The sequence below is a fragment of the Ruditapes philippinarum genome, unplaced genomic scaffold (genome assembly GCF_026571515.1).
Source record: "Ruditapes philippinarum isolate M1 unplaced genomic scaffold, ASM2657151v2 ctg3287_1_1_1_1, whole genome shotgun sequence".
Classification (NCBI taxonomy): Eukaryota; Metazoa; Mollusca; class Bivalvia; order Venerida; family Veneridae; genus Ruditapes; species Ruditapes philippinarum.
Genome location: NW_026867077.1, coordinates 1 through 143,520, shown reverse-complemented (window position 1 = coordinate 143,520; position 143,520 = coordinate 1). Strand labels below are relative to the sequence as shown.

The 143,520-nt window shown below is 32.3% G+C and overlaps 7 protein-coding genes and 1 long non-coding RNA gene across 9 annotated transcripts; 5 read left to right on the top strand and 3 right to left on the bottom strand.

Annotated features, from left to right (window-relative positions):
- The first annotated feature begins 1,460 nt into the window (after window positions 1-1,460).
- Window positions 1,461-13,371, top strand: LOC132734751 (uncharacterized). Its single transcript, XM_060721597.1, has 2 exons — window positions 1,461-2,217; window positions 11,682-13,371. Exons 1-2 carry the CDS (start codon window positions 2,211-2,213, stop codon window positions 12,497-12,499), a joined length of 825 nt encoding a protein of 274 aa, XP_060577580.1. The 5' UTR covers window positions 1,461-2,210; the 3' UTR covers window positions 12,500-13,371.
- Window positions 13,372-18,598: 5,227 nt separating this feature from the next.
- Window positions 18,599-21,092, top strand: LOC132734763 (uncharacterized). The gene is made up of 3 exons (XM_060721610.1): window positions 18,599-18,974; window positions 19,416-19,668; window positions 20,031-21,092. Exons 1-3 carry the CDS (start codon window positions 18,599-18,601, stop codon window positions 21,076-21,078), a joined length of 1,677 nt encoding a protein of 558 aa, XP_060577593.1. The 3' UTR covers window positions 21,079-21,092.
- A 9,319-nt stretch (window positions 21,093-30,411) lies between these two features.
- LOC132734758 (uncharacterized) lies at window positions 30,412-31,238 on the top strand. Its single transcript, XR_009626368.1, has 2 exons — window positions 30,412-30,554; window positions 31,117-31,238. It is a non-coding gene; the product is annotated as an uncharacterized LOC132734758 (long non-coding RNA).
- A 36-nt stretch (window positions 31,239-31,274) lies between these two features.
- Window positions 31,275-34,187, bottom strand: LOC132734757 (membrane frizzled-related protein-like). The gene is made up of 4 exons (XM_060721603.1): window positions 34,003-34,187; window positions 32,382-32,639; window positions 31,878-32,021; window positions 31,275-31,553 (listed from the first exon to the last, which is right to left on the bottom strand). The coding sequence occupies exons 1-4, from the start codon at window positions 34,130-34,132 to the stop codon at window positions 31,309-31,311; spliced, it is 777 nt and encodes a 258-aa protein (XP_060577586.1). The 5' UTR covers window positions 34,133-34,187; the 3' UTR covers window positions 31,275-31,308.
- Window positions 34,188-39,660: 5,473 nt separating this feature from the next.
- Window positions 39,661-83,151, top strand: LOC132734760 (rhophilin-1-like). Of its 2 annotated transcripts, XM_060721607.1 has the most exons (16): window positions 39,661-39,865; window positions 51,306-51,421; window positions 52,349-52,477; window positions 53,092-53,164; window positions 53,602-53,628; window positions 53,719-53,769; window positions 54,318-54,442; window positions 55,673-55,781; window positions 60,687-60,836; window positions 65,576-65,671; window positions 68,298-68,454; window positions 72,644-72,760; window positions 73,258-73,378; window positions 75,652-75,802; window positions 77,414-77,563; window positions 79,550-83,151. In XM_060721607.1, exons 1-16 carry the CDS (start codon window positions 39,797-39,799, stop codon window positions 79,922-79,924), a joined length of 2,016 nt encoding a protein of 671 aa, XP_060577590.1. In that variant the 5' UTR covers window positions 39,661-39,796; the 3' UTR covers window positions 79,925-83,151. The 2 variants fall into 2 exon arrangements, with proteins under 2 accessions (XP_060577590.1, XP_060577589.1); XM_060721606.1 differs by lacking the exon at window positions 53,602-53,628 and having other exon boundaries at window positions 53,692-53,769.
- Window positions 83,152-90,339: 7,188 nt separating this feature from the next.
- Window positions 90,340-102,047, bottom strand: LOC132734765 (GMP reductase 2-like). Its single transcript, XM_060721611.1, has 7 exons — window positions 101,854-102,047; window positions 98,852-98,971; window positions 98,294-98,377; window positions 97,095-97,268; window positions 94,801-94,989; window positions 94,165-94,367; window positions 90,340-93,295 (listed from the first exon to the last, which is right to left on the bottom strand). The coding sequence occupies exons 1-7, from the start codon at window positions 101,938-101,940 to the stop codon at window positions 93,097-93,099; spliced, it is 1,056 nt and encodes a 351-aa protein (XP_060577594.1). The 5' UTR covers window positions 101,941-102,047; the 3' UTR covers window positions 90,340-93,096.
- A 15,509-nt stretch (window positions 102,048-117,556) lies between these two features.
- Window positions 117,557-140,184, top strand: LOC132734761 (endonuclease/exonuclease/phosphatase family domain-containing protein 1-like). The gene is made up of 9 exons (XM_060721608.1): window positions 117,557-117,708; window positions 118,619-119,762; window positions 121,318-121,369; window positions 126,187-126,294; window positions 130,241-130,366; window positions 131,805-131,940; window positions 132,796-132,849; window positions 135,270-135,410; window positions 136,000-140,184. The coding sequence occupies exons 2-9, from the start codon at window positions 118,801-118,803 to the stop codon at window positions 136,179-136,181; spliced, it is 1,761 nt and encodes a 586-aa protein (XP_060577591.1). The 5' UTR covers window positions 117,557-117,708; window positions 118,619-118,800; the 3' UTR covers window positions 136,182-140,184.
- Window positions 140,185-141,235: 1,051 nt separating this feature from the next.
- Window positions 141,236-143,476, bottom strand: LOC132734762 (uncharacterized). Its single transcript, XM_060721609.1, has 2 exons — window positions 143,365-143,476; window positions 141,236-142,639 (listed from the first exon to the last, which is right to left on the bottom strand). The coding sequence occupies exons 1-2, from the start codon at window positions 143,422-143,424 to the stop codon at window positions 142,376-142,378; spliced, it is 324 nt and encodes a 107-aa protein (XP_060577592.1). The 5' UTR covers window positions 143,425-143,476; the 3' UTR covers window positions 141,236-142,375.
- Between the last annotated feature and the right edge of the window lie 44 nt (window positions 143,477-143,520).

Sequence of the window (143,520 nt, the reverse complement as noted above, 5' to 3'; positions counted from 1 at the left end):
CTATCGGAAAATCAATACGATAGTCTGATCTAAAGAGGGAATGTGATTAATGGTGACCGTGCATTTCGTAGGCATTTAGGGTAGAGTAGGTTACGGTATGTGCACTATAGTTGAAGTGTGTAATATTGAGATAATTAGTGTAGAAGTGAAAGGTTTGACTGCTGTTTGTTTTGATTACACTTGAAGAGGTTTGTTCACACTTGTGAGATAAAATTCAGTAATATCTTTTCCTTTAGATATTGATTATATATTATAATGTGAAAAATGACATGATTTGATGATAAGTGCAGAATATATGTAATTGTAAATCATTGCTTGCACACTGCTTCTTACAAAGTTCATCCAAAATACCATTATGTATATTAAAACAGAACCTGAAGATAAATTATGCCAAAAGGAAGTACACCGTAAAACAGCCGGGGAAAACGAAAAAAAAGCTATTTTTTCATTATATTAAACTTACATGGTAATGAATTTATCATGCTTTCAATCTATTATCAGTATGTATGCATCTTAAGGTATAAGTGTTGAATAGCTTGAAGAAAAAAATGTTAAGGTTCTGATGGTTAAAGATGTTTAGTCCTTGAAAAAATCTTAAACTTTTATGGTTATTTGCCATAAGAAATCCACAATAAGGTGGTGTCTGGACTGTAACATCAGTAATGTTTTGCTGTGACTCTTATATCCGACTGGTTGAATTACTTACCTGTGTCAAGTTACGAATTATTACCTAAGGTGCATAATATATATTGTTTTACAAAAACTTGTGTGGTCATTTATATAAACATTATTTTCTGTATAAGTTAGTGTATTTATTATTTTTTGTCTGTGATACACCATGATTTTGCTGCATACCATGTGAAATAAACTAAAAATCATTTAGTGTGGTTTTTGTTGTGTGTAAAAAAAACACGGTACAATATTTCAACTTCTGCAGAAATGTTTAATTTTAGTTAAAGCATTGTCTTTTTAAACAGTTTGGACTGCGATATTTGTACGCATGTTAGTTACAGGAAGTCACCTTGGACTCCGAGGGATCTGTTTTAAAGTGGTCACTTTATTGAATATTGATCTATGAGGTAATGATGCACGAAATAACAATTTGGGTTGTTAGACAGTGGTAGTGTGGTTATTGGACTTTAAATCCAACCATGCCTGTAATTAAACCCGTGTTCCAACCAAAAAGGGACACAAACTATCTTGTTCCGGTTTTATTTCGACTATATTCTCAATAAATATTTACATTTTTATTGTAACAAATCGCAAAATCAGTACATAATGTATATATAGCAATTCTCATTGAACTTAACGAATACATTCCGCACTTTTTGCACGAAGGTTAAGTGCTTAAATCGAAATGATTACCCGTCAATTAAAACTCAAAAGTCATGTCCTCTAGAAAATTAGCCGCTTTTAACATTCAGCGTCAAAAAGAAAACATTTTCTTTTAATTAGTTCCATTATTTCTTTAAACATTGTCCGAGTCAGGCACAACAAATATTGCTATATGAATAAAACAAGTTTAGTACAATCATTACCGTTACGCCGTGATTTATAAACATTCATATTCCACTAATAGTATTTACGTTGACACGAGTGTTTGAAATAAACGGAATAAAAGAAATCTAATATTACATTTAAAGAAATGTTTGTGTATGTATATAAATGGAATATACACAAAGTGGGAAATAATTGTTCTGATTTTACGTAGTCCGGGTTATGTGGACGCTTCCCGTACACGAGACGCATTGATTTATTAGATATATATGAAAGATAAACGAGGAGATTTAAAAGTGGAAAGATGATTAAAAGCGATTAACGCGTGTCTTGTGTAGATATATCCTTTTTCTCTCTCTTTTTTGAGTAAAAAATAAGATTAAATAACTGGGGGACAATGTACTTACTTGTTATTTCATGTTGCTATAATCGCTTTAATTCGCAATAAACTGTTGTAATAATTTAAATGGAATATAATTTTATATGAAATATTACTGAAAATAACGGATTATGAACAGACATGTTAGATTAGTTTAAGAATTGTTTTGTAATATTATCATTATTATTCGGCTGATATGGGATACATGTTCAGTTTGTGACAATATTTTGGAATTACAAAAAGGAACACAATTGTTAGCTAATAAAGTAGTATGAAGTAAACAGGACTATATGAGTGTAAACGGGGTTAATTATATATTGCCATTCGGAATCAAATGGCAGGTAATGTATCAATTTATATAATATTACAACCTTTAAAATATTTTCGCTATTAAAGTGATACTTTTTAAATGTTAAAACAGATAAGGTCAGTACACCAAGCTCAGACAGTTTTACTCTGATACAATTATAGAAACGAATGTCTGTTTACAGAAGAGAATGTCTTTAACAACATGTACATTTTTATAACGTATGTTTATTTGTATCTTTTGTACTACAAAATGTATATACAATGACTCTCTGTGGCAAAAATATACCAAATGAAATATCCACATTGCATTTAATATTACAGTAGGATTTGATAAAAATTTGCAACGATTAAGGTGTAGAATAATATATGCATTAGTCCTGCCCATAGCATTCAGTTAACAGTAAAAAAGTAGTTTATTTCAATTTTCCGAAGTGTTCTGTTCATTTTTTTAAATAATGTCTATCTTTTCTGTTCACTAAGCAAAATTCGTACAAAATAAGTAACTGATAAATGTTATATATAATGTACAATGTATTTTTGCACAAGTATTTGCATGTCAGGCGCTGATCCAAAACGTATTCATGCCAATGCTATTTAAATAATATCTCTGAATAAAACGTGAGTCTGTTTAGAAAATTAACTATCAAGAAAAAAATCATCCTATTTATACTGACTAAAATAATAATATAACAGTTCCCAATAGCAGACGAAAATAAATAAAAGCAGACGACTTAAGAAAATACTTCTAATACGACAAATTGTTATAAAGATTTAATACTGTTTAAGACTGCGGATCAAATTACATCTATTGCATTCAAGATCTACGGACACAAAAGCATACGATAAAGAAAAAAAGTTTTTTATGTATTTTGTTTGATTGATACAAAGCAGTTATTTGATAGTGAATATAGCATTAATATAACTGATATACATAAAATCATTATTATTGAAAAAAAACCAAACATATTTGATCTTTTTAAACATGTTTAAAGTGGGCAAAGTAAGGTGTGTTGCAGACACAAACTGGCAAAAGGGTATAAGTAAAGGGTTTGCTCGACGGCATGCCTGTAGAACCCATCCGATCATTTACAAAAAATTTGTTTTTAAAAAGTCAAAAACAGCTATTTCTACAACAACAAACTTGTAAATCAACAAACAAACAAAAAAGACTCCTCGTCAAAACCCTTGGAACCATTGGTGCTATCGGGAGTTTCATGGTCATAATGTCAGATTTTCAATATTCACAAGTTCAGTTCCTCGGAAAATTTTAAAGGGACTCCACTGAGGTTTTTTGACATGGTAGGACTGAAAATAAATTTTCGAAATTAATGTTCAATTTGATGTAGGTCTACATCAATAACTTGTGTGCAAAATTTCATGCCATTCGCGCTCACTCCGTTTTCCAGCATAATCATTGTAACTGGGGAAAAATGACCAAAAATTGAAAAACGTTGCAACGCTTTTTGTCCATAATCGGACTAAGAATGGCACAAAGAATACGATTTTAATGATTTTCAATTTAATTCTAAATATATCTTTTATTATCTTTGGCGTATCTGTCTTTTTAAAGTGCCCAAGCTGGTCTATTCTGCATTCTGAAGCATTATGTGCCTTTAAGTGCATAGAAGACACGGAGCAGACAAACTAAGAAAATTTGTCTAATGAGTTATGCATATTTCTTTGTTTGTTTGTTTGTTTCATTTTACGCCTTTTCCCAACAGTATTTCAGTCATTTAGGCGGGTAGTTTCCTAACCATCGTTCCTGAAGAGTTACACCAGTACTAGACTACCTTCCTCCGCGCTAAACTACCAAAGCATCTCCCGGGGATCCAACCCACGCCAAAGAGGTAACTGGATGTGAAGTCATCGACTTTAACCCCTCGACCAGTTATGCATATAAAATGCATGAAATACTGTAAATCATATTGTCTTTATTAGTCTTTATATCCGTATTCAAGCCTGGTTCCTATCACGTCCAGTGCACAGCATATTATGTACATAAATGAACAGAAGCAGACGACATCATAATATACATGTAGTTTAAATTAATGAATTAATCGATCTAGTACAAATATGTACTTATAAAATACCATCAAAACGCGTGCTACATTGTAATCAAATCAGGGGGAATTATTACCAAAATATAAGAAACATATACTTTAAACTTATTGATAAAGTAACTTATATACTGATCATAACAAAGCGGTTAGGAGGTAATGAGTGCTACATGCAAGATTTTAACGGCTGATTAAAAGAATGCAACAATCTACTAATGGCTCTTTTGATCTTTTGTTCAAACTAACTATATCAGTTAGTGATCCATATGCCGCTACAGGAAACTTGAAAGATCGACTTGATCCCCGTTAGAACAATAAAAAGCATATCAAACTAGTTTTTAATTGAAGTATATACCTATGTCCGTGACTGATTTCTAACAAAGAAACATCAACGTTTGACTGAGTGTTGAAACAGTCTGCCATTGTTACTATTGAACAGTAGTAGCATACGCGCTTCTGGTCCGAGAGCTACATGTTGCAAGGTTCGAGCCCAGTTGAAGACACAATAAATTCCAGTGGGAAAGACGGTTAACTCTTTTCCATTACTGCAGTGTAAATGAGTACATGAGATGGGGACAAATGCGATGATACAATGTAGAACTGGATTGGTGAACATCTTAGCTTCAACACTAACTTTAATTTATACACTGTCAAAAAACACAAATAGTGCTTTAAAATGTCACGCCGGACTAAAACAATTGAAGAGAGTCTTATCATATTTGTTCACGTATAAATATATACAGTAAAATGTATATTATTGAAACGTGATGAATATATATATAATCAGAAAATGTAAAAAAAAATTCTAGATACAATATTTGTTCACGAAGTGATTAAAAAAGTTATCCTGGTAAAGAAATAGATTTATTTACATCATGATTATACACGGCAATTGTCAGCCCTAATTGTTACAACATTACCATTGCCTTATAAAGTGGGAGGCACGAACGAACACACGGATTGTCATGGAGTGAAAATGGTCATAAAGTTTAACTACAGTTTTTAGATATACCTGATTTATAGCTCAGTTTATTTTTATAGGTCAAATGCACGTGCAAGTTTTACATCATATAGTTGAATACAGGAAAAAATCAATCAATCTATATTATGTATCTACAGAATATGTCTATTTATAGGTTGTCAGGTGTTCCAACACTACTTCGTGAACTCAAGTATTATAATTATAATAGTATATAAATTAAACTTAAATTACATAAGAATGCATGTAATACCCAAACGGTGTTTCCTCGAAAGTAAATATAATCAAAATAGAAAGCTAGCCACTTCAAACCCTAAAGTGAAAAAATAATGAATACCCGAATCTGAAAGGCTTTCACACCTTTGTTGTGATATTTACCTTGGATATGTCGAATAACATAAAAATTTGTTTGTTTTTTCCAAGTGGTAATATTTCAAATATTTAGATAAATAGACGTAATAGCAAAATCGTCTTAAAAGGGTGATATTGGTATATAATATATACACTTAAATGTACCGTAAATATACAAAAGAAAGGCATTCTTAGATTTACCTTTCAAACTTCACGTTTTGTTAGTTCACTTAAATGTATTAAATGTTTCGTTGAATAAACAAGTCACACTGAAAAACCCTTTTAGATATCTTATATTTTCTCTATAAAAAGCACTTAATTTTATAGTCGAAAAGAAGTATCCAAAAATATTTTCATTATAATATTTACAATCGATATCAATTTGTTATAGATATATTTATAATGTAATCTTTGTAAAATTCTAATTGAAATTTTGATCAGATAATCTTCGCATCAATCTATGTTATCAGCCATGTTTGCGTGTATTATAAAAACTACCAGTTAATTGTGTTAAATATATAAATTATTCATGATTTTCTGTTATAAAATAGATTTTGATGAAGATGAATTTCATTGATTGTAGTGGTAAGTCATGCAATGTCAGACAGCAATTTTTTATTCTATAGTATAACCGACGAAAGGTCAAGATGATCTTGTATAGTTAACATATGGTATTATATATCGTGTATTGTAACGTGAAGTAGTTAGTCCAAACAGAAGCCCAGTTTCGTGTATATTTTGTTAATTATAAAAGTATATTAAATGGAAAGCCATACTGCCATGTTTAACGGCGATTGCTGAATTTTCATTGCTGCACGAAGAATTTAAAAAAACTATGAAAAAGACCGAGTGTTCCAAAAGACAATTGCTCAATGCATTTATTTATTTGTTTGTTTATTTTTTATTCATTCATTCATTCATTCATTCATTCATTCATTCATTCATTCATTCATTCATTCATTCATTCATTCATTCATTTATTGTCTCATCAATATATGCAGTAAACAATTACATAAATATTACAGTTTATTTAATATAGTACATTGCCATTCTAAAATAATTTTAAGGGACTTTTTATCAATAAAACCTGCATGAGATTTCATGAAACAGAAATATCACGATGCTTATATTTTCCTCCTTAATATACACGTACATAGGCTTAAATACCCTTGTTAATCGCTGGTTTAATCAAAGGGCTGCAAGCTCTGTGGTATTTTCTGATCTTTGGAATCTAAATCATACTGACTATCTGTATATATGTATTTTCCTATATAAGTTTATTTTTATATACTATAATTCATCTTACGCAGCGACTGCGTTAAGATTTTTTTCTATAACAGTTTGAGATGGTAATAGGACATTTCGGACCATGGACGTTTCGGACCAGACATTTCGGACCAGATTTTTGGACACTGTGGACCATATTAAGGGACATTTCGGACCAGATTTTTGGACATTTCGGACCATGTGTTGGACATTTCGGATCATGCGTTAGACACTTCGGACCACTGTTTTGGACATTTCGGACCATGTGTTGGACATTTGGGATAATTTGTGTTTTGGACATTTCGGACCAGAATAAATATCATTTTTTATATATTATGCATCAATTATTCTATAAACTAAAGTGTAATATTAGAATATATGAGACACCATGGGAAGATTTTAAACCTATCCCGATTTAGATTTTATATATTTTGCACTATAAATGAAGAAATTTAAAAAACAAACTAGCAATGTTTTAAAGACGCACGTTTGCAGACATTTTATTATGATATGATCAACTTCCATGGCTATTATTTTTTTTTCAATATTAAAACATGGTAATATAAGCTTGTCAGAAAATGTGAAAATCTCGTCGGACAGGTCATTACTGCATGCATTTTGAATATCATAAAACATAAAAATGTCAAATATTTGTTGTATTTATTATTAGAAAATATTGTAAATACATCCTGAAATAACAAATAATTACATATTAAAAGGAATATATGTTCTGGTCAGAAGTGTCCCCCTCATGGTCCGATATGTCCAAAAATCTGGTCCGAAATGACCAAAAAATCTGGTCCGAAATGTCTGGTCCGAAATGTCCATGGTCCGAAATGTCCGTAAAATTCCATATGTACCAGTCTCAAATGGTACATATGGAATTTTGCATGACTAGAGTTGCATCAAAATCATTTTTTATGACAGCCACACTTTATCCTTGCATATCGTGGCTACTTCCTTAAAAAAGACACTTCAAAAAAAAGTTGCCTCGACTAGGTTTTGAACCAAGGGCCTCTCACACCCTAAACGAGCGCGATACGAGCGCGATACCCCTGCACCACGGTGAAGTTATACGTAATATGTAGCCTGAATAAAAACAAATACATTGTAATTCTAAATTGAGAATTTCCATTTCGTGTTTGTAATCCTTATCAATTTCGAGGTATTTTGTTCACGATAAACCTGTTTAACACTGATAAAAATAACTTAGCCAAAACAGTCCGACATGTATATATTCCACTACTCGGTAGTCAGATTTATTTGTGTACTACGCCCTGGAGTATTCAGTAATCAACATAGCTAAAAATAGCATTTTCATTGATTAAAATGATATTCATCCGCGAAATTTGTGATTGTAACCTCATATTTCTATTGACTAATCTGAACTTTCAATGCACTGTAATTCGTTAAATGCCTACATTAAAAATTATTCAGTCTTTTAAATTGCTGGTTTTTAAGCAGTTTTGAGTGAGAACTACTTTGCGTTGTTAGGTCTGTTAGGAAATTTTGTGTTAGACCGTGGATGTTAGCTATGTATTTGATCAGAAAATACAAAAACTGCTATATATATGTAATGGGATGTTAAAGAAGTGAAATGGCTAAAGTTAAATAATACGACAAAATGCTCCGCAATCTCAAAATAGGTGTAATTTTTCTTAAATCTTCTTCTTCTTTTCTTCTTCTTCTTTTCCCTTTCTTCTTCTGCTTTTTCTTCTTCTTCTTATTTTTCATCTTCTTCTCCTTCTTCTTCTTTTTTTTCTTTTTCTTCTTTTTCTTCTTCTATTGTATACAAAATGATGGCATATGTTTGATAAGATCAGAACGCAATTTGATTAACAAGGGAACTTTACTGTAGAGTACTTTATCAAAATTGCATTATTTTATGTACCTTATAGATTTGGAAATTTTGCTATATGATCAAAAATTAATAGACTTGAGTCACGTCGACACATGAACGATATTTTGTAGACCTAAATTACATGTTACAGATCAAATGTTACCGAAATTATATACATGTTAATCGGAGATATAAGCCGATTCATGGTTGCAATCTTCACCAGACAAATAATGACACGTGACCATCAAAACAAATAATAAATAAAACATAAACAATGATAATATACATGCCGATATTATAACAGTAAGTTCATAATACAGCATATCGTTTAAAATCTGTGTAAGATTACATAATAATCATTCAAATCGATGTTACGTATTGAATATTATGTTACAATAAATTTATGATATTAAGAGAGCTTACATTAATATCTTTGTTCGTCTTTACAAACTTCAAAGGCAGACAATTCAAATGTATTACAGCTTTGATAGGGGTGTAATTTATCTTAATATTATCTGAAATAATTTTATGTATAACATTGTACATTACATGTACATGGTTGAAATGAAATTTAAAAAAACAACATACAAGCTATAAAATACTACATGAAAATTGATATTTAACATGAGATCCAGTTCAAGATGCTGTTTCTCTTTTATTATTTATTGTGCAAGTACAACCTTAAATTAAAAATAAACACCTGGCTTCAAAGGACATACATTAATGTTTAAAAAACTTGTTATCTTACATGATCTCGAAAATTTAAACTCCACAGCCGAGTAAAATATAAAGAAAATTGAAATTTTTTTCATCTTATGAACAATGAAAACAGATCTTAAAGCAGGAAAACATGATTATTTTGATATTGTATACAGATTATATGATTTTCAAAGCTGCATGCCTTCAGGTGAGCCAACATGTTTCAATAAAATCAAACTTGAGACAAATGTATTCAGATTTTAAGAAAAGTAAAAACAATTCAAGATTCAAGTAGCATTTACATGTTATGTGCGATTATTGAATAATTTTTCAGGATCAATCGCCATGGCAATTCATAAAAGTGACATAGTTTTTATAGAAAAATGTCGAATGTCAAATAGAGATTTAATATAATCTAGCAGGTATCAAAATAAGGTATCATTAAATTTATACGTCACTTCTATCGTAACTTGCTTGTACATGTATATAAAAAAGAATTTGACGTTCCACGGAAGGACTTTTTTTCAAAATGCTAATTTTCAAAATGGATTATAAAGTACAATATCGTACGTCTTTTTGGTACATTGCGTGGGTTTTAAGTGCCATTTGCGATGTGTAAATTACTTTCTTTGTTCACCGCACAACTTTATATTCCATTTTGAAAATTAGCATGAATCTGGAGACGTGCTGCTTTAAAGCACGGAAACGTATTTTGATATTGTCGTATACATATGATATGATTTTTAGGAAAATAATAAAATTTACAATCAATCTTGGAGCATTGAAACATCTTTAAGTTCATTTTAATAAGTATATAAAAGTGACATAGTTTTTATAGAAAAATGTCGAATGTCAAATAAGAGATTATAATCTAGGAGGTATCAATATAAGGTATCATTAAATTTATACGTCATTTCTATCGTTACTTGCTTGTACATGTACATTTGTACAATTAACGTTTCACGTTAGGTCTTTTTTTTTTCAAGTGTTCAATTTCAAATACTACATGTCTTTCAAACACGTCTGATAAATTTGTTAAGATATAAACTATTATTGATCACCAAATATGACCCTATTTCAAAAACTTGTTAAAACCATTAAGGTCATGTCGGTTCGATTTTTATCTCACTCGTTAAAGGACAGTCCATTTCTTTTTAAAAATATATTTGAGCCGTGCCATGACAAAACCAACGTAATGCATTCGCGATCCATGCTGTTCGCTATCAGTTTCCCTACTTGTAATAGGGTTTGTAAGCGAACAGATAGATAGATAGATAGTTTTATTTCAATCATATTAGGCTTAAAAGCCCACGATGACATGATGACAGCATAATACTAGACAACGAACAGTGCATATACATATGAAATACATAACATAGCATGATAATAATATCGGAGAAGATCATAACGAATAGATGCACTGGCTGGTCTGGATCCATGCTGGTCGCAAACCCACTATGTTGGTTTTGTCGTGGTGCGGCTCATTTGTCTATCTCTTGTTGTATGCCCTCTTGAAAAAACGACGATTTCATAATGTTGAATTTAGTATATATAATAACACAAAATTTATAGTTTTCAAAAATGAATTAAAACAAGGTAATACTTGACATTTGTACAATTAAAACAAGTATATTACATTTTAAACACACACCACCATTCATTACATGTTATAACTTACTAATGTAACAATATTGTTTTCTGTTAACTAAACAAAAATGCATTTTTTGTCATTTGAATGTAATTATTCTAATTAAATCAAAACGACGAACTAAATTACTAGTAGTTAAGAATTTAAAATAATTTAAAATTATTTAATAACAACAGAACAAAATCACTTTTGAATTTTGTTTCCATATGTAAAACTACTCTACTTCCCTTTATAGTTTGTCAACATCAAGTAAACTGGAGAATATTTTAAGTGCATTTAAATTTGTTCATAATGGATATACATCGTAATTTGATATGTTTTGCAAGAGAGTTCATAGAAAGAAACAGATTGAATGCATTCTGATATAAAGATAACATTATCTATAAGGTTTTATTATCACGGAACATAAGATAATTTGGAATGTCACGATAATTCAAGGTGATAGGGAGCTATTCTATTTTATGAGTATAATGATACTTATAGACGACAAACACATTTTACTTGGTAGAGCACAAAATCATACTATGTGAAGAGATTTTTTCCACTTTACTTTTTATTCAGATACAACCCATCAATTAAAACATTTATATATAACTCATAAAATATTATATCTTCTCTAATAACTACTCTAACTTCAGTTATTTTCAATATTACAGATTCAGACCTTGACAACGCTGGAGTGAAAGCTGTAATAACCCTTGGTGTTTTGGCCCTTGTTGGAATCTTAGCAGTCGTAATTGCTAAACTTGTACAATTCTGCATGAAATCTCATTATTCTGACAACGAAGAGAATGAAATTGACGAGAATACGCGAGATTTGATTCGTGCGAGACTTTCCGTAATACAGTTCAAAAAACGAGAAATTAGGAAAGCAAGAAAGGATAAAGCGTTAGGCGTTTTTAAAAAATGGCGCGAAATTGCACAACATAGAAAGAAAGACAGGGATACTGCTTTAAACTCACAAAGACCAGAAGAAAATGCAGACGTTGTTATAAATATTGATAAAATAGATACAAATAAAGCAAAAGAAAACAGAATTATAGAGAATGGAGATAGTAAGATAAACGAAAATGGAAGTCCGCGAAGGTTCCCATTTTTTACCCAAAATAAAACTGCAAATGGAGGAGTTAAACCACAGATGGACTCTCTTCGAGTAACTTCCTCAAATAAGGTAAATTTAGGACAACAAGAGTTACCTGTCGCGAGAGGACGCCCTGTATCTAGTAAACCACGTGTGTCCCCGAATGTCACATTAACTGACGTAGAGACTAAAGGTGGGACAATGAGGTCGGTTCATTTTGAGGGCGAAAGTGACGCTAATAAAGGAAATACGGATACTGATAAAAAAATAAAAATCAATTCAGTAGTTCCAACAAATGGAGAACCAGTTTCTAAATCAAAAAGTGATAAAGTCAGCACAGATAATGTTGGGATACATTCAGAAAACAATAATAAACCCAAAGAAAAGACATGAAGTAAAAATGAAGGGCATGCCTTAAATTTGTCTTCACTGTGCAATTGACCTAATTTAAAATGATACGGTTGGTGTACCCTCTCAAAACTATAAAATCATTACTGGCCCTCACCAGAGTTAATATACAGTTCATGTGCTACAAATGCTATACAAAAAGAGCAACAAAAATATAGTAAAGATCACCAAACTTGGTTTCCTCCATGTTTGAAAGTAACTAATGAATAATGATGCCTCGTTTATATGGGGGCTGATTTGGAACGATTTTGTGCGTCGTGTTGTCGCTAGTGACAGCACGACAAAGCACCAAACAGCGCGTTGTCGGACTTTCGTCTTGTCGTCCGGCCGCTAACGATGCACACCAAACGCCGTGTTGTGCGGCGTGTTGTCGCAATGTCACATTGTCGCCCGGCTCAAAAGGATTGGCTTATAAGCCAAGCGACAGGGCGACATCGACAGCGCAACGCGCAAAGTGTACCAGAACAGCCACCATACGTTTATCTTTGGATGGATGATGTTCATTGTCAAACTTGGAACAAAATATCTTATAATGTTTATCTCTTAAATTCTTCACGGAAACTGATTTTCCGTTTAAAAGGAAAATTCATTTTGTGATAAGTAATTTGACCGACCTTTATCAAAATTGTGAGAAGTATCCTTGACGGTTCTTTCTTGAGTTTATTTGTTGACAGGTATAGAATTTGTTCATTTATAAACTTCTGTCTCTTTTTCTAGACCACCTTAGCTAATGATTGAACCGAAAGATAGGCAGAATCACCAAATCCTAAATATCTTTTGCGTGTATGTAAATGGCAATTTTTGCCTTGTTTTAAATTGTTAATTTTTGAAGAAAAATAGATAAATTTTACAAATAGTTTTATTGTTTCTGTACTTAGTCTTCTGATCGCACATTACCAAGTCATGCAAGTGCAATCGCATCTTATCGGCTCTTTCCGTCAAACTTCGGATAAGAATTAATGTTTTATGAATAATGGCCGAGATGTTCTGATTGTACCAAACGGTCATTTCTGGCGACTTCATCTCCAGTGGGTTTTTTTTCTGGTCATTCGTGGTCAATGAAACGAATACTTTTAGTGTTGACGATTGCGTGCTGCTTAAGCCTGTGCTTGGGGAAGTGAGAGATTTTGAACGTTTCGATACAGTCTACAATTTACACATCATTGTTTTCATTGATCTCAAGGGTTCTCCCTTTTTTAGAGTTTTTATGGAAATCTGGAACAAGCTCAAAGGAGTGTTTTATCGAGCTTTCACGAATATTTTCGGCTCTTTCCGTCAAACTTTAGATTAGAATAAAAACCGAGATGTTTCATTTGCAAATGCACAGAAAGGCTCAACAAGTGTAAGGAAGTCGCAATATGACCTTATACTTGTCGCTTAACTAAAAGTTCCTATAGTCATGCATTGTTTTCACCGAAACGTTTAAGTAATCACAAAATCTTTTTTAAATTGAAGTCGTGGTTGATTTCGAGTTAAAAGCCTATAGTATGGCAGCGTAACAGTATGATCAAATGTGATAAATCACTAAGAGACACAAAAAATAGTCGTCATGATTGGACTCGACTACAAGCCCATAACTCTAATGTCTAAATATTACCGTGCTTATACCGTCAAAACTTCCTGGTGATGTTAGATTTTTTTCTGTAAGTTTTACTGATAAAAACAGGCTATTTTTAAAGTAAATCAATATTCACATTTTTCATATTTATTTAATTATTCATTTCAATTTATATAATAAGTTTTAACTTGCCTATTTTTATGTATTATTCATTGAGATACTTTTATTTTTGCGCTACATATCCTAAATATCTGCATCTGAAAGCCAAAATCAAGAACAACCTTTTCCTTACATGAAGTGTTACTGTGAACACTCAAAAATATTTTAAGCGTTCTTTTTCCGGATTTCAGCTATGCAATGTTGCACTGTAAATCAAATTGAAAGTCATACGGATGTCAAGTATATAACATTATTGTTTTGATATTCACTCGTTACCACCCAATGGGCGGCGTACCCTCGGAACGGATATTCCTGTCCGAACCGTAGCATAATGACAGATACATTGTACTATTCGTCATTCGGCAAACCTCGTTGTTTTTTTATAATCATGTCGGAAATAATACGAACAACGATTTAAGATAATGGCTTTTACAGTTCATTAAAACGGTTTTAAAATAATTGTAACACTTGACTTTTGATGCTATGACAAATCTTTGCATAATGACGAATGTATTCGTTTGACATCCTTTGGAAAATCAAGAATATTTCGATTAATATTTTAAGATTGACAACTTTTCAATCAGAAAACGCATTCTATTTCATGTTCTTTCAGTTTCTAAAAATATAATTACACAATGAATTAGCAAATATATAATGTACTTTTTACTTTTATATCTATATCTAAAGTCATATGCAATTGTTCTGCCCTTCCCGTAAGTACCTCGAACACAATGTACAATCACAGGAACCCGAAATTCTATTCGAAACAAAAAAATAACGATTAAAAAAATCCCATATATATACTATAAATTTTTTTTATAGTTTATATGGGATTTTTTTTTAAATCGTTATTTTTGTACATGTGTACATTTAGTACAGTCAGTCTTCGGATGTGGACCTCGAACACAATATATTTAGTAAGAATACACAGAACGGAAACGCTATTCCGGTCTAACCTACGCTAAGAAACTAAACATGTAAACAAAAAATAATTTAATGCTGAGAGTTGTTGACAAGTTTATATGTTTCCAATATATCAAGTAAAAGTCCACCTAAAATAAGTGAATTCATAGATACAAACGCAAACAATACATTATATATATATTTTTTATTATGGTTGTAAGAAACCTAATTAAAGTACAAAATGCCAACCCCCTGTTGACATTAAGTCGGATTAGTTTAAATTTGTACATCAGTGGGGTTATTAAAATAAAAATGGCTGTCAGAGATATTTTCAATCATAATTGTACCGAAACAGACCTTTTTCCTTTGGATGTCAAATATATACATTTGTTTTACATATATTCGAAGATTTCACTGTTTATTTCTACATCTGAAATATACCGTTCCAATTGACACAATAGTAACAATCCAACTTCTCGGCACTTTCCGTCAAACTTAAGGTCATTCGGAACAACTTGCCGATTATCCGTAATAACCTGATTAAACAAGAGCACCGCTAGGCGGAGCATTATATGCCCGAAAGTGTTGTTTTTTTTTAGTAAGAATGAAGCATTTGTAAGACATGGGGATTAAATAAAGTATCACCTCCTTCAAATATCAATCCTCCTATGAAGTTTGAATATTGTGGGCCAAATGGAACTTAAGTTATGCTCCGGAAACTGTTTTCAGTTTTAAGGTAATATTGACCTTGGCCTTTGACCTTGTGACCCCAAAATCAATAGGGGTCTTCTACCCAATAAGGACAATCATCCAATGAAGTTTGACAATGTGGGCCAAATGGAACTGAAGTTATGCTCCGGAAACTGTTTTCAGTTTTAAAGTAATATTGACCTTGACCTTAGACCTTGTGACCCCAAAATCATTAGGGGTCTTCTACCCAATATGAACAATCATCCAATGAAGTTTAAACACTGTGGGCAAAATGGAACTTAAGTTATGCTTCGGAAACTGTTTTCAGTTTTAAGGTAATAGTGACCTTGACCTTTGACCTTGTGACCCTAAAATCAATAGGGGTCTTCTACCCAGTATGGGCAATCATCCTATTCAGTTTTAACACTGTGGGCAAAATGGAACTTAAGTTATGCTTCGGAAACTGTTTTCAGTTTTAAGGTAATAGTGACCTTGACCTTTGACCTTGTGACCCCAAAATCAATACGGTTCTTCTACCCAGTATGGGCAATCATCCTATTCAGTTTAAACACTGTGGGCAAAATGGAACATAAGTTATCCTCCGGAAACTGTTTTCTGTTTTAAAGTAATAGTGACCTTGACTTTTGATCTTGTGACCCCAAAATCAATGGGGGTCTTCTACATAATATGGACAATCATCCAATGATGTTTGAACAATGTGGGCTAAAAGGAACTTAAGTTATGCTCTGTAAACTATTTTCAGTTTTAAGGTAATAGTGACCTTGACCTTGTGACCTCAAAATCAATAGGGGTCTTCCACCCAATATGGACAATCATCCTATGAAGTTTGAATATTGTGGGCCAAAGGGAACTTTAGTTATGCTCTCGAAACTGTTTTCAGGTTATAAGGTAATAGTGACCTTGACCTTTGACTTTGTGACCCCAAAATCAATAGGGGTCTTCTACTCAATATGGACAATCATCCTATGAAGTTTTGATTACTGTCGGCCAAATGGAACTTAAGTTATGTTCCGGAAACCAAATTGCTAACGGACGGACGGACAGACGGACGTCAGAGGGTACAACATAATATGCCCGAAAAACACGCCGTTTGGTGTTCGAGAAACGAATTATAAAAAGCTTATACAAATTTCCATGTTGGCTTAAACAAATTTAAAAGCTTGGCAATTTTGATTTTTACAAAACTTTTCTGAATTTATCACCGGTATGCCGAAACATCCGAGATTCTTTTTCTTATTATCTCATTGACATGAAGGCTGGGCAACTATTCATTTCTAATTAAATATACATTGCGAACTAAAGAGATGTCATTATATCACATTCATTTCAATAGAGCTTTATCAATCAATGTTTAATTGAATTATTACTAATCTATACATGGTCATTGCTGGAAATATATCGAGCATTACCGGAATATCAGTAATCATTATAAAGTTCCCACTGTGGTTGGATGACTTCTCAGCTATAATTTATTGGCTGTAAATGTATATAATAACAGTTTAAATCATAGGCAACCTTTTTACCGCGATCTGGAATTATAAAGGCGCAAACAGACCAACTCGCGTACAGAAGACTTGCTTCTAGGAAATATCGGGCAGAAATACATGGTTATTTGTTGACATTGGTTAAATATAAAATTAAGAGTGTTTTATTTTTTATAGCACTTGCTTTTATTAACAGAAAATAGTTACGCTAACATACTGGAAAACACATTTCAAACATATTGCGGGTAGTATTTCCCTGATTAAATCAATAAATTTTGAAAATACGCTTCTGTTCTATATAACAAAATACATTCAAAATACGACTTCCATCCAAAATATAAAAAAAACTTTGCCATTGGATAATAATTTTTAGAGACACATATACACAGGTAGGTATACAGATATGCGCTTGCGCAAAGCGAGCCAAAGTTATAAGCTACATCTCAGGCTTACTGCGAACCGAATTTCGGCTGAATTATACATGCACGTAGTAAATAGTTCCATATTGTCGGTAACAAGTTAGAAAATCCGTACCTTCATTCATTACAGGAGGGTTATCCTACATTTTGAAATGTATAATGATAACGAAAATTACAGTAAATTTGTGCTGTGTACAGAAAAAATATCAATGCGCGATTGAATCACGTGACAGGTCACTGAGGTCAGCCATGCTTCTTCCACAGCTTGATTCGACTTTCGTTATTTGATACAGACATCCAGGATATTTTGAAGAAATTGTAAGTTCTTGAGTAATTTTGACAGTTTACCTCGATTAAATAAGAAAGACTTTATGAAACTGAACCACCCGTGAGATTAATTTTTGAAGATTAATTTGTTTATAAATAAAAATTGTCGGTAACAGGGTAACGATTCGCCACAGTGACGATTCGTCCGAATTTAGTGACGATTCGCCCCACCTAAAATTAACAAAATATTTAAAATACATTTGGACTGAAAAATATTTATGGTTTGGGTATTTTTGGAATTTGTTTGGTATATCCTTTATATTTAATAGATAACAGATAAAGGTTTAACAGAACTAACAGTATAATAATAAATTATTAAATTATTAGAAGTAACTGAATATAAAAAACTGAACGAGAATTCTGCTAAAGAGGCTATTTGGTGTGAAATTAAAATTAACAATTTAGAGAAGCTTGCTCGTAGGATTAGTGTATAGATCTCCTAACTCGAGTGCGGAAAATAATGTAGCTATAAATGAAATGATTAGTGCATTGAATAATGAAACACTAATCGAGAGTAGTTGTTATGGGTGATTTCAACTATCGTGATATAGACTGGAAGCATTGGATTTCAAGTGCGCCTGAAAATCATGTAAGTCATGAATTTATAGAAGCTGTACGTGATAGTTATCTTCATCAAAACATAGAATTTTATACAAGATACAGAAACGGCCAAAGACCAAGTACTTTAGATCTTGTTTTCTCATCAGAAGAACTTTTAGTGAACAATATTGAACACTTCAGTCCCCTGGGTAAAAGTGACCATATAGTGATTACCTTTGGTATTGACTGTAATTCCAGCAATGAGGCATACATGAAAGAGTCATTTACTTATGATCGAGGAAACTATGATGAAATGAAAACTTACTTGAGTAATGTTGATTGGATAAGTGAATTTCAAGGTAAAGAAGTGAATGAAAATTGGATATTTTTTCAAAGATAAAATAACAGAATCAATGAAAAAACATATTCCTGTTAAGAAAATCAAATCATCAAATAGGGTTATAAACCAATTTGGATGACTAGAGAAGCTCTTAAAGCGGTGAAAAAGAAACATAGGGCATGGAACAAATATAGACAAACAAATGAACATGTTCACTTTCAATATTTTTGTCGTCACGTAATATAGCTACCTGTGAATGTCGTAAAGCCAGAAATAACTTTGAAACAAAAATTGCAGAGGATACAAATCCGAAAGCATTTTACAAATATGTGAATTCTCGCAAAAAAAGTCCAAAATGGAATAGCAGACTTAAAGAGAGACGATGGTTCGATTACGGAAAATGACTTGGAAAAAACTGAAGAACTAAATAGGTTTTTCAAGTCTGTATTTACTATTGAAGATTTGAACAATATTCCATATATAAATGATAGAAGTTCTGGTAAAAGTATCTTGGAAGTACAGTTCAATGAGCAAATTACCATGAAATTACTTGAAAATCTTAACGTAACTAAATCATGTGGACCTGATTTCTTACACCCTAGAGTCCTGAAAGAAGTTAAGAATGCAATATGTTTACCATTGACTCTTTTATTTCATCAATCTTTTGAAGAAGAAGAAACACCGATTGACTGGAAAACGGCAAATGTGAAAGCGTTGTTTAAGAAAGGGGAGAGAAACCAGGCAGGAAACTATCGACCAGTAAGTTTGACTTGTGTCCCCTGTAAGCTTATGGAAAAGGTGGTAAGGGATCAATTAGTGAAACATATGACTGAAAACAATCTATTTTCAAATTCACAATATGGATTCAGAACACTGAGATATTGTGCTATACAATTACTGGAAGTTATGGAAAAATGGACGGAATGGATAGACGATAGTCAAAATTTTGATTGTATTTATTATGATTTTCAAAAGGCGTTTGACACTGTTCCATATGTTAGATTATTGAAGAAACTTGAAAGTTATGGAATTAATGGTAAATTATTAAAATGGATTGATGCTTTTCTCCGGATAGAAGACAAAGGGTTGTAATTGGTAGTGAAAAATCTCAATGGACTGAAGTCACCAGTGGTATTCCACAGGGAAGTGTCTTAGGACCTACACTATTTTTGATTTACATTAACGACATAGAAGATGCCATTGAAGGAACATTGCGTTTATTTGCTGATGATACAAAACTGTACAATTTAGCGAATGATGATGCAGATATAGAGAAAATTCAATCTGACAATGACAAATTAAGTATATGGAGTGAAAAGTGGTTACTTAAGTTTAATGCAAACAAGTGCACTACATTACACTACGGAAATCATAATGTCAATAATACCTACCATCTTAAAGTAAACAACACCAGAAATGAAATTTCAAACAGTGAATCTGTAAAAGACCTTGGAGTTACTTTTGATGTGAATATGAAATTTAGACAGCAAATAAATGATTGCATCAATAAAGGAAATAAAATTACAGGACTAATGAGAAGAACATTTCTGCATTTCACAGTGAAATCTTTCGGGAAATTATTTAAAACCCTAGTTAGGCCTCATCTAGAATATGGAAACATTATTTGGAATCCTCGTTTTAAGAAAGACATCAATGCAATTGAATCAGTACAAAGACGTGCAACAAAACTAGTTGGTCAACTAAGAAATCTGTCATATGAACAACGACTTAAAACACTGAAATTGCCGTCACTAGCATATCGTCGATTTAGAGGTGACATGATTGAAGTTTTTAAATTGTTACATCATAAGGAGGATATTAACTATGAAGTGTTTTTTGAATTAAATAACAATGCAAATACAAGAGGTCATGGGTATAAACTGAAAGTGAAATCATGTAGAACTGAGATTAGAAAGCATTTCTTTTCTCTACGGGTTATCTCGGACTGGAACAATTTACCAGAAGTGGTTGTGAATGCTCCTTCACTTAATAGCTTTAAAAACAGGTTGGACAAATTCATGGGAGAAACACAGTATACCACCATACCGGATCAGAACTGGGTACAAAACCATGGGGGGGTTATAGAAGACGATGATGACGTCTTGCGACCTCAACTCCAGTAAAGTAAAGTAAAGTAAAGTAATCTGGATTCTCATTTGTATCAATAATATATTATGATATTTAATATAACTTTCAGAGTTTTAATAAATAAACTAGATAATAGATTGATGTAATAGATAAGTATGATAATATATTGATTTTATTTACTCATAGATATTCGTTTCTACAAGCAGATTGTCATACATTGTATTTTCTATTGTTCTATTGGCCATGGTATTTGTCGCATGACATTATATAATGGCAGATTGGTGAATCAAAAATTATTGTTTATGTTTACAAATGCATATCATAGAGGAAAAAATAGAATCCCTTAAGAACACCCAAAATGACACAATTGAAAATGTTGCAGGTTCGGTTTGTTTGAGGGCTAAACAGTACTGGAAAATGAAAGTTACTGTCCTTGCCCCCCTAGCACATACTGGCTTTAAGGCCCATTATGCCCAGAAATGATTTTAGTTTATTTCTCAAAAGCCTGTTATTGGTGGCCTGTTATAACTTCCAAAAAGTTACTCAATGGGCAATTATCTGAACCAACTTTTGCCTCAGCTGTTGCTTTTTAGCAATCAGTATAGTTAAAGGTGATTTAGTATTTTGTATGGAAGTCAAAAAACTACTTTGTTTACATGCAAACAGTAAGGCCTTACATGTAGTAAGTCTGTCCTAGAGGAGGTGTCTGATTATTCTTTAGGCTTCAGTTCTCACACTGACACTAACTGAGTTCAAATATTTTGCAAATTCAGTTTTTATAGTCTAAATTACTCTAATTATTGAAACAATCTAAACCAAAGTTTTTGAAAAACGCAGAAAAAAATACACAGAATCTTGAAGAACAGTATCCTTTTCTGTTCAGTTCCCCCATTCTTTTTTTCATTAAGGGAACACACATTGTATTCTTTGGGAATCATACGCCACTTTTCATGGAATGGCACTAACATGTCACATTGGAGTTTCCATGATCACTGCCATAAAAATACACCTGCTATTGTTTCTAATTTAAAAAATTTACCATTACATGTTTAAATGTTGAATACTGCTTAACCTGGTGCTATTGGTCGTGAACAGTAGCATGCACTTTCCAGTACTATCCATAAACTGGCTCAATCAAACTGAGTCTGCAGCATTTTCAATATTGCTATTTTGGACTTTTTTTTAGAATTTCTGTTTCTCTTTATGTACACCTAGTATTAAGCTTTAAATGAGCGAATAAAGAGACCACTTAGGACAAACACACATGCAAACAACTAGATTTTATTTATTTTGCTCAAGCCCTGTCACTCAGTCATATTTACCTGTATTTAAAGAAAGATTCTACAACTAGATTTTTTAGAAAGTAATTCCTGATCCAGAAGTGTTTTCCCACAAACAAGTGCGTGGTTCCCCATTCTGCTCTATGCTAGTGCATACAAAAACGGACGATAGTACTTAGACTGTGTATCATATAACATTTTATGTACATGATGATTATGGGATTTTCTAATAATATGAAAAAATTGTTGATATAAGAAAAATATATAATTAAATTGATAACGTCATGGGATTTGACTGATTAATTTCACAAATAATCATTGTATATTATAAACATGAATGATATTGTCTGAATGGTTAAGGTCAACATTTTACTTGCTTCTGATTTGTCCCAATAGTTTGATGCATTGACCTGTTTTGAGTTGGTATATATACATGTACATGATGTAGCTGATTTGACTATTAAGCCAAATGATTTAGATAACTATAAGTTGGGAATGCTTTATTGTTGATATGAAAATCATATGAATGTTAAATAAAGAAATGCATTTATTTCAGGTGTGTGAATATAATAAACTGTTGTGTGAGGTTTTTAATGTGACATGGTCAAGACATACTATGATAGTATTGTTCAGTGTAAGTTCTCTTTAAATGTTTGTTTATAAGAAAAAAACCCACATTTATTTTATTGAGCTCTGGAAAATTTGAAACACATATTTGACTTAGTAGTCAAATTTAAGAACAACACTACTGTCATGGAAGTATTTCCTGTACAAAAGCAGTATACCAGCTTTTTTGCAATAAATGCTGTTGTTTTTTCCTTGTGTCCAGAATGATATGCACATACTATTAAGAAATATATTCAGAAATACATTGAAAATTGTATATTTGTGCTATTCTAATTCTATTCTTCCCAATACATGTATGAATCAAAAGCACTGTTCATTTTTGGGACATTTTACACTATTCAAGTAATCATTCTGGGAAAACAGAGCGAGTGCATGATCTGAAATTTTTGCATATAGGTTTTTTGCCAAGATCTACATCAAATAGAATATCAAATTATCAATCTTGAAATATTATTTCCATTCTGGTCATGTCAAAAGCCTCAGTGGAGTCCCTTTAAGTAATTCATATATGACATTGACCTTTAGATGACTGACCATCATGGTCAAATACTGAATTTAACTTATTGTCATATTGTTAATATTTATTTGTTTTGTGTTCGCATATTAATTTATAAGAAGAATTCCTTGAAAAATATTTACCTCATTTGACTGGAAAAGTACATATATTATAACAACCTTAGCTAAAGGTAGTAATAAGAGTATGAGTCTGAAGTTTACAATATTTATGGTTTCTCTTTTGGTTACAGAGAGAAACAGTTTTTCTTTTTGTATTTTATTATATTGAAAAATGTATAATTTGCTGTCAAGTTGTGTGTAACTAAATGTGTAGTACATTTTACATTTATCTTCTGTTCTTAGTAATTAATCTATAGAGTAAGTGTATAGGTAAAAGAATCTCTGGTAAAAAATATTGAAAATCTTAAAAGCACATATAATGTGTCAGAGATAAATAATTTTGTAATTCTTTAGAAAGGTCAAATATGTGTTCAATTATGTTTTAATGATGTATTTAGAGCATTTTAAATGTTTAACAACTGAAAAGAGTAACACTGAACAAACAGTCATGTGTTTGTAAAGGTAGCAAAAATGTGAGAAAGTATTATTTTGACTTACATACAAAATACTGAATTAATGTAATTATACCAATTGCCAGATAACTTATCTACATGTACATGGTCAATGAGTACATGTAACTATTTGAGAACTGCAACAAGATATGTAAAAGGAAAGTTTGAAAAATAAAATGTTATCTTTTCTAAGGCTTAATGGACCTTTAAAAAGTTATTATTTTATATATATTAAATGCAGAATATCAATAGGTGTGCAGAAAAATTGTGGTAAAATGATATAACTTGCTTGTTTAATACTGATTACTTGTGCATGATCTTTAATATATTATAAGACATTAAATTTTTGTTTTGCTTTTTTTTTAGGTGACTTCTGTCATGTTACTGTTTGATAACAGTGAAGGTACAGTAGGTTCAGACAAGTTATATACATGTATAACAGGACAAGATAGCTCAAACTGGTAGTTTGTTATAGCAAAAAGTGATGAAGTTTTCAGCCATGAAGTCTTCATGATGATGATCATCATCAATGATCCTATTTATAGATTCTTTGCAATTATCTGTAAGGAAGAGGTTTCTGCTGCAGAGAAGAAAAAAATTCATACAGGTTTGTCATTTTTTCAATAATAAATTTAGGTCTGTTGTTGATTGCATGTACATTAAAGGTCTTTCCTTATCATAAGGTTCTAAGGTTTGTCATCTTGTGGTAATTACTGATCCCTTAGTAATTAATTACAGTCATCAAACTTTTTAAACATGTTTACTGTAATCACTTGTTGCATGGTGCATATGCCTGAAGCCTAGGATTTTGAGACAAATATCATCATGTTTTACTATTAGATTATGTGGAAAAATGATTAATAAATGAATTATAGTTTAAGGGTTTTTCCAAATTTTCAACTTGCACCGATGTCGATGTATATCAGGGTTTTACTTTCTAATGTTTGACTGATATCATTGCAGACCTTTACTAATTCAAAATCATGACAAAGTATTTAAAATTAAAATTTTCCTTTCCAGAATTACATTAATTCATTGTAGGACTAGTAATCATACAAAAAATATATATTACTGTAAACATGTTACACTAGAAAATTAAAAAATTGAAATGTATGCTCATAGTGAAATGATCCATTCAAAAGTTAAATTTTCAATTATTTTTCTGAAAAACAATAACAGATTATGCCCTGCTTCTAGTTTCTTGTATTTGAACAAATTATGCTGTTTAATTGTTTTACTAAACCTTGCTCCCACTTTGCAGTAAGAAGTTGCCCACTCTGTTCAAATGAAGCTGTCTGAAGTACCAAGTAGAACAATGTATTATTTCTGGAACAACTTAATTGAAGTGAAGCTAACTATGTGAAGGAGTTATTTCTGTATTCAAAAGGAAACTCCAGCATACAGAATACCAATTGAGGTATAGTAGTCCACTTTAAATTTTTACTGTTATCCATCTAAAGAAAGCATGAGATACAAAAATAAGCGATAATAATTATTTTCCTGACACCAGAATACACTATGGTTCTGCTTGCAGTTAGAAGTGATGTTCTATTCTTGTACAGCAGCATTAATTGAAACCAATATTTGTCCTATCATTTAATTGAAAGAAATTGACAATATTCTTGTTTGTTTTTCAGCAGCATTTGTAAAGTTAATTAAGTCTGTATATCACACCATCCATTGCTTTTGATTTTCTTGTGACCAGAAACTAGCATTTTACATAGTGGTGTAAGCTTACTATGATAATTCATGCAAAGATATGATAAAGATATATATATATATAATATATATATAAGAAATATGTCTTCGATTTTACTGGTAAATTGTTTATGTATGGAGCACATTGTCTTTATGATGTTGGATATATTCAGTGCCAGATAAACAATTACTTGCAACATGACAAATATATTTTATTTTTCAGATATCTGTAGCTTCAGTTATGGGAGTACACAAGATTAATTGAACTGGAATCCCTTCAGACGTTGACATAGCTAAATTTCGCAGTTTCAACTATAAATGGACATTAAATTAATATACATTGGTTTTATTTTATACATGTATTTGTTAATATTTTTTGTTTTCCATTATTTCCCAATATTGTTAATTTTGGATAATATAATGCCACAGAAAACTTGTCGGTCTTGGAGTATGGCTGTTTAACAAAAACACTACAGATTGTTCGTCAGAACAATGAAATTACAGTTTTGCTTGTTAATGAACTAATTTACATAAATATATAATTTTTGTAAGTATGAAGAAATTTGGAACATATCATATAATGGGTATTTGTTTCTTTTGCATGCAAGATCCAAATATATTTCATAGAGTGAACAGCAGATTTAATATTTTCATGAATGGCATTGAAAAACATATACAATGTATAACTTTGGCACAATGTTGGTAAATGGAGGCTGCTATTTTTACTGTGACTGAAAGTAGTTCAGATATGACACCTTATTATGTCCGAGGTCTATAGCCCATCATACAAGCCAAAGAGAGCAGATTTTTTTTTCTGTGTAGAATCATTAATTTTCAATGTTCAGATTTGAAAGTGATTCTGTCATATTCCTGAATTTGTTTAATTTCCTTCATGATTTGCAAATATTAATTATCTACTTTTTTATTTATCACATTTTTCTGAGAAATAAATGTATTTCCCACAAAATTTCTGTTTGTTTATAGGCTTTTCATCCTCATTCAAAATAAGGGTCTGGCTACTTTTGAAATTATACTTTATTGTGAAATAATCTAAAAGTAAATGTCATTTTTTACTGAAAAGCATGTTATATAAGTTATGGTGTTCAATTGATTTCTGCAGGACAACTTATGAAGGAAATGAAGTGAGTTGATATTTGCCATGTTAGTATCAAAAGGCAGTTTTAGTTTCAATAAATTATTTTTGATGCTGTTATGCCCCTTTTTAGCTCGACTTTTTCTTTTTAAAAAATAGAGGTATTGTTACAGTCATGGCATTGCGAGGTCATCCACAAACTTATACTTTGATCATTACTTTTTAGCTCACCTGAGCACAACGTGCTCATGGTGAACTATTGTGATCCCCCACCATCAGTTGTCGTGGGTCGTCAAAATTTTTTTTAAACAAATCTCCTCCGAAACCAAAGACTGCACAGTAATAAAACTTTGCAGGAATGACCCTACAGTTAGTGCCCTTAATTACTTTTGTCCAGTGCATAACTTGAAAACTAGTACATGTAGTTGGAATTCAATACAAATTCATACAATGGTCAAGCGAAATGAGAGAAAGTGCAGTGTACAATAACCATTACTCAATCTGCAGTATTTATAGAGTTATTGATCTTTTTCCTTGTCTTTCTGGACTTATTATAGAGTAATTCAATAAAACTTCATCAATGGTCAGCAACATTGAAAGGAAATGCAACATACAAGAACCACAACTTACTATCTTTAATTGCCCACAAACATAACTCTATTTCAATTCTTTTACAAGGTATTCTGTTACATCCTAATGTCCAAAGCAGTCTTGTGGGGGTATTAATCACATTTAGTGATAGTTCTAGTTTTTAACTAATCATACTTTACTTATTGTTTTGTGAGAATTTCATGAATCTCTCTGGATGAAATTGTGACTTTGATAAGTCATGTATTCACAATCACTGAAAGTTTTATCCCTGATGGAACACTTATTACTAGTATGCATAGAAACAGAAAGATTTTTCAACCATTTTCTTTTCGAGTTGTTTGAACACTATCCAGTCTATATGCTTATGGGTTGATGATAACTTGAAGATATCAGATTGATAATAACTATAATCCCCAAGAATGAGCATGTTTTTCATATGCCTTATAAGTAGATGAAATTATCAATGCTTAGTCATTGTTAATAGAGGACTTGGTTATCTACTTCCAGCTTCTGCTTCTGTCAGTAGTGTACTCTTAAACTTTATTCAATTTAAAGTATTATTTTGAGGATATAAAGCAATTTGGTTTTTCGATCTCAACTGAACCACTTGAGAAAAAGTACTGGTTTTTTAGTACTTTTGATAAACCGTGTTGTAATTGTTGGATGTCAATGATAAATCTCCCTGAATAAAATCATATGGCAAAATATTGCACTTTCCTTTGTACTCAGTCATTTCCTCTTGAATATGACTTGACCCTTTAAAAAAAGTTGCAAAAGGACAGGAAATTTGGCCTTTCAAGTGATCACCAGCAATATAATGTCATATAAATTTGTCAGCGCAAGCGACCCTCCAGTGCTTTCAGTGCTTTGATCTTGACGTGTTAGAATGGAAATAGATATTAATTCTTCGTGCATTATTGTATAATAATGCACGTTTTTCGTTCAAATGCTTTGTAATTAATCACTCAGGCCTATCGGCCTTCGTGATTATATTACAACGCATTTGAACTCAAACCGTGCATTATTCTACAACAATGCACTCAGAATTGATATCTATTTCCTAAATATCAACTGTACCACTAATTTGTCTCGATTTTCCATCGTAGAGATCCAGCCGAGATCTTTGACATATGTAAAGTGTTTTGCCGGACAATCCCATGGACTTAAACGTAATAACAAACCGGAAGTTGTAACCTAAATAACCGTCATTTATCCCAACAACACAAGTTTGAGTAGATGGCGGGTACTGACTCCTCCACGGAGAGACTATAATAGCGTCCCGGCTTCGAAGATTTTTCTGATAGTTGCAATAATCGTTCATGTAGTCTAAAAATATGAAAATAAGTTATAAATACGGTTTTCTACGTAATTCCTAATCTTTAAATACATAAAATAAAGACATACATTCCATGTTGTAATTGAATTAAGATATCCACATAATATACAATTTGTGCAAAAAGGCACAGTAAGGAGTTCACAGTAAATAACATGTAACATACTGGTTCAAAGAATAAATGGAAACTATTATTTTCATGTAGCATCCTAACATGGCATCTAAGATGAAAGATCTAACTTCATCAGCCTTTATTTTGACAAATTTGTAAATCTGAAGCAGATGAGTTTTTTTTTATTAAACGTCTATACAAGTTGTTGCATATGTCTGCAATCAAGATCTGAAAAATGCTTACATTGACTTGGCGTAAATCCTAGCACACTTCCGGCGGAAGGCAATGTGGCGTTATCCGACACAACGCTCATCGCATTAACATACGTTGAGGAAAAGAACGCAAAAATTAAAAACCCAAATACTTCCATATCTATTTTATATCCGTGTAAGTAATGCGAAACACAGAAAAAAAGAAAAATATATGTGGGTCGAGTAATTTACAACCAAAGTTCTACTTGTATGACACAGGGTCTTTCTAGAAAGACCCTTGTATGAAATAAGAAAAAAAATTGATGAATCAAAATACCGGAATATGAAAACAGGGATCTATATATAGCTATCTTTATGCTGTTTTCATGTTAGAGTTACAATGTATTCATGTGACAGGATAGGCCATTAAGCTTTGTAGGGAAGGTTGTGTATTTAATGGGTTTTTTTTATTGTAGCTCTTGAACTATAGTCATAATGCTGCCAAACCTTGTCATAAGTGAGATAAGTCTTGTTCTGATTACTCACAGTCCATCTCACGTGATTTACACAAAATAGTGTTTTTCCAAAACCATGTGAAATAACAAAATAAATCCAGTACTTGATGAGGTACTTCAAACTGATCACGTGACCACAGATAACAATTAAGCATCTTTTAGTGAATGCGTTTGGATAGGTTTCCGGTTTTAAACAATAGCTTTCGCACTTTGTGCTCACTTGAAATAAGATATGTATATACATTGTTTAAATGAAACCTTAAAATATATGTTACATGGTTTTTATTATTTGTGTCTCATATGTTAACAAGAAAATCTAAATGAAATAATGTCGTGAATGGTTTTCCATATCGGAAAAAAAAATGAAACCAAACTAACTGATGAGCCTTTAATTTTTATTAAAAAGGAAAAATAATTTAATTTACAGACATAAAAACACTCGTAAGTTTAAATTGCTGCAGTCACCAAATAAATGTTCGGCAAAAGATGATGTTTTTCTTGTGTTTATAATTATTGTTTATATATTTTCTTGCCAAAAATCAAATCCTAGATAAAATCAGTGTAGATTATCGAAATAAATCTATTAGCAAGTGACGTAATTCTTTCTTCTACAAAAGTTGTATTCACCAATCTCTCTGAAAATCTAATTTTCAATTCTGTGCAAATTTTGTCCAGATAAGGCCTATTTTGGATTCAGCGGACTGGAGAAGAAAAGCTTGCCAGAAGTTTTTTTTAATGTAAAGATCGTCCAGATATTGAAACTACGTTGAAATACCTACAGTACACCAAACTCATGCTGTTACAAGACAATCTGTATCACACATATTTGTTCATGCTTGAAATACAAAAATTATAACTAGTAACCGCAATTATAATTACAGTAACGTAAAATTATCTATTCTATGGATTTTTTTCACAAAAGAGATACTTGTGAATATTTTGTATTTTCTACAGATATATATATATTCATTATTAAGATATCTTAAAGATCATTAATACCACAGGTGCTAGTGGCATTGATTTGACCTAAAATGGGTTTGACCTTGTTATTTATACAATAAAATATCAATATATTAAAAAAAAAAAATTTTTTTTACTATAACATTAGTGAAAAATTTTTTTTTTTTTTTTTTTAATATATTGATGTTTTAGTGCATAAATAAATAGAGGATATTGAATGAGTGTAAGTTCAATACTGAATTTATTGCACGAGTTGAATAAAATTATATTATGCGAGCCTCTGGCGAGCATAATATTATTTTATTCAACGAGTGCAATAAATTCAGTAATGAACTTACACGAATTTAATATTCTATTTATCACTTACCCAAAATAAAGACCGTTTAAAGTGAAATAAGAGTCATTTTCATTGACGCGTATAACGCTAACATTTAGCGCGTCTTTACACTATGTTTGTATAACGCTAATGACGTCACGTCAAAATATATGCACGGCCGTGCAATACCATATTTACGGAGTCGCAAAATCGGCACGGGTGTGTGATAATAAGGTTAAACACATTTTAGGTCAAATCAATGCCACTAGCACCTTTGATTAATACCAGAGATGTAGATAACATGTATGTGTATATTGTTTGAAAAAAGAGCGAAAAATAATTAAAATGGCTGAAACACGGATCTGGAGTCAAACAGGCCTCGTCCCGGTTGCTTCTGCAATCGAGCTTTTTTTATAACATATTTTACTTGATAAACAGTTCCAATGTCAAAGCGGATGTTGTATTTATTACACAAGAGAGGGTTAAAGACTTTCATAAGTGCACGTTGCGCAACACCAGCCACAGCAACAACAGCAGACGATAATTCCGATGACGATAGCAAGAAACACCACGCAGCCGACAACGATACCCACAATCAAGGCAACGGCTAGTTTAGCACACGCCTCCTCATCGCTGTCGTCTCCACAATTATTGTACGAGTCACAGAGCATATCATCCTTGATACAGTTTCCATTCTTACATTTAAACTCGTCATGTTTACAAGTACCTGTATTAAAATAAAATTGCTTTTTTCAATATAGTATACCCATGTACTACTCTTGAGAGAAAGTGTACATGCAATATTTTTTTATAATTTTATTTATAACAGGGAACTGAAAAGCACTGAATTTTAAGAGTTTTAGATGAATCGAATGAAATAGGCAGACAACATAATTAAACGCGTGTACACTTCTTACTTATCTAGTCAATATATACATGTGTATACATGTATAATGAATATGATTAAGTTTTAATAAAACAGGAAAAAAATAAGACCTGTTTTATGCCAAATACAGTTTCTGAAATCTCAATATTTAATCAAAATATTTACCTCTGTGAAATGGAGTAATGACAGCTTCGAAGTACTGGGACTCTGCGAGTGGAAGTTGGTTTGTTCTATACACTAACGTCAAGAAGCTTGTCGTGGTTTCATAGTTATCTCGGTTGGTCCTCGTGCCACACAACCCGTAAACATCTGAAATAAAATGATATGCCGGGGTATTGTGGTGGTGATGATGATGGTGGTGGTGATGATGATGGTGGTGGTGATGATGATGATGATGGTGAGGAGGATGAGGACGACGACGATAGACAATTTATAATGCTGATGATGTTAATGGTGATGTATGGTGGGGATGACGGTGACGATAAAGGTGATAGTGGTGGTGGTGATCATGATGATAATGTTAACAATCAAACAAATAGTAAACAAACTTTTGGCTTCTACTCAATCCTGATTAAAATTTCTGTAATTGAATTATGTTTTGAAAATATGGACGAACAAAAAAGTAACAATAAAAATAACAACAACAACAACAATATCTACAGAACATACCATTAAGTCTATCACTGGCACTAACAGATTGTCCGTTATAAAGATCTAGTCTTGATTTTAGACACGTTCCAGATGTTTTCCCATGCAGATTCATCTTTTTGAAGGTTATGACAAATCTGTAGGTCCAGTGCTTTGCATTCTTAATCCCGACGATGCATGTCTTTGTGGTAGGCGGAAATCTGCTTGACCATGGAGACAACAATATTGCGTCACGACTGGACAACGATTTCTGAGAATTGCACATATAATTCATATAGTCTGTAAAATAAAAGTTATAACATACGTAGTAATACTGAAGTGATATTTAACGAATAAGCAATGTGCAATGGTTTTGAGTCAGATGTACAGCGTGATTAATCACAAGGTCATTTGTCAGGACCAGGTTCAATGAGAAAGCATAGCAACCCTTCCTGAGATACGAAGGAAAAAATCAAGACAAACAAACAAAAATTGTGCCCCATGGGTGTTGTGAAATTTCTAAGCCTTCAGCCTTTACATTTCCCCCGATTATTTTCTTTTGGTTGTTGTAGCACGTCCCTCATGGAATCAAATTTCTTTGAAAAACATTTGGAGTCCTTTACCAAAAGAAGAAGCCGGACAAGTTTAGTTGAAATAAGACTTTTGGTTTCAGAAGCCGGATTTGTTTAGTTGAAATAAGACTTTTGGTTTCAGAGAAAAAATGAAGTTCAATTTCTAATCTATAAATAACGAACAAACATATAACACGAACACTTAAATAGTCAGTCGTTAAACGCAGATGATGCGATGGCATAAAAGATGACGCATTTAAAACATTTTCTACAATACTGACAAGATCTTTATGAATGAAATATTATGTGCTCCTTTCTGGCGTTTTTTTCGACATGTCGTTCAATTTAGCGTAAATATAGAAATAAAAAAAAAACATGAAAAGAACATCTTTGTGAAAAAAAATCACCATAAAATTGACATACTTGTAAATATTTTCCTGGGGTGTTCATGACCGAATGTTGTTGATATCAAACCACTTGCCCCTTACCACTATATGTTCGAATCCCGATTAGGACTTTGTATCCTTTCAAATGAGAAAAGCTATCCAGCTAGCTAAAAAGTCGGCGGTTTAACTTAGGTGCCCGTTGACAGACGTTATCCTTCTCAATATTATAGTTACACACATAATTTACATAGAGGATATTTGTTTAGTTCAGGGTAAGATCGGAATATATTTCATCGAGTAAGCACCAAAAGGTATATTTGACGAGTGGTGCAGCCACGAGTGACATATGAACTTTGGTGTTCACGAGGTGAAATATATTTCAATCTTACTCTGAACTAAACAAATTTATTTTTATTATATGCAGAGAAACGTTTAAAAAGACATTTAAACCTCATAGTTAATGAAAAGCGCGCCAAATGATAATAAAACTTGACGTCATTCATGACGTCACATCATTTAGTTGGTTTCCAGCACAGTGAACGCTTGTATTTCACTGAACCAACATAAGGGGCTTAAATTCAAAACAGTGAAAGTATCAAATTGATAATTTCACTGTTTAAAACAGTGAAATTACCAGTTTTTAATTCACTGATATATTTTTATAAACCACCGAAAAGCATGTAATAAAACGTAATCTTAACTTACAGTGAGACGGCGTCAGACCAAGACTCTCAGATGAATTCCCGGATAAGTTTGAACTGTTCGAGACAATGCTCATCTGAGAAGAAATCCCCAGCAAACTTGTTAGAAGAAGTAAATATTCTGTCATCGCCATTGTGTTACGTTTCTAGCCTGACCAAGTGTGATTTGATATCCGAAATAAATGTTAGGTCTAAGACACATTTTATATCAACAGGATATAGCAATTAATATTGGATACATTTTGTCGGATATAAAATTAACTTTACAGGATATCGGTGTAAGGAAACGATTATTGATAACATTATAGATGATTAAATAGATAGTATTTGTTGTATGAACACTAATAAAATGCTAAAATTATAAATTATTTGTGAAGTTTTAATAAATACCGTGCTTACTTAGGGAAAAATGATATTTGTCAAGGACAATCACAACAAATAAGGTGAAAAATTAAAATAAAACAAAATATTCTAGCAAGGGAAAATCCGTCGAAGACAATAAGATTAATTATTTAAAGACAAGTATTGATTATGTTTATGATAATGAAAGGTACGTCATCTCTTGCTATATCACCTTATGTGTGTAATATCCAACATTTAAAGTACGCAATTAATGATCTCGCTGGAAAAGTACATACAACAACACTTAGACAGATGAAGTATGTTCTTGAGTAACCTCGAGAGTTTCTGCCGAAATTGTACAAAATCTCGAGGTCAACGACTAAATCTCAATATTTTACAGCAGGGAACATTTTGACTCCAGTGGCGGCAGCGTCCATTGTTTAACTCTACATTTTATCCCTCGTACGTCTTTAAATCAAAGCACAGAAGGCGCTGAATTTGTTTGGGTCTCCGAATGTCAGAAAGGTGAAGGTTGTGAGATTATAAACCAATTTGTTTTTGTATAGTGCCACCAATGCTTTCCAGCGTTTTAATTGTAGTTAATTGGCTAAAAGACTAATTGCAACACTGATATTCAATCCAATGTTTATTTGACTTAAACAATTTGAAAAAAAAATGAGTTGCCTTATCTGGGATTTAAACTCCAGACCTCTCGCTTCCTAAGCGAGCATGCCACGGTGAATTTATATGTTAAAGGCCTTAACACTTGTGTAAATAATCATGGCGCTTACTATAAGCATGTATATCTATAAAGAATAAAACAATATTAGAAATCTTCGACCATTCGGGAATTATTTTGCTTGAAAATTAATGCGCCTGTCATTTGACCATCTTTACGCAGTGATCTCCCCTGAATTTTTCGGCGTTAGTGTACATATAAAGGGAAGTAACCGCTTCAAAAAAGTGGACTACTTTCGGCTTACAGCATTAGAGTCTGAAATTTCGCAACCATTATTTGTTTGGTCTGACGACCCAAACAAATAAAAATCGAGAAACAGAAAGAAATCCGCGCCATTTTTTACAACTGTTGTACAAATTCTACAAAAAGTCGAGGGGAGCGACCTTTTGTTCCTCAACAACGGTCTCATAAAATTTATCATGCCATTACTATGACAACTGCCTGATAAAGCCTGTCTGAGAACAGCAACCTTTCTCAGTCAGTGACTTGAGAACACTATGTTCCTACGCCAGATCAGCACTGATGATGTTTATTGTTGGTATTGTTTAATTGACTTGCTGAATATTTATGATAATACACAGTAAATAAATTGTTAAAGCAAATTGTACCGAAAATTGTGTTGTGTTATAAAATTATTGGTAAAAACCCTCGGACTACTTTTTTGGCGTATAACCCTCTTGTGGTTACCATACTTTCAGAAATAAGCGCCCCGAATTAAAAAAATAAGATGCAAAATCATAATAGAGGCATGATAAAAAGAATAACAAGTTACTGTCTTTTGAGAAAGGGATTTCTCAGACTCGGCTAGATATGGTCCTGAAGGGGCTCGGCAAGCCTCGCCCCTTCCAGGACCATATCTAACCTCGTCTGAGAAACCCTTTCTCAAAACCCAGTAACCTGTTATTCTCTATATCGCGGCGAGTAATAACAATTTTCAGCCGCGATTTTTTTTCGCAGCGGACTGATTTAACCCGGGCGATCGAATTTTCATAAAACGTCGCGTGTAAGAAATCCTTGACTTTACAAAAAGAAGCTGCAACTTTTTAAAAGAGACATATTCCGGCATAAAAAGTCGATGATTAAAGATCCTGTATTTTTTAATTAAGGTTGTGACCACACTTGAAATTTTATATATGTATATAATTATGCTTCTAAAACATTTTTTCAAATATCGAAGAATTTGTAAAATATGTACTGAATATTTGTGCACATTATTGTAATCATTAGAATATATGCATTCATTTCTAAATCAGACTTTAAAGAAAATAAACATCGCGGATTATAATGGCAGCTATCGGCCACGTGTGCGTGACTTAGTCTACTATGTAGACATGTAGAAAATGTCAGGGTTTCCCTCGTAAAACTCTACTTTTTACGACAGACGTTTGACAGAAAAAACTCGAGAGTTTGTAAAAGCCGCGACATTTTATACAATCTCGACACAAAATCTCGCGGATTTAACTCGAAAAAAATGTATACTAAGTATGACGCCCACTTCTAAAGTAATAGATACGTTAAAGTGATGAACTCTTCAATGAAATATAATATGATCACATTTTTTTTAGATTCCGTTGATTTTTTTTAATCCTCTGTTTTGAGAGTTTTTGGCGTATTCGTTTCTACTAGAGCTCCTGATTTTATTCTATAAATTTCGGACATGTTCATGGTAATAATTTTATTGCCTAATTCAATCTGAATAAAGTTCAGATCTTTATTAAGTTTTGTCCTACAATGCTTAGCGTTGACTAGGCGTTCATTTTGATCAGATTTGGGCCCACATAATTCCACAGTCATTTTTCTCTTGGCAGGATCGCTTAAAACTGTCTCTTCTCCTTCAGGCAGGCAGACATGCAGGCATTGCAAACAAGAAGTATCTTTAAAAAAGATACTGCCGAAGTTAAACTGATTAACTTGCATATTTTAGTCTTTTGTTATTCCATGCAAAGTCATATAGAAATGTTAGCATACTTATTAGTTTCCATAACAATGACGTAATGATTTCTTGTTGGGTTATTAATCTTGAAAAATTGAACACTTGAAGATGTATGTGTTTCTAAACAAACGTGTCGTGTTTCTGTATGTGAACTCTATTTCTAGTACCAACATTTACGCAGTCGGACAGGCAATTATTTATTATACATGTAAATACTTGATTAATATGCAAAATATATTTACAAAAATTAAAAACATTATATGAGTTACTCAAAATGTACTAAACCATTTTTACAATACATGTATTAATATATCCTGGGACAAAATTATGTATAAGACAGGGGCGTAACTAGGCGTACTCCTGTACGCCCGTGCGTACAAATAAATCCTGTATTCCAAAAAATCACATGCGCTAAAAGTTCTAGAAAAGTGATAAAAACGGAGGGGTAGTGTGGTCTGGGCAACATATATTCATATAGGCCTGCTAATTTTTCTATCATAAAAAATCATAACATATACAGTAAATACATTAATATCTTTTATTTAAAATGATCTAAATAGAGTATAAAATTCCATCTCAATTGTATGCATTTATTTGAAAGATTCTTGAATAAGTTGGTGAGATAATTATTCTTTGTGGTCAGCAAAACATTGCGATGAGCCATCAAGCAAGTTCCATGTGCAGTTATATCATTATTAAAGTCACATATCTACTAAAGAATTTACTTTATCACAAAATATCTTAAATGAATCCTTTAATGTATTCACGTGAGTTTAATGGTTAACTCAACATAATCTACATGTATGTTATACGTAACGAATTTTAATTAATTTAGTGACATTTCTGAAAGGAAATTTTAAAATATCTTTGCGTTTACTTTTTGATATATTAGCGATGTCTATACGCCGTATAACAGGGGGAAATAGCCAGTTTTATGCTATATTATACGGTTAACGCACGATTTTCCATGTTATAACGTCTGCAGATTCCCGAGTAACGGTGGTTGGTGCCCGAGCCCGGTAGTAGTATTTGGATAAATACTGGCCAAGCACAAGGATTAAATGTATGTGTTTTGTATTAAATATACATCATGAATCTGTTTTAATATTTTATGTTATAATAGCGTGTCATAAAGTCTTCAGAATAAACCCATGTTTGTCCGAGAATCTCACTGTTAGCTGTGGCGTAGTGTGCTGGACTAACGTAAATTCCAGCAGCCCCGGCTTTACTGAAGGAAGCAAGGCTCTGTACCCAAACGTGAGGCATTGTTTGACCCTTTTAGTGGTCATGTCAGTTCTCGGAAACAACTGACTAAAACGTCAGAAATACGTACTATAGACACTGGGCGTATGTCTTGTCTAGGTCTCATAAATGTTTAAAAAGGGCAAGTTGGCAACTAGTGTTTGTTTCTGTTTGTTTGTTTGTTTATTTTTACTTTAAAATTTATTGAATACGGGAGGTTTGTTGCTATAACATCAGTTCGAATGTTGCAAAATAACAAATTTGTGCTGTAAAAATATCAATTATAAATATAAGAAAAGTTTTATGGTATAAATACGTACTTGTTCATTTTACATAATAATTATGTTAAAATTAATAAAAAGAGTTTGAAATCATCACCAATATGTTGTCAATATAGCCTCTAGATAGTCACGAAATGCCAGGATATCGCTTCTCCTTTCCAAAACTTTTCTCGGGGGAGCATGCCCCCGAACCCCGCTAGTTAAGGAGTACATTTCAAAATAGCTCAGTTACGCCCCTGTAAGATATATTACAAAAGTAAAAAAAAATCAAAGATGCATGTCTTAACCACGGTCATTTGCTATAGTATTATCCATTAAACCAATGAAGTGACACCTGTATGGTGCACAAGGAGTGCACATGGTGTGCACATGGTGTACAATTTTAAGGACACTCACTATGTACACAAGGGTTGTACTAATGCAGTAGTATACTTCCCTTATTTCAAATCTATAATTAGATCAATAGGTACAGCATTGAAATATGAATCCGGCTACCCGAGTTCGATTCCCGGGCGGTGCAGTCACTTTCGTTGTGATTGATCATGGAATTCTTTTTACATTCATATGCACTTTACCTCTGATTTGGTATGTCTACAGAAGTTACCAGTTCCCTGAGAAGATAAGGCAGTTATTTCTGACCAATTGCTTGACAGTCTTCCAAGGAACGATGAATGAACTGTGCTCTTGTAAATTCACTGTGGCTTACTACCGTGATTCGAGGGGTTATCCACCAACACCACCGCCATCTTTTAAAAAGATCTACATGAATAATCTGTGAAGTAACAAGCAGCTGATGAACAGACCTGATAAACGGACAATGTGGTTCTGCTTTGTTTTCATTTACACAGAAAAGGCTTCTTGCCATCATATTATTCTTTAAAGTGTCTCAACAGAATGAGAAAAAAATACAACAACTAACATAATAAATTTTGGGTCTTATTTGACTTTGATAGTGTTGATTTTTTTAAGTTGAAGACAGAATTTTATTCTTCAATGATAGTGGAATCAATAGTTAAGAGTCAAGTGTGGCTAGTTAATTTACTTTAGAACAAACATACTGTACGAAATTTGACTAGGCCGAGTCAAAAAAAAAGAGCCATGTCCGAAATGGTACGGTAAAACACGGGGGAAAGTACAGAAAACAGGAAGTAAATAATTAACGTCAACACCGTCAAAATGTCAAAACAAATTTTTTTTGACTTTTTCAAGACTTTTTAACGTAAATGTCGAGCACAAGATATGTAACAATCGATTTCAAAAAATGAGTACTGATACTGAAGGAGAGAATGTCAATTCTTCCGAAAAGGACACTGTCACGTCACACAGAAAGGTGATTAAATGATATAGTTTTCGGACAGGCAATTTTCTTGCATTACTCAGTTACTTCAGGAGTTAAAATTATAATTTCAGTATAATATGAACAAGGCAAAGTCACAAAGCAAGTGCTTTGACAGAAATTATAGTACATTATAATTAAAAGCCATCGGCGGCTACACATTTTATGTTTTCAATACACTTAAAACTGCACACTTTTGTCTGCACAATTACATGTAGGAAGTCGCTAGCCGTACGGGCCCGTATGGCTAGCCAAAAGTTCTAGCAGTACGTGAGTCACGTATGACTAGCAAGGACACACTGTATCGGCTAGCCGTACGGCACTTTTCAAAATTAGATGGAAGTCGAAAATGCATATGTTATTTTATGACTTTAAGAGAGGATTTTAACCAAGAAACAGCAATTGTCTTCGTATGTTAACTTTTAAGGGATTAATCGCCTTGTTGGCTACAGTAAAAAAAGTACGAATATCGATCTTTGTCATCTCAAGACGTTTAGAAAAAATAGCATTTGGTCGCAGTTAAATAACATCAATTTAAAAAGTTTACAAAAATTTTGATGATAATCCGTTTTTGTTTCATTAAGTTTAATTTTTGACACCTTTAAAATAAAAAATTGTTGTTGGGCTCTGATAATTGCGTCAATTACCGACGGTATAGAGTTTGTCCATCATTAAGGAAAGTTTGCATGTCCCGTGAAATGCATTTTAAAATTCTATTGTCAGTCCCTGGGTAGGCTTTAATTAAGGCTTACCGGGGTTTTTTTTGGCCGATTTTATAGCCGTTATTCGGTCATATTCCCAATTGAAAATAGTATGTTTTTTTCCCAATTTTGATACAAAAATTCCCAATCGAAAACTTAAAAAAAAAAATTTTAAAAATCGATCTTTGGGGGAACGTAAAATTAAGCAAATAGCCGGCGTCTAAACAACCCACGTGTTAAGTAGACGCTTGATTTCTTAGTATAAGTTCATCGAGCGTCTTACGATACCGACGACCTTCGAAAGTGAAAGTAAATCAAAATGTTTCACACGTTAAAAAAGCACTGATAAAAACAGAAAAAATGATTTAATGTTTACGCAAGCGACTCTCTCGGAAAAGATTTGTACTTCTGAAACGGTAACGGCAGTACTAATGAGAAATCCTTCAACCGTGACCGTGAGTTACCACAATGATGTTCCTTCTTGGGGTTTTAAAAGTTCTAGCGACGAGTTTAAATCAGATACAATTGTCCCTGTCAATGATCAAATGTTATTAAGTTCCAACAAATACGAGTTGAAGTATGCATTGTTGTTTTATAGTGGTGCAAAAGTTTGGTATTGTTGCAAATTGTGCGAGTTTTTTTTCAGCTACAGATGACAGATAACTCATTATCATATAAATTTGCATGATAGACATTGAGAGAATATTTGTTTTTTGAAATTTATAATTAAGAAATTTTATTTAAAAATAACATTCTTGTTCAAATAAAATTTACCAAATATGTATCAATGTATGAAAAACAGATAAAAACAAAATGATAAGATTTACTAAATTTTATTCAGAGTCAATTACTATATCTACAATGTATGCACAATACAATAACATAACATTAAAATCAACACTGTTATTTTCATCATATAATTTTATTTCCTATTTTATAAAAACTAATAAGAACTATTAGTTACACACTTCTAAAGGTGCTAATTTAGTAATTAATAAACCTGTGTTTATAATGCTTTATTCAAAATTGTTTCACACTTCTAATTGTTCTTATCTGTTATATAAAAACATATTTTATTTAATCAATATTTTTATGGTATTTAATTTTTGGATAACAAAAAAGATGAAATAATATATACATGTAGACTTATAGCTGATAATTCTTTCAGAACTCATATTTATAATTATTTTCCCAGGGAAATTTCACTATATTTATGTCAAAAAAATCTTCTTCATGAATGTAATTGTTTGCAAGTATGTGTTATATTATATATAATATTAACCCATAATGGTATTTATTTCATATATTTATCAAATTTAAAAAAGTGGTGATGAAAACACCAGGGTTTTGAGGGTGAAAACATCCAGGGGTGAAACATCCAGGAGGTGTAAAGTCAAAACACCATACAATAACACAGTTCAAAAATTTGAAAATCAGAGACCTACTTTTGTGAACTAAATCCTATAATATTAGAAAAGGAATATATTGCCTCAGGAAACTTGAAAATGTTGTGGTTTTTTTCCCCCAATTTTGGGCAAAATGCCGCTAAAATTCCCAATCTCAAGGGTATGGGTCATGTTCCCAAAATACTGGAAAAAAACCCTGGCTTATTACTTGATTGTGCTTTTATGTTCGATATTTATTTACTGTATTTGAAAATTATACAATAATTTTTGCTTTTCAAAAGTTTTTTTTTTCAATGTTCTTTTAATTTTATATTCCACTCCGATCATTATTTATTCGATCCATGTGCTTAATGAACAAAAATTCACCTTTCATACAAATAAAACAACAAATCATAATTATGAGGCACAAAATAACATATGCATGTTCGACTTCTATATAAGTTTGAAAAGTGCCGTATGGCTAGACAATACAGTGAGTCCTGGCTAGTGGTACGTGACTCGCGTACGGCTAGAACTTTTGGCTAGCCGTACGGGCCTGTACGGCTAGCCACTTCCCCCAAAATTTAACTCAAACCATTTTTCACTTTTTTCCTTTTTTAAAACTGCCATTCGGTTTTTTAATCCCCTGTTCCCTTTTTAACCCTGTTTAATTGTTTTTCCCAAAATAAATGGTTTCCTTTAAAAAACAAGGAGCCACTCGATCCTTTTTCCAATCAAAATTTCCTTTGGGTTTTATCTTTATTTTGAAATTTTCCAAAAATTTTGTTTGGGTTAAAACATCATACAGTATCAGATTTTTACTAGCTTTTATCTTAAGCTCCCCTTTAAAAAAAAGAAAAACTAAAAAATTTCCCTTTAATATACCTAATTTTTTACGGGGTATTGCAAACGGGTTTTTTTTGTGCCTTTCCAATGGCCCCAATGCATATAATCTTCCATTGGTAATTTTATACGGGCCCCAAAAAAGAAAAAAAATTTTATGACAACTACACTAGGTGGGCGTGATAGCTCAGTTGGTTAGACCACTGCCAGTGTTTTTTTCCTCTACTTTGGGAATGGTGCCGGTACCAGACTGATTGGGAAAAAAATGCGTTATTTTGACTTAAATTTGGAATTTTTTTAAGCATTTTTTCAGCTAGAAATAAGATAAGTCATCATGAATATAGATAGCTAACAGCTTCCACTGTCCAGGGAGAACTATTGAGTGGTGATTTATATGAATATGTTGGATTTAAATGATTTCAGAGAAATTAATTGGCCTTGTGGTTATTTTGAACAGCCATTTTGGGAATTTAAACATTGGAAATTGGGAATTTTACTGTCTATTTTCTATTGGGAACTGTACCGTTTTAGGGTAGTAGTTATATAAAGAAAAAAAACACTGACTGGATGTCACTCCTGAGGACCCGGGTTTGATTGAGTTGAAATTTTGTAAGGCAAATCCTCTTAAACCGGATGGCAGATTTTGCTTTAAACTTCCAGGGATGAACGACCTGAACGTGTAGATAATTTAACAGAATTATGGCCCTTTGTTAATTTTTTCATTAAGCACTAAGAGTATTCAAGCATGATGTCTATTTGACAGCCCTTGTATAAAATATCTTATTTTGAAATGAATCGACAACATTTATAATATACAGGACTCCTAAATTCCTTTGCAACTGCAGAATAAAAAGTTCCACATAAAAATCTTACATACAGATATGCATGCTCTTGTTTACGAGCACATCTGCACAGTGGGGGCATCCGTGTCCTTTGGACACAGTTCTTCCTGTAAACCAGTCTAATTACATTTTAATTGCGTAGGCGCTTATTTAAATATATTGTTCTATTACTTTATAATTGCAAGCGTTTATTAACCCATTACTTCATATACACGCCTTTTAACGCCTTTTTCACCCCCCCCCCTTTTTGTTGTCTCAAATGATGAAAAAATGCCTTATTCAGGCCCCAAACACTTGTTTTTGTTTGAGAAATGTTGTTAAAAAAAGTGACCTCTTTTTCGGCGCGGCCCCCCAACCAAAAGATACATCAGGGGGTTGCCAGAAGGGGGATGTGCCCCCTTCTGTTTGGGGGGTTTGAATGGGGGCGGAGTCCCCCTCATCGCCAAGAAAAATTTTGGACTTGTGAGAGGCTGTAAATGACCCCAGATTGATCATAAGGTAACGTGTAACCAACGCTGAAAAGCATTTGACTCTATCTCAATCCATTGAGAAAGTGCAGCACTTTTGAAATCAATTTTGATGGAAAAAATCAACGCAAAATAGTGATTTTTGTCCCCTCGCTGCCAATTTTGAGCAATGTCCCCTCGGTCCAGTTTTGTGGCCAAGGTTGATTAGCAGTTTTTATAGCTATCTATAAGGTAACATTTTTCAAAATGCTCATTGAATTCTTAATGGGGTTTAATGAAAAAAATAAAAAAATCTACAAAACAACAATTTTTTTCTTCAAATTTATATGACAGGCCATGTTTTAAACATGGAAAAAACGCGATTTAGGGTAATTTCAAAGTATTTTCATCATTTTCAGTATAACCCATTACTTCATATACACGCCTTTTTTAACGCTTTTTCTACCCGCCCCCTTTTTTGTTGTCTCAAATGATGAAAAAAATGCCTTATTCAGGCCCCAAACACTTGTTTGTTTGAGAAATGTTGTTTAAAAAAAAGTGACCTCTTTTTCGGCGCGGCCCCAACCAAAAGATACATCAGGGGGTTGCCCAGAAGGGGATGTGCCCCCTTCTGTTTGGGGTGTTTGAAGGGGGGCGGAGTCCCCCTCATCGCCAAGAAAAATTTTGGCACTTGTGAGAGGCTGTTGTAAATGACCCAGATTGATCATAAATAAGGTAACGTGTAACCAACGCTGAAAAGCATTTGACTCTATCTCAATCCATTGAGAAAGTGCAGCCACTTTTGAAATCAATTTTGATGGAAGAAAAATCAACGCAAAATAGTGATTTTTTGGCAATTTTGAGATGTCCCCTCATTGCCATTGGTAACAAAAATTTAAGCCTGAGCATGTTGTTTGCAAGTGTCAATGGTCCAGTCAACATTTGTGCCAAGTTTGATTAGTGTTGAAGCAGTTTTTATAGTATTATAGCAATTTGAACTTGTAACGGGAGACTTTTCAATGAAAAACAGCCATATTTTTCACAAAATGCTCATGAAGTAATGGGTTAATTGAAAAAAATAAAAAAATCATACAAAACAAACAATTTTTCTTCAAATTTATATGACAGGCCATGTTTAAACATGAAAAAACGCGATTTAGGGTAATTTCAAGTACAGTCGAGACTGCCTTAGCGACCCCCTGATTTCAACGACTCCCTGTCTTATCCGACCTTGGTTCAGTCCTCCCAACGTATTTTCCTATATAAATGGTCTGAATTAAACGACTCCCTGTCATATGTGACAAGCGACCCTAATTATCTGGTCCCTATGCATTGCTTTGTCTGATTTTTAAACGACTTTCACCACCTTTTTTTAAATAATACTTGTTTTTAACACCCAGAGAGACAAAATAATTAAGTCCAATATAATCCAGTAGTCAGACTCTTTTCAATCAAACTCTACACACCTTCTGATTAACATGTATATATGCAGGTGGTCAAGTGACGTAGCGTCTGGAGTGTCCGTAGCGTCTGATGCAATCGATGTGTGTTAACAAATTGAGGTCACAGGTGAAATGAACAGAAATGAACTGAGTAAACTGGATTAAGACTTGTGTTTTGAAAAAATTATGGAGTGCCAACGGAAGATTTTTTTAGGCAGATTTTTATGCCACCGCAAATCTGCGATGCCGCGGTGGCATATAGCGATTCACCTGTGTGGTGTGTGGTTTGTGTGTGTGTGTGTGTGTTATATAGATTATATAGTGAACTTCTTGTGAAAAACTACTGAGTCCCAATTTCAACCAAACTTGCAGGATTTGTTCCTTGGGTGAAGGGCTTCCAAAGTTTGTTCAAAGGAATTTCATTCCATGCAGAAATCTGGTTGCCATGGCAACCAAAAAAGGAATTATAAGAATAAATTTAAAAAAATCTTTCTTGTAAAGGACCCAAAAGGCCTAGAGCTTAGATATTTTGCATAAAGGCATTGTCTGGTTGACCTCTAACAAGATTGTTCAAATTAATAGCCCTGGGGTCAAAATTGCGCCCCGCCCCGGGGTGCATTGGATTTTCACTATATGTACATTTAGTAAAAACTTTAAATACCTTTGTAAAACCTTAAAAGGCCTAGAGCTTAGATATTTTGCATAAGGGCATCATCTGGTAACCCTTACCAAGATTGTTCAAATTATAGCCTTGGGTCAAAATCGGGCCCTGCCCCGGGGTCATTGATTTCGTTATATGTACATATAGTAAAAAACTTAAAACACACTTCTTGTAAAGACCAAAAGGTTTCTAGAGCTTAGATATTTTGCATAAGGCATTGTCTGGTAGACCTCTACCCAGATTGTTTCAAATTAATAGCCCTGGGTCAAAATCGGCCCGCCCCAGGGGGTCATTGGTTTTCCTTATATGTTTATAGTAAAAACTTTAAAAAAAAAATTCTAGCAATTTGACAAATGCTAGAGGTTAGATATCTTGCATGAAACATTGTGTTGTAAACCTCTAGCAGATTGTTAAAAATTATAGCCCTGGGTCAGCATTTGCCCCCGCCATGGGGGGGTCATTGATTTCAATTATAATTTTTATACACATAGTAAAAGATAAAAAAATCTTATTGTCTGAAGGTACAAGGCTTAGAGCTTTAATATTTGTTAAATGAATCATCTAAAGTACTCTACCAAAGTTGTTCAAATTTTGCCTCTTGTGTCAAAATTAGCCCCGCCCCTGGGAGCCATAGGTTTATCTTATATGTATATAGTTAAAACTTAAAAGATCATCTTCTCTAAATTTACAAAGGATAGAGTTAAGATATTTTGCATGAAACATTGTGTAGTTAACCTCTAGCAAGATTGTTCAAATTATAGCCCTGGGGTCAAAATTGATTCCGCCCCGGGGGTCATTGATTTTCATTATGTACATATAGTGGAAAAAAACAACATATTTTTGTCTGAAGGTTGATGCACAGCTATGAAATTTGAACCATGCGGTGGCATAGCATTTTTCTCAAATGCAATCTTGTTTTTATTTTACCTTTCTATGGCTGCATGGATAATACGGAAAAATGTTGATACCAGGATTAGTCTGGTTACCAGACTAATATGGATATGTTTTGAAAAGTATGATATTTATTTTAAGGATTTGAATGCATCAAATTCAAGTTTATTTTGTACCATAATGATTCAATATTAAACTAATACAAAAAATAAAATTAAATTTTATATGATATACATACTATTATATTTGCTTTACAGGGATTCTTATTTTATTTACATCAAATATTTTAAGTACCTATGTGTATTTGCAATTGGTTAGATATTATTCCTTCACACAGTTATACAGTATATATGTTAAGTTACAATGATATATAGACAGATAGATGGTATTTAAATTTTAATTTTCTATGAGTCTGTATTAAGAGACTCCCTGTCATATGTGACCTTTTTCTCAAGATCCCTTGGAAAGTCACATATGACAGTCTCGACTGTATTTTCATCATTTTCAGTTAACCCATTACTTCATATACACGCCTTTTAACGCCTTTTTCCCCCCCCCCCCCTTTTTGTTGTCTCAAATGATGAAAAAATGCCTTATTCAGGCCCCAAACACTTGTTTTTGTTTGAGAATTGTTGTTAAAAAAAGTGACCCTCTTTTTCGGCGCGGCCCCCCAACCAAAAGATACATCAGGGGGTTTGCCAGAAGGGGGATGTGCCCCTTCTGTTTGGGGGGTGTTTGAAGGGGGCGGCCCAGTCCCCCTCATCGCCAAGAAAATTTTGGACTTGTGAGAGGCTGTAAATGACCCAGATTGATCATAAGGTAACGTGTAACCAACGCTGAAAAGCATTTGACTCTATCTCAATCCATTGAGAAAGTGCAGCACTTTGAAATCAATTTTGATCGGAAAAAAATCAACGCAAAATAGTGATTTTTGGCAATTTTGAGATGTCCCCTCGTTGCCATGGTAACAGAAAATTTAAGCCTGAGCATGTTGTTGCAAGTGCAATGGTCCAGTCAACATTTGTGCCAAGTTTGATTAGTGTTGAAGCAGTTTTTTATAGTATTATAGCAATTTGAACTTGTAACGGGAGACTTTTCAATGAAAACAGCCATTTTTACAAAATGCTCATGAAGTAAGGGTTAAAGAAAAAATAAAAAAATCTACAAAACAACAATTTTTCTTCAAATTTATATGACAGGCCATGTTTAAACATGAAAAAAAACGCGATTTAGGGTAATTTCAAGTATTTTCATCATTTTCAGTTAACCCATTACTTCATATACACGCCTTTTAACGCCTTTTTCACCCCCCCCTTTTTGTGTTAAAAAGATGAAAAAATCCCTTTTTAGGCCCCAAACACGGGTTTTTTTTTGAAAATGTTTTTAAAAAAAAAGTCCTTTTTTTCGGCGCCCCCCCCAAACCCAAAAAAGTACATGGGGGTTTTCAGAAGGGGATTCCCCTTCTTTGGGGGTTTTTAAAGGGGGGGCGAGCCCCCCTCATCCCCAAAAAAAATTTTGGATTTGTAAGGGTTAAATGACCCAATTTGATCAAAAGGGAAAGTTAACCAACGCTGAAAGCTTTTGACTCACTCAACCTTTGAAAAGGCAGCATTTTGAATAAATTTTTGAGGGAAAAAAATTAACGCAAAAAAGTGTTTTTTGGAAATTTTGAGATGCCCCCCCAAAATTGCCATGGTAAAGAAAATTTAAGCCTGAGCATGTTGTTGCAAGTGCAATGGTCCAGTCAACATTTGTGCCAAGTTTGATTAGTGTTGAAGCAGTTTTTATAGTATTATAGCAATTTGAACTTGTAACGAGAGACTTTTCAATGAAAACAGCCATTTTTCACAAAATGCTCATGAAGTAATGGGTTAATACACACGTAGGTCATGTTTGCTTCAAGGCCGAAAAAAGTAGAGCTAAATTGACATTTTTTTCCAACACAACTAGGTTGCCGGCGAAACTATTGTGAACCGTAGTGTATTTAAAATGAAAAGGACACAAGTAAATGTGAATCGTAATATACATGAATGGAGGCACCGTAAACATACAGAAGTCACAGGGACCCAGCACAGTGTTGGGATAGTGTAAAAAAAGTAATTCTAGAAAAAAATATATACTGTATATATAATATATAGACTATATATTATATATACAGTATATATTTTTTTCTAGAATTACTTTTTTTACACAATCCCAACACTGTGCTGGGTCCCTGTGACAGAAATCGGCAATTGACAGGTGGTTATCTGCATTGGTTATGTCATTGTCACCGATTATTGATGTAAACAATGTAAAGTATGTAAATCTAAGAATATGCACATGAAAGGCCTTTCAACTGAAGTGAAATTCATGCTGAAAATCTGATAAATTTTAAATGGTCTTTCAGGGAATGTATAAAAGATATTTATTTTATATTTTCCCCTTAATTGCTAAAGATATTTTCAAAGAATCAAATTATTTTTTACAAAGGTGTGGGACATCTTTTTTATTCTGTTCGCTTGAAATACCACTAAATCAGTTGAATGCAATTTTAGACTTGTAGAGATTAAATGGACCAGACTAAGTGACTTAGAAAAAAAGTACATAGTTTTGAAATGTATGTAAAAAGAAAGATACATGTACATGTAATAAACTGAGTTATGAGAATGGTGTGTAATAAAAGGATGGTGCATTAAAAAAAGAATAAGTCCTTTAATCTTACTCTGTAGATTTATGATATATTTAGATTAACCCCCACATTCTGAAAAGTGGGGGTAATTACCCCCAGTGTCATAAAATTATCTGGAACTCTGGCATAGAACGGGGAAGTCAGTTAAAATAATCTTTCATTTTTATTTTGCATTTTCCTTTTTAAAGATGTCATTTTGTTTTTCATTTACAGTTAATTTCACTGCTTCCGTTTTCACACAGAACACCTCAATGATTATATTTAAGTCAAAAAAATGCTTCGCGGCAACAATTAATGAAACAAGTTATCTTGTCATCCAGACATTTGCAATTTATCTCTATCATAATACTGGTTGTATTACATAGGGTACTTTGTGCTTATCTTCTAAACTGTGTACAGATTTTCCATCATATCTCAATCTCATGAATAGCATCAATCTCTATTGAAGTCAAAGCAAAATGTAAGAAATCTTAAACCAATTCCACAATGCAGCACTTCACATTGCATACTGTACAACTGGCTCATGTGATTGCTTACTCAAATAATTCTGATAAATGATAGGATAATATAACCAAAGGAATATCGGGGACAACCGAACAAGTAATCAAAATATTCTTGACATTAACAAACCGGTCAACTACATGTATATCAAAAGCCTTAAAGAAATAAGGTCTATGAAGAGAATAATTAGTTAGTATGGTGGGTATCTTCTTAAGGTGGATTACTTGACATTTGTAAATTGTATGGGTTGAACTGCAAATCCAAATCTGACTGCTATTTTTCTATGGTATTTAAGTTTTTTTTTAAGAGTTTCTGATTGCTGACCTAGTGTTAAGGTTTATAGCAATATGATCAGCAAATAGGAGAACTTTTGATTGAATGTCGGTTGTCCTGTGGGAGGTCACTGGATGCAAAAAAGAGAAGCCCCTGAAGGGGTCCAAGCACCAATCCCTGGGGAACTCCAAAAGTACTCCCCAGGATTAGAGAGCTTTGACCTATTTAAGTGTTTGACCTCTTATGCCATAGTTATACATTATCTATATAGTTTATTATATAGCTGACCTTATCAAAAGCTTCTCTAGAGTTTAAGAGGATGAGGTCTAGTAGTATCTTGCAATAGACAGGTATGAGAAGGTCATTTACTAACATAATAAGTTAAGTCAAACAGGATATTTTTTAATAGTATTTATGTTGGAGTCAGAAATGGTATAGAATGAAAGTGCTTTATGATTGATGAGGCAACAATGTGTTCAAGAGTTTAACTGAGTACACATATCAGGGTAATTGGCCTATAGTTAGCTAGGTTTAACTTATCACCCTTCTTAAAGATTATGGCTATATTTTCAGATTTCAGTTGATGAAGTATGTTACCTTCTACTTTGATGCCAGTGTTTGAAGGATGATTGAATTTATTTTACCAGAGCTGCTCACCTTGTGTGGGGTTTAGATCCCCTGATCATAGATATTATTGAGCCATAAAGTTGGGTCCCCAATGAGATTTTGTATTCCCTCCTAAGATCCAATATTTATGTACGTTTTTATTTATTGTTAGGGGTGTGACCCTCTCCTGTCAACAGCCAGAGGGAAATTGCAGAAAAAACGTTCCAAGCTGAATGATGAAATTAACAGAGAGTTACGAATGCGAAATGGAGCAGAAAATCTCTTCAGGTCAGTATTTATGAATGGCTAAGCTTATTCAAACATATTTTAGAGTATTTTGCCACAGTTTTAGATCAGTTAAATCTTTTTTAAATCATAATTTGTTTCATGCACTTTCTAGCACTATTAAAATTGACTTGTCGATTATAGTTTTGCAGAGGTCATAATACTAAATGCCATAGTAAATGGATGTGCCAAGAAGTAGAGAATTAATCTAATTGCTAAAGAGTATAAACTCAGACATTGCTCAGAAGTTATACACAGTTTCTTATAGGGTCTCCGTTAAAGCTTGAAAGTTGTGAACTTCGAATGTGCTTTTATGGCTTAAAAGCCTAACTTAATATACTTGATATTTGTAACAAAGTCTTGTCATTATTTATATTAAAGGCACAATTTGCCACATATAAATACTTTTGTTTTTATTCAGTGGGAAGCCAATTATGTATTTTATAAGATTTGAAACTTGTGAGATGCTTATCACTTTTAAAATTTAACTTTAAAGTAATTAGTTATAAAGGTAGCAAAATGTAAACAAAGTGTTATTATGACATTCATAAAAAATGTAGTATACTGAGTTACTATAAGTGTACTAATTGCTAAAGCACAAAATATGGCTCAACTTTTAGTTAAGTGAGGAATAGTTTGGAACCGAAACTGTAACAGGACACCAAAAATAATTCTCAAAAATGAGAAAAAGAAATAAGAGCACTTTTTAAGGCTTAATGGGCCTTTAGAGAAAGTAACAGAAGTTATGAAACAGCAGAGAAGTTTCAATTTCAGTTTATTTCTAGAAAGGTCCCAAAGTATATAAAAAGGTCGAACCATGCAAATTCCTTTGCTTCTAAGGGTTATTCATAAAAACTTTCAGGACAAAAACACGATGTTTTAATTTTCTGTTTCTGATTTCTTATGTTTGTTGTTTTAACATTTATACAGAGCAACAGATAACAAGAGATTAAAAGAGCTTGTATCAGTGGAGTTATTGTTCTTTAATTCTAACATACAGCTGTTGAAAGAAGAAGTGTCAGATCTAAATAGTTCTGTAAATATATACCAACATGACAAGTAAGCCCCCATTCCTCTTCTTATCATCATATATATTTAGTTATATGAGCCGCGTCATGACAAAACCAACGTTATGCGTTTGCGACCAGCATGGATCCAGACCAGCCTGCGCATCCGCGCAGTCTGATCAGGATCCATGCTGTTCGCTATCAGTTTCTCTACTTGTAATAGGGTTTGTAAGCGAACAGCATGGATCCTGATCAGACTGCGCGGATGCGCAGGCTGGTCTGGATCCATGCTGGTCGCAAAGCCATTATGTTGGTTTTGTCGTGACACGGCTCATATGTATTTGCATTACTGTATTCAATTTTAAATTTGTTTCTGTTTCAATAAACTTTATTCTATTAACTTTCACACTTGATGAATGAATCCTGCTACAAACTTTGGATATATGTTGTACATTGATTATTCAATTTCATGTGATTTCATTTCCAAAAAAAGGATTTCTTGTTTCAAAAAACTAATGTTAAAGTTAAAAGTCTCCATGTGTCTGGTTTTATATTTGGTAGAACAGATTTTTATTCAATATGTTCAGATAACTGTCACTGAAAAAAAGTTGTTTAACATTTAATTTATATAAGTTTATAGTGTTTTCTTCTTTATTTTTATTTTAGTTCTACTGTTGTACCTATGATTCCACTGGGACTGAAGGAAACAAAAGATATTGATTACAAAATTGCAATAAAGGTAATCTTATTTTAGATATATGTACAATGTACAGCTCATGTAAAAATTCCTGGCACATTTTTGTACATTTAACAATCTCTTTTTAAAATGATTCTAAAAAACTTGTTTAAAATCAGAACACAACTTCAATTTTATATACTCAGTGTGTTTTTCAGGATTTTATTCTAGAACTACATCCAGTGCCCCGTCATATTTCAGGATTTTATTATTGAACACTTCATCAGGCTACATATTCCATTTGTATTTCAGTAATTCATTTTTGCATGCTTTATAAGACTACAGTTAGTTTATATTTCAGGATTTATTCTAGAACATTACTGTACAGTGAGGTTGCTGTTATATTTCAAGATTTTATTCTAGAACATTACAGTGAGGTTGCTGTTATATTTCAGGATTTTATTCTAGAACATTATAGTGAGGTTGCTGTTATATTTCAGGATTTTATTCTAGAACATTATAGTGAGGTTGCTGTTATATTTCAGGATTTTATTCTAGAACATTAAAGTGAGGTTGCTGTTATATTTCAGGATTTTATTCTAGAACATTACAGTGAGGTTGCTGATAATTACGACACTGAGATACAAGATCTGCACGAATTGAGACTGGTAAAGTACATTAGTTATAACATTTTTATCTTTTTTAGCTCAACTTTTCAAAGAATAGGGAGAGCCATTGTACTCACTCCGGTTACCCAGGTGTCAGCGTCGCTGTCACACTTAAAACTTTTTAAAGGAATTGGTTGAAAATTCACACACTTATTTGAGAGTATAATGGGAGGTCACAATGTAAGGCCCATATAGGTGACATGGATTTTGATAGAATTATGGCCCTTTTTTATCTTTGAAAATTCTACATTATCCCAGCTCTTGTTTTACTGCATGTATCTGAGAATAGTTGAGCATACTGTTTTTCTGACAGTTCTTGTTTCTTTTGTTATTAACTTGATAAAGAGAGATTATGACTTGATTATGATTTGCCAAGTAAAATTACTGCACATTATGAAGATTGCTCATTCTAATTAAAATATTAAAATAGATATACTCTTTTGATCTTCTGAGAAGGCCTTAAGACTTGATTTGAACAGAAATCATTATTTCTTATACCTGACACTAACAAATTAAAGCAGAGATATAGAATTAATGGGTTTTTATAGGCATTGCGGACACCACAGAGAAATGACTCGGGTGTAGAGTTACTGATGGAGTATTACAATCAGCTATATTTTCTAGAGAAGAGATTTTTCCCTGCTGACAGAAGGATACCTATAATGTTTCATTGGTAAATATGAATTAGATCACTCATTAAGACATGTTCCTTGGAAAGAAAAAAGTTTTCTTTTCCTTTCAAAAGAGTATAAAGCTATATATCTGCTGTCTGTAGTTTCCATGACTTTGCTTTATTTTTGACACAGATTATTTCCAAACTATCTGTATGACAGAAATGTGTTATTTTCCTTTCTCAAAAGCAAATTGTGCATGCATGAAATCACTGCTTAAATGGTGAAAATCCTGCTTAAAATAGCAGCTTAATATTGTTTTGTTTGGAACATTTTATTATGTTTATGTACAATATTCATGTGCAGTCTGCGAAATAAGGCAAGGGCCCTATGCCCGAGGCTGGTAAAATCTTATCCAATTCTGGCCTGCAAAAATCCAATGATTGTAAGCCCAACTGGCCTTTGAATTCAGAATGTGTTTTCATATAAATTTAGTTTCAATACTTTTCCGAAATAATTGTGTAGTACTTCATCAGTATTCCTATATGCACTTTCAATAAGATTTGCGTAATGCATGTATGTCAATCATTCATGCATAATCTATATAATCATCTACAGCTATTGGTTAGTGTAAATATACAGACAATGCTCAAGTATAATCATAAATGTTCGCGGGTTAAAGAAGAAGTTATGATAAATTTCTGTTGAAGAATACATTTATTTTTAGATTGACCCATTTAGATTTGTGAACAACAAACATGAATCGGCTAATTTAAACATCTGAAGCGAAACCGTTGATTGGTTGTTTTAATTAGGGGATATGTTCATTGAATGCAATGCTCCCTTTGTTGATATTTGTTTTCATATTTTAAATAAATAAAGTGGAAAGCAGTACATTGACAAGTAATGTTGAGTATATATAAGAACCGAAAATGAGAATTTTATTGAAAGGTGGCTGACTGATTTTCCTTGAATAAATTGAACCTTAATAATGTGAATAAAACATAAAATAAACTGTTGTCTTTATTTTGCATAATAAATGTTTTTGGCTTGTCATATTCTGTCCCGGCCTTTACTTCTGCCTGGGTTGAAAGCCCAAATGGCCCATGATCTAAAAAAGTTATTTCGCAGACTGTCATTTGTGTTAAATAATGGAGACACACTTCACTTCATTTTAAAGAATTTATCATAAGATAATATAAACTTTATTTTACTATTTATAAATTTTATAAAAAATATTCCATAACATATAGCTTTTTATCCTTTAAGTCATGACATGTATCTTATTTCAGGTATGATTCACTAACTGGGGTTCCAAACATTCAGAAAACTTTGACATTTGAGAAGGGATGTGTGATGTTTAACATTGGGGCACTATATACACAAATTGCTTGTAAACAGGTGAGCATGTGTTCACATGATGTTTAAGAAATAATATATCCCAAACTGTGATTTTATTGCTCAATAACATCACTGTTTGGAGTTCGGATGCAGGGAATTATATCACGAGGGCGTAGCCCGAGTGATATAATGATGCGCATCCGAACGACAAACAGTGATGTTATCAAGCAATAAAATCACCGATTTGGATATATTATTTCGATTCTAACACGACATCAACAAATAAATGCTGCCGTACATTATAATTAGCTTAATTGCGCCTGATTTGTTTCCGTACTTATTGTCAGCGCGTCACATTTTTAGTGGTTACGTCACGTGTATAATGATTACGTCACATGTCTAAATATAGAACGTCAAACAGTGATTTTATAGCATAATAACACACACTTTCGGTTCTTCTATGTTCAATAGGGAAAAATGCGGGTCGTGTTAGAATGTATATTTTTGTCTGAAATCTAAGGTTTAGCTACATACATTTTTTTTTAAAAACTACAATGATACTCTGATGCATGAACTGTAATTTTTTGTATGATCTGTATTATTTATCAGCTATTTTTGTACCATATCAATAACAGACTTGTAATGGAGGAATACTGAATGGGCTTGTCCAGCTGCCAGGGTAGTTTGTTGATGACATAACTAAAAAACTAAAAAAAAGTTAATTTTTGTCCAGAGACTACAGTGTTTATGGTATCAACTTAAAAATGTGGATAGATCTCATTCAGTGTCAAGAACCATAACTCTTTTTATGCCCCCGGGCATATAGTAATTGAACCGTCCGTCCATCTGTCCGTCTGTCCGTACGAGGTTAACCTAGAACGGCAAGTTGGATTTTTCTTAAGTTCTACCTGTACCAATGGCTTCTAAGTTTACACACTTACTAATCAATACAAAGTACATGATCTGGGCAAGTTTCATAACTCTGGTTTTCATATTTACCAAGTTATTGCCCTTTTCAGCACTTAGAAAATGAAAAATGGTTAACCTAAAACGGCAAGTTAGAAATATCTTAAGTTCTATCTATACTAATGGCTTAATAATTTCCACACCGACTTATCAATACAAAGCACATGATATTGCCAAGTTATATAACTGTGTCATCCATATTTCCCAGTTATTTCCCTTTTTTCACTTTGAAAATAGGGCCTTGTCTGGTTAACCTATTTCGGCAAGTTGGATTTATCTTAAATTTCTCCTAATTGCTTAATTTCTTTACTGATATCTTTCATATTTAGTAGGTGGATACCTTTGATGGTCCTCTATTTTTTTTGGGGGTAAGCGGTCTCTAGGGTCAAGGTCAAGGTCACTCGTTTAAAAAATAAATATAAACCTTTTTGCTCATACAGCCTTTATTTTTAGCTCACCTGTCACAAAGTGACAGGGTGAGCTTTTGTGATCGCTTTTCGTCCGGCGTCCGTCCGTCCGTCGTCCGTCCGTCGTCCGTCCGTCCGTAAACTTTTGCTTTAAATGACATCTCCTCATAAACCACTGAGCCAATTTCATCCAAACTTCACAGGAATGTTCCTTTGGTGGTCACCTTTAAAAATTGTTCAAAGAATTTAATTCCATGCAGAACTCTGGTTGCCATGGCAACCAAAAGAAAAAACTTTAAATATCTTCTTTTAAAAAACCATAAGAGCTAGAGCTTAGATATTTGGCATGAAACATCTTCTAGTGAGTGTCTACCAAGTTTGTTCAAATAAAAGCCCTGGGGTCAAAATTGGCCCCGCCCCAGGGGGTCATTGATTTTCCCTATATGCATATAGTAAAAACTTAAAAAATCTTCTTTTAAAGAACCGTAAGAGCTAGAGCTTAGATATTTGGCATGAAACATCTTCTAGTGAATGTCTACGAAGTTTGTTCAAATAAAAGCCCTGGGGTCAAAATTGGCCCCGACCCAGGGGGTCATTGATTTTCCCTATATGCATATAGTAAAAACTTAAAAAATCTTCTTTTAAAGAACCCAAAGAGCTAGAGCTAAGATATTAAGCATGAAACATCTTCTAGTGAGTGTCTACCAAGTTTGTTCAAATTAAAGCCCTGGGGTCAAAATTGGCCCAGCCCCAGGGGGTCATTGATTTTCCCTATATGCATATAGTAAAAACTTAAAAAATCTTCTTTTAAAGAACCATAAGAGCTAGAGCTTAGATATTTGGCATGAAACATCTTCTAGTGAATGTCTACCAAGTTTGTTCAAATAAAAGCCCTGGGGTCAAAATTGACCCTGCCCCAGGGGGTCATAGATTTTCCCTATATGCATATAGTAAAAACTTAAAAAATCTTCTTTTAAAGAACCCAAAGAGCTAGAGCTAAGATATTTAGCATGAAACATCTTCTAATGAGTGTCTACCAAGTTTGTTCAAATAAAAGCCCTGGGGTCAAAACTGGCCCCGCCCCAGGGGGTCATTGATTTTCCCCTTTATGCATATAGTAAAAACTTAAAAAATCTTCTTTTAAAGAACTCAAAGAGCTAGAGCTAGGATATTTAGCATGAAACATGTTCTAATGGGTGTCTACCAAGTTTGTTCAAATAAAAGCCCTGGGGTCAAAATTGACCCTGCCCCAGGGGGTCATAGATTTTCCCTATATGCATATAGTAAAAACTTAAAAAATCTTCTTTTAAAGAACCCAAAGAGCTAGAGCTAAGATATTTAGCATGAAACATCTTCTAATGAGTGTCTACCAAGTTTGTTCAAATAAAAGCTCTGGGGTCAAAACTGGCCCCGCCCCAGGGGGTCATTGATTTTCCCCTTTATGCATATAGTAAAAACTTAAAAAATCTTCTTTTAAAGAACTCAAAGAGCTAGAGCTAGGATATTTAGCATGAAACATGTTCTAATGGGTGTCTACCAAGTTTGCTCAAATAAAAGCCCAGGGGTCATAACTGGCCCCGCCCGGGGGGGGGGGTCATTGATTTTCCCTATATGTGTATAGCAAAAACTTAAAAATCTTCTTTGGAAAAACCCAAATAGCTAGAGTTTAGATATTAAGCATGAAACATCTTTAAGTAAATATCTACAAAGTTTGTTAAAATAAACGCCCGGGGGTCAAAACTGGCCCTGCCCCAGGGGTGACATTGTTTTAAACTAGATGTGTATAGTAAAAACTTTAAAAATCTTCTTTTAAAAAAGCCAATGAGCTAGAACTTAGATGTTTAGCATGAAACATCTTCTTATGGGTGTCTACCAAGTCTGTTCAAATAAACAAATAAAAGCCCTTGGGTAAAAATTGGCCCGGGGGTGGGGGGCCTATATACAGGTGAGCGACCTCAGGGCCATCATGGCCCTCTTGTTTAGTTGATGTTTTAGTTTAGTACAAACACCTCCTTCTTTGGGTGTAGTATGGGGTCATTTGGGTCAAGGTCAATGTCACCAATTTCAAGGTCACCAATGTTAAAAATAGATTTTTACATTTTTACAGGTGTATTGACCTTATTCTGTTATTTATAATTGATAGAAACATAAACTTTGATGGAGTTAGTGGTCAGTTGGGTCAAGGTCACCAGTGCTAAAAATAGATTTTTACACATTTGCTCATACAGCCTTTATTAAGTGACAGATATTTGGTAGGAAGATAATTTGCATGGTATTCATCCTTTTGATTGGGGTAGGGATCAGTGGGTCAAGGTCACATGTGCTCAAAATAGATTTTTACACTTTTGCCCATACAGCTTTTATTTATTGATAGTTGTATTTCATATTTGGTAGGAAGTAACTTGGTATTCTTCCTTTGGATGGAGTAAGGGGTCAGTTGGGGTCAAGGTCAGAAGTGCTAAAAATAAATTTTTTACACTTTTGCCCATACAGCCTTATTTATTGACAGATGTATTTCATATTTGGTAGGAAGATAAATTACATGGTATTCTTCTTTTGGATAGAGTTAGGGGTCAGTTTGGTCAAGGTCACCAGTGCTCAAAATAGATTTTTACACTTTTGCCTATACAGCCTTTATTTAATGACAGATGTATTTCATATTTGGTAGGAAGATAACTTGCATGAAGTTGAATATTTTTCAACTTCACAAGTCAGAGCAATGACTTGGCAACTTATATTTTTCACAATTACAAAATGCCATGACTTTGTCAAGCAGTAAAACTTGTGTTTACAATTTTTTGGCGATTTTTCTGTCCATAACTGAGTGAATGGGTAAACATTTTTTGAAGTATTGCTACTGACAAGAATCTGAGCCGGGGGCATTTGTGTTTAACAAACACGTTCTTGTTTGGCATAGTTTTTGATTTGTAATTTTGCAAACTTAAATTTTGTTTTGCACATAACTTAAAAAAGTATTGGCGATGTCAACTTGAAACTAGAAGTAGTGATCTTATTGATGAGAAATTTAAAATTTAATTTTAGAGTCATTGCCCTTTATTATTTTTCAGGTTTGATTTTGTTTTAAGAATAACATCTGTTTCAAAGTAAAATCAACCTATTATGGTCAATGTTCTGGCGTTGAGGCCATGCAAAAACTTTAATGTGGTCCATTACACATACATTATAAAAGGCATCAACATAAAATGGATTACTTGCTTATCATGACATTATGCAGTTGTTAAACAAGGGGCATAATTATAAAAGCAATATTTTTAGAATTATACTCCTTTTTATTTTAGAATTTTTACCAGATGAGCGTTAACAACTCTTGCGGTTCTTTTATTTATTTGTCCTTTGTAATTTTTCGTATTTGATTTGTCCAGAGCATTATTTTAATGTTAATATGAAAAGTGACAAGCAGGGATATTTGTGTCAGGATAGTGGCAGTACAAGTTGTTACAGGAATGAATATAATGGGGAATAAGAGGGAAAAAAGTTTCATTAGTCAACAAGAACAATAAGTTTTCACTTCTTCAAATCAAATAAGTTATTGTAAGTCATAAGTAATATTTTTTTTTGATTGTTTTAACAGGATAGATTAACGAAAGATGGATTGAGTCGGGCAATCAAGTATTTTGAGTTAGCAGGTGGGGCTTTTCGCTACCTTCACAACCACTTCAGTCATGCCCCTTCCATGGACATGCAACCACAGACTCTCACGATGCTAGTCCAACTTATGATGGTAGGAACACTTTATACTTTAAATTTATCTGAATTTCTAATGGGTTTTCTGACAGAAATTTGTTATTAAATTTGTGAATGTTGGCAGGATGGTTGCAGTGTGGGTTAAACAATTCCAGCTGTGCATATAACTGTCCTATATTCCTCAAAATAAAAACTACACTTTAATTGATTGATTTTTGGCACATGTTTTTATTTAATTTTTGATTTGATCATGCATTTATCCTTTTTTGATAATACCAAGTCATAATGGGTTTTAACAAGTCATAATGGTGGAAAACAAATGATTCACTATACATTTAATATCGTTAATTAAGACCAGTGATTGTGAAAAACTGTTCAAAGAGTTTGACAAATTTATTATTTTGTTTTTATGGTAGTTGCGCAGAATATTGCAGGAATTTTTATTTTGCAGTAGGGAAAAAGGACAGTTTACAGATAACAAATTGATGTATTTTTCATTCTAATAACTCTTTAACTATCTTGAAACTCAAAAAAATATTATTTTTTTTAGGAAGGGGGCGTCAAAGACTGTTATCCTACATTTATTAGTTTTCTTATTAATATCTGCCTATGTACTGGAGAATAAATTGAAGCATGTTAAATGAATTTGATTTGATTTGTTTCACAATTTTACACTTCGCTCTTACTGTCTTTATCTTGACTGGTGTGTATTGAAATAAATTATGCGAGGTGAGGGATCTTTCTTCCCCTTAAACGAACCTTTTTGGAAAGAAAATTGTATATCAGGAACAAACATGGGATATTATGAAAATAAGTAACAAGGAAACACAAAACATATCAATTATCAACTGGTATTTATTTATAATAAGGATGTCTAAGTAATATACAGAATGACAAAATTCAAATGAAATCTTATTTATTGTACCTTACAAAGTCACCAAAGTAGTATAGAAATTTTATTTTATGTAATATTTAGGATATTGAAGTTTAAGATAAATGCTTATCAGAAGTTGAAAAAAACACATAAAGCATATTTATTACATTGATATCACTATAATCAGCATGAAATTGAAAATGCAAAGCTATTTAATTCAAATATATACATTGCAAAAAGCACTAGTTGGGCTGTCAGCTGAAACCACTTTTCACCTAATGTTCACTGTGTCTAAGCATTAACTACATACTTCTGAGAAGGAAAGACTTTCCTAAACAGTTTTCTAGCTAAGGTAAACTTCTTCTCAGGATATGTGTCATCATAACGTAGTTCACCTTGATACAGTCTGATCTCACTGGAATAATAAATAAATCCATTCCTCATACATGGTTTTGATGGGTTACCACAGTAACTGGACACATTCTCATAACATTCCTCAACAACACTATTTTCAAGGTCACTGGGATCAGAATCATGGCTCTGGGTTGGGACAGAGTTACTGGATTCTGAATCAGATTCATAGTCTACAAGGCCAACATTTTGTACACCATTCTCCGGGGTTTCCTCAAAATCGCAGTCTAGAAGGTTGTTCTTACTTCCGTTTTTAACACTGCTATATTCCAGCATATCTACATCATTATCACTACAGAATGAACTCTCAGAACAATTTTCAAACACATCTTCCTCATTACTATCATGTTCATCATCATTATCTATAACATCATCCACTTCGGTATCAAAAGAGAATTGATATGTAATCACAAGTCGTGTTGGTACATCTTCGTCAAATGACTCATTCTGTGAATCACACTTCTCAACAATCTCTGTAGCAGTATTGTTAGAGTTAGTTCCCTTGTCACTTAATACACTAGGCTGTGAACTGAAAGAGCTATCACTGTCACTGTACAAGGTGATGGCTTGTAGAGATCCGAGATCACAGTTATATCTCTCTCCGTCAAACATATCACTGATGAGATCATTGTTGAAGCTGTCGAGATTCTCCTGACTCTCGATCTCATCTCCCAGTTTTGTATACTTCATATTTGATCCTTGAACACAGATATAATCACGAAACACAGATGCTATAACTGACTTAACGTCCTTCAAGTTTGACAAATAATCCATAAGCTAGGTCCCCTTTATTGATATATTTCTAGCACGTTTCCCTTTTTTTCACAGGAATTTCTAAATTTTATCAGATTATGCAATATTTATCACTAGCTGTTTTGATAGATATTAATTTGTAAAGAAAGTATTCTTGTTATTTTCAATCAGTTAACAAGTTGTTTACAAGTCTGCTAAGCTACATAATCAAATAACCATTCACTAATAATGTATTGTTATATGTTATGTAATTATCACTTAAGTCCACAGGGGCTTTGAGATTATAATCTTGTCAAGAATGAAGATATCTAGGCTCTCTGTTTAAACTTCACAAGGACTTTTGTTGCCAAGTTACCACTTTCTGAAAAGAAAGAATTAACTGTTATGATAAAAATATGTGTCTGGTTATAGTATTTGCCTTCTTTCAGTATTTTAAATGTCCCCCCCCCCCCCCCCCCCAAAAAAAAAAAGTCAAGCTTTATTGAATATTTATCCCAGTTCACTTTTTAAACAAATTATTCAAACGTAATTCTGATAAAATTGTACAAAGATGCATTTTTAAAAATGTCTGTTGTATGTCACATCTCAATATCAACATCTTTATTAAAAAATATTCATGAAAAAATCTTTATGAAAAAATATCTTTTTATAAACATCTTTATGAAAAAATCTTTATGAAAACATATTTATTCAGACATATTTATTAAAATATTTTTTTTTTGAAAATCTGTATTAATAAATTAAAAGATCTATATAAAAAAATCTTTATAAAAACATATTTATTAAACATATTTATTAAAACATATCTATTAAAATATCTTTTATTAAAAAATCTGTATTAATAAATTAAAATATCTATATAAAAAGAACTATATAAAAAAATCTTTATAAAAACATATTTATTTAAATGTATTTATCAAATTAAGGATATAAAGCAATATTTTTAGATATAGATTTATCAACAGTAAAATTATTTTGTTTCCATAATGATCTGGTTGAATGTCAAAAAGGTTATAACATAGAATGTTTCTGTTACTTAACACACATTAATTTATTTTAATATTTAATATTAAACATAATAAAATGCTCAAGAATAAAATATTTTTCAATTTGCTTCCAAGCACTTTGGAAACATTTTTTTTAAGATTCAAACATATTTTTTAAGCAGAAATTTATGCCCTTTAAAATAAATATCTTTACTTTCATTTATGATCACAGACTTTAATTAATTGTCAATTACAGTCTATGGTATAATCAATGTCTTTTTTGTCAGTTTTATCTCAATGAAAGATTTATTTCTTAACGTTTTTACCTGATAAATAGTAATCCTTAGTGATATGTATATAGCTTTTAAATTAATTTAATTTCAATCTCAGACAAATGTAATGGTACTAATAAATACTGCATGAATTTTCTGAGTTTATATTAGGATGTAAACCAAGACAGGTACTGAGTGACACCTGCTTTAGTGTAGTGTCAATTAGAGCTTTCTTGTATATTCCCAAGCAATACCCCCTTCCCTTGTGTATAGGGGATCAGACCTGGTACCTAGGTGTAAAACTGTCAGCTTGAAAGTGTCACCTGGCTTCAGTCATAAGTGTACATGTAAGGTCAGTGGAAATATAGGTAACTAATCAGAGTGTAGGTGTGAAAATTTTAAATTGGTAATTGACACATGCCAGGCTTTATAGACATCATAACTTAATTAACAGGGTATGGTGTGCTTTTTTATTTAAAAAAAGCCTGTAAGACACTTAGTCCCAATCTGTTATTCCGCATTTATATATTTATATTTTTTTAGATAATATTTTTTAGATTTTATCATTCTTTTTTCATTAGTATGGTAGAAATAGAGGAAAAACTTCCTTTTTTTCAATATATTTCTAAAAGATTAGATCATATTGTAATAACTATGTAAAAATACAATTAAAGAGATATTCGATTCAGAAATAAAGAAAAATTAAATTTGCCTCTGTCATTTTTTCTGTCTAAGAAATAGGTAATTTTGATTCTGAAAGTAGACTATTTTAATATCTGGACAATTCCTCACCATCAAAATTCCATTTATTTTGACTGATTCTTATTTCTGACAAAGCAGACATTAATCCCTAGTGTCATCTTAGATAATTGTTTGCACATCCAGTTACATGTACTTTGAGAGACAAACAAAACCTCACAATGTAAAATTACTGTATGCAGACATAAATCTGACTTTAAATTTTCCAAAGAAATTTTAAGAGTAGGTTTTCATCCGCATAAGAAAATTTAAGTTCTTTATTTCCGCCTAGGTTCTTTATTTCCGCTTAGGAAATCAATTTTATAAGATGGGATTTTGTGATCCTTTGTGATTCTATGACATTTGCGCCCTCAGACAATTTTGCCCCCTAAAAAAATAAGTTAAATTTAAGTTGTAAAAGAATGCTTTTATTTAGTATACTTAAACTTTTTTTTTATTATTTTTGAAATAAATTTCCAAACTTTGTTTGCAAATGTTCACCTTTCCTTTTTTACTTGGGGTGGGGGGGGGGGGGGGCATATGTCCAGTTATGCATTTCAAGACTAGGGGATAAGTGTCCTGGAGGGGTTAAAGTGGGGGGGGGGGGCAGACCTGGATTCCAAAATCAAGCATACAGTTAAATATTTTTAATTTTAGTTATTTATTTACAATTTATAGTCAAGCCAAGTTATAAAGATAACTTTTTCTCAATTATTATCTTATTTTATATATTATATTTCAGTCTCAAGCTCAGGAATGTGTTTATGAGAGTCTGACATTACATGGTGTCACTCAGGGTATACTACAGTATTCATATGCAGCACAAGAAGCTTCAATGGTAATATATATAATATCTTGTTTGCCAAAATGTGTAGATTGTAAGGCCCCCGTTTAGTTACAGGTAGTGGTTGATAGAATGACAATATAAGTTATGGTACACTGGTTAGGAAGACCTCAGATGCACTTCCGTGCATAATTTCAGGCATGATTGGGCACCTGAGTAGAACTGCCGACATTCTGTAAGATAGCTTAATTAAGCTTCCTCACATGAAAGAATTGAAAGTCCCTGTCAGGATTCGAACCCACATTGGTGAGGGGTAGGTGAAGTCAATGACCTTAACAATTCGGCCACAGACGACCCAAATTATACACTAAATAAAAATTACAAATGTCTTTGTAAATGGTAAAAGCTGAAAATCCCAAAGGTTTACACCTAGTATGGTCCAGTAATGACAATGGTTAGGCCAGACTGAGTAAAGGACAAGTACACAATGTGTCATTTGTTAAAATATATGTCAAATTTGATAGATAACAATTTATAATTAATTTTCTCAAAGTTATCAATTATATTCAACATGTGTGTCCTTGGAGATTTTTAGAATTAATTAAAAATGAAGGAACATCATGTTGATAGTTGATATGTTTAATCTATTTGTCTGAAATTTACAGATTTTTTTAGCTCACCTGTCACAAAGTGACAGGGTGAGCTTTTGTGATCGCTTTTTGTCCGGCGTCCGTCCGTCGTCCGTCCGTCCATCGTCCGTCCGTCCGTCGTCCGTCCGTAAACTTTTACTTTAAATGACATCTCCTCATAAACCACTAAGCCAATTTCATCCAAACTTCACAGGAATGTTCCTTTGGTGGTCACCTTTAAAAATTGTTCAAAGAATTTAATTCCATGCAGAACTCTGGTTGCCATGGCAACCGAAAGAAAAAACTTTAAATATCTTCTTTTAAAAAACCATAAGAGCTAGAGCTTAGATATTTGGCATGAAACATCTTCTAGTGAGTGTCTACCAAGTTTGTTCAAATAAAAGCCCTGGGGTCAAAATTGGCCCCGCTCCGGGGGGTCATTGATTTTCCCTATATGCATATAGTAAAAACTTAAAAAATCTTCTTTTAAAGAACCCAATGAGCTAGAGCTAAGATATTTAGCATGAAACATGTTCTAATGGGTGTCTACCAAGTTTGTTCAAATAAAAGCCCTGGGGTCAAAATTGGCCCCGCCCCGGGGGGTCATTGATTTTCCCTATATGCATATAGTAAAAACTTAAAAAATCTTCTTTTAAAGAACTCAAAGAGCTATGGCTAAGATATTGAGCATCAAAAATGTTCTAATAGGTGTCTACCAAGTTTGTTCAAATAAAAGCCCTGGGGTCAAAATTGGCACCGCCCAGGGGGGTCATTGATTTTCCCTATATGCATATAGTAAAAACTTTAAAAATCTTCTTTTAAAGAACCATAAGAGCTAGAGCTTAGATATTTGGCATGAAACATCTTCTAGTGAGTGTCTACCAAGTTTGTTCAAATAAAAGCCCTGGGGTCAAAATTGGCCCCGCCCCGGGGGGTCATTGATTTTCCCTATATGCATATAGTAAAAACTTAAAAAATCTTCTTTTAAAGAACTCAAAGAGCTATGGCTAAGATATTTAGCATGAAACATGTTCTAATGGGTGTCTACCAAGTTTGTTCAAATAAAAGCCCTGGGGTCAAAATTGGCACCGCCCGGGGGTCATTGATTTTCCTTATATGTGTATAGCAAAAACTTAAAAAATCTTCTTTGAGAAAACCCAAATAGCTAGAGTTAAGATATTAAGCATGAAACATCTTTTAGTGAGTGTCTACAAAGTTTGTTCAAATAAAAGACCTTGGGTCAAAATTGGCCCCGCCCCGGGGGTCATTGATTTTCCCTATATGCATATAGTAAAAAACTTAAAAAATCTTCTTTGAAAAAACCCAAATAGCTAGAGTTTAGATATTAAGCATGAAACATCTTCTAGTAAGTGTCTACAAAGTTTGTTCAAATAAAAGCCCTGGGGTCAAAACTGGCCGGCCCCAGGGGTGTCATTGTTTTTAACTATATGTGTATAGTAAAAACTTTAAAAAAATCTACTTTTAAAAAGCCCAATGAGCTAGAGGTTAGATGTTTAGCATGAAACATCTTCTTATGGGTGTCTACCAAGTTTGTGCAAATAAAAGCCCTTGGGTTAAATTGGCCCTGCAACATTGGGGGGGGGGGGGGGGGTTGGGGGTTGGATGGAGCCTATATACAGGTGAGCGACCTCAGGGCCATCATGGCCCTCTTGTTTTTTTTTTTAATGCGTTTATTTAAGGTCGCCGCTTGAAAGCCCATATGGGCGATCGTACACTCAAGTCGGGCCATCCTAGAGCGTCCCGCCGATATTTTTTCGTCAATTTATTTCCAGCTTTATTGGTGGAGGAAGACCCCAGGTGCCCCTCCCGGCCTCCGGGCATTATTTCAGGCACCAGCGGGCATCTGGGTAGAACCACCGACCTTCCGTAAGCCAGCTGGATGGCTTCCTCACATGAAAGATTTCGACCCGAGTGAGGATCGAACCTTCAGCGGTGAGGGACCTGTGATCTCAAGTCAGCGACCTTAACCACTCGGCCACGGAGGCCCCTTAAAAATTTACAGATGTACTCAATGTATTTGTTTTATCTAGGTGTCTCAAATGTACCGAGATACTCAACAACTGATGAGTGCCGATCAAGTTAAAGACTATATCCCATACTCCTGGTTGTCAATGGCACAGGTGAAAGCGGAATATTATAATGCACTGGCCAATCATTTAATATCAGACGCTCTTTTAGACCAACCAGGTAAATATTTTACTTATTTATCTAACAATTAGAGCCTTTCTATAGTATATCATCAGAATAAATCATGTAAGATGAATAGAAATTTAATTTAAAAAAAAAAAAAAACTATTGTCTTAACAGTAAAAAGTAACAAACACCACAGACAATGATCTAGAAGGAGTGTAGGACAAAAGTCCCCGCGGACGAAAGCCCCCCTTCTAAAAATGACAAGGTGGACAAAAGCCCCCCCCCCCATGAAATTTACACATAGGACAAAAGCCCCCCCCCCATCAAAAATACAAGTAGGACAAAAGCCCCCCAGTCCGGCAAACAAAAGCCTCCTAAGGTTTATAGATCAGACTCATAACTATCTTTTTTTCACACGTCCAGTGTTAGGGAACTTGGGTTATACTTCAAATAAATCTAGACAAGTATGCGCCTTTCACTTTTATTTCCTTGATAAGCATTGATAAATGATTCTCTGAAAGTATTAATTTACATATATAATAAAGTAAACATAAAAACATTCATATCATCAATGAATTATATACGAATTACACAATAAATCAAATTAAAACTTTAATACTCTTAATGTAAATTATCTGTTAAAACAATTATGTAAATTATCTTTTAAAACAATTGCGGGGGGGGGGGGGGTGGGGCTTTTGTCGCTACCTGTATTTTTGATGGTTTTTTTTTTTGTCCTATGTGTAAATTTCATGGGGGGGGGGCTTTTGTCTACCTTGTCATTTTTAGCTCGACTATTCGATAAGAATAAGTAGAGCTATTGTAGTCACCGAGCGTCGGCGTCTGCGTTGGCGTAACCACTTATGTTAAAGTTTTTGTAATAGTTCAAATATTTTCAAAGTCCATTGACATATGGCTTTGAAACTTTGCACACTTGTTCACCATCATGACCCCAACCTGTAGACAGGAGGAGGTAACTCTATCAAGCATTTTGACAGAATTATGCCCCTTTTTAGCTCGACTATTCGATAAGAATAAGTAGAGCTATTGTAGTCACCCGGGCGTCGGCGTCGGCGTAACCACTTATGTTAAAGTTTTTGTAATAGTTCAAATATTTTCAAAGTCCATTGACATATGGCTTTGAAACATTGCACACTTGTTCACCATCATGACCCCAACCTGTAGACAGGAGGAGGTAACTCTATCAAGCATTTTGACAGAATTATGCACCTTTTTCGACTTAGAATTTACGTTAAAGTTTTTGTAATAGTTCAAATATTTTCAAAGTCCATTGACTTATGGCTTTGAAACTTTGGACACTTGTTCACCACCATGACCCCAACCTGTAGACAGGAGGAGGGAACTGTATCAAGCATTTTCACAGAATTATGCCCCTTTTTCGACTTAGAATTTACGTTAAAGTTTTTGTAATACCTCAAATATTTTCAAAGTCCATTGATATATGGCTTTGAAACTTTGCACACTTGTTCACCATCATGACCCCAACCTGTAGACAGGAGGAGGTAACTCTATCAAGCATTTTGACAGAATTATGCCCCTTTTTCGACTTCGAATTTACGTTAAAGTTTTTGTAATAGTTCAAATATTTTCAAAGTCCATTGATATATGGCTTTGAAACTTTGCACACTTGTTCACCATCATGACCCCAACCTGTAGACATGAGGAGGTAACTCTATCAAGCATTTTCACAGAATTATGCCCCTTTTTCGACTTTGAATTTATGTTAAAGTTTCTGTAATACCTCAAATATTTTCAAAGTCCATTGACTTATGGCTTTGAAACTTTGGACACTTGTTCACCATCATGACCCCAACCTGTAAACAGGAGGAGGTAACTGTATCAAGCATTTTGTTTTTACTATCAAGCACTAAGAATAGTCGAGCGTTGCTGTCCTACCGACAGCTCTTGTTCAACTTAGAATTTACGTTAAAGTTTTTGTAATACCTCAAATATTTTCAAAGTCCATTGACATATGGCTTTGAAACTTTGCACACTTGTTCACCATCATGACCCCAACCTGTAGACAGGAGGAGGTAACTGTATCAAGCATTTTGACAGAATTATGCCCCTTTTTCGACTTAGAATTTATTTTAAAGTTTTTGTAATAGTTCAAATATTTTCAAAGTCCATTGACATATGGCTTTGAAACTTTGCACACTTGTTCACCATCATGACCCCAACCTGTAGACAGGAGAGAGGTAACTGTATCAAGCATTTTGACAGAATTATGCCCCTTTTTCGACTTAGAATTTACGTTAAAGTTTTTGTAATAGTTCAAATATTTTCAAAGTCCATTGACATATGGCTTTGAAACTTTGCACACTTGTTCACCATCATAACCCCAACCTGTAAACAGGAGGAGGTAATTGCTATCAAGGATTTTTTTTTTACTATCAAGCACTAAAGAATAGTCGAGCGTTGCTGTCCTAGCCGACAGCTCTTGTTCAACTTAGAATTTACGTTAAAGTTTTTGTAATAGTTCAAATATTTTCAAAGTCCATTGACATATGGCTTTGAAACTTTGCACACTTGTTCACCATCATGACCCCAACCTGTAGACAGGAGAGGGTAACTGTATCAAGCATTTTGACAGAATTATGCCCCTTTTTTCGACTTAGAATTTACGTTAAAGTTTTTGTAATAGTTCAAATATTTTCAAAGTCCATTGACATATGGCTTTGAAACTTTGCACACTTGTTCACCATCATAACCCCAACCTGTAAAACAGGAGGAGGTAATTGCATCAAGGATTTTTTTTTACTATCAAGCACTAAGAATAGTCGAGCGTTGCTGTCCTACCGACAGCTCTTGTTCAACTTAGAATTTACGTTAAAGTTTTTGTAATAGTTCAAATATTTTCAAAGAGTCCATTGACATATGGCTTTGAAACTTTGCACACTTGTTCACCATCATGACCCCAACCTGTAGACAGGAGGAGGTAACTGTATCAAGCATTTTGACAGAATTATGCCCCTTTTTCGACTTAGAATTTATTTTAAAGTTTTTGTAATAGTTCAAATATTTTCAAAGTCCGTTGACATATGGCTTTGAAACTTTGCACACTTGTTCACCATCATGACCCCAACCTGTAGACAGGAGAGGGTAACTGTATCAAGCATTTTGACAGAATTATGCCCCTTTTTCGACTTAGAATTTACGTTAAAGTTTTTGTAATAGTTCAAATATTTTCAAAGTCCATTGACATATGGCTTTGAAACTTTGCACACTTGTTCACCATCATAACCCCAACCTGTAAACAGGAGGAGGTAATTGCATCAAGGATTTTTTTTTACTATCAAGCACTAAGAATAGTCGAGCGTTGCTGTCCTACCGACAGCTCTTGTTCAACTTAGAATTTACGTTAAAGTTTTTGTAATAGTTCAAATATTTTCAAAGTCCATTGACATATGGCTTTGAAACTTTGCACACTTGTTCACCATCATGACCCCAACCTGTAGACAGGAGAGGGTAACTGTATCAAGCATTTTGACAGAATTATGCCCCTTTTTCGACTTAGAATTTACGTTAAAGTTTTTGTAATAGTTCAAATATTTTCAAAGTCCATTGACATATGGCTTTGAAACTTTGCACACTTGTTCACCATCATAACCCCAACCTGTAAACAGGAGGAGGTAATTGCATCAAGGATTTTTTTTTACTATCAAGCACTAAGAATAGTCGAGCGTTGCTGTCCTACCGACAGCTCTTGTTCAACTTAGAATTTACGTTAAAGTTTTTGTAATAGTTCAAATATTTTCAAAGTCCATTGACATATGGCTTTGAAACTTTGCACACTTGTTCACCATCATGACCCCAACCTGTAAACAGGAGGAGGTTACTGTATCAAGCATTTTTTTTTACTATCAAGGGGGGGGGGGGGAAACACAGTACATTGTATTTTCTTTCAGATTAAATTTGCTGTATAGATGGCCTATAGGTTCTTTGTTTCTATTTGTATCTATTTTGTAAAAACTTGTCAGTATAAATTTTTTTTCTAACTGGTACCTCCCCCACCCCACCCTTACACACCTACTTTCTTTCACTTTGTGTAATAGATAAGAATTTGTAAAGCTCATGTTAATTTATGAGAGGTTAGAGGTTCTTGTAATTACCTGCTTGTACCTGATATAATGCACAAAGAAGAGTATACTACATGTATTTAGGACAATCTTCTATAGTAAAAATAGGGAACTAGCAACAATGTTATGTTATATGTTTACAGACAGTATTAATGCAGACAGAGTTCGAGAGATGGTCGCGTGTCTGTCGAACCAGGAGGATGGGGAGGATGACTTGCCCGTTAAAGTACCGCAAACTTTTGATGAGCGGAAACAACTTTGTACGTCAATATATTTTGTTTTAAGATCAAAAGAGAAAGCGTTTATCATGTGTTTCTTCGCTGACCCTTAATTGCAGTACTGTCCATATGAAATGAAATGTTGCGCAATATTTTTTCAAGAAAGAAAAACAACAACTGACATGTTATAATTTTAAGACTCTTAAAATTTAATTAAGTTAGATTTTTATTAGCTGAGCTGAAGTCCTCTCTTCAATGCTGTATGTTTAATTAGCTATATATGATTTTATTTTGTCTTTTTTTCTGTGTGTTCAATATTAAATCTACCTTAATTTTACTTTATAATAATTTCAACATAGTGTAATTTATGCTGAAATACATCTGAATGTATTAAGTTTTTTATGTATAAACTGCTTTCTTTTATACTTTATATTAGTGTAATTTCTTCCCAAATACGTTTGAATGTAATAGTTTGTTATGTATTAAGTATTTTCTCATATAGTTTATATACTTCATAAATTGCATATTTTTTTTTTTAGCAAAAGCCCATTTGAAGGAAGCATTAATATGCCATGAAGAGGCATTGAGACTACACAACATGTGTAAACAACTTAGAAAAGTGGACACGTTTCTCACAATATTGAAGAGGGCTCATGATCAGTATGTGTTTTAGCCTGTACCATGTTATATTCATGCATTTGTATCAATCAGGGTCTTTCAAATATTTAACACCTGATAGTTAAATGCATTTAAACAAAGCACTATTTTTATTGATGTAGCTTATCAAGTTGCCCCACTTCAGTGTGTGTGTGTGCTAATAACGTCAAATTACAACATGACTCCAGGCAGTTTTATTGAGTAGTGAAATATACAAGTCAGACTATTTTATAGGATGTTGGGTCGACTAGAATTTGGCTTTTCCGATCAAAAAGGGGGAAGTGAAAATATTTTTAGCAAAGTTTTTACCCTACTTAGCCCTAAACTCAGTCCCTGATTAATGAAATAAACTGCATATCTTTCACTTTAGTGAAACATATTTTCCATATTTTCACTGGTGTCTGACTGGACTACTTTCCAATAAATAAAATTTAAGATGATGTCTTTTGTATGGTAAAAAAACGAAAAGTATATAGTAAACAGAAAATTTAAGTTCTTTTTCTAGAAATACCGGATTTATTTTCATTCTTGGATATGGAAATTATCATATTTCACACATGGCTACCACCACTTGTGAAATATTTTTCCATATCATTGGTGAAAATAAATCCTGCATTTATAGAAAGAACTTGATTACCCTATATATTTAGGAAATAGATATCAATTCTGAGTGCATTGTTGTAGAATAATGCACGGTTTGAGTTCAAATGCGTAGTAATATAATCACGAAGGCCGATAGGCCTGAGTGATTAATTACAAAGCATTTGAACGAAAAACGTGCATTATTATACAATAATGCACAAAGAATTAATATCTATTTCCATTCTAAGACGTCAAGAAAAAATATAATTATTATTATAAAGTTGGACTTTATGTTTGGCGGTTAAATTTGTTTTTGCCTCAGAGTTTCCAATAGAAACGTTCTTTAAAGGCCGTTCCAGTGGGTTGAAAAAAACTGTCGTTAAATCTACCGTGTATAGAAACATTTTGAGAATAACGAACTTTGAAAACGTTGATAAAACTTTGTTTGTTTATTTTAATTTAGTCTATAATTTTCCAAGCGAAATACAAATTATTAAAAGTGAAATAAATGTAAAACTTAACTCGTCTGCGACGTTAAAATAGCGTACTTGATTTTGATTGTTTTGCACGTGCTGTTTGGCGCTACATTGTGACGTCACGTAAACAACACTTTAAACGTCTGTACAGCGTTAACGACTGAATTAAAGATATTGGTGTTCGGATTTATTTTCTTAGTTAGACCATTTTCTATCATTCAAGATAGTTTTCACAACAAAATTCGACAAAAATTGTTTTTATTTATCAGATTTTTCAAACAAAATGGCGCCCTCAATGTGAAAATACACAGGGAAATAATAAGAACGGCGAGTGCATTGTTGCAGAATAATGCACGCTTTGGGCCTTCTTTGTTTATATAGAAAAAATTCCGATAGTGTTAGAATAAATAAAATAATACAGTCGACTTCACTTGTAATGAACTTGCTTATAACGAATTATCGTTGATAACGAACTAAATCTGACATCCCCGGCCTATTCCTTCTTTATTTTATATTAAATCACATCGCTTAATACTTACTCGCTTATAACGAATTTTCGGCTATAACGAACCATTTTTCAAGCCCGAAATGACGGAAAACATGTAAATTTCCTCGGTTATAACAAACTGTTATAATTGAAATATCGGGATGCGCTCGATTAGGATCAGTACATTAATAACGCTATCCGATAATTATACAATCGAGTGATTGCACAGGTTAGTTATGGCTTCAGGGAATAAAGATTTTGATAAAATGTTCTCACAACATAATTTCCTACTTGTTACGGAAAATTTGTATTTCGCACCCTCAGTTGATTGCTGTTAATACCCGATAATTACCAAATAATCGATTGTTTTTGTTTGCAATATTAACCAAACGATAATAAACAAATAGCAAAAGAATACTTTATAGACAAGTACAACATGAATAAATACATGTACCATGCACATAATATATTGTTTAATAAAATGCCCCGCATTAAATAACCATTTAATAACCGCTGCAGTAAAATACCGGTGACACCGGTAACAAGTGAAAAGTATGGCTTTTTCACTGCAAATTTCCCCATCCAAACAAGTCAGCAAGTTGTTGCTACTTCGCTTTTAGCGAACTTCGGATATAACGAACGATATTTTAATGTCCCATTGAGTTCGCTATAACCGGAGTCGACTGTAATATCCTTTAACATACATGTGTTTTGTGTAATCATATATTCAGATCAGTGTCCAAGTTTTCTACACTAGAAGATGAGGATGATTTTACAGAGATACACATTGCCCCTAAAATCAAGGCTACAACACTACAAATAGTGGCTCCTGTCACACCTGAGTTTTCTAAGGTCAAAGTTCAAGAAATATTCAAGAAATTGGTATGATTTATTTTTATCCTTATATAGCAATAAGTTTATTACCTAAATCCTGGTGATCTTTATACAGTTGGGTTGTTAAATTTGTCAGTCTTTGTTCTCAATTCTGGGCAGTGTTGAGATTAGAAATGTAAAGATTGAGATAAATATTGTAATTAATAGAACATAGATCGCGATATATAATGCTACTTCAGTCTCTCCAAGAGTATTTTTAGCAGACTTTGACTTGTGTACCATTTGTAAATTTCTGTGAAAAAATCTTATAAATATGACTATTTGAAGAATAGGGAGAGCTATTGTAATCGGGAAACGGACAAAAGCTCTCCCGGACAAAAGCCCTCCCGTCAAAAAATGACAAGGCAGACAAAAGCCCTCCCGTGAAAATGACAGGGCGGACAAAAGCCCTCCCATGAAAATATCAGGGCAGACAAAAGCCCTCCTGTGAAAATGACTGGGCGGACAAAAGCCCTCCCGTGAAAATGACAGGGCGGACAAAAGCCCTCCCGTGAAAGTATCAGGGCGGACAAAAGCCCTCCCGTGAAAATGACTGGGCGGACAAAAGCCCTCCCGTGAAATTAACAAGGCAGATAAAAGCCCTCCTGTAACAAAAATAAATATATATGTTGAATACATACATGTGTTTTTTTCATTGCACTGAACATATTAAAATTGTTACATAATTATGTTTCTTGTTGTTTTCAATTGGCCTAAGAACCGGTATGTGTATGAGCTAGAACCACCTTTTATTCTGAATGTACCTTCCTGAAATGTTTAACGAGGTAACTTTTTACACAAATGTCGTTAAAAACAAAGTCACTTTTAAAAGTAATTGACTCATTACAAGGTACATTATAAATGTCTATAACTTTTAAGTTAGATAATTTTAACTTCTTTTCATCATTTATTACTCAATTAATATTAACATCACATAGGAGTAATCCTTCATATCTACGTGAATAACTATGCACTTGCAGATTTTGGCACTAATTATTCAAATGCAGTATTCACTAGCAAATTAAGTGTGCTCAAGCTCATACAAACACGGTTATGCCAATGGAAAACAAAAATATTCATGATTACAATTTTAATATGTTGAGTGCAATATAAACTATTCAACGTACATATATATGTATTTGCTGCGGGAGGGCTTTTGTCCGCCCTATCATTTTCACGGGAGGGCTTTTGTCCGCCAAGTCATTTTTACGGGAGGGCTTTTGTCCGCCTTGTCATTTTCACGGGAGGGCTTTTGTCCGCCTTGTCACTTTTTGACGGGAGGGCTTTTGTCCGGGAGAGCTTTTGTCCTACACTCATTGTATTCACCCTGGTGTCAGCATCACACTAAGTTTTTGCGTTGATTGTGGTATCTTCAAAACTACTGAAGAGAATGGATTGTAACTTCACACACTTGTTCTCTGTGATTATCTTAAATGATTGGTAAGGTCCGATAACTCTAAGTACCATTTTATAGAGTTATGCCCCTTTTCTTACTGAAATAGTCGAGTATGCTGTCTTACAGACAGCTCTTATCTTATTGATCATATTATATCCTATTTATGTTAGAAAGTTTGATTTCTGTATTGGCCTATCTTTCTTATACTTATTTCTATGGTACAGGGTCCAATAGCAGTATTCAATGCCAAGAATCACTGGACAGCCCCTAGAACACTTGCACTAGATAGGCCACCAGGTCAGGGGTATGGTTTCAGTGTGAGGGGTGACTGTCCTGTCAAAGTGGCTGATATAGAACCTGGCAGTGTAGCTGAGGTAAAAACCTGTATTTTCTTTTTTAGGTTTTGAGGGTCTTCCTTAGCAGAAAGGATAGATTTCCCTTAATGTTATTTTCACTCTGGTTCATTTCCCTTACACTCCCTCACTTGTTCGAAGTCCAACTCTTAAAATGGTAGAAATCCATTGTTTCCAGAACCTTTATTGATAACTTAATGAAGGTTGGTTGTTTAACCAAGTTGCCTGCTTAAATCTAAAGTAATACATAAAGAGGCATAAAATATTAGTTACCTTCTACAATGGAGATACAGAGTACCCATATGCCGTAAGTTGTTGGCATGGTTTGAAATTCAAGGAAATGAAGCATGTAATGTTTTAAGCAGTGACAAGTGTTTTGTCAGATAAATTTGCAGTTATCACAGACTTGCAGGCATTTAAATGTTATTGTTTGCTAGCATTACAAGAGTTTATAAAATCATCACAGAAATAGATCATTGTTATCTCAAGAAACTGTTCATCCATATCATATAACCTCTAACCTAGTGGAAACAAAAGCAGAACTAAAAGTAATTAGCCTTGTGGCCATGCCAGCCTGAACATCCAGGCTCTATACTGTTTTCACGAAAACTTAAATTTTCATCTTGATATCCCCAAAATTTATAATGAACAGTTCCATAAATGGAAGTTGGACTAGTCCATTTAAAAAATACAGTAGGTTCACATATTGTCTACTAGACATATCATTTATAACAAACTTAAACTTTAAACTCAACCTAAAAAGAAACGAACGTTCATTACTCGAACAAATGCGCTGCGGTATATTACCAATTCGTGTAGAAACAGGAAGATATGTCGGTGAATTACCAGAACAGAGGCTATGTACATTATGTGATTCAGGGTCTATTGAGGATGAAATGCATTTCGTTTTAAAATGTAGCTTGTACCATGATATAAGACTCAACCATTTAGGTGAGATTTTTTCAAATGATCAATTAACCCAATTTACAGACAGTGACAAATTTGTACATATTGTTCAGAATCACCCCAGAAAACTAGCTAGATTCTTAGTATCGGCATATATGAGGCGTAGAGACTATTTGTTTCATAGACACTGAAACTGTGATTACTTATTCATTTAAATATTTACTATTTTTGGACTGTATTAGGACATTTTATTTTACATTGTAATCTGAACTTTATTATCATATTTTATTGATATACATTAAGGTTTGAACAATCGTAACGGTTTTTCTATAATCTTTGATAATCCCTTATTTATCACAGTAACTGTATGTTAGAGTTATTATCGACTTAGAAATAGTATGGCAAGATTTTTATGAACTAAGATATAATGCATTAAAGGGACGTGGTCAGTTATCTTTAGATTACAATTTAAGCTAAGCCATCAATGAACTTTGAATAATGTTAAATTTTCGTTTTCGTTTTAGCATTGTTTAAAGTTAAGTACTCGGAACTTAAAATCATACCACGTTAACATATTCAGAACTTTTAAATAAACGTGTTTAATTTGTACATGATGTTACAATCATATTAAGATATTAAGATAAACTATAGTTAAAGGTTCTATAAACAGGTGATACATATATTTTATGAAAAATCTGTTATAATAATTCAACGCATTCAATTTTTTTTGGGCATTTAATTCATATTTGTCAAATATATTTACGGACAAAATTGAATTTCTTATACAGTACTTTCCTGTGGTTAAACCATTTAGAATAAACTAGCATTTCTTTTGAGCTAAAAGATAAATAAGATCTTCCTTCTTTTTTCTTTTTTTATCTAAACATACCTTTTACGTTGTTCACGTGTTTTCAGATTTATTGTCTTCATATTATTTGTGTCTTATAGGCCCATTGGGCCGGGTGTATACTATTGTTTATCAATGTCTTGTTTGTTAATTGCTTGTATGTTTACATATGACACATTAATAAAATATTTATTTACTTTACTTACTTACTTTATAACATATTGATCTATTATTCTTATCTTCTTCATTTACAGTATGGCAATATTAATGTGGGAGATTTTGTTGTGGCAGTAGGTGGTAGTGACACAAAATGGGCAAAACATGATGAAGTTGTGACCTTAGTACGCAAGTCTGGCAGCCATCTTGTTTTAAAACTTATTACTCCAATGAATCAAGACTGTCTTGATGCCGGCCCAGCGTCGGCGCCGAGCACGCCTAGAACACCAATGAGAATGGTTATTTCATCCAGTAGCTTGTCGGCGTCAAGCAATAAGAGCAATAAAAGTAGACTCAGTGCACCTTGGATCTTTGCCAAGAAAGGTTCTAAAGATAAAGATGATCACGAGGAAGAATTTATCCTGGTCGGACAAGACGCGGATAAGTTTAGTGATCATGATATTCTGATGTGATTAAACATGTATATATAAATGGTAAAGCTGGTCAAAAGATATGTTCTTATGTGGGAAGTTAAGTTAAAAAAAGTGAATACAGCTTTAAAGTCAGTGCTAAAGCTAATGACATTGCTATATAAAATCATGTATGCAATACTGTAAGTCTTCCTTCTGTTTCGAAATGTTTATTTTGGCTGCATTGGACTCATGAATACTTTGTTAATTTGATCAATTTTTGAAACAATTAATTTTAAATATTTCATAAAAAAAATCCCCATTGATGGATTCTTTGAATATTCATCTTATTGTTTTACAAGATTTAAGCTCTTTTTTTCAAGCTAAATTGCTTTAAAGATTTTTTTGGTGTTCTAAGTTTACTATTGAGTATATTGCAGATTTTTTGTTCTTGTTTTTCTTGTGTTTGTTGCCAAATATATATGTTACATTTTTCTGTAACTTACATTAATTTTAACCATTTTACTTCAAACATTCTTTCTGCTGCCAAGCTTTATCTGTCAATCATTACCAAACTGTTGTGTAACATAAAATATGTATCAGTATTAAAATTTCATCTATATATTTCTTCATACAACATATATACATTCAAATCTCATTTTAAGATATGTCAGATTTTATATGCTGTAAAAAAAGGCAGGAACTTTTTTCTCTTTTGGATTATTTTAAAGTATTTTAAAGTATCGGGTATTTTAAGTTTATTTAAACAATGTGACATGATTGCTTGATTTATTATTTAGATAATGTTTCAGAATTATGAAACATTTAGTGCTTTTAGCTAAAATATGTGATATTTTGGTGTATAACACATATATGGTTAATTTCTCAATTTGTGTAATATTAAAATATGTTGATTTTTTTTCTTTTTATTGAATAAATTCTATCATAAGGTCAGAACAAATATGTTGATTAGTTTGTGCTTTATTTTTCTAAAAGACTAGTGTTCTGTTGGTTATTTTCTCTTGTATTATATCTAATGTTATGATGATAATCCATCTATAATAAATCCATCTATAATAAAGTATATGTTAAAAATATTACATGTAGTGTGTTGATTGAACATAGTGTGTGTACATAACCAAAATTATCATGTGGGTTACAATTGCCAGGATTCATACTCTTTCTTTTTTTTTTTTCATTTGTTACATTTGTGATATTTTTGACTATTGTTGGATAATAGCTCGGATGTTCAAAGAGAATTTTTTTCTCTCCTCAGTATAGAAATCTTGTAAATTCAAGTAAGCATAGATGTAAACATGAAAGATAATAATTTCTTTTCTCATATATTTTTAATTTTATTTCTCATTATTTCTGTAGAAATAAAATAAAAAAGAATAAATGACAGTCTAGTTATGGGCAAACTATCATTGGAATACTTAAACAAAACTTGTTGATGAATTTTTTATACATTGCTGATGTATGCCTTATGTAGTATACGTTTTTCCGAAGAAATACATATACAATATACATGTATATGCAAATGAGTTATGAAATCCTTGTACATACGTCATTTACACACACATATTATACATGCTTTATTTACACCGTTTATCCATATATTCATATTGATATTATAATCCATGTATATACAAGTTTTATACACATTAACTTACAGCTATGCAAATATAATAATTGAGCCGCGTCATGACAAAACCAACATAATGGGTTTGCGACCAGCATGGATCTAGACCAGCCTGCGTATCTGCGCAGTCTGATCAGGATCCATGCTGTTCGCTTACCAACTCTATTACAAGTAGAGAAACTGATAGCGAACAGCATGGATCCTGATCAAACTGCGCAGATGCGCAGGCTGGTCTGGATCCATGATGGTCGCAAACCCATTATGTTGGTTTTGTCATAACGCGGCTCAATTATATAAATGTTATGTATATAAATCACACGGTGGGGAAACAACTATATGAACACCTTTTATCACTTGTTTAAGTAACACATTGAAACGTCTATGTAATGTTTTTATTATATAATTCAGTTTTGTCTCAGAATTAGTGATATAAATGTACAATTACATTATAAGAAAACTTCAGTTACAGTTTGTTAGTTATATTTAGATTATTAATGAATTTTGTTTTTGTTTGATAACATTATCTGAATTGTCCAAGTTAAAAAGATTTACTATACAATAAAAGTACCTAATTTACAGTGACCATACCTTCTGATATTTAGTCTATCTGATACAAAACACAGCAATATGTTTGGGAAGTCTAGGAATATTATGTCAACTTGCTTTTTATAGGTTAAAAAAAATGAATTAAAAGTGAAAGTTGATAAGGTTGTGTACACTGTCACTACATACAGTTTAACCTGTGAACAAGGTCACAAAAGGGAGAGATCAACAATGGTCTTTATAGACAAGTGGTCTGTATTTGGAGGTTACTTTATTTCAAATTATATCAATGAACGGTTGTCAAAAAGTGGCCTTTATCCACAAGTTATCTTTATTTAGGGGTGGTTTTTAACACAGGTTTACCTATACATGTAATAGTTTATGTATTTTGATTTCAGATATCTATGGGTTCTTGTTTTAGACGAAGTTTGACATAATTTTGCCCCTCCTTTAACTTACAAGTTTTATAATAAGATATTTTCTTATCAACATGTATGTCAGTGATTTTTCACCTTAATATAAAAAAGGCCTAAGCAAAATCATCTAAAAAATTCTGCAGTTTTCTCAGATATCTGAATTTACACCAGATTTTTTTCTTCCTAAATTAGCAATTTTAGAAACATTTTTTTCCTAAAATCAAAGGGCTAATGCCACTTCCCAATTAAGTTAAAAACAACCACTGTATGTGGAAAAGTAGAAAACCCTGTCTTACTTAATAGACAGCCCTTTCTTTATTTCAGACTGATTTATAAAACTGATAAAAAGAATATAAGTCATAAATCTAGGTAAAAGGATTTAAATTATCATTAAGTTTGTGTGTTTAATTTTTTCACAATGTTGTAAAGATTACATATGGAACGTTCTGCTTGTATTGTGTTTGAACATACATGTTAGGAAGGAAAAAAACTGGAGACATGATATTGCTGTGTTGTTGTAACAGATATATATATAACATTTAAAATATGTCCCAAAATTGTATATAGAAAGTTATGATTTTTGAAATTTTAATCCTATTTTTGTTACACTTATTTTAGACTAGTGCCAAAGTTATGTTGTGTTTTTATTATAATAACATATATATTAGATAGAGTTTATATAGTTGGCGCTTTATTCACTGAATTTCTGTTTTTACAATTTTAATGTTATACTTAGACATGCACAGAGAGCAAGCAGTTGCTACTGGTAGAATAGGTAGTGATTCAGTAGATTTTAGTGTAAAAATATTTATCAACTTTAGCGACAGTATGCCCATCCAAGATAAAATTGTTCTCAGCCCTATAGTGAAAAATTGAGAGTTATGTCACTTTAAACATGAGTGAAGTAAATGTCTTAATTATTCTAGCGATATAATTTTCAAAAAAAAATTCCCCACTTACATTAACATATTTCCGATAAAATAAGATGAAATTATAGAATCAGTAGATAGATAATACAATGTAATAATAGAATAAAAAGTTATGAATAATTATGATTTGCCCCCCCCTTTATTTAATGATAACAAAAAATCTGTCATAAATTTCATGACATGTTGCTTGCTATAAGTGCAGTTTTGCTTATCCCATACCTTGCCAAATCTGTAAATGAGCCGCGTCACGACAAAACCAACATAATTTTCAAGTTTTTATTGGGGGTGATAAAGTGTATGTAGAGCCAACTCATTCTAGTAACGCACTTTGTTGGTTTTGTCATGACGCGGCTCAAATGAATTAATGCTTATCCCATACCATGCCAAATTTATAAACAGACTTGTCCATTTTTCAGTACTTGAAAAATTATTCGTCATTTTGATGGAAAATATCAAAACATGTACAAATATCAAAACATGTACTAGCTGAAAAGTGAGCCCTGCAAAACTTGATCAGACAGCACAAATCTTGCTAGGTGATCTTGGTCTGCACTGGTTTCCATGCCAGCAAATGCTCCATGACTACAGCTTATTGATATGTAACATTGTAATGTTAAATACTATTGGCTCATATTGTATAGTAAAAGTTGCCTTATTTCATTTTTCTTTATTGTACATTTAATTCTCTGCGATGTTCAGTCATGTCTCGGTGTAAATAGGTAAAAAATCTTTTGATGGTAGACCAGTCTGAAAATTTAAGCACAATGATTGGTCAGTTTGAACTTAATCAACAGAATCGACCAATCAGATGCTAGTGATTTGGACTGATCTGCTATCACAGGTTTTTGTTATTGTAACCATTATCATATTTAGGCTGTTTTTTATGTAGTTTATTAAAAAATAATCTTGGACAAGTAACAGAGTTTGATTTTCCTAGTCAAGGCTTGTTTTACACAGTTGTGTAGACAGGGTACTATCCATCTCTATGTCATAGATGTCGTACATTAAGAAACTTCCTATAATATCTATCCTATTATTCTTAGATATATATTTATCATGGTGCTAATACCACATGACTATTGGTAATCTACAAGGGCACAAAATAATTACTAAAGACAGTTTAGGTAGTGTTTTCTTCCATATCTTTTTTTCATATTTCATTGTGGTTTTTCTGGGGGGTGATAAAGTGTATGTGGAGCCAACTCATTCTAGTAAGTAACATACATAAAATGATTGCTAAGAAACAAAATCAATATTTTTTAATTCAATTAAACTGTTTGAATATTCAGAAATTCTCATACCCTGGTACTAACTTTCTTTTGTTACATGTACTAACTAGAATGAGAAGGGTCTTCAGTTTATCCCATGTAAAGTATTGAAATATTACATAAGTTACAGAAGAAAATACTACCTTGCCATTTATTTGCCCCATGCAGATCACAAAATGTCAGGCGGTATAGACAATGTGCTTTATATTCAGTTGAATAAGAAGGCCTTTTATTTTTAAGGGATGCAAACCAGTCAAATAGTATGCTTTTTTTCGATTGGTTAATTTCAAAACTTAAGCATGAGAATCAGCCAACCAAATGCTGGCATAAGACTGGTTTTATTAACTACTATTTGATACTAGTGAAGCATCAAATTATGATTTAAATTGAAATGCAGATTGTTCACAGTAATAACATTAAAAAATAATACAGGTGCAATTAATATCTCAGATCTGTAAATATTGTGTTCAGTATATAGTTGATGGGTTTTTTTTTTTCTCCCAAATTTTAACATTTATAGGTTATTGGAATGACATGATAATTTTTCATGACAATTTTGAATTTTATGTTAGGTTATATAGGTAATAAGTTGAATTTTATGTTAGGTTATATAGGTAATAAGTTGAATTTTATGTTAGGTTATATAGGTAATCAGTTGAATTTTATGTTAGGTTATATAGGTAATAAGTTGAATTTTATGTTAGGTTATATAGGTAATAAGTTGAATTTTATGTTAGGTTATATAGGTAATAAATTGAATTTTATGTTAGGTTATATAGGTAATAAATTGAATTTTATGTTAGGTTATATAGGTAATAAGTGGATTATAGATCTGATGTTATTGTTATTTTTAGATCCTAAACGAAAAAAGTGGATCATATAATTATGTTATTAGTTAACATGTTATATTTATCTATTACATGTATATATTTTTCTATACCTTCTATGATATTGCTATGAAACTTTGAACACTCATAAGTGACCATTATCCTCACTGCCAGGCAAGAGGATGTAACTCTTGTGAATAAGTTTCATAAAATTATGCCCCTTCTTTTCAATAGACTTATCATATTTCCACTTACAAGTATAGTTTTTATAGACCTCTATTTTTACCCTATGAACTAGAAATATTTCAGGATTAAAATAGTCAGAAACGCTGTCCTATGGATACTTCATCTAATGTTAGATTGATGGTATTTATTTTTAGATCTGATGTAAAATAAATTAAATGTAGTTATTTTTAGATCTGATGTAAAAAGGTAGAATAAATTGTTTTGTATCTTATATAAAGAATAGTGCAATCAAATCTTGTACAATATCCAGGATATAGAAGTAGTGTTAACTATGACAGCTTTCAAATGGATTTTATTTAATTAGTTTTGTGCTGCATTTTACAGAATATACTTACATGTTTCTTTTGCCTTCAAGTACAGTATAGATTTGTGGTTTTTGTTGGATTTGTTTTCTGTATATTTCATCATGTGCCATTTTTAAGACACATTTACATTTTTTAAGGTGCTTTAACCTTTGTCATACATTTATGTGTTTATTTGTGTTGTATTTTATAACATAACCTAATTTTTTACAAGTTTTTGTTTTGAATATAAATATTGTGGACATCCTATCATGTGGTTGAAATTTTACAGTTTTTTATTTTGTTTTGTTGTGATTTTTTGTGAGGGTCTATTCTACCCATATAAAGATTTTTTTTTTAATTTCTTTTATAAGTTATAGTTTCTAAATTGTTTCAGGTGTGGACATTATACTTTTAAAAATTAATATTAAATATAAGAGAGTTTTCAATATAGCTGCTTCAACACGGACCTGTGTTGATAGTAGAGTATAATAATGAACAGTACAGACCTTGACACAGATGTGCCGGCTGATCTTGGTCTGTACTGGTGTCATGCCCCAGCAGACTAACGGTTACTTTATGGATATGCAAGGTCAAATTGATATAAAACAGCTAATCTTTTAGATTGAACTTTTAAATGTAAACTTATTTATTCATTGGTAGAGGGGTATTATATCTACTTAGGTTGTTTCTCATACATGTAAGATTTTTTTGCACTTTTTTCACTGTATGTAGTAGGGTACACATTTAGCTAGATTTTTCTTTTTTATGTTTCTATTTATTCAGAAAGTAAAGTAGATATTTAATACATGTAAATATGTCTGGAAAGACAGTAAGTTTTTTATGACAAATGAACTTCATTAACAGGGACATGTATACATTTAAAACGCCTGTAGGGGCATGAAAAATAATATGTTCTGTTAGCTTGTGGAATGTTGGTTCCTTGTCCATTGTTCTTGAGACATAATGAATTGAGTGCTTATATGGTCTCCCACATCCACCACAAGAAGTTGCCATTTGACCTTAACAGCTTTTCTTTTTACTTAAAATCCAACCAATAAAATAAAAATGGTTGATTTTAAAGCAGATGTAGCTGTGGTCCGGACAAGTTTGAATATACCATATACATAGAGTAGTGTAATGTGCACAATATAGAGAAAAAAAAGTGACTGCATTTTTAGCTCAATGATTTATACTTAAGAATATATTTTCATATGAATGATGCAAAATTTATTGTGAATTGTTTTCAGATATATGCCTTCATGTAACTACGTCATTATTTTTTGGTTAAGTTCATTGGTAGAAAGTAAGCAACAATTTTATGTAAGAACCCTTGTTCTTGTTACTGATTGCAATCAATAGTAATATTTGTGAAAACTTTCTGAAAAAGGGAGATCTCTTTATGGTAACAAAAGTAGCATGCGAAAAATGCAGGCATAGTGAGGTCAAGACGCCTAATGACATAAAATCTGAAATTCTCATATAGATCATGTGAAGCATTTAAAATGGAAAAATCTGAAAAGGGTAATATGGAATACATGTACTCTTAGAATCTAAAAGCAATGGCCCAGTTTGAGTGAAAGCATTGCAAGGCTTTTCATTTTTTGGTCATTTTACATGTTAAAATGATTATTCTGGAAAATCAGGTGTGAGTGAAGGATCTTAAAGCACAAGGTATTTCTCTAGACTTACATCAAATGATAAACAAATCTCGGAAAAATATTTCCAATCCCGCCATTTCAAACTCCCCGGCAGAGTCCCTTTAATACACAAAATTATTGGTCCTTTCCTTTTTATAAGGAATGGCAGTATGATTATTCAAAAAATACTTTTACATTTTAGAAATCCATTTTAATGACTTTGCAAATTTATTTTTATCAAGATACACAATTTTTAATGTATACAAAATTGTTATTTGAAACTATTCTGTCCATTTTAGGAAAGTAGTTCACTGTAGTCTTATGAATTCCTACATAACCTTTTTATTGTTATCTTCTAGGACAGTTTTTAGTTGACAGCTTATGCTTTTACAATTTGTACAGTAATGCTTTAAAATTTGCCTATGCCAACCATATAATTTCATGCCTGGCTATCAATATTGTGCAGTTTCTTTTACAGTTTTGTTATTTAAAGCCAATTTGCCTTAAAAATATACTTTTCCTCTTCTTTTTTTTGCTATTTGTTTGATAAATATACTTTTTTACTATTTGTTTGATTTCTGTAAATTTTGATTCCATGTTAAAAGTTTAGTTTGGCAACCAGTCACAAATAATTCTATCTGATTGGCTGATTTTTTTTTTCAAATTCAAAATTGACCAATGAAATTTAAGCATAGATTGACTGGTTTACAAACTCATGTTTTGGCCTTGGAATGTGTCTCTTAGAGAGGGAATAGCTGCCAGTAAATGACAATCTAAAAAAATCTCTTTATTTACTATAAAGTATTATTATTATTATTTCTTTTTCTTTTCAAATTAAATATGTTATTGGTACATGTAATTACTACATGCACTCACATACTAATTTTTTTAGGAAAAACTTTTATTGAAAAAAAAAATCCCAAAGAATCTTACATGTGTATATGAAAAATAAGTATTTCAGGATTTTTTTTTTACATAACAGAATTTTTTTTGTTATTTTTATAAGATAGTTTATAATTGTATTGAAATAGAACTTTTGATTATTTATATCTAAGAATTGATAAAAAAGAGAAGTTTTGGTTATTTATATCCAAGTTTTGATCATCTGATGTGAATACAATTCTAGACAGATTTAATCAGTTTTATTCATATTATATGCAAGTTTTTTAAGGTTTTGCATGTCATGTGAGTGGATGTATTATTTGTTGATATGATATGTTATACATTATACTGTTGGTGATATGGTGCATTTAATATTTTGCACAAGTAAGCAATAAAACTATAACACATACGTCTTATTTTCTTATTTATTTGACTATATTTTTTATGCCATAAGGGTGAGCATATAGTCGCCGCTTTGTCCGTTCGTCCGCATTTCTTGTCCAGGATACCCTGTTACAACAAGAGATTTCAACATGAAACTTTGTAGATAGATAGATCTGACTGGGTAGATGTGCACTGCACAAGAACCATAACTCTGCCTTGTCTAATTTTGAAGTTATTGCCCTTTGTTCATTTTTACACTATAAACATTGTCCAGGACTTAGCTTTGAAAGTATAAGAGATATAAACAAAACACTTTGTAGGTAGATATATCTCATTGGGTAGATGTGTAGTACAAAAGAACCATAACTCTGCCTTGTCTTATTTTAGAGTTATTGTCCATTTTTACACAATGAACATTGTCCAGGACATAGTTCTGAAAGTATAAAAGATATGAACAAGACACTTTGTAGGTCGATAGATCTCATTGGGTAGATGTAATGTGCACAAGAAACATAACTCTGCCTTGCCTAATTATGGAGTTATTGCCCTTTGTTCATATTTTCATTTTGAACTTTGTCCAGGACATAACTCTGACACTATAAGAGAAATGAACAAGAAACTTAGTAGGTAGATATACATTCATGTATATATATATATATATATATATATATATATATATATATATATATATATATCATTGGTAGATGAGCAGTGCAAGGAACAGTAACTCTGTCTTGCCTAAGTTTGGAATTATTGAACTTTGTCCAGGACATAACTCTGAAACTACAAGAGGTATACTTTTCTGTACAGGGAGCATCACCGGGTTCAACCGGTTCTTTAGAAATCAGTGGTTCTATTCAGATGCCCGCTCATTCCTGAAATGACAAGTGGTTTAGGTTGTTGATATCAAACCACTTGCCTTTCACAGTTGTAGGTTCAAGCCATGCAAGAGTTATCAGATTCTCTATGTGAGAAAGCTATCCAGCTGGCTTATGGAATGTCATTGGTTCTACTGGGCTGTCCATGTGTGCCTGAAATAATGTACAGATAGGCACTCGAGGTCTTCCTCCACCAGTAAACCTGGAAAGTCTCCTACTCACCCTGGCATCACAATCAATGTCCAGATTTCTGGTTAAAGTTTTTTTCACTGTAGCTTCTTTCCCAAAGGGTTCTTCTTCAAACTTCAATTATAATATTATGTTCCTTATTATAACCCATGTGATAAGATGCATAATTCTAGCACAAATGTTTTTAGAATTATGTCCCCTTGAACATAGCATTTTTCTTATACTTTTTTTTTTTTAATTGGCTTTAAATTTCAAATATATTTCATATCATCACCTAAATCATATTCACCTAAATTCAATATCCCCCTACCATTTTTATTGGCGATGGATAGCAAAAAACAATAAATGACACAACATTTTTAAAATATTTATTCAAAAATATTATGACTTAAACCTAGGCAAAATGAGAAACAGCCTTCTGGGTGTAATTCAAACAATAAAACACAGTAAAAAGATTTTGCTGATTTCTGTTATGATAAAAACTGGTATTCCAATACCACGCAGAAAAACAAGGTAATATCTCTAAAACTTGTTACATGTGTAACTTGTAAACATAACAAATACTTTTCATTAAAAATTTATGAACATGCAGATTTAAATTTCTCTCAAAGAAACTATCACACTGCTCCTAGCAAAACTTGAAAAAGGAAATTTGTACAAAATTAGTTGAACTATGAGGTAATCTATAAAAAAACCAAAAACAAAAGTACACGCCACTGCAAGGGCCTCAAAGCATTAATCTGACCTAGCAGTCAACTCGTAAACCTTTCATAGACTGAGTCAAAGTCCATTTGATGTTTTGATGCTGTTTGAGACATGGCTATAATGCTATAAGATCCAAAGTACTGTGTGCTATTTCTAAAAATATAAAGTGTGCTGCACATCACTTGAACATAATAGTAAAAGTCCAAAGAGGAAAGAAATCATGTTGTTCAAAAAAAATATTTCTAGTAAAATGACTTGAACACTTTTGGCAGTCAGCTTGTAACTCTTCCTCGCAGTTACACACCATTAAGTTTTAAGACCAGGTAAAAATATAATAGTACCAGATTAGGCAGTCACTACACATTTTAATCAGATGGCTGACATCGTAAATATTTTTGTTTGTTTTTTTCATTTTACGCCTTTTCCCAACAGTATTCAGTCATATAGGCAGGTAGTTTCCTAACCATCGTTCCTGGAGAGTTACACCACTACTAGACTACCTTCCTCCGTGCTAAACTACCAAAGCATCTCCAGGGGATTGAACCCACGCCAGCGAGGTAACTGGATTAGAAGTCATCAACTCTAACCCCTCAACCACGGAAGCGGTACTAAATAAATATTAAATTATTTAAAAGCCAACTGACAGGTATAAATAAAAACAAATCCATGTAAGGTATGTTATTCCTTATTATTTATAAATGCAAAAGAAGTATTTTCCTTAGCAACCCATAAATTGAGCAAATATTTTTTATAATAATACTTACATTATCAGCTTCGGTGATGGATCACGTGCATCAAATATTTTAAATTGTTCGCAAAGATCATAACTTAAAGAAGAAAATAAATATCCTTTTTCTGGTATTCATTTGTGAGATTTTCTTACTTAACTCATCAAGCAAACTAAAATGAGTTATATAAAAAACTTAAATCACACTAATACAATAAGCAAAATTTAATAAAAATATCATCAATTCATAAAATACTTCCAATTTTTAACAACTATACCAATACATGTACATATGATATCCTAAAAGAAAGGTAAGTAAGTAAGTAAAGTCTTTAAAGGTTAAATGGGAGGTTACATTTTGTTTTGAGATTACATTAAACAATACTGTTACAGTGTAAAATCATCATATACATGTTAAAATTAGTCTTTGGCAGAAAGCAGTACAGTGTACAAAGCCTGTAAATCATTAAAGCTGCATGCCTCCAGAGCAGCCAAATATTTAAGGAAAATCAAACTCAAGAAAAATGTAAGATATTAAGAAAAGAAAAAATAGTCACCATTCAAAAAGTAATTACAGGTTATATGCAGTTAATGACAAATTTAACAGTATTTATCAACATATTACTACTGTGTTTCTATTTAACATATTCTGACTTATTTTTTGTAATTTTTGTTGTTTAAAGTGCTGTTTGCAATTAAAAAAAATACTTTCTTTGTTCACTTACGATATTTTACTGTTTATACATTTAAATACAATCATGAAAATTAGCATGAATCTGGAGGGATGCTGCTTTGATCTATTCTGTGAAATTAGAATGATTTATCAATTGATATCTATTTGGAAATTAATGTTGTATAATCACAAAATTTGATACTGCTTGGTCATAACAACAATATATACCTAAATTTTTTGATATTATTGAATTTCATATCTCATCAACAACACTTTCCAAACCATTACCATTTGCTAAGATGGACAAACCACTTCTTAATAGGTGATGCATGGTTTATAGTCCTTTTAAATATCACAAAAGAAAAATACCCCGCCACATTCCTTGCATTTATAATAGACAGGTCGGTATAGATATTCTGAATAAAGGTCAAACAAGGTGATAGATATGGCATTATAAAACCCACAACAGTACATCCTCTTTGACCCTATACATCATTTTTTAGACATTCAGAAAATTAAGACTCAATATAAACAGCTCAAAATTAACAACAATGTAACAATATCAGAGCTGTAGCAAATCTATATTTTTCATCTCCAAGCCAGAACTATAATTTAATCAATATCACTATACAACCGAACACTATGTCTACAAATCATGCCAAATTGTTCTATATTGATAGTTTTAACATAGCACCAAAGCTACTGAAGTAAATTAATAATGTTAAGTAACATTTATAACAAAACTTGTTTCAATATAAAATACAAACTTAACATCAATGAATAAACAGAACACAACAAAGTTACTATCAACGCTTCATTTAACCTGTTCACGCTGATTTTTTTTCATGTCATTATTGTTCATAAAATTATAAATTTTCACTGTGATTAAAACATCAAATAATATTGTATATGAGGAACAAAGGGAACAGAATGTGTTGAATAAGCTTTCAAAGCCTAGGAATAAAAATAAAACCACATAAAAAGCCAAACAAGATCTTCGGTTTATCAATGTTCCTTGGTACTAGCAGCAAACACCTCGTTCAATTGTTGTGTCACCCGTATAAATGTTGTCCTACGACTCAGTTCTTTAAGTTTACCAGCACCTACGTACGTACAAGTTGATCGAAGACCACCGAGTATATCTTGTACAGTAACTTCTACGGGTCCACGATAGTCAATCTGTACAGTCTTACCCTCTGACGCTCTGTAATATATGATATACATTGGACTTAAAGAAGGGTTATCATCTAGAAACATATTTCATTGGACTTAAAGAATGGTTATCATCTGGAAACATATTTCATTGGACTTAAAGAAGGGTTATCATCTGGAAACATATTTCATTGGACTTAAAGAAATGTTATCTTCATTAAAACATATTTCTGACAATATTTATGAATAAACACTGTATCTATGCATCATGTTAACGACACCAAATCAGAAATTTTAACACTCAGTTATTATGTTACTAATCATGATACATGTATACTACATGTTTACATAATTCTTATTAGAAAACGGTAACGTTATGCCAATGACTGGAAAATATACCATAATACAATATACATGCAACATATCGAAAATGATTTTCATTTTCCTAATTTTATGGAGAGACCATTACTTAATAGCTGCTTTCACGCAATCCTACAAGTGGTCTCTAAATACAAGATAAGATGTGGGTATTTGACAAAGTAATTAATGCTCTAAACTTTTTAAACTTAGGCTTTAAACAAGACATGAACACATTGTTAAAAATGGTTACACAATTAGAAATTTTATGAAATACATTAGAAAGGGTAAGAAAGAAGGAAAATATATGAATTTCAGTCAGTATCAATACAAAAATCAAAACCAAGTATTTGTTTGTATTGATACAAATATTGTATATTCTGACCGAAACTTACCAATATGTGCTTCCTTTTTTATCTCAACAATTCAGACAAAAACAATACAAGAATAATTCTTATAAAATACTGAGAGTTTGGTGCGAAAGGGTTGTAACTCTAATGACAAAAAGAAGGAGTTACAACCCTTTTGCACCAAACAGTCAAAAATTATTATTATTAACTGTACCTGTATTCTGCAACTCCTCCTGCATGTTTCTTCATGGCTGTAGCTGAACTCATACCATAAAACATTTTAAATTTTTTCCCGTTCTTCTCCTCGATCTCTCCACCAGACTCGTCGTGACCGGCAAACATTCCACCGGCCATTACATAGTCAGCACCAGCTCCAAATGCTTTAGCTACATCACCAGGACATGTACATCCACCATCCTACAATCAACATTGTATAAACAAACTTCAGATGTCATTTATGAGCAAAATACTAGACTACTATTCCATTAATTATTGTGACAGCTCAGAAACTACTTATTGATGGTATCAAAAAGTTAGACCAGAATAGTAATGTAAACTCAACAAGAACTTAATATTCACTGTATTATATATATACAAAAGTAGTAGCCATGACTAGGTAAGTGTTACAGGTAATAATTTAATATACCATACATGTAGAACAAAACAAGTGAGTTCTAATATATATTTTATTCAAGACAGTTTGGAAATTATCCAACAAATCAAAATGAAACACCTTATCCTATTAACATTTTAAAACAAGAACAATTTTTAAGTTACATATACAATAAGGTATGTAAATAATGTTTTTTCTAAGGAACTTGCTACTGTAAATAAGAATATTTGAACTTACAGAAATTATGTGCCCACCAAGACCATGGGCAGCATCTGCGCACTCTATGACAGCACTAAGTTGAGGGTATCCTACCCCAGTCTTCTTCCTGGTGGTACACACAGAGCCAGGTCCTATACCAACCTTGATAATGTCGGCACCAGACAGTATCAGCTCCTCCACCATCTCCCCGGTAACCACATTACCTGCCTGAATCAAAACATAGGAATTACTTAGAACTAAAGAAAACAAGCAATTATCATAGTATTGCAAGCAATCCATAAGTCCCCTACCGGTTAGAACCCCAGCAACATTCTGATGGGCCATTGGCCATTCAATTTTACCAGTGAATGAATGACATGAATGAACTTAAATCTTTTGAGTTCTAAGTTTGTCTATATCACAGTAATGCGTTTAAGTTTCCCTGCCTAGTAAGGAAATTATGTTTATACAACCCTGTCATATTATTACAATGTGGGATTTTAAAGTAAATCCTATAAGGAATGAAGAAGTTGGAGTAAAAAATACCAATTTCTCGAAAAAAAATCTAAGTTCTAAAATCTAATAATTCTGAAAATAGTCTTGCTAAAGTATTTAACCTTCTCAAAAATGTTGAGTGATAATAAGAAACATATATATGAAGTTTGAAGTAGATACATTAGAAAATAAAGAAGTTATTTAAAAAAGACAACATTTTTTTTCATAAAAATTCTAAATTCAAGGGAGGTAATACTGATAATTTTTGTGCTAGAGTTGTAAACTTTGTCACATATGATGTGGTTGATGACCAGAAACTTATATTTTAAGTTTGAAGTAAACACCTTAAGAAATAAAGAACTTATCGTGAAAAAGCTGAAAAATTTAAATCAGAAATCTTGAAATGCAGGCTATTTGTTGCCATAGCAACCAGAAATTTCAACATAGGAAGAAAAGAAAAAGACGTGCATAATCTCCAGACTGCCATCTACCCATATTTCAAGTTTCATAAAAATATTTTCAGTACTTTTTGAGTCATCACTGGATCCAGTTTATGTGTTAAATTTGCCATATTTTCAGACTATTTGTTGCCATAGCAACCAGAATTTTTAGCACAGGAAGAAAAGAAAAAGACGTGCATAATCTCCAGACTGCCATCTACCCATATTTCAAGTTTCATAAAAACATTTTCAGTACTTTTTGAGTTATCACTGGATCCAGTTTATGTGTTAAATTTGCCATATTTTCAGACTATTTGTTGCCATAGCAACCAGAATTTTCAACATAGGAACAAAAGAAAAAGACGATCATAATCTCCATACTGCCATCTACCCATATTTCAAGTTTCATAAAAATATTTTCAGTACTTTTTGCGTTATCGCGGGATCCAGTTTTGTGGACGGATGGACGTCCCTTCCAACATTTTTGCTTTAGGGGCTATTTTCTTTGTTATTTTCTTTGTCTACTTAAGGGCTACTAGCCCATAAACCCTTTGATCACGGAATGAACCTAATGTTCTCTTTTGCCCTCTTTACTGTTATGTAGCCCCTAAACCCTCAATGTTTGCTCGGACTGACAGACAGACGGACAGACGGAGGGTAAACCTAAAGTCCCCTCCGGCTAAACTGGTAGGGGACTGACAAGCACTTCTTACAAGTATCATACAAGCTTTTTCATGACGCAGACTACCATCCGATAGCTTAAAAGGTAGAGCATTGGACTGTGAATCAGGCTACTAGGTGTAGGTCATTTTGATGGTGATGATCATGAAATCCTTTCTACTGTCATTCGTACTGTACCTCTGATGTTGCAAGTACATGTATAGAAGTTATCTGTTCCTTGCAAAAGTGAAGGCAACTAGTACTGGTTAAATGCCCAGAATCCATGCAGTGGCTGAAATGTGGTCTGGTAAATTCAATGTGGCTTACTGCCATGATCTGGAGTGTAAACTAGTAAAACCATCACCACTACCATTATGCAGATTAAGCATATACATTGTAAATCAGTCAGTGGATGATTAAAACAAGAAAAATGTTCATCAGAATTTTTTTTTCCATTTACTTTTCAACTTCAAAATCTCATGTGAATTATATAATACTTTACACATACATGTTATTGTATATACATGTATCTACATGGTTTTGAAGATATATATCAAACAAACTTTGAAATAAAAAATTTTTTTTAGGCATCTTGTGTTCTTCTCAAAGGGAGGTGGCTCTGGAAAAATATCTTTCTCTGACTTGACACTTGAAGGTACCAGAATTACAAAATAATGTACACAGTTGAAACTCAATTATAGACATACAAGTACTATCATATATTCTGCTGGAACTTACCATAATGGTATGTTTGGGGAATTCTTTACGACAATCCCGCACAAACTGTACAAAATGTTCAGAATAACCATTGGCAACATCTACACATAGATATTTGATATCAGGGACAGCATCAAGTATGTCCTTCAACTTCTTTAAATCACCAGAGCCTGTCCCAGTACTGGCTGCCACGTGCTGAAAAGAAAAATTGTGTAAAAATATTTTTTTATGTTTTATGTTATACAAACTTCAAACTTTTGTATGCATAATCAGTGCATAATTCCTTAGTAATATCTTATATTTAGCAGGTATTGAAAAAAAACTGGTTCATTTAACTTGTTTTCCTCAACATGAAAAGGAAGTTAATTATTTCTTTGCTTAAATCATAACATGTCAGGCCTTGACATTAACTTTTTTATTTGGTTGTCCTGTCGGGCAAGTACTTTTGAAAATTACTTGCCCTGACCCAAAGCTTGCTTGCCCTGACCATTTTTTATGTCTCTGTATCACATTTGCAGATGAATTGTTATTATTTTCACAATTATCTACAGGAGAAACGTTTTTTTCTTTGAGGATATATGATAAATTTTAGATTTTAACGGCAAAAATAAACAGCCAGAAATCGGCAAATGTTTAGACGGCTAAATTAAACTATGTTCAAGGCTGTGATTTGAACTTTAACAGGGTTTGAACACCTTTAATAAGAAGAGGTGTTGACATAATTAATAATGTTAATCAAGTTTTGACATATTCATCAGACAACCAGATAGTCTGTGTACATGTACAATTGCCCCTGCTGTGAGGTTCGTTATTTATCGTCTCCACAAATGTGATCCGTTCTAATTAAGTCTAATTAAGATTGAAATTGTAATTTGCAAGGATTATTGGTCATAATATTGGAATTTTATATGTTTACTTATGATTTTTTTCACTTGCCCTATCGGACAAGTTTTTTTAAAATTCACTTGCCCTGACCAAACTTTTGGTTGTCCCGGGCAGTCGGACAACCGTTAATGTCGAGCCCTGCATGTTTTTACATAAAAGGAAGTTAATTTATTCTTTGCTTAAATCATAACATGTTTTTACATATTTCAAATATTAAAATAAGAACTTTATTTTTCATAACTGTTCAAAGTAGCTTAAATGTGCTAATACCTCCTAGGCATGTAAATACATGTTAAGATTACATGATTTATTTAATAAAATTATTTTACATGTACCTCTAAAATATCCTTGTTATTCTTGGCAAACTCAATCCAGTCATCTACTGTATAATGCTTGTGTATGACAGTGAACATCAGATGCTGAAATATATAAAACGCATGTTGAAGACAAGACCATAGAGTGTAGACACAACTTAAAGCATTAAAGTTTGCTCACCTATTACAAGTTATTTTCTCTCTATCACCAGGGGCTGATAAAAGGCCCAATTCCCAGACAAAATAATCTCTTGATGAGCTTTTTCTCAATTTCAAAATATTTCATTCACAGCTGCCAAAAAATCAAACTGTTTCCATTTTTGAGAAAAAAATCTAAAAACTTTTTTTCTTCAATTTCTTGTTTCTTAAAATAAACAAATGAATAAAATTCAAAACATGTATATGGTAGTTTTTCTATTTCTTATAATTTTTCAAATTTCCTAAAATTCAATATATTTTTTTCCCAATTAAGACCTTTTCCAAATAGCGTGGGGGTGGGATTCTGTATTAATATGATAATGAAATGAAGTATGCACAACATATAATGGTCTCTAATTCTTTAACATAACTGAACAGTACCTTTCCAACAGCTTTTGCCATCTCAAAAGTTCCTGTTGTGTCCATGTTGGCTACCATAATTGGGATACCAGAGTATGTCTGGCCTGAATTCCGGAACTGGAACGTTCTAACAAGATCCACCTGCAAAAATTGTTTAGGCTCCCATTAATAAATCGAGAAATGATAAAATCAATATTTCAAAAATATAATTTTCTGTAACTGACTTGCTATTAATAACACAACAGGCATTTTATTCTTCACATAATGAATCATACGTACATTTCATTATGACTTATGTACTGTATATAGTGTACATGTATATCTGTGGTCATACATGTATGTCATCCAGTAGGATATAATTAGTATATGAAGCATGCTGAATACAGCGAAATTAAGGAATCTAATTAGAAATCTTTAACATGCTACAAGGTATAATTATTAATTGTTAAAATAATATATTCATTAAATTCTTTCTTTATATGATATTGAATATTAAATTTCACAAAGGACTGTTACGAGAAACATAATATTTGATACTATTTTGCATATATTTGCATAATGTTATCTGAAATTGCTTTGTCATTAAATAAATTATTTGCTTGCATGTCTGTAGTCTGTATATACCTTATATGGTTGAAATATTATTATCTTTATATTAAGCATTTTTTAATCATTTGGCATACATGCCATAACGTCCCGGATGCCCGGGATTGTCCCGGAAAATCGGATGTCTGTAACTGTTTTTACCAGTTGCTGTAGTGTACTCCCTTATCAAAACATTAATTGCTGTCATCCAGTTGTTAATCTCCTGCCTGGGGGCTTGGCAGAGATCTTTATCTATCAACATGCTTGAATGACTTCAATGTTTAAACTGCATAATTGATTGGTTTTATTACTTTCCAAAGGTCTTATGAAATTAATAGTCACAGATAGTGGCAAATACACTGTAGATGTGTTATATTGCACACCATATTTTACTATCTTTGTTTTTGCGAAAGCCCTATTATTAAGAAATTGAAAATTATTATTTGTAAATTAAAAGGGTGACAAGTTTTATCAAGATTATACTAAATGAATCGCGTTTTAAATAATAAGTTTTTCTAAGATTTTTTTTCAGATGAACTGATTGGTTATAAATTTTGCTTTTAATAACTTTTTTATTGCAGTTATATTTTTTTTAAATAAAATTTAAATAGTACTGCCCTCTTTAGTATCTAAAATGGATTCATTGATGGAAAAAATTCTTATTGATTTTTGTTACAATTGAAAGACAGTACTTTAATATCACTTTACTTTGGAAAAACGTCTATTATTCAGAGGAGTACATTGATAAAGTGTTTAAAAATTATTTTTATCAACAGTCGCGCAAACATTGGTTAGTGTGCTGTTGTTTTGTAAATGCATAATACGTACTAAACCCAGGGGAATTCTATTTGAAATACCCTGCAAACAATAACCTGTAAAACCATCCAAAAGGTACCATAAACAGCACTAGAAAGTCAAGGAAATAACACCATTTTCAACCTCATATTTCAAAATTTTCTCAGTCTATGGGAGGGGACACCCCTCCCAGGCCCACCCCAATTACATATATTTTTCTTAATTCCATATCATCTAAATATTTTACGAAAATATTAGTATACACATATATAAGCGAAAGTACATTGCCACTCATAAGATGAGCTATAAAACACATCAATTACAATTTTTGTCACATGAACAAGATATTGGCCCAATCTTCAAACATGCACAATTTTCGCCTGTTGCATTATTTTTGTCAAAATCTTCCACCCATATGACAGCCCCCCCAGGAAACCATGTTCTGTATCCGCCCCTGTATAAGGGGTGAACAACATGGCTGCGCCCATTCGACCCATTCACCAGGTTTATAACTTACAACTAACTTGCTTTTAGGGAATAATAAATGAAATAAAGATATACTATAAAATGATAAAAGACTACTTCTAAAACTAGTCAGTTAACTGTTTATCATTAAAATTCAGGAGCAAGTCGTCCTAATTTAATAACGTTATACGATTGACACACCCCCTCCCCCCTTTTCCACAACTGCCTCCACATTCATTATTGCCGCGATGAAAAGTGTCCCAGAAAGCTGTCCAAAAATTATGGCATGTATGCATTTGGATTAAAAAATGTTTATGGTTTGAGTATTTAATAGATAACATTTGATTTAGAGATAGAATAAGAAAATTACTGGTTTAACTGAACTTACAATTATTAATGTCATTTGTATATCGCTAATATAACATTCAGTTAAAGGTAATAAATTAGAAGTGCTGTAAAAAGATGCAGTATTTCAATGCATACCACCAACTGGGAAAAACCTATCTTTTTCAGTTAATACAGAAATATATATCGTTATACTTAAAAATTCTTGAAGGAAAATGATAAGTGGGGCTAATCGTCACTGAACTGGGGCAAATTATTATCAGTTTTAATATTGATAACCCGAAAGTTAAAATGATCAATTTCTGTTCTTAAGATAGATACAAAGAACATTTTATATCACAAATATACTAAAATCTTATCATTTCTTAATATGACTTAATTTTAAAATTACTTGTTTTAGTGAGGCAAATCACTAAAGTTTGGGGCGAATCATCAGTGGGCCAATTCATTGTCAATTCATGTAACATAATGGTATCATTTGTTTCAATAATGGTAGTTGTTCTCTAATGGCTCTGTCATCTTTGATATATATTTTTAATAGATCATAAGATTTCCATTAATTAAGGCAGAGACATAGATAGTTATCTATGTCTCTGATTAAGGCATTATCTAATATCAGAATTATATTGACCTTTTAGTATATTCTTAAATACATGCGTCATTAAGTAATGGAAATATTCTGTTGTGCTGCAAGACAAATAAAAAATATCATATCAAATGTTCTAATCAGTACAATACACCAAATGAAGAAATATTTCATATTTTCTGAAAATCATATAGATTTTTTTTGGCAAGCAATCGATAATTCCATCAATGACAAAAAGTATTCTTACGTCAGATCGGCTACGCAAAGTGCTCCTTTTAGGTCGAAACAACACATCCTTGAAGTCGAGTTTGATGTCATTGTCTATTCTCGGCATGATGACAGTCAAATGTTCCGATCCCTGACAAAGAGTCCTTATCCGATTTAGTTTCCCTCGTTGGTGTCTTGCTGGCTTTCCGCTCTCTATCCACTTCGGTACAAAGCGCGTATATGCGGGGTTCCAGAAAACCAGTTTATTTTCGCCTCCATTGAAGAGTGTTTCAAGAGTGTTTCAAGATCGATTACTCTTATTTACTCTTTGGCTTCTGACAGATCTGAAGATATTTCGCGGAGATAATTATCAGATTATTCGCTGATAAAATAAGGATGTTATTTAGTAAGTGTTATTTTCTCTGCTTGCATAAATTATGTGTGGATTATCTCTGTTTTCATTTAATTTTGTAATTATTCATTTTGTAAAGCCACCAAGAATTCAGAAGTGGAACAAATTATTTCAGAAGATAGACATAGATAGACTAGACTCTAGAGTAGAGTCTATTATTCGTTGACCCTACTGTAGCTAAAAATATTTCAGACTTAAGAGTTTGACTTTGGGGCAGGAATAATCTTGGTCGTCATCAGCAGTGCGATTGGTCCATAGCCGCACCACTATTTTATTATTATTTTAGCTAAATTTTAAGACAAATGATGTGACTATAAACACTGATAAAAAAATCTTTAAAAAATTATATCCAAAAAGCCCGCCTAGATATTTCAATAAAATGTGGTGGTGTTCAAAATGAAACAAGGATAAAACAGACTGAGATGTGCATGTGACTTGAAATTGATTAGCCTAACAAATTGTGCCCTTTTGCGCTTTTTATTTGATTTACAGACACTTCACCACAAGACACTTCACCCTAGGCCCTTTTTGCATGCACCACCCCTCAGACAGTTCACATCTCATTTTAAGAAATTCGATTGAGACATTATTTATGTAGAAAATTTAGAATTTAGGGGCAAAGTGTCTTGTGTCTTACTAATTTTAGGGGGTGAAGTGTCTTAAGGGATGAAGTTTCTTCAAAATTTGAGGGGTGAAGTGTCAATCAAACAGTCTTATTACCATAAAATGTTGCTATTTTAAGTAGGGTTTCATCCGTTTAGCAATCATGCAAGTATCGATTCAATCATGCATATGTGCCATTTGCTTTTAAGGCAATTTGAAACCACATTTATTTCATACAAGCATTTTGGAAGTACCGGTATTCTTTTTAAAAACTTTACAGCATATATGTATGTATACTTATTTCATTCATTATATTATAAGATGATGGAAAATATGTAAATATGGGTTTTATTGAGACATGGTAGTTTTTCCTGTAAATTCCAATGAAACATATTCTGCATTTTTCTGCATCAGTTGGTGATCTAATTACCCTATTTTTGATAATTGACCTAGCCTCTTTCAGTACAGACTGGATGACTTCTGGCATAAGGTATACAACAGTGTTTTTTTATCTACTCTGGGATTGGTGCCAGTACCAGACTGATTGGGAAAAAATGCGTTATTTTGACTAAAATTGGGAATTTTTTAATGCATTTTTTAGTCATCACGAATAAAGATAGCTAACAGCTTCTACTGTCCAGATAGAACTATTGAGTGGTGATTTATATGAATATGTTGGATTTAAATGATTTTAGAAAAATCACTTGGCCTAGTTGGCATTTTGAACAGCCATTCTGGGAATTTAAACATTGGAAATTGGGAATTTTAATGTCTATTTTCTATTGGGAACAGTACCGTTTTAGGGTAGTAGTTATATATAGAGAAAAAAACACTGTACAATGTAACTATAAGTTTCTTTATTTGCTGTTGCTAACAGAATTAGATTGATAATTTAATACTAGTAAAAGTATTTCTTATTATACATGTATATACATATATTATGTAACACTGTATTGCAATGTGTTAAACAGATGCTGATCAAAGTCCAGTACATTGTTAACAATATAATGTTGTAATATTAAAGTGATAATTGATAGTTTACTGATATAACATTATTTTAAGTCAAGGTGATAATATTATTGAATATATTTAATTTAATTTTAACATTGTATGTAAATCATGCAAATTTTGCCTAAATTCTATTATACAAGTTTTATTTTGCCTAAATTCTACAAATTTTAGCTCGACTATACGAAGTATATGGAGAGCTGTCCTACTCGCCCCGGCGTCCGCGTCCGCGTCCAGATTTTAGATTAAAGTTTTGGTGCAGTAAAATATTTTTCACTATAACTTTGTCATTTCTTAAGGTATCAACTTCAAACTTCAAATATATGTTCCTTATCATCAACCACATCTTATGTGACAAGGTTCATAACTCTAGCACCAATATTTTCAGATTTATCTCCCCTTGAACTTAGAATTTTCCTTAAAAAATAATACTATTTTTTACTGTTACTTCTTTATTTCTTAAGGGATCAACCTCATACTTCAAATATATGTACCTTATCATCATCCCCATCTTATGTGACAAGGTTCATAACTCTAGCACCAATATTTTCAGATTTATCTCCCCTTGAACTTAGAATTTTCCTCAAAAAGTACTATTTCTTACTGTTTCTTCTTTATTTCTTAAGGGATCAACCTCATACTTCAAATATATTTACGTTATCATCATCCCCATCTTATGTGACAATGTTTATAACTCTAGCACCAATATTTTCAGATTTATCTCCCTTTGAACTTAGAATTTTCCATAAAAAATATTATTTTTTACTGTTACTTATTTATTTCTAAAGGGATCAACTTCATACTTCAAATATATTTACGTTATCATCATCCACATCTTATGTTACAAGGTTCATAACTCTAGCACCAATATTGCAAGAATTATCTCCCCATAAACTTAGATTTTTTTACTAGAAAAATGTTATTTTTAAAAAAATTTTTATTATAACTTTTTTATTTTTAAAGGTATCTACCTCAAACTTCAAGTACTTATTCCTTATCATCAATTACATTTTATGTGACAATGTTCATAACTCTTGAAGCAATATTTACACATTTATCTCTCTTTGAACTTAGGATTTTCTTTAAGAAATATAATAACTTCTTTACTTTTTAAGGAATCTACTTCAAACTTCAAATATATATTTCTTATCATTACACAAATGTTGTGTGACAAGGTCCATAACTCTAGCATGACTATTTCTAGAATTATTCCCCTTGATCTTGGAATTTATGTTAACAAATATCATTTTTTTACTATAACTTAATACATAATTATACATAATTGATTTTTCTTTCATAGTTTTGTCCTCCTTACTGCGTCCAGTATTTTATTAGTCGAGCTTCGCTGTCTCCTGTGACAGCTCTTGTTATTCTGACTGTCTGTATGTAACTCAGACGCAAACACCTGCTACTTTTTTTTACCCTTCTAAGCTATGTTAATTTTTTTAACCAGCAATTATTTATTGTTGCTTCGTTATTTTTTTTAACATTGACTTTAATATCTCCAAATGCATGTTGAAACATTGGTAAATGAATTATTTTTAAATCCCTTCATATGATAAATTTCCGAAAAGAACTTGAACTTGTCCAGCTTCCATTTTTGGAACTGTCCATTATCAATTTAGATGGATATTAAGTTGAAAATTGAAGTAAGTCAGTCAATGGTTAGAGCCTGGTCAGACTGCATGATTCATATCACTGGACGTTTCTCAGCAGAACAAATGCTGATACTTCACTTTATATGAGCCGCGTCACCACAAAACCAACATAGTGGGTTTGCGACCAGCATGGATCCAGACCAGCCTGCGCATCCGGGCAGTCTGATCAGGATCCATGCTGTTCGCTATCAGTTTCTCTACTTGTAAAAGAGTTGGTAAGCGAACAGCATGGATCCTGATCAGACTGCGCGAATGCGCAGGCTGGTCTGGATCCATGCTGGTCGCAAACGCATTATGTTGGTTTTTTCGTGATGCGGCTCATATTCTTTTTTTTCACTGATTGAATCAAATTATTTGTTGCCATTGATCTCAAAGTAGTCTCTAGTAGTCTCAAGACTACTAATTAATAATATTAATTAATTATATCAAATCTGTAGTCTACATATACATGTATTTAAGCTGTCCTTTAAAAATTTGCTGCTTTCCAAGGACTTACCCAAAGCCTTTATTATGTACATCTTATATTAGCAGAATAGTGGGCATTAAATTTTAATATTTTCTTGCATTAACAAAGACTAGAAATATTTTGTGTGTAAATTGCTTAAGAAATAGTAAATATAGGAGAATGACTCAGTTATTTAAGAAACAGACATTTGTATTCTTGAGATTTAATTGAACAACTAGTACCTGTTTGACCAAAGTGCCCAACTGATATCTGGACAATGAATTTGAATTAAGTCCTATATAGGTACACAAGGAAGTATAAGTGTCATTCCAAAATTGTTGAAAGTATATAAGTGTTTGTGTGTTTACAATATTAGCTTACTGAATAAACCTTCCCTCATATAACTTACCTACACCCACATAGTACATTGACTGACAATAAAACATAACAAGGTAGCTGTTAATTATATTCACAGTGATAATTGTACTATTAATTGAGACAGTGTTAATTACCATATTGATTCTTAATATACCTTATCCTCCGTGTAAACCCCCCTACTGATGTTCTTGAAAGAGGAAAAAATAGTAAATGGATAAATTTAGGTATAGATTATTGAATCATTAGCTTATATGATGTTAAACAAAGTTATCTTATTTGTTTAAAATTATTATTTTTTTAATGTTAACTATTGATTTTAATGGATTAACTTTGTCTGGTATAAAGTTGATGTTTTAACATTATTATTATTTTTTGATATAAAGATATGATATATCATCTCCTTCAAAAGCTGGCACACATGTGACAAACTTTGTCACTTCTAGCATGTGAACATGTGTCAGATGGATGTTGAAGCTTATTTTTACATCTTTATAATGTATTAAAAGTGATGAAAACTTATAAATTTTAAGTTAATCTGCTAAGTTGTTTCATCTCTATATTCATGTGCCAGGGAAAGTGATTTTGTGGAATGTTAATTATGAATTTATTGAAAGATACAGGTAACTAATAATTTTAACTTGATGTATTGTATGGTATATTAATGGGGGAATGTGAATTAAGAATTATAAGCAGTGATACTGAGTAATGATATTGTAATGGTTATTGTTATGAGAAGATATAAAAGATTTATAAGGAACTTAAAGTATACCAAGAATAGATTTACTTTTGCTTTATATTATTCAAATGTTCAAATATACAATGTATTTCATATAATATATCTTCCTTAAATTTGGTTTATGAGGTTTGTATCAGGTTATTGTACTGAAAAAAATAGGGTTTATTTAAGTTCATTAATGAAAGTCAACAAGTCTTTTCAAGTTATTTTATCACTTATAAGTCTACCTCCCGGAATGAAGTAGTATAGTGTATCAGTCATATGAGGAATCATGGTTGTCACAGCTTTTGCTAGAAGATTTCAAACAAATTGAAACATTCAAGATTGCTTATACTAGTTATAGTTTCAAATAGATGGAAAAGCACCAGGTTACTGATTAAGGTTTCAAACAAGCTGAAAAGCACCTGGTTACACTAAGGGTTTCAACTTTCATACAAAATGAAAAGCTCCTGGTTACACTGTGGGTTTCAACTTTCATACAAAATGAAAAGCTCCTGGTTACTCAAGGTTTCATACAACTTAGAATGCACCTGGCTGCTCCAGGTTTCATACAAATGAAAAAGAACCTGGTTACACTAAAGGTTTTATACAAACTGAAAGTCTTCTGGCAGCTGGAGGTTACAATTTCATACAAACTAAATGACACCAGGCTACTCAAAGTTTTATACAAACTTAAAAAACATCTGGTTTAACTGGAGTTTACAATTTCATTCAAACTAAAAATGACCTGGCTACTGGAGTTTACAATTTCATACAAACTAAAAAGTACCAGGCAACTCAAGGTTTCAGTCAGCACTTGGTTGAAGACTGTAAAAACCTTCATCATTATCTTGAGAGGTTGTCATTTGTAAATTGTTACAAAAGAAATAATTAGATAGTAAAAAAGTACTTTGAACCCAATATTTGGTGTGATAGTGTTTAATGTTTATTATATGAACTTATCCACTTGACATAATTTTATGAGCATGAAGTCATAATAAGATATTTATTTTGATGGCCGACCATTAACAGTTCAATTATCATCATCTAAATAAGGACAATTGCCCTCTCAATTATTTATGGTATTGGAAATATTTTGTTTGTGGACAGTCTTTTTATGTTTGCGGTTATAATGGTCAACCAAAAATATGTATTTTCTCTTGCCCAAGGTATTTTTGAACTTGTTGATCATCTTAACTATTTAAAGTGTGCTTATTTTTAACATGACTTTTCGAAGAATAGAGATTGCTTTTGTACTCACTCAGGTTTCAGCATTGGCATTGCCAGCTTTTACATGCAAGTTGGTATTTTAGAGCACAATAGGTCACTATGCAAGGCCTATAAATCTGACATGAATTTTGACAGAATTATGGCCCTTTTATAACTTTCTTGTAAATTCTGTCAAGCACTGAGAATATTCCTACTAACAGCTCTTGTATAAGTTATTCTTCATATTTGTCTTCCATTTTAAAACAGGTGGATAAGTTGATGGTCTGTTGTTGAGATTATGACAGTTAATTGCTTAGTCCAGTTAGATGAAATACTTCAAGAGACTTAAGATACACAAAATGTTTTGTTCAACCACTGTTGTAATTTCTTCGGTGTGTTAGTTAGTAGCTGGTAGCTAGGTAAAATACCCTGCATTATTTTGGCACCAGGCTACTTTACATTCCTTTCTGGTAAAAATTAAAGCAGGATAAAGTACAAACAGTTATTAAAAAAATAGCACCAAAAGTCACATGGATTTGCTAACCTGTAAAAGGGTTATACACACAGAACTTAACATGATGTTTAACTTGAATACCTTTATAATTTTTGTTTGTTTGTTTCATTTTACGCCTTTTTCCAACAGTATTTCAGTCATATAAGCGGGTAGTTTCCTAACCATTGTTCCTGGAGAGTTACACCAGTACTAGACTACCTTCCTCTGTGCTAAACTACCAAAGCATCTCCCGGGGATCGAACCCACGCCAGAGAGGTAACTGGATTAGAAGTCATCGACTCTAACCCCTCGACCACTGAGGCGGTTAGCTTTATAATAAAATGTAGAAATACAAAATTGAAAAACAGTTTTCTTTGATTGGCATCAGGTGCATAGAAAATGACCTTGCTTAAGTTTCAACGGAAATATATTGATGTAAGATGTCAGGCGTGAAAAGAAATAATCTGGGAAGAAAAGAGTTTAGCTCTATTTGATAATTTGTACCTAGGTTCAGTAGCAAATATAGCTGCCAATTTACACATAACTGAATACAAATGTACAGTTGATATATCAATTAGTTATGCATATAGCATTTCATGTGAACAGTCATGTTTACTCTAATCTTGAATTAATAAACACAGTCAAAGAAACATATTTTGTGGGAAAATTAATTTTCTTACCAATGTATGTAATTATTTTGTTTTATAAGGTTGTGTTTTTTTCTCACTTCAATTGTAAAAAGACCAAAGCCTGTTGATTTTGGAAACAATTCAGAAATTGCTAATTTGGGAAGTAAAAAAACTGGTGTAGGTTAATATTTTTTGGGAAATTGCATGATTTAAAGAAAATTACAATTGGAAAGAGGACTTTTATAGGCCTCTGTTATATAAGGAGGAAAATCACTGTAAGGTAATAATTTGAAACAAGATTGTAACCCTTTCTTGATATAATTACTACATACCATTCTGATTGATAGATTGATAATCTTGCATCTTGGTTTATTTGAGAAGCATAGTGAATATATGATGTGTTGATGCCTCCCTGGCAGTTTGGATAAGGTCTCTGACTTTGAAACACCTGCCCCTCACTGCTGTAATTTCTCTCATGCCAGCTAGCTTACCTGAAGGTAAGTGCTGGTTCTATGAGCTGCCTGAAATAATGCAAAGGGGGGTACGTCACTGGTTCAGTCCCCAGGTAGGACTTAATTTGAGCCGTGTCATGACAAAACCAACATTATGGGTTTGCGACCAGCATGGATCCATGCTGTTTGCTTACCAACCCTTTTACAAGTCAAGAAACTGATAGCGAACAGCATGGATCCTGATCAGACTGCGCGGATGCGCAGGCTGGTCTGGATCCATGCTGGTCTCAAACCCATTATGTTGATTTTGTCGTGACGCGGCTCATTTCTCTGTAACAATTGATCTGGGACATGAGTGTCTAATTGTCAATCAAAGTCTCTCACGACTAATTCAGAAATCATATGAGATTAGCAGTCAATCTCTTGCAGGGAAATTACCGTAATTTCTGGTAAGGTATCCAGGAAATCTGATGGATTGGCTGCTGAGATATGATGTGTTAAAAATTGGTGGAAAAATCAGAAAATCAAACAAACCTGTCAGAGGTTTTCCTCCAGAAGCTGCCAGATTACTTTATTGTGCCTCAAAAAACACAACTAGTAACAATTATAAATTAGGAAAGTTTATATGTTAAAAAAAATAAAAATTAAATGTCTTAAAGCATCTAGATGGCCTTTTTGGTGATTTTTTTAGCTCGACTATTCGCAGAATAATCGAGCTAATGCAGTCACCCATTTGTCGGCGTCGGCGTCGGCGTCGGCGTCCCTGTGGTTAAGTTTTTGTATGTAAGCTGGTATCTCCATAACTACTGAAGGGAATGGATTGAAACTTCACACACTTGTTCTCTGTGATTATCTAAGATGATTGGCACAAGTCCCATAACTCTGATTTGCTTTTTTTCATAATTATGCCCCTTTTTCGACTTAGAAATTCTTGGTTAAGTTTTCGTATGTAAGCTGGTATCTCCATAACTACTGAAGGGAATGGATTGAAACTTCACACACTTGTTCTCTGTGATTATCTAAGATGATTGGCACAAGTCCCATAACTCTGATTTGCTTTTTTTTATAATTATGCCCCTTTTTCGACTTAGAAATTCTTGGTTAAGTTTTTGCGTGTAAGCTGGTATCTCCATAACTACTGAAGGGAATGGATTGAAACTTCACACACTTGTTCTCTGTGATTATCTAAGATGATTGGCACAAGTCCCATAACTCTGATTTGCTTTTGTTCATAATTATGCCCCTTTTTCGACTTAGAAATTCTTGGTTAAGTTTTTGTATGTAAGCTGTTATCTCCATAACTACTGAAGGGAATTGATTGAAACTTCACACACTTGTTCTCTGTGATAATCTAAGATGATTGGCACAAGTCCCATAACTCTGATTTGCTTTTTTACATAATTATGCCCCTTTTTCGGCTTAGAAATTCTTGGTTAAGTTTTTGCGTGTAAGCTGGTATCTCCATAACTACTGAAGGGAATGGATTGAAACTTCACACACTTGTTCTCTGTGATTATCTAAGATAATTGCCACAAGTCCCATAACTCTGATTTGCTTTTTTACATAATTATGCCCCTTTTTCGACTTAGAAATTCTTGGTTAAGTTTTTGCATGTAAGCTGGTATCTCCATAACTACTGAAGGGAATGGATTGAAACTTCACACACTTGTTCTCTGTGATTATCTAAGATGATTGGCACAAGTCCCATAACTCTGATTTGCTTTTTTTCATAATTATGCCCCTTTTTCGACTTAGAAATTCTTGGTTAAGTTTTTGTATGTAAGCTGGTATCTCCATAACTACTGAAGGGAATGGATTGAAACTTCACACACTTGTTCTCTGTGATTATCTAAGATGATTGGCACAAGTCCCATAACTCTGATTTGCTTTTTTTGCATAATTATGCCCCTTTTTCGACTCATGAATTCTTGGTAAAGTTTTTGCATGTAAGCTTGTCTCTCCATAACTACTGAAGGGAATGTATTGAAACTTGAAGAGTTTGTACCTTTTCGGACAATTTTATGTATTCATATAGGTAAGCATTATTATACTCAATGAAACACCCTTGTGACAAATTTTCGAATAGTCGAGCGTTACTGTCCTCCGACAGTTCTTGTTTTTTTATAAAGACAATGATAGCATTGAGCCAAATGTTTGCGATTTTTATAAGAATGCACCTATAAAATTTGGAAGTATTATAGTCAGTCTTTAGCTGGAAAATATAGTAAAATACAATTTATAGTTATATGATAAAAAAAGACTATTGAAGACGGTCATCAGATCTTCCAATTGAAAGACTTAATTTTTCCAACATGAAAACAGTTTGTAGATTTTTATTATCTTGCAATAAAACAATTTGAGAAAGAAAATTTTCTGTTTCGAAAATGACCTTTCCATTTCATCATAAAACTGATATAGAAGAAAAGATCATTATTTTTTATCATAATGACTGGTTTGTGCAAAACTTTTGATATATTGATAGAAGCATACTGTTATTATGCCAACTAGCTGAGCAAGTTAAAGTATATAGTTTTCACAGCTAAATTACACTAGTTCATGTTAATAAAGTATTAAATGGATCATTCTATATAAGGAACGTGAGTTTCTCCTGATGTATATTGACAGATACAGATAGGGAATATTGATTGAAGATTAAAAATGTGTTAACTAAGTGGAATACAGATGGAATCTGGAGTTTATCAAGAAAACACCCCCATGGAGATAATGTCAGCCACTGGTCTTGATTTGTCTAGTTTTCTTTCCTGACAAGTTGTTTTAATATGCTACTGGAGATAGCTTTTTCACCTTTGATCTTGAAGGTGCGCTTTTGTGTGATCTTTTAAATTTGTCAAACTAATTGATAATTTCCTTTATGTAATGTTTTGAAATTTTCAACACTCAGCTCTACATTATTTACAGAAGTCAGTGGAATTTCTTTAAGTTAATACAATGTATAAACATATCAAATTGAATTTAGTCCCAAGTGTTCAAAACTACGGTTCAGAGTCTGACGTTGTTGGTGTGACTGTAGGAAATAACTACTTGATATTTGATTTGATTTGTTCATGCATTAGACAAGACTCATTCTATTATATTGACTACCTACTCCTTTCATATTTTATAATATACATATTCAAGTTAGTCATAGTTACTGTTTCATTCCTTATTTCAAAACTTTTTTTAAAAGGTTTTTCCACTGTTCATTGATATGTTATTCTGTATATTGGAATACAGTTAAACCTGACTATATTAGAGTACAGTGAAACCTGATAGTTATAATAGGCCAAACAGAGATTTGTGAAAAACAATTTTGTGGAAAGACAGTGAGCTCATGTCTGTGTGTTTTAGAATCAGTGTAAAATACAGTGTTTCCCTTGATTTTTTTCCCCTCTCTGCTAAATAAAGTTACAAAGTTCTGAAAATCAGTGGGGACTTTGAATGAGCAAGATACCAATAATACATTAAACGACCGTCTGCTGTTTAGACTGGATAAAACATCATGGTGTTTGACTGGTGTCTTTACATTTAAAAAAATTATCTTTTGTTTCAAAGAAGTGCACCTTTTTGGAGGGAGAAATGTAGGTGGTCTAAAAGTGCATTGTATTTTTCAGCTTTTTTGATAATTTTAGGTGCAGTCTTGAAAAAAAATGCAAAGGATGCTTTTGTTATAGAATGAGATATTACCTTTTGATGTGCATGTAATTATCATAAAGGAAGGTTGGGTGGGTGAGCTGAGTGCTGGTATTGGAAAGGTACTTCTTACCTACTTCACATGTTAAACATATAACTCCACCTGTTGATGTCTGTTAGAATTTACCTCTGATATTTAGTTGAAGAATAAGACTTTATTGCCATTCAATCAGAAAATATTTCGGATAGAAGGAATGAGAGAAATTTAGCAGTTTTTAACTACAAGTTAGTTGAATTGGTATTTAGTATTTGGATATTAACCAGGGGAATGATATTTGATATTTTATGCTTTGAATTACATGTACAGTGTAACAATGTCATGTACTTGCAAAGGTAATAAACTTAAAAGTATTCGGATTTTCTACCTTTTACAATTCAAATGACAATTTCATATTCAAAATATTGAGGAATTTAAATTTTACAAGTTGAAATCAAGAATTTATGCAATTTTCTATGAAAACATTGTCTGTATTAATTAATATGACTTGATTATAAATATATAACCATATTGACGGTCAAAATTTTTGTAAAATCTTTATGTTGCAAAATTGTGAGGAAGTTTTAGTTTAATATGAATAAATTTGTTTTAATTTTGTTATGATTATTATGGATGTTTTTTCTTATATTTTGATGTTTATTGTGAAAGTGGTGGTTTTTACTAAGGACTAATTTATTTGTTATTGTTTTGAGGGGACCAGTAGTTATTTATGATGGGTATATTAAGGGACTAGTCAATACAGTTGTTGATCATAGGGTTGAAGTTTATATTGATATTTTGTTGTCATAGGAACTTGAAGTTACTGACCCACTTACATTGTACCAGTGTATCAGGATAAAAGTACCAAAACTTTAATTAGTCACTATTTCTAGGAGCAAGACATGTACAAATCATCTAGTGTCATGTAAAAATATCAACATATGGTGCAGTTATAACTTTTGATGATATTTCATTAGCACTGTGTAACTGATTCTACCCATATGACCAGTGCATATCAAGATTAGCTGACACATCTGTACTGTCTGCACTGTTTCCTATCTTGTCTATAAATTTTTTTTTTAAATTTAAATTTTCCCAAAAAACAATAAACGACTTTGTCTAAATTGTAATATGAGCCTGTCCATTTACACTATATTAAGCATGGTATTTTAATTTAGGGTTAATCAAATACATTTGTTTATTCTCTTCCTAATTAAAGTTAAATGTTGAATTCTGTAAATGTACTATCGAAACATTACAAACAGAAACCATCAGAGCTTGGATTTTCAACAGTCAAAGTTTATATCTAGAATCCATTGCTTTGAAAACACTGATTTTTTTTTTTTAGGAAGCTATCCTGCTAGCTTACAGGACATCGGTTCTATTCAGGTGCAGGTTCATGTCTGAAATAATGCACAGGAGGGCCCCTGAGGTCTTTTCCACCAGCAAAGCTGTAAAGTCACCATATGATCTATACTGTCAGTGTGTTGGTGTGACGTAAAAACCAAACCCCCTAAAAAAAAGGACAATCATGTGTTTTTAACAGTCCTGAGAGACTCATCTTTTGACAAAGATCATATTTTCCATTTTCTGTAACTGGTCATGATAGCCAGGCTTGACTGTACTTATTGGTATGACCATGTGTAAAGAAAAGGGAAAAAAGCTAAAAGTTTGAATTTTCAGGTTTATTTTGAGATATTTACATGACACTGTGTCATTGACTGGTCACGATTAATTTGCAGAAATTTCTCACAGATCCACTGTTTTATTAGACACTTGTGTTTCTGTCTAAACTAGGATCAAGTCACAATCTCAGGGAATTTATTTCCCATCTCACTTTTAAGACATTTTTTCCATATAAGAGCTGAGGAGCTAATTACAATTGATTTATTGTATTCAGGACCTGTAAAACTAATGGAAAATACTGTGATGTGGTCACTGTTCTGCCAAGATAACAGATATCTTAGATTTAGAGAAAGGACAGTTCTGTTATAGGTCTGTAATCCCACAGAGTTATAGAAAGGATAGTTCCACTTTAAGATAGAAAGGATAGTTCCACTTTAAGAAAGGAAGGGATAGTTCTACTTTAAGCTCTAGAAACTTTCAATGTAATAGACTTCTAAATGAGAAATATCATTCCAGTTCTTAACCCTTTACTTTCTGAATTCCTTAAATGGGACTTGTTCACAGTCCATATTTGGAAACTGTTCATTGTTAATTTAAGGGATATCGGCTGAGGGTGAACATTTCAAATTAGTTATTGATGGGGGGGGGGGGGGGGGCTTTTGTCCTATGTGTAAATTTCATGGGGGGGCTTTTGTCCATCTTGTCATTTTTAGACGGGGGTTTTGTCAGGGGTGGCTTTTGTCCTACACTCATTATAAGCCTGTACAGATTGGAGGACAGTAAAAAATTGGAGGGACATTTCTATTTCCTAAATTTTGTTGAGTTCTAGGAATGATGGTTTTGTTGTGCAATTATTATGATTTAAATGTGCTTCATTTACAGATTCACTCAATGTCCCCTTTTGACAAAAACCCCCCCCCCCCCCTTGGGAAAACGGGATTAAAAAAAATGATTAAAATCTTTTTTCTCTTTTGGGCCTTTAAAAAATAGATTTTCATTTTTAAATCAGTGTCTTGTGCAAGATTTTTATTTATAAAAATGCAAAAAAAAAAAATTGGGGAAATTTACACTGGGGAATTGAAGGGTCATTGCTTTTGAAATTTTTTGGGCTCGGACCCAATTTATCACTTATACCTTAGAATCTGCTCTTTGTGTTATAAAAAGTTACAAGTCAATATACTGACATAGTTTTGGTGATAATATGTAATTTGTATGTCGCAATAGACCTGTTTTATAAGGTGTTTAGGCATTAGTGTGACGTCATTTGAAAGTTTTGTTTTGAATATCCTCAAGACATTAACAGGCCTGTCATACTGGAATCGGTTTTCTCAAAAGTCTCGAAGTTAAAGTGTAGGATAATTTTCTGCTATTGAATTATGTTGACAGTCATATGAATTGTATTTATAAGTAAATTGACCCATGTATTTTGTATAAGGGAATCCTGGGCAATATCACTCAATATAAAAAATTCCAATCATGTGAATTTTCGTTATTTTATTAAGATCCATGTGGTAAAATGGTTATCAGAAATCTCTGGAACATTTTTTTTTTCATGATGTTAGATATACATGACAGATTGCGGGTTTACTTATTTTTAAAAAGCGGGAAATTGATGAAAGCTTTGATGTAAAAAAAAATTAATTTTTTGGGCCCATGTTTTTTTAGTTTTTGTTTTCTTTGAAAAAAGGAAAATTTTTCTTTTGAATTTATAATGTAACAAAAATTTGAAAGCCCTGTTTTTCTAAAAGTAGGCACTGTTTATAAAAAATTTTAAGGGACATTAAAAAACAAAAAAAGGACTAGTGGGTTAAAAAAAATTTTTAAAAAAAAGATTAAAGGGGAAATTTTGGGATGTAGTGTTTTTTAAAGTTGATTTTTCATTTTAAACCCAAAGAAATAAGAGAAAAGGGGGGAATTTGTTTTTTTAAACACATATTTAAAATGTCTTTGTGTTTCTTTGATATTATTTTATCAGCCAAATAAAAAAGTTAGATTGCCATGTTTGGGGGAGAGGGTACTAGTTTATCTGTAGTACAGGGTTATCTGTAGATAGTAATCTGCTGATAACATATCTTATACAGAGTGTAACGACTTTACACTTTAGGTTTAGTGAACCCATAAATGTAGCAATCGCAGATAAAAAATATTTATTTGATATTTAAAATTGTAGAAAATAAAGGAAAAAAATATATATATTATATAAGTTCAAGTGGTATTGAATTTTTACATGTAGTGGAAAGCAAGGAATTAAATTTAAAAAAAAGGATTATTTTGTGAAACATAATGACAAATTGGCATGTTATAACTCTTTTCCGTTAAAAGGCAATAAATTTGATTTGTAGCTTCATTCTTGTTTTAGATCTATCCTTTGATTGTGTTCATGATAGGTTTTAATGATCTCCTTACATTTATACTTTGTTTAAAGTGGTTTTTGACTGTGACGCATTTATTTGTTATTATTGTTGTTGTTTTTTCCTCCAGTGACGCGTCTGTTCTTTAATTTTAATACACTTCAGTAGTTTCTTACTGTTAAACTATTTTTATTTTGTAGATTTAATGGATGAAAGATGTATTATGGATTTATGAACAGAGACCATAAGGTAAATGAAATTGTATTAATTATTTTATGTTGAATGATTTAAATTTAATTTCATATATGATTTTATTAGTTGTGTATTACAACTCTGTAAATCGAACAATAAGACTTAGTGGTCTATAACCTTATATTATTTGTTAATCAGATTTAAAGGTTGATGTACGATATTGACCTTAAATAATGACTACATGCTTATGGCGATAAAAAGATTGAGTTTTCAGTTATGGTGAGAAGATAGAAATGGTTAAGAAATATGAGTATCAATAAATAATTCTATAATAGTTATTTAAAGGAATAATGTTGATTTATTAGGTCATAAGAAATGTTACAAAGTAAATATTTCTTTAGTAAAAAGGAGTGTTGTTCTTTAAATATGACGTGGTATTAAATATGTATATATTTTACCTCAAGTGCAGTAACATTAAGTATGAAATAAGTCATTCACTTTCTTGAGTGCTGATAAAAGTTGATATTGCTTTATGCTGATTTGTGATGATTTGTGATTATCGAAATATTTAACGGTAAACACTCAAGACGTGAAAATATTACATACAGGATCTAATGAAAGGATCGATATAATGGAAGGATAGATATTCTTTTAACAAAGTTCACTGAATTGCGTACAGGGATTGAAAATTCTTTGGTAGTTGATTAGAAATTGATTTGGTTAAAATTTACATTGCAATAATAGATGTACATATTTGTTTAGTGAAGATGGCAATCTTGATGATCCTTGGTCAAATTCTTGAAAATGGATTATAAATATAATTATGTGAAAGATACAACTGTATTTATTATGAAGGTTTTCTGTAAGTTAAAATATTTGAGAGGATTTATGTTTGTTTACAGTTACGTCATTTTATATTTATATCAACATTATCAATCATTCATTTTTTGTTCATCTTAAATTTCAGGTAGCTAAAATCTGATGAAGTTTTAACCCTACATTTTCGTGCCCAGTGATGGATATCTTATAAATTAAGATAAATGCAAATGAGGATATAGAAAGTTTAAGCTGCTTAAAAATGCAGGAGAATATTATTTAGGAGTTATTTTACTTAGATTTGTTTTATAAAGAGATAAGTAAAGAAAGAGAATGGGTGCTGTGAATAGTTGTTGTATTCCACGAAAGAGTGGTATCGAATCTGGAGGTGGGAGCAGGAAATCGAAAAGTTTACGTTCACATCGTCGCCAACTTAGTGCCACGTTTAACATGACTGTACTTGACGAAGAGAATGATGCTATGATCAAGAACCAAATTGATATAAATGTGGCGACGGAAGAGGAGCTTATGACGTTACCTGGAATTAATCGAGCTACCGCAAAACAAATTATCGATTATCGAAAACAGATTCGTGGATTTAGGCGTGTAGAGGATTTAGCTCTTGTGTCCGGTGTTGGTGCCGCTAGGTTAGAAGCTATACGGAATGAAATATGTGTTAAAAGAAGTAACGGCTCAAATGGAAGTAGTAAAAACTCACCAGAAAGTGGTAGAAACAATATCAAAGATGCCAACTCAGTTAAAATTATCAATCTTAATACATCCAATGTGTTTCAGTTAATGAAAGTCAAAGGTATTGGTCAAACTTTAGCTGAAAACATAGTTACGTACAGAGACAAAAAAGGGCCTTTTACAAGTATAGACGATTTAATTAAAGTGAAAGGAATTGGGCAGCATGTACTCAGTGCAATAAAACCACAATTAACATTAGACGAAAATGTTGTAGCGGATAGTTTATCATATTCTTCATCTAAAAAATCATCAAACTACAATAACAGTGCAATACCTAGTAGAAATTCAGACACTTCTTTCAATTCGGAGAACCTTTCAATTAACCCATCTAATGATTACACGAAAGGTTCGTTAGAGAATTTATTGAACACTTTAGGACCGTTTTCAGAAAAGCCAGTCAGACCTATTGTGGATTTTCCAAGTTTTAAGTGCAATAATAGAAATGCTTTGAAAATCGCTTCTTGGAATTTACAATGTTTTTCTGAGGAGAAGGCTGATAACCCGGGCGTTAGAGATGTCGTCTGCATGACGATTTTGGAGAATGGGTAAAAAATATTTATATATCTTATATCAGTTACTCAGTTTTCATTATTTAAGCAATATATCATCTGGCATCACTGAACGTGTTGTTTATACAGTCATCAGTGACATCTTTATGTCTTTTTGTAATCTATATTTTAATGTGATAGCCATATGGTAGGTTGAAAATATGATATCTAGATAGCTTCTCATTAGTTCTGGAATGTAGGGCTACTTCTTTAAATGGTCAGTCTAATATAAAACCATGAAATGGAATAATCTTAGGATCCTACTGCTAATGAAGTAAGGTTGTATTGTAACCTTGATAGCATGGCTGAAAACAAAACAAACAAACAAAATTTTGGGTTAAAAATATAATATTCAGATGTTAATTCAATTTTTATTTTTTTTCATGTTAAATTGTATAACTGGCATTATCTGAATAGATGATAAATCTGCCCTTTGAAAGAAAATTTGCTGTCATGTGTTAAATCATAGTGAAGTGCACTGAAATATCTTCAAACTTGTGGTAATATGGTTGAATCTTTACTTAATAGCAATATACAGACTCTTGTAAATGATAAATCTTGTGGTTGAAATGCTATCTTGAATTTAGATGAGAATTCAGATTTTGTGGTTTTCATAAACCACAAGTAAACTGAAGCTAGAATAACCCAACTTCTGGTAAATTGGTCTACAATTTTATTGAGTGACCTGGCTTGTTTTGTTGAACCTTCAAATTATATATGAGCCGCGTAACGACAAAACCAACATAATGGGTTTGCGACCAGCATGGATCCAGACCAGCCTGCGCATCCGCGCAGTCTGATCAGGATCCATGCTGTTGCTTACAAACTCTATAACAAGTAGAGAAACTGATAGCGAACAGCATGGATCCTGATCAGACTGCGTGGATGCGCAGGCTGGTCTGGATCCATGCTGGTCGCAATCCCATTATGTTGGTTTTGTCATGACACGGCTCATATTAGCCAGCTTTTGCCTAAGGATTTGTGAATTCTTCTTTTTTGGAGCTAGACTAGTGGCTCTTCTTGTTTAATGATGGTCTAGAGACAGACAAAATGTCCAATATATTTAGTCTTTATTAAACAACTAGTCAGAAATTGATTTATTTTGAAAAGTTGTCACTTATTCTGTCAGAGAAGTAGGAGATTGTTTTAAATATTTTCAAGAGTATTAAACACAAGTGAAAATAGAACCATTAAGTCTGACTTGGGAGTGAGATATGCTCCTTATTAATTCCAAATAAACTTTTCTTTTGATTTTGTGCCTTATTCTATAATTTATTTCCCTTATTCATTATGTCATGAAGATCTTATTCCTTATGTATTCTTTTTTAATAATAAGACTACAACCAGAGAAACAGAATTCTATGTATAACTCAGTTTCAAACAGTATGATATGACTTATATCTCACTGTCAGTCACTGATATTTCATCAAAAACATAAAATATAAATATTATATTGATCTTGTTTCAAATGAGGTTATGACCATATGGATAATATATAAATAACCTTAAGAGAAAATTATTTAAGATAAGAATTATTGCTTATATATTTCAGGTTGAGTATAGTGGCAATACAAGAGTTAGCTGATCAAAATGCTTTACAAAAGGTAGCTATTTCTGTTTTCTTAGTAACCATTCTACAGCTGTTTAATACTAAATTTGCCACTTCATTGTGGCTGGGGGTTGCCTTTAAGGTAAAATATTTTTAAGCTTGTAAATTCTGTATATATCATTAGTTATAAATATTTTTGACATGTTATATGACCCTATATAAATGGTTGTTTGAATATATATACCGGGTTATACTGCAAATAGCTGTTTATATAAGGCCATATAACCTGTCATGATTATCCAATGGAAAATGATGTTACAACCATGTAGTAATAAGCATCTGTGATCCAGATCACCAAATGATCATGTTAACCCACAGCTTATAAAAAGGGTGAAAACTACTGAATTTTATTAGGTAATCAGTATTGAAAACCCCTTTAGTGATACAAAAAAGGTGCATATAATAACTTACTGATAAAAGTACAAATGTATTCTACAGGCCTTCAAAAAACGAAACTGAAACCTATTGTGATAAATAATAAATGTGCCCTTTACAAGTGTTTACGGAATTTATTTAATTTATTCATTAACAACAATTATGAAATGGGAACTTTAAAAAATGTTATTGATAAATTTTGTTTAACCCAAATGTATTGTGAAGGAGGAGGTATTTAATAAAACTATTTCGTATGGATGGCATTGAATCTAGTTTACAAGCTGGTACTTTTCCAAAATACCTGTTTTTGTTATTATTTTTTATGTGAGGGAACATTTAATATTTAAATCATGCAAGTTTTTCATTATCAATTATCTTTTGAATATAGAAAGGTGGGAGTTTAATATTGTATTAAATTTAAAGTGCTTGAAAACTTTAAAAAAATATTTACGAAATATTGGGCTTCACAAATATTTTTTTTATCCAAAATATAAGTACACCCAGCAACAAGAACTTATTAACATGTTGTATGTTATGAATAATGCAACAGTGCGTAGGTTGCCAAGTGTAAACTTTAGATATATATGATTATTTTTGCCTACTTTAAAGTATTACGTTAAAGGTTGGTATATATAAATTTACCAATAAAGAAAAGAAAGAAATTTTTCTCAGATCTCCTTAGGTGTTAAAGGGCCTCTACTTGTTATAATTGAAATAAACTTACAGTTCACTCTTGAAAAGTGATGTCATAAAGTGTCAGAAGTGCAGTCATGCAAAAGTAATTAAAATTTTTAATTTATTACATAAAAATACTTTTAACCTTTTAACTCTGTTGAATTTATATATTGGGCTCGTCATGTGTTGCACTGTTCATATTTCAATGGAAGAAATTCTAAAATTTAAAAGGAATCAGCCAAGCTAAAGTACATGCACAATATATTAACAAAATCACTGTACTCTTGCGAGCTTATACAATTCAATGTGTACCCTGTCTAGTGATTACAAACACATGTTACTTGGGAGCCTGTATATATGAACTTTTCTTGGGATATTATATAATGTGATATATGGGTGGCTTAAGTCTGAGATTGTACCTAGCATTGCAATTAAATGATACAATGATATGTTCCAAGTTGAAATAGATATTTTACATACCTCCCTGATGATGATGATGCAGTCCCAAGTTGTGATGATGAAGATGATGATGATTTTAATGATGATGATGGTGATGATTTTAATGATGATGATGATTTTAATGATGATGATGATGCAGTAGTAGTGATGATGAAGATGATAATGATGATGATTGTGATGATTTTAATAATGGTGATGATGAAGATGATGATTTTAATGATGATGATGATTTTAATAATGGTTATGATGATTTTGGTGATGATGATGATGATGCAGTAGTAATGATGATTTAGTTCAGTTGATGCAGTAGTAATGATGATTTAGTTCAGTTGATGATTTTACTTCACTAATGGTGACTTTTATGGTATTTTGTTTTCCCTTTGTTATTCTTATTGAAAATATACAGGTAAAGTGCTGAGGTGAATACACTCAACAAAGTTTTGTATGATGTATATTTTTGTTGAAAATGTATGCAGTTATTGTAACCACAACATGCCTATTGGTTGTTAGATACAGATAATTTTATCTCATCAAAGATTTAAATAATGTGGTTTTAAGCTTTAAGTGTTCCTTTTAAAGGCATATGTGACAAGTTTTATTATACCAATGATTTTGCTAAAATTGTCATTTAAATAGCAGGTTTTTTTGTTTTTTTTGGAAAGTTTTATCTTTGAACAGGACTCATTCTGAGATTTTGTTTTAACTATAGCCTGCGATATTTTTCATTGGACAAATAGACTTGTCCAGGTTCAATATTTTGCAAAGTTTATTATGTATTTGGGGTGGGAGAATCAAGTTGAAAGTTTGAAGATGGTCAACCAGAGGTAATTAGAACTTGCCGGGCTGCACTGATGTGCTGGACTAGACCTGAACTTGTGGAAGCTTGCATGAGCATAGCAAGGTTAAATGAAGTAGTTCTGTTTTAATGCCAAAAGAGTTCAGGTTCAAGCCTTTAACCATGGGAATCTGGCTTCAAGGTTATAGGACTTTTTTTCCGAGTTGAACAATTCTGTCACAAAGCCTCAGATTTTCATTGTTTAGTGTACATTCTATGGCAGTTTTGAATTTGCATACCTGAGATCTAAGTTTGAGCTTAAAGAATTTCTTTATTACATCAGACCCAGCTCTCAGTATTATGTTAGTAGTTCATTGAAATAGTTTGAAGTTTAATGTATTGATATATAACAAAGTTCACTCAATCAAATGGTGCCCATTTAATCTGCATGGATTTTGTGTTAAATTATTTGGTAACTGTGATGTTAATCTATCAGATTACACAGTTTTCAGTTTGTTAGGTCAAATTTAAACAAATTATAGAACATTTATTTCAGTTGAAACATTGAGTGGGTAGAAAGAATTTGACACTGATTGACATTTTTGAAAACTGTACAATATATCAATGTTTAAATAAGAAATTCATTTTTCTTGTAAACTTTCCACCTACTCAACATACTACTTAGAGGGTGTGGCATGTCTTTTCTAAGCCCTGTTCTGTTTATTTATATTTGGTGATTTTGAAATTTAGGTAAAAAATAGTAAGTTAACTACCATTAATAGTTTAAGTTGTGCAAAGAATTTTCATGTTTGCAATCGGAACATCCTAGGCTATTATCTATAATAACCTCCGAAGCAATATGGAGTTAAAGTAGTTCTACCATGTGGTTTCAGATGTAAACAGAAACAGAGATAATGTAAAATGAATGTATATAATATCATTTGACATCCAATAGAAAAGTAATGTCTGTTTCTGTACACTTATGATTAAAAATATGTCTGACAATAATTTGTAATTTAAATATGCCCACTGATGTACAATTTTAAATAAATCCGACAAAATGTCAAAAAGTTTTTTTTTTTGTGCTTTCGGTTTCTACAACCATAATAATGAATATAGAAATAATGTATTGTTTGCTATTCACTTATTTTAGGTGAACTTTTACTACATATATTGGAAATAAACTTGTCAACAACTCCCAGCATTAAATTACTTTTTGTTTACATGTTTAATTTCTTAGCGTAGGTTAGACCGAAATACCGCATCCGTTCTGTGTATTCATATTATTGTGTTCGAGGTCCTTATCTGAAGACTGATGGAAAGGGCCGAAAAGTTGCGATTGAGAAGTTTGTTGCAGTAATGTTTTACCAACTTGTTAAGTATAATTAAGCCAATATAAATACTGTATTTGTTAAACTTTAATATTCTTGACTTGTGAAGTTAGAGATAACAACTGACCACAAATATGTGTGCCCACATAGCGAAAGTGACACTTAGATTTTGATGGTTCATTAAATTTTGAGGTTTGCTATTTCTTGATATCTTTCTTTTGTGATAATTTCATAGTATATGCAGGTCCATGATTATATGAGAGTTTCCAAGGCTGAGTGGTTTCGGTTGCTGTTTCAAAAGTCAGTTGTCCCTCACTGCTTTTTGAGTGTTGGGGAAATGTGAGGAAGCTATCTAGCCTTTTTACAAAGGTTGTTGGTTATAGCAAGGTGCCCACTTTAACATGAAATAATGCACTGAGTGGCTCAAAATGACTTACTTTACCATTAGAATATGAAATATAACCTTTGACACCTGTACAAGGTGATTATTTTTTTTGGCTCTTTGGTGACAGTCTAGGGTTTTGTGTATATACATGCATTTGTTTTTGCACTCTAGCTTGTACAAATTCAAATCTCCTACATGGTTTATTTCTGATAATTGTGCTTCTTAATGTTACTAAATAAAAATATTTGTAAGATATAATTCAGTCAACAGAATTATAAGTACTATGTGACTATCTAACCATTTAAAGCATGTATTGCACTGGATGTAAAGTAAAATTTGACTGCCATCATTGTTAGTGTATTGTGAACACAGTCATAATTGATGTTGATACATTACAGTTCATAAGCGATATTTAACACTAATCCCCACTTATAACAGGAAAGGAATAATTTGTAAGGGAAAGTTTTTCAGGTTTTATTTTGTTGGGAGTTAAAAAAAAAATTTAAGAACTAATATTATATAGTAACATGTTGTAAATACTGTAACAGTTTTTCAAAAAATTATTTGATATTTTTCACCAAGTATATCCTTACTTTGTTGAAACCTTTGAATACAAGCTGCAATATTAAATCACCCGCACAAATGTACAGTCAATCCAGCTCACACATAATATATGTAGTCTGTCCAGGTTTCTAGTATACTACTATTGTAAATTTAACTTTTAGCTTCTTGAATTTTAGTAAGGTATACATGTAATTACCTGATAAATTAAGACAAATTAAGCACTCAAAAAGATTTTCTTCTGTTTACAGATCTGTGATGAGATGAATTCACCAACACTACCAAATATACAGAAGTGGGCAGGGCATAGAGGAAAATGGAAGTGTGTAGTGTCAGAAGCTACTGGCAGAATGCACATGGTAAGAAAAATGCTTTCACAATTCCTTTCTTTTTAATAAGTATGATATTTTATGTTACTTCATCTTGCAATATTGATTGTTTTTTCTTCTGAAATATTAACAACTAAGTTTTATAGAAGTGTTACAAAGACCACTAATTCTGTCAATAAGGTCCAATCTTTTCATGTATAGTAAAACATCTGTTGTCCTACTTGTAAAAAACTCATATTTTCTTGTCATAACAGATGGCCAATGATTCAAATTTGTCACAATATTATGCACATTGTATTTTGACATATGGATATTAACAAGGTCATTGCTCTTTGAGAGGAAATGGATTCTGCTTAGAAGCAGTTTTTTGCATATATTTGACTAATAAATAACACTTAAGTTTCCAAAATGAATAAGAATAAAAAGAAAAAAAATATACAGCATTAGTTGAAAAGCATAAAATACTATTACTTGTCGCTTTGAAGAAAAAATGCAAAAAGAATTAATTGTGTTGCTAATAGGAAAATGTACTAAAATTACTGGAGTATTGATTTAGGCTCACAATATTGTTCACTCTTAGAGGTTTCTTATAGAATTGTGCAGATTCAGTTGTTTCTATTTTCACTCATGATATTTCAAAGTTTAATTGTGCCCTTTGGGTATCCTAAAACACATTTAATCTCAAAACCAAAATTATAAACAGACTCTAGCATTAATTAATCTCAAAACCAAAATCACAAGGATAATGAAATCCTGAGTATGCAGAGAATTTTAAAGACATTGTATTGACAGTAATGTTGCATAAATGTAAAGTGGTAAGTGCAACTTGTCCTGAACTTTAATAAAAAAGAATAGGGTTTGAATTACAATGTTTAATAATGTAACAGAAATATGATATATCTTTTAAAAAAAATAAAAAGAAGGAATGAACAAAATCTATGATAATAATCATATTTCTTTGAAAAAAAAAGAAGGAATGAACAAAATCCATGATCAGTGCTTTAATTGCATACCAACAAAGTGGAGAAAGATCAAACAGTTTTGAAAAAAATACTATTTATGAAAAAAGGTGCATAATAGAGTACATTTGTGTATTTCTCAAAGCTTTTAAGTGTATTAAGGTATATATCTGCTGTCTGTAATTAAAGAATTATTGTTTGATGACAGGTCTTTAACTGTTTTATTGACAAGAGGTCATTTTCTGTTGACTCAATGTTATTTATACATGTATGTACAATGAAAAAAAAGTATGGTGCTATCTATAAACAGTCTTTTTTTATGTGGTTTTTATTCATACCTGGTTTTTAGCTCACCTGTCACAAAGTGACAGGGTGAGCTTTTGTGATCGCTTTTCGTCCGGGCGTCCATCGTCCGTCCGGCGTCAGTAAACTTTTACTTTAAATGACATCTCCTCATAAACCACAAGGCCAATTTCATCCAAACTTCACAGGAATGTTCCTTTGGTGGTCACCTTTAAAAATTGTTCAAAGAATTTAATTCCATGCAGAACTGTGGTTGCCATGGCAACCGAAAGAAAAAACTTTAAATATCTTCTTTTAAAAAATCCTAAGAGCTAGAGCTTAGATATTTGGCATGAATTATCTTCTAGTGAGTGTTTACCAAGTTTGTTCAAATAAAAGCCCTGGGGTCAAAATTGGCCAGGCCCCAGGGGGTCATTGATTTTCCCTATATGCATATAGTAAAATCTTAAAAAATCTTCTTTTAAAGATCCCAAAGAGCTAGAGCTAAGATATTTAGCATGAAACATGTCCTAATGAGTGTCTACCAAGTTTGTTCAAATAAAAGCCCTGGGGTCAAAATTGGCCCCGCCCCAGGGGGTCATTGATTTTCCCTATATGCATATAGTAAAATCTTAAAAAATCTTCTTTTAAAGAACTCAAAGAGCTAGAGCTAAGATATTTAGCATCAAACATGTTCTAATAGGTGTCTACCAAGTTTGTTCAAATAAAAGCCCTGGGGTCAAAATTGGCCCCGCCCCGGGGGTCATTGATTTTCCTTATATGTGTATAGCAAAATCTTAAAATCTTCTTTGAAAAAACCCAAATAGCTAGAGTTTAGATATTAAGCATGAAACATCTTCTAGTAATTGTCTACAAAGTTTGTTCAAATAAAAGCCCTGGGGTCAAAACTGGCCCCGCCCCAGGGGTGTCATTGTTTTTAACTATATGTGTATAGTAAAAACTTAAAAAAATCTTCTTTTAAAAAGCCCAATGAGCTAGAGCTTGATGTTTAGCATGAAACATCTTCTTATGGGTGTCTACCAAGTTTGTTCAAATAAAAGCCCTGGGGTCAAAATTGGCCCCGCCCCAGGGGGTCATTGATTTTCCCTATATGCATATAGTAAAAACTTAAAAAATCTTCTTTTAAAGAACTCAAAGAGCTAAAGCTAAGATATTAAGCATCAAACATGTTCTAATAGGTGTCTACCAAGTTTGTTCAAATAAATGCCCTGGGGTCAAAATTGGCCCCGCCCCGGGGGTCATTGATTTTCCTTATATGTGTATAGCAAAAACTTAAAAAATCTTCTTTGAAAAAACCCAAATAGCTAGAGTTTAGATATAAAGCATGAAACATCTTCTAGTTAGTGTCTACAAAGATTGTTCAAATAAAAGACCTGGGGTCAAAATTGGCCCCGCCCCGGGGGTCATTGATTTTCCTTATATGTGTATAGCAAAAACTTAAAATCTTCTTTGAAAAAACCCAAATAGCTAGAGTTTAGATATTAAGCATGAAACATCTTCTAGTAAGTGTCTACAAAGTTTGTTCAAATAAAAGCCCTGGGGTCAAAACTGGCCCTGCCCCAGAGGTGTCATTGTTTTTAACTATATGGGTATAGTAAAAACTTAAAAAAATCTTCTTTAAAAAGCCCAATGAGCTAGAGCTTAGATGTTTAGCATGAAACATCTTCTTATGGGTGTCTACCAAGTTTGTTCAAATAAAAGCCCTGGGGTCAAAATTGGCCCCGCCCCAGGGGGTTATTGATTTTCCCTATATGCATATAGTAAAAACTTAAAAAATCTTCTTTTAAAGAACTCAAAGAGCTAGAGCTAAGATATTTAGCATCAAACATGTTCTAATAGGTGTCTACCAAGTTTGTTCAAATAAAAGCCCTGGGGGTCAAAATTGGCCCCGCCCGGGGTCATTGATTTTCCTTATAGTGTTATAGCAAAACTTAAAAAATCTTCTTTGAAAAAACCAAATAGCTAGAGTTTAGATATTAAGCATGAAACATCTTCTAGTGAGTGTCTACAAAGTTTGTTCAATTTAAAGCCCTGGGGTCAAAATTGGCCCCGCCCCGGGGGTCATTGATTTTCCTTATATGTGTATAGCAAAAACTTAAAATCTTCTTTGAAAAAACCCAAATAGCTAGAGTTTAGATATTAAGCATGAAACATCTTCTAGTAATTGCGTACAAAGTTTGTTCAAATAAAAGCCCTGGGGTCAAAACTGGCCCCGCCCCAGGGGTGTCATTGTTTTTAACTATATGTTTATAGTAAAAACTTAAAAAAATCTTCTTTTAAAAGACAAATGAGCTAGAGCTTAGATGTTTAGCATGAAACATCTTCTTATGGGTGTGTGGGGGGTGGGGCTATATACAGGTGAGCGACCTCAGGGCCATCATGGCCCTCTTGTTTTATTTTGAAGTTGATTTATATAATTATGTCACAAGGAAAGTTGATTAATGAGATACAGAGAAAGTTAGTAGTTTGAGAATAACAGTAAATGATGAATCACCATTAAACCATTGAATGAAATAGTTGTACAAACTGGAGCTGAAAGGCTTGAAATAAATAAATATATTTCTTCATGTGAATTGTTAAAAGCTAATTCATTCTTTATAATCTAGTGCATGTATAACAGAATGTTTCCATGTTACAATTTTTCCTACTTAGAATACAGACATAAACTATCGCTGGTTCACTGTTATAACACGTAACAAAAATTGTCATTTCAGAGCAACGAATTTAATGGATTCTTGTATGACGAGTCTCAGGGTATATCTGTAATAAGTTCCTGTCTTCTGGCAAAGACGAAAAAACAGAAACCATTTACACGAAGACCTTTTATTGCTACATTCAAGGTAATTTACTCTATTATTGATTAGTTAGTGTGATTATCACCTTTGTTCTATAATTATACCTTGTCGTCTGCTGTAAGGTTTGATTACACTGTTTCAGGTAATTTAATCATTGATTTGATTGCGTCTGCTTCTACTATATACATCTGCTTTCAATATTCAATATCTGTCTACCATCAAATCAACAGACCAGCAGAAATGCAAAGATCTACAAAAAATGCCCTTAATTTATCAAGATTGTGTGTTAGCAAGATTGAAATAGAAATAGGATTTGGTTTTTTGCGGAATCTTTCTATGTACATGTATATTTTCGTTGAAGTATTTAATGCAGAATTATGTTTGCTATTTATATCTGGAAGAAATTATGAAACAAAAGAAATAAGCGGGTCTGTTACAAAATAAACAAGAACTGCTAAATTTATATACAAGTAATAGAATTATTCTACTGGTATTGTGAAATGTAAATTAGATTACTGAAGAGATTTCAGTATTAAGCCCATACTGCGTAGCGCTATAGAGTAGTCTTGTCACAATTCAAAAACAGTTACAAATGCAGGCTTGCCAAGTTATCTTTTGTTTATTGATGATTAAATACTATACTGGAATGTTATATTGATTCTAGTATACCTGTTATTCTAGGTTTAATAATGCATTGTATAATTTAACAAGTATTATTTAGGTTATATGAGCCTTCGTTGAGTGAAACTGTAAATAGTTTATATGAGCCTTCCTTGTGTCTAACTGTTAATATCCACCTGTTTTATTAATAAACAGGAACTTTATGTAGGTTATTTATAAATGACAAGATTTCCTGTCTCTTTTAATTCCTTACAGTGATAAATGGCATGGGTTACCTTGAATTAATTTACAGATATTTTGATGTTTTTACTTTTATTCATTTAAAAAAAAATACATATTAAGCTTCTTGCAAGTTTTGACGTGCCATCAGGTCCAGGTCCCTGCGAGGGGTTCAACATTACTGGGGGTTAGATAAATGAATATCAAGAATGAACATGTTAAGCAGTTCTGTGATAAACCTTGGATTTTAAGCTGCTATCTTTCTTAAACTAATTGATTTTAGTTTGAACAGTATTTTTCTAAGCTTGGTTGTGCAAATTGCTTGTTGGTAATTTGAACGTGTAATCATCTTTTAAACCTTTCCTCCTGGAACTAAGCAATATTTGTACTGGTGTTGGTTTAGTAAACATGGTGTTGATCCCAGTACGGTTTGAACCAATGATCTTTTCCAATTTAACTCAGCTATCCTTATACACATACAGCCACCAGTCTGACCAGTAAGCAGACTTCAGAATGATTTATTGAAGCCTATTAGTGCCAGTTAGGTTTTTGTTCAATTTATATGCAATTTATTTAATAATATTATACAGGTTCTTCAGATTTCCTGTACAATTCCTGTAGCTTACATTAATCATAATTTCAGATAAAACGATTTGACTGTGCAATAGTAAGTGTACACCTTAAAGCAACAGGTCTGGCTAATGAAGATTTAGGTCGACTACAAGCAGAAATAGACAAGATCTCAAACCTTGTTGAAGCTATACAAGAACAACTACCTGGTAAGAATACACTTTTAAATTTGTTTGTCTAATTACTTTTCTTTTCTTTAATATAGGTGTAGCAAAATCTAAATTAATAACGAGAGCTTAACTACATTTGAATGAATAAGATAACTCAATAGCATACATCACAAATAAAATTTCAACATAAATACATGTACATTCTATTAAGAGTAACACATGTAGTGTGAAACTAACTACAAGGGAACAAATATTTATAATCTTCATGTCAAAATGTGACTAAAATATACAAATTACTATATATCGACACTTCTTATTGATGGAGATACAGATTTTCCCTTGTCTGTTTGTCTGTCTTGTTGCCATGCAGACCTGTCCCACTGTCTACAGAGTGACAAAACGAATGATCAATGTCCTATGGACTAAATTATTTTTTGATTATTTTGCATCATAAGGGAAAGCACAAGGGTTTTGTGGAGCAGACATCAATAAAATATATTAAAATCATTTTAAAAATGCATAAATTAATACTGTATTGTTTGTATAACATACAAGATTAAATTATCACTCACTTATAGATATCAGCAGTTATACATGTATTTTCATTCAGGGTATGGGGGAGGTTATTAATTGATAGATCCCTACTCTGACCTTTTATTTGAATAACAATAAATTTCGCCACAAACATTAATATACATGTGCTCTTTTGTTAACAAATATGGTGAAATTCTTATTATTTCCACTAATCTGAAAATTAAGAATTAATTCCACTAATCTGATAATTTAGAATTAGACAGGTCAGGGATCTATGCATACATGATGATTTTTTAGAAAATTTAATAATATAAGCCTTCCAAAAGCAATAGATGTAATATATTATGTTTGTATCTTTAGATGAGAAGGACATTATTATACTTGGAGATTTTAACCTAGCACCAAATACTGATGGTAAGTCATCTAATAAAATAATTATTTTTTTTTAAAAAAAAAGCTTTTCTGCAGTTACTAGTTATACCCCCAAAAACGAAGTTTGGGGGGGTATATAGGAGTCACCCGGTGGTCGGTCGGTCGGTTGGTCGGTCGGTCGGTCTAGCGGTCCGTTGCATTTTCCTTGTCCGAAGCATAACTTGAAGACTAATGGTTGGAATTCAATATAACTTCATACAATGGTCAAGCACATTGAGAGGAAGTGCAGTGCACAAGAACCATAACTCCATCTTGACTAATTACAGAGTTATTGCCCTTTGTTACTTTTCCTTGTCCGGGAGCATAACTTGAAAACTACTGGTTGAAACTCGAAACAACTTCATACAATTGTCAAGCACAATAAGGGAAGTGCAGTGCTTAAGAACCATAACTCTATCTAAGGTAATTACAGAGTTATTGCCCTTTGTTATTTTTTCCATTGCTTTCTTTTGTCCGGACTATAACTTGAAAGACTAATTGTTGGAATTCAATATAACTTCATTACAATGGTTCAAACACATTGAGAGAAGTGCAGTGCATAAGAACCATAACTCTATTTTGACTAATTACAGAGTTACTGCCCTTTGTTACATTTCCTTGTCCAGAGCATAACTTGATAACTACTGGTTGGAATTCAAAACAACTTCATACAATGGCCAAGCACAATAAGGGGAAGTGCCATGCACAAGAACCATAACTCCATTTTGACTAATTACAGAGTTATTGCCCTTTGTTACTTTTCCTTGTCAGGAGCATAACTTGAAAACTACTGGTTGAAACTTGAAAACTACTGGTTGAAACTCAAACCAACTTCATACAATTGTCAAGCACAATAAGGGGAAGTGCAGTGCACAAGAACCATAACTCTATCTAAAGTAACTACAGAGTTATTGCCCTTTGTTATTTTTCCATTGCTTTCTTTTGTCCGAACTATAACTTGAAGACTTTAAAAGTTTGAATTCAATATAACTTCATACAATGGTCAAGCACATTGAGAGGAAGTGCAGTGCACAAGAACCATAACTCCATCTTGACTAATTACAGAGTTATTGCCCTTTGTTACATTTCCTTGTCCAGAGCATAACTTGAAAACTATTGTTTGTAATTCAATACAACTTCATACAGTTGTCAAGGACATTAAAAGGAAGTGCATTGCACAAGAACCATAACTCCATTTTGACAAAATACAGAGTTACTGCCCTTTGATACTTTTCCTTGTCCGGAGCATAACTTAAAAATGTACTGGTTGGAATTCAAAACAACTTCATACAATGGTCAAGCACAATAAGAGGAAGTGCAGTGCATAAGAACTATAACTCCATCTTCAGTATTTATAGAGTTATTGCCCTTTGTTCCTTTTCCTTGTCTTTCTGGACTTATTACAGAGTAATTCAATAAAACTTCATCAATGGCCAACCACATTGAAAGGAAATGCAACATACGAGAACCACAACTATCTTTAATTGCCCACAACCATAACTCTATATTTCAATTCTTTTACAATGTATTCTGTTACTAGTAACATCCTCTTTTCCGAAGTAGTCTTGTGGGGGTATTAATCACATTTAGTGATAGTTCTAGTTTTCATTAAAGTCTTCGATTATTTTGAATCTGAGAAAATTATGTGGGGATTGTTAAGTTTTGTTTTTATATGAGTGACCTGTTTGTGAACTTATCACTAAGCCCTTAAATTGTTTTTATGCTATTAATTATAAATTTCATTTAAAAAGGCAATGTTGCTAAGCAACTACACATTTTAAAATAACAATTAGACTATCTATAGGATTTTTATGAGGATGCTGACCTAAAGGCTCATTATGCTTCATTAATGTTATCATTTTTATTTCTGTAAAACCTTTTTATTTTGGTTTCTTGTTACAGTTTTCAAAAATAAAACACTCAGTTGTCACAATAGATAAACTATCTTTTGCTTCGTTTGCTCTGTTGGCAATTATTATATTTATAGTGAATTAATATTTTGTATGGAAGTCAAAATAGTAATTTGTTCACATTTTGCTACCTTTATGACAAATTACTGCTCATGAAGCGCTATTTTCTTCATGTCATGAACATCTCACATGCTCTTAATCGATTGTTAGAACATTATTAAACACATGTTTGACATTTCTACAGAATTAAAATAGAAGATGGATTTCTGAAGCGTAATAAGCCTTTGATTACAAAAGTCAATGACAATAAAAGGATTTATGACAAAAGCTTTTTCTTTCATGTATTGTTTTTTTAAAGAACCCACCTCTAACATTTCATGATTTTACGTAAGGCAACACACTGTTTTACACGCAACGTTTTGTATAATGTAACTTTTATATACCTTTTATCATGATATTTTGTTCCAAATCAGGATGTGTTTTACAATGATTAATGAGAACTTATCATTTCAGATTTCAATGATTTACGTAACCTAGGTTACCATAATTGTATCAGTGATGGAGTGTACACTAACATTAGTGATGCTAACTTAAAAGGCAGCAAGACGTATGATAATATATGGATCTCGAAACAAACCAAGCAAGTCTTTACAGGTGTGGTTATGGCGCATTTTATACAACTTAAGTTGACTTTTAAGCACTTAGTTATATCAAAATACATGTTAGAACAACAGGTCTGTCAAAATAGGTATTTGAACTTTAAAGGGACTCCACTGAGGTTTTTTAAAATGACTGTTCTGAAAATAATTTTTCAAGATGAATGTTCCATTATGATGTTTAGAAGGTCTAGGTGCAGAATTTCAGATCATTTGCGCACACTGAATAATAATTCTTATTGCGAAAAATGGCTAGCTTTTCAACACTTTTCACTGAAATCTGGATAAAAATAGTACAAATTACGATTTTCAGTTTATTTCAGAGTAAATATCTTAATTTCTTTTGCTTATATCCTTCTGTTTTAAAGTGCCCAACTGATCTATGTATGAAATTCAAATTTTATGTTGTTGGCTTTTGAACCTCAGTGGAGTGCCTTTAATTCAAATAAGATATAGTAAGGTCTTAGTTTCTGGTCTGTAAAGGAAGGTTTTCTGTGTAAAGCTTTTACTTTTAGGTAATCTATAACACAGATGTGACTGATGATCAATACAAATCTTAATCTAAAAATAACTTCTTGTTTTTCCAGGAAACAGTGATGTTATTCGAGAAGGACTCTCAAGTCCCTGGATTCCGAAAGGCTGGACATGGGGTGGGGTGGTCAGTGACCATTGTCCTGTCTGGGCTCAGATCTATACCAGCAAAGATCTTGACTCTGGTGATCTCAAGATAGGGCCAGAAGCTATAAGATTTGCTCTAGGCAACGAATAAATTTTTGCTAAAATTCTTACCCGTCGAAAATTCAATATATATTGCCAAATGACTGTATATATACATTGTACATAAACAAAAAAGCTATTTATTTCTTGCCCATTTTTTTTCCTTAGTGATTTTACTCTTAATTTTTAATTATTTCATTTTTGAAATACCTTCACTTTATACAAAATGAGCTTATATAGAATGTTCATTTGATAAATATAACATAATTGTATTTAAGTTTAATTTAAAATTATGTTAGAAATTAAATTAAATGTTAGGATTAAAAGGTATTTTTTATATTGCCAGCAATTTTCCTAGACCGACATAAGTGGTTGAATTTATGTAATGTAGTTTCCAAGTCTAACAAGTTGTTGTTTTTTTTTTGTTTTTTTCTGTCCTTTTCAAAACAATGAATATGCACTCAACTTTAAAAACCCACTTGTCGTATTTTGATTATTTTAAAATAGAATATGGTAAAATATTTTTTATTAAAGTTGAAAAAAAAATATAGCCATCAGCTGTGGAATTTTATTTTAATTTATGTGTTACTTATTTTAATTTTGATTGAAATACAAAACTGAATGAAATAATAATGAATGATTTAAAATTGTGTATTACAAATTTCTTAATCATGAATTGTCATTTAAAATACAAGGAAAGATACTTGAGAAATTTATCAATAAATTGTTACATAAATCCATCATTAAGCGAGGACTTTGTAAAACAGTTGTATTTCAAGTAAAATAAAGAATAAAATACATCAGTTTCTGGCCATCTTTTTTATTGTTACTTATTTCATTATGAATATAAAATCATTTTTCATTGCCCAAGAAATATATAGAATATTTTTATCAAAATTATTTTCTACCTGAAATACTACCATTTTAGAACCTAGATAGGGGTGTTCTTCAGATCAAAAACTATGATTTTAATAGTTGATCCAGAAATGTGCTTTCTTTATTTGTATATCAGAATTATTTGTAAACATTTGCCAGTACCAGTACCTACTAGCTTGCTTAAATTTTTACATTTATGATAGTTTTAGATATGACCACAATGTGTATACATGTATAATGATTTTCCTTTACTTATTTTGTAAAGTCAGGATATTTTACAGATTAAAAAAAATAAACAACAACAATAAATTCCATGATGAAAAGTTGTTTAAACTGTTATTTTAATTGTGGATTTAACTAAAACAGAAGATGTTATATGTGTATTCAGTACATTTTGATTGGAAAATTTATTTGGAAAGTTACTCAGGAAAAAGATTTTATCCATGGTTATGTTTTTAAATGTTTTATTACTGGGAATATATTCAGATAAATTTGTGAGAATTTTTTTTTATAAATAGATGGTGTGATGAGAGTCAGGGGATGTGGATGGGGCAACTGACATAATTATATGTATAAGAAAAAGAACCGGTCCCTATCATTCTGATATTGACATTCTCTTAAAAAATCCACAGTCGTTGTCTGTGTTCAAACACCCAGAAAGTATAATCAGACTTCAAAACCGAGTTCCAAAAAGAAAAGAAAGGGGTTTGACATTGATAAAAACAAGAACACTGACAATGTTAAATGGAAGACCCAGTTTGAAGACAGAGTAATAATAAAAATAGTAATGCTTAATTATTTCAACAAAATTTATTTTTTTTATTATTTGAAAAAATTATCTGTATTTTGTACTTACTAAATGCAATGTCAAAAATTTATGAACAGTCTTGGATTTTAAGTGTTACGTTTTAGAAATTATTTTTAAATATAAAAGTGTGGATTTACTAGACTGATTAAATTTAGCCAATTTACCATAGTAAATGTGTTACGATTCATTTGAAATACTGCAATTTTATTGGACAAAAAATATTTTTCAAACACTTAATTATATTTATTTGCTATGAATCAAATATTATATTGATATTGAATCAAATACGGAAATAATTTTTGTGTTTTTGTACACTACCACTTTATGAAATAATTACTATGTAATAATTCTTTTATGTTTTATATTTGACCATTTTATGATAGACAATGTGATATTTTATATTTTATTTTAATGACATATTTTTTGGAATGGATACTTTATATTAACCATTGGCTCCACTTATGGACATTTTTGTAAATTTAATCCAAATCTATATATATAGCTGTATCAGATGTACCTGAATTATTCAGGAAGCTTTGTTTTAATCATAGAAGAATATACTTTATCTAAGCTCTACAATTTTTACATTGACATTAAGTTATTTTTTCTAGCAATTTCATGTTAATTTCATGTTTTGTTACTCAGACAGTCATTCAAAACAATGCAAGATAATTTTATCAGATTTCTGAATATTTTGAAACAAAAAATTGAGCCGCGTCACGACAAAACCAACATAGTGTTTGCGGCCAGCATGGATCCAGACCAGCCTGCACATCCACATAGTCTGATCAGGATCCATGCTGTTCGCTATTAGTTTCTCTACTTGTTATAGTTGGTAAGCGAACAGCATGGATCCTGATCAGTCTGTGCGGATGTGCAGGCTGGTCTGGATCCATGCTGGTCGCAAACGCACTATGTTGGTTTTGTCGTGACGCGGCTCAAATATTCTGATCCTTGATCATGTAAAGCATTTTTCTCAATTACATTTATAGGTTATCTCCCGTTGAATAATTTTTCTTGTTCTATGGCCAGTAAGGATTTCTTTAAATTTTGAATAAATTCAAGATTATAAAGTAACATTGTATTCTCAGTCTTTTTGGGAAAAGGACAATATATTTTGAGATTTATACATTAATTTTAACTATTTTGTATGCGATTGAACAAATTTGTTGGATGATCACAAATTTCAACAGATCAAATAATTTCTGATCAAAGTATTTTAGTAGATGTGCTTATAATATGTGTTCATTATTGTTTGTATGATATAAGCTTAACTAAGATTGCAAGGTGCTTGATTTAAGAATGATTTAAATTCATGTGTACATGTGTATTAATTTATACAGTCACAAAACATGTGACTAAAGTTAAGCTAATGACAAATTCAGAGTTGGTCAGTCAAAGAAGTTATGAATGATTGATTGAATTTCAAACACAATTTAACTGGTTTATTTATTTTTTATTTACAAATCAGTTGGTAAATTCAATAGTTGACAGGCATTTTCTTTGTCGTTAGTTTTGTAAATGATGATCTCTGAATCATGTGTTGGTTATATTTAAATTGCCTACCAGTCAATAGCCGATTGTCATTTATCACCAGAACACCATTGAGTATACATTAGTTTTATTTTAACTTTGAAAGCATATATTTATATGTCAAAGCATTCTATCCAACTGGTATCAAAGAGACTATAAACTGAGTTAAAGCTGCACGCCTCCAGATGAGCCAAAATATTTCTTTAAAAAAATGTATTAAGATCTTAAGAAAAGTAAAACGATTTTTTTTTTCAATATTTAATTAATTTTATACATGTAAAGTGCCATTAATGCAGTATTAATCACTATAATTTTACTGCGTTACTAATGCAGTAAGAGGTATTTATAAATATTTTGACCTCTTTTTGGTAATTTACGTGGATTGTAAGTGCAGTTTGCAATGTGTAAATTACTTTCTTTGTTCACTTCACAATATTTTACTTTTGAATACATTTTCAAAAAATTTCATGAAAATTAGAATGGATCTGGAGGCATGCTGCTTTAAATCCACGTGACTAGAGAGAATGCGAGAGCATATTACACTACAGTATATACATATATATTATAATGGGAGATTAAAGTGTGAATTAAAAAAATAGCTCACATCATACATTATATTATTTGATATTTTCTCTTTTTTTTTGCTTACCTGCTGCAAATGACTTAATAGAAAAATCATCAATAATTTATTCCATTTATGTTACAATGTTTTAAGAGGTGTAAATGAAAATCAATTTACTATCATGTTTTATAGACATCTGTTAGAATACATTATGTCATGTTTTGTCACAATGATTGAATCAATGCAATGAAATCAATAAATGGATATTAAGATAAATTCTGGTCTTGTAATTTTTAACTTTTTATGTGATTTTACATTTATGTGCATTTTAACTCAACTTGTTTGCGAGCATAATAAGTCACTTCCTAAGGCCCATAATTTTGACAGAATTATGGCCCTCTATGAACTTAGAAAATTCCTAATTGTCTTAGCGCTTGTTTTTTTATCAAGATAACAGATTTGTCAAGCATGCTGCCCTACCAATAGCTCTTGTTATACACAGGGTATACCATTACTGGAGTCAGCTGGACTGCCCATCTGTCTGTAGACACATTTCTTATCTGCCCTTCATTCTAAATATCTCCTAGGTTCCCATCAGATAGGGGAGATATTAATCACATTGAGGTCCTCTTAAAGTTACAACTGTTCATGAACTTGATTTTCTATAAACTATAGAAGTCAAAGTTCATCATATTATTTTAGGTATTTGTTTTGTCAGTCCAAATCATTGTGTCCTATGATATTCATGTAAGCAAAATGAAGCAAGATTTATTCTTGGAATGTTTCTGAAAGAATTAAGCCATACAGCATTATCAAATCTAGGTAATTTTTGCTGAAAAGAATATAACCAAAGATTAGACATTAAATAAGTCACTAATATGAAGGCTTGAGTACACAGGAAAATGCAAAGCACTATTTGTTTAACTTCAAAGTTAAAGTTTTTTTCCACACATTTTCATGTGATAAATGGTGAGAATTTAGCACAGAGAGGTGTACAGTACTGTAGAAGAATTAAGTTAACTGTCGGTAACAGAATTTAATCTGTCAGTACATCAAAGCTCAGTATGTGGGGATTATTATGTTCCACAAGAATATTGGGTTGTTTTCTCAACTTGCTTTTGATTTTGGCCTTATAACGGTCTTTTCAGTCTCTTACTTTCTTTTTCACTTATGATTTGTTTTAGTTTCTGTGTTCTATTTTCTGAAATCGTGACATCATTTAGGGGTTTTCCCATGGCATGAAAAAACCCGATTCCATTACAGGGATCTTGCCTTTAGGAATAATGCAGAATAAATACATTATGGGAGAATAATATTAAACAAAAAGTTGATTTTCAACATTTAATTTATTGATAGCATTCAATCGAGTACATACATGTACATCTATTTCAAATACATGTATAAGAAATATTTATTGTCATACAACACAAGTTGGTAATTCCAACATGCTAATGCCAGCCTGAGATAATAACTTAGTCTATGCTAGTAACAATCACTTATTCTATGCTAGTAACAATATAAAATAAATAAAAATTCTTAAAAACTTTAAATTATTATGATATTATCTATGCTATGAATAAAAGGAAAATTATGAAAATATGAAAGATATCTACGGGAATTTAATGATATGACAAGCCTTATTGCAAACATATTTATGTTGTATTGTCATCATAAATTTACTAAATTAGCTTGTAACATTGGTATAAGAGATCAACTTGCCTTGCCAGGTTAACGCTGTCTGTGCTTTTACTTACTTTTAACTTGGTATTTTCCTGTTTAATCTTTAATTAATTCACAACATGGTTGATTAGTTCATTACAGCTTATATTATCATATCAGAAAAGCCTTAAAAATTATCATTTGGACATGGACATGCCTTAAAAATTTAAATGACATGCAATAGCATTGCAATTGAGCAACATAAAAAGGTCTGGTTTTATACTTTACAATAGTTTACAATATACACTTTACAGTCACACCAATCAACATAAATAGTTATTGTAATACTTTCTTATAATAAATAAGTAAATTTGACAGTTTAAATATTTACTTTTACCAAATAAACTTGAATTGTCATCACTCATTTCTTTATCAAAAATAGGTTTAAATCTTATTTAAAATCTCTTTTTCAGGTTTACACTTTGCATTTCAGCAAGAACGACCAAAGAACTTATACTTGGATTATAAATCTCTTCCACTCTCAAAATCTACAAACGGATCTAGCATTTCTCTACAACAACATTTTACAATGTTCATCAGTACCAACATGTCCTCATGTACTTGGAGAACAACAGGCAATGCAGCAATGTCCTTCACTCTTAACAGCCATCAACAGCACTAAAATATAACCAAACACAATGGCAATTTTGCCAATGCTTTCTTTGATTCACAGGCTACACAACACAGAATTGTTTAAAAAACACAATTGAACACATGTGTAATATTGCCATTTATATCTCTAGTCACCTCATAAGTTATCAATCATTGTACCATCAGTTTCCATTAACATTTCATTGTCAATAAAACTAACTTCATCATTGTTTTGTGTAAATGTTTCTAATTGGTTGTTCACATCTGCAAGGTTAGTTTGTGCTGGATCACCTGATTGGCTATTTTCATCTTGATCCTCTATTTCTATTGGTTGAGATTCGTCAGTACCCTGTACAGACTCAACAGAGATACCCATTGCCTTCCTAATTCCCTGCAAGCTAGTAATGTTTTGGGGAATTGTCTGAAATGTTAAAAGATACACGTAGTGTTGATATACAAAACCTTATAAGGTTGTTTTGTGTTCATTATCACAGGAACAGAGCACTAGACTACTTTCAGAGCTTGAAACAAGAGCCATGCAGAAATTTTCTACAAAGGGAGTAGTTTAGATGAAGTTAATGCTACATTGAGGCTTTTCATCAGTGACCTACACATACTCTGATACAGAAAAAGATGAATTTAAACTGAAAGACAAGTGTTAAATTTATAATGAATACCTTTTTGAGGTTAATGAAATATGAATATTCTTGCTAAAACCTCAACCAAGTGGTGATCAATGCCAACATGAGTAGAATTGCCATACTCACAATAATTTTTTATCATTTTCTGACATTCTGATAAGTTGAGCAAACTGGACAATTATTGTCTCATTATATGTAATGATCATGAACTTCAAATACGAGTACAACATTAAAACCTTAATCTGGACTTTCATATTTAAGCATCTATAATTTTATATGACAGTTATAGTACTGCCCTTCTGTATATATACGTGATGGAATTAATCAGCTCTGAACTTGGAAAAGTCAACTGAAGTTGAGGAGATTAAGGTATGACAGTACTGAAATTAAAAGCAAACAAAATAGAGCTTGGTCAGACTGCTGTTTAGGTTGTCCTACTTCTACACTAGTGGCAAAGGTTTTTGGTTCAAGATATGTACTGGTTAAATATAAAGAAGATACTCACATCTTTGGCTAACTTTGTAAGCTCTGTCGTAACCTTGTCAGCTGTAAGAAAATTAAACATGAAAATATTAGCATCTTATCATAGACATTCTTAACAAACATATTCCCTTGACTCTACGCTGTTCTAGCAATTATTTAGTGGTGACAGGTGGGATAG

Bases quoted from the DNA above. Each gene is read 5' to 3' on its own strand.
- LOC132734763 (XM_060721610.1), top strand. From the start codon at position 18,599: ATGGGTGATTTCAACTATCGTGATATAGACTGGAAGCATTGGATTTCA. The intron at 18,975-19,415 runs GTAAAGAAGTGA...TTACTATTGAAG, and splicing joins TTGGATAAGTGAATTTCAAG to ATTTGAACAATATTCCATAT. The intron at 19,669-20,030 runs GTTGTTTAAGAA...TTCTCCGGATAG, and splicing joins AAAACGGCAAATGTGAAAGC to AAGACAAAGGGTTGTAATTG.
- LOC132734760 (XM_060721606.1), top strand. From the start codon at position 39,797: ATGAGTACTGATACTGAAGGAGAGAATGTCAATTCTTCCGAAAAGGAC. The intron at 52,478-53,091 runs GTAAGCCCCCAT...TTTTTATTTTAG, and splicing joins AATATATACCAACATGACAA to TTCTACTGTTGTACCTATGA. The intron at 75,803-77,413 runs GTATGATTTATT...TCTATGGTACAG, and splicing joins AAGAAATATTCAAGAAATTG to GGTCCAATAGCAGTATTCAA.
- LOC132734762 (XM_060721609.1), bottom strand. From the start codon at position 143,424: ATGTTTAATTTTCTTACAGCTGACAAGGTTACGACAGAGCTTACAAAG. The intron at 142,640-143,364 runs GTGAGTATCTTC...TTAACATTTCAG, and splicing joins TTACAAAGTTAGCCAAAGAT to ACAATTCCCCAAAACATTAC.
- LOC132734757 (XM_060721603.1), bottom strand. From the start codon at position 34,132: ATGGCGATGACAGAATATTTACTTCTTCTAACAAGTTTGCTGGGGATT. The intron at 32,022-32,381 runs GTATGTTCTGTA...ATTTTATTTCAG, and splicing joins TGCCAGTGATAGACTTAATG to ATGTTTACGGGTTGTGTGGC. The intron at 31,554-31,877 runs GTAAATATTTTG...ATTTTAATACAG, and splicing joins CATTACTCCATTTCACAGAG to GTACTTGTAAACATGACGAG.
- LOC132734761 (XM_060721608.1), top strand. From the start codon at position 118,801: ATGGGTGCTGTGAATAGTTGTTGTATTCCACGAAAGAGTGGTATCGAA. The intron at 131,941-132,795 runs GTAAGAATACAC...TTGTATCTTTAG, and splicing joins TATACAAGAACAACTACCTG to ATGAGAAGGACATTATTATA. The intron at 132,850-135,269 runs GTAAGTCATCTA...TTATCATTTCAG, and splicing joins CCTAGCACCAAATACTGATG to ATTTCAATGATTTACGTAAC.
- LOC132734765 (XM_060721611.1), bottom strand. From the start codon at position 101,940: ATGCCGAGAATAGACAATGACATCAAACTCGACTTCAAGGATGTGTTG. The intron at 94,990-97,094 runs GTAAGTTCCAGC...GTTTTGATTCAG, and splicing joins TCCCCAAACATACCATTATG to GCAGGTAATGTGGTTACCGG. The intron at 93,296-94,164 runs GTACAGTTAATA...CATATATTACAG, and splicing joins GGAGGAGTTGCAGAATACAG to AGCGTCAGAGGGTAAGACTG.